Source organism: Chenopodium album, chromosome 11 (assembly GCF_948465745.1).
Source record: "Chenopodium album chromosome 11, dcCheAlbu1.1, whole genome shotgun sequence".
NCBI lineage: Eukaryota > Viridiplantae > Streptophyta > Magnoliopsida > Caryophyllales > Amaranthaceae > Chenopodium > Chenopodium album.
In genome coordinates, this window is record NC_137844.1 from 1,503,542 (window position 1) to 1,608,297 (window position 104,756).

General features: G+C 34.5%; 11 protein-coding genes across 29 annotated transcripts; 9 read left to right on the plus strand and 2 right to left on the minus strand.

Annotated features, from left to right (window-relative positions):
* Positions 1-870: 870 nt before the first annotated feature.
* Positions 871-6,846, plus strand: LOC145567113 (casein kinase 1-like protein 10). The gene is made up of 14 exons (XM_081626344.1): positions 871-1,503; positions 1,596-1,636; positions 2,108-2,177; positions 2,862-3,010; positions 3,089-3,184; positions 3,867-3,937; positions 4,103-4,164; positions 4,260-4,323; positions 4,423-4,507; positions 4,773-4,899; positions 5,079-5,152; positions 5,235-5,298; positions 5,710-5,834; positions 6,177-6,846. Exons 1-14 carry the CDS (start codon positions 1,428-1,430, stop codon positions 6,450-6,452), a joined length of 1,380 nt encoding a protein of 459 aa, XP_081482470.1. The 5' UTR covers positions 871-1,427; the 3' UTR covers positions 6,453-6,846.
* A 730-nt stretch (positions 6,847-7,576) lies between these two features.
* On the minus strand, positions 7,577-26,084 carry LOC145567114 (stromal processing peptidase, chloroplastic-like). Its single transcript, XM_081626345.1, has 26 exons — positions 25,943-26,084; positions 25,536-25,826; positions 24,247-24,490; positions 22,908-23,149; positions 22,001-22,199; positions 21,055-21,102; positions 20,836-20,943; positions 20,523-20,711; positions 20,145-20,444; positions 19,007-19,108; positions 18,288-18,422; positions 17,966-18,190; positions 15,697-15,900; positions 15,408-15,575; positions 14,424-14,573; positions 13,926-14,063; positions 12,998-13,225; positions 12,768-12,914; positions 12,435-12,540; positions 10,937-11,069; positions 10,211-10,331; positions 10,054-10,134; positions 9,296-9,397; positions 9,003-9,153; positions 8,559-8,720; positions 7,577-8,004 (listed from the first exon to the last, which is right to left on the minus strand). Exons 2-25 carry the CDS (start codon positions 25,724-25,726, stop codon positions 8,617-8,619), a joined length of 3,816 nt encoding a protein of 1,271 aa, XP_081482471.1. The 5' UTR covers positions 25,727-25,826; positions 25,943-26,084; the 3' UTR covers positions 7,577-8,004; positions 8,559-8,616.
* A 2,036-nt stretch (positions 26,085-28,120) lies between these two features.
* On the plus strand, positions 28,121-31,953 carry LOC145568157 (TOM1-like protein 2). The gene is made up of 3 exons (XM_081627598.1): positions 28,121-28,781; positions 29,809-30,084; positions 31,274-31,953. Exons 1-3 carry the CDS (start codon positions 28,275-28,277, stop codon positions 31,670-31,672), a joined length of 1,182 nt encoding a protein of 393 aa, XP_081483724.1. The 5' UTR covers positions 28,121-28,274; the 3' UTR covers positions 31,673-31,953.
* A 2,107-nt stretch (positions 31,954-34,060) lies between these two features.
* Positions 34,061-37,530, plus strand: LOC145567116 (uncharacterized). 17 transcript variants are annotated; one of them, XM_081626350.1, is made up of 9 exons: positions 34,063-34,383; positions 34,806-34,874; positions 34,956-35,000; positions 35,245-35,344; positions 35,431-35,487; positions 35,781-35,818; positions 36,005-36,124; positions 37,031-37,142; positions 37,233-37,530. In XM_081626350.1, exons 3-8 carry the CDS (start codon positions 34,983-34,985, stop codon positions 37,088-37,090), a joined length of 393 nt encoding a protein of 130 aa, XP_081482476.1. In that variant the 5' UTR covers positions 34,063-34,383; positions 34,806-34,874; positions 34,956-34,982; the 3' UTR covers positions 37,091-37,142; positions 37,233-37,530. The 17 variants fall into 17 exon arrangements, 11 of the variants coding, with proteins under 11 accessions (XP_081482472.1, XP_081482473.1, XP_081482476.1 ...); XM_081626349.1 differs by having other exon boundaries at positions 34,836-34,874; XM_081626356.1 differs by having other exon boundaries at positions 34,064-34,383; positions 35,264-35,344.
* Positions 37,531-43,028: 5,498 nt separating this feature from the next.
* Positions 43,029-47,255, plus strand: LOC145567117 (serine--tRNA ligase-like). The gene is made up of 9 exons (XM_081626357.1): positions 43,029-43,264; positions 44,135-44,205; positions 44,292-44,453; positions 44,651-44,756; positions 45,262-45,455; positions 45,815-45,918; positions 45,998-46,181; positions 46,463-46,642; positions 46,811-47,255. Exons 1-9 carry the CDS (start codon positions 43,132-43,134, stop codon positions 47,018-47,020), a joined length of 1,344 nt encoding a protein of 447 aa, XP_081482483.1. The 5' UTR covers positions 43,029-43,131; the 3' UTR covers positions 47,021-47,255.
* A 646-nt stretch (positions 47,256-47,901) lies between these two features.
* LOC145567119 (structural maintenance of chromosomes protein 1-like) lies at positions 47,902-60,715 on the plus strand. The gene is made up of 18 exons (XM_081626358.1): positions 47,902-48,551; positions 50,195-50,431; positions 51,243-51,476; positions 51,586-51,821; positions 53,104-53,370; positions 53,575-53,845; positions 55,016-55,139; positions 55,443-55,553; positions 55,646-55,753; positions 55,824-55,963; positions 56,204-56,293; positions 56,371-56,576; positions 58,044-58,213; positions 58,512-58,621; positions 58,714-59,090; positions 59,325-59,576; positions 59,943-60,170; positions 60,321-60,715. The coding sequence occupies exons 1-18, from the start codon at positions 48,114-48,116 to the stop codon at positions 60,367-60,369; spliced, it is 3,648 nt and encodes a 1,215-aa protein (XP_081482484.1). The 5' UTR covers positions 47,902-48,113; the 3' UTR covers positions 60,370-60,715.
* A 715-nt stretch (positions 60,716-61,430) lies between these two features.
* On the plus strand, positions 61,431-63,893 carry LOC145568043 (patellin-6-like). Its single transcript, XM_081627485.1, has 4 exons — positions 61,431-62,366; positions 62,694-62,818; positions 63,288-63,429; positions 63,633-63,893. Exons 1-4 carry the CDS (start codon positions 61,431-61,433, stop codon positions 63,891-63,893), a joined length of 1,464 nt encoding a protein of 487 aa, XP_081483611.1.
* A 1,039-nt stretch (positions 63,894-64,932) lies between these two features.
* Positions 64,933-67,049, plus strand: LOC145568158 (11S globulin seed storage protein Ana o 2.0101-like). The gene is made up of 4 exons (XM_081627599.1): positions 64,933-65,236; positions 65,401-65,675; positions 65,910-66,374; positions 66,482-67,049. The coding sequence occupies exons 1-4, from the start codon at positions 64,933-64,935 to the stop codon at positions 66,878-66,880; spliced, it is 1,443 nt and encodes a 480-aa protein (XP_081483725.1). The 3' UTR covers positions 66,881-67,049.
* Positions 67,050-72,413: 5,364 nt separating this feature from the next.
* LOC145568159 (uncharacterized) lies at positions 72,414-75,316 on the plus strand. The gene is made up of 3 exons (XM_081627600.1): positions 72,414-72,682; positions 72,797-72,926; positions 74,297-75,316. The coding sequence occupies exons 1-3, from the start codon at positions 72,550-72,552 to the stop codon at positions 75,003-75,005; spliced, it is 972 nt and encodes a 323-aa protein (XP_081483726.1). The 5' UTR covers positions 72,414-72,549; the 3' UTR covers positions 75,006-75,316.
* An 8,863-nt stretch (positions 75,317-84,179) lies between these two features.
* LOC145568161 (F-box/FBD/LRR-repeat protein At5g56420-like) lies at positions 84,180-88,370 on the minus strand. Of its 3 annotated transcripts, none has more exons than XM_081627601.1 (6): positions 88,158-88,349; positions 87,603-87,700; positions 87,221-87,515; positions 87,055-87,118; positions 86,204-86,347; positions 84,180-85,876 (listed from the first exon to the last, which is right to left on the minus strand). In XM_081627601.1, exons 2-5 carry the CDS (start codon positions 87,648-87,650, stop codon positions 86,314-86,316), a joined length of 441 nt encoding a protein of 146 aa, XP_081483727.1. In that variant the 5' UTR covers positions 87,651-87,700; positions 88,158-88,349; the 3' UTR covers positions 84,180-85,876; positions 86,204-86,313. The 3 variants fall into 3 exon arrangements, with proteins under 3 accessions (XP_081483727.1, XP_081483729.1, XP_081483728.1); XM_081627603.1 differs by having other exon boundaries at positions 87,221-87,497; positions 88,158-88,343; XM_081627602.1 differs by having other exon boundaries at positions 84,180-86,347; positions 88,158-88,370.
* Positions 88,371-95,573: 7,203 nt separating this feature from the next.
* LOC145568044 (ATP-dependent DNA helicase PIF1-like) lies at positions 95,574-97,482 on the plus strand. The gene is made up of 5 exons (XM_081627486.1): positions 95,574-96,681; positions 96,788-97,011; positions 97,111-97,118; positions 97,246-97,303; positions 97,363-97,482. Exons 1-5 carry the CDS (start codon positions 95,574-95,576, stop codon positions 97,480-97,482), a joined length of 1,518 nt encoding a protein of 505 aa, XP_081483612.1.
* Positions 97,483-104,756: the final 7,274 nt, after the last annotated feature.

A 104,756-nucleotide genomic window follows, 5' to 3' on the forward strand; every position in this document is an offset into this window, starting at 1 on the left:
CTCTTTGGCTCACATATAAGCTATTAGTGAGGACAATAACCTTTCTTATTCATAGTTAATAACCTCATTTATACCTTGTCTCTAAGCTTATTTGACTATGTACTCCTTCCGTCTTCGAAAGAACAACACATTTGGGTTGATTTCGCGAGTATTAAAAAAACTTAATTTATAAGTACAAATATATGGGAAAACACAAGTCATTAATAATTTGCAAGTGCAAATGTATGGAAAAACACAAGAAAAATTAATGGTGGCAGGAAAGAGAAAAAAAGTTAGAAATTTAGAGAGGAGATGACACAAACATCTGAAAAAATACAAGGGTAAAATAGGGAGAATGAGCTATATGACAAAAATATTTGAGGATATATTGGTAATTTTGTGATTTAATAGATGTTGGGAAAAACAAATGGGTCATATTTTTTGGGACTAAAATTAGGCCAAATAAGTCGTTCTTTCGGGGACGGAGGGAGTAATACCATCAGCTAAATAAGATGTCGTATTATATAATAATACTCTGTATTTTGTAAAAAAAAAACACATAATAAATAGTCCTTATAAAAAATAGGAAAAAAATATATGCGATTCTTAGGGTTGCATATAAAAAGCTAAAAATGAAGAAAATTGATAATAATAAACATTTATTACACTGATTTATTCGTAAATTGTCAATAATTTTCAATTTAATATTAAAAAAAGTATATTAAATGCTTATGACTGTATATAGCATTACCCTAAAAAATTATTACGGACTTTAGTAAAAAACGATAACAAACGTGCCCTTTCTTCGTAGTTGTAAAAAAAAATTGTAAATCCAAAATTGATGTAGAAATGCGTCACTAGACATAATTTCCGTTTATTTTCTAACCCCATTCTCTTTCTGTCTCCTCCCTCTGTCTTGTCTGCCTTTCTCTCTCTTCTTTCTCTCTCTATCCTTTTCTCTCAAAATACGCAGAAATGCGATAATTTATTTAGCAATGATTATAGATAGGGTTTCCAATTGCTGCATGAACGTATAATCAATTGCTTTTTTCTCATTAGGGTTCCACGATTTCGGACCTTTTTTGTGGGGTTGTTGGAAGATTTAGGGTTTTTACCAATCTTGATGTTCAACCTAATTTTCTCCTTTTGATTTTATTCGACGAATTTTTAATAGAATTGGTGTTAATGTATATGGTTAGTTGATTAGTTTCGTGTACAGCAAGTTGTGCAAATTTGATTGATTATTTTTTTGGGCAAAAATTGTTTCTTTAATTGGAGCTTCTTTTACCATAATTTCTGGAATTTAAGATCTGGAAATTTTGACTTTTGGTTGAGCGGGGCTAAATCTGACTCCTCAACAAATTATATTTTGTTGATTTTTTTTGGGGTTCAGTAGATTGAAAAAACAAAAAAAGAAAGAAAGAGGGAAAAAAAAAGGGGGATTAAAGATGGATCAGATTATTGGTGGGAAGTTCAAGATGGGGAGAAAAATTGGGAGTGGATCATTTGGGGAGCTGTATTTAGGTAAAATTTGATTGCTTTAATATTTTTTGAATAGTTTGTTTCATAAATTTGGTGTTTGACCAAAATTTGATGTGTTGGTTTGATTGATCCAGGGGTCAATATCCAAACTGGTGAGGAGGTGGCTGTTAAGATGGTATGATTTCTCTGGGTTTTCGCTATCTGATGATTAAATTTAGAGTAGTTGACTTGCATATACAAAAGTCATTACTTGCTTGTTAAGTGCTTGATGATGTTGTTTTGCTTGTAGGATGTTCATAAGCATGTATTTTTTATAGTTAAATTGACAGAAAATTTGATTTTTCATGGTGTTTTTGGTTTCCTTGTATCTAATTGAGAATGTATCAGTTGTGCTAGCACCACTAGTTCTGTTACAGAATTGATTTGGACAAAAGAGTGTTGATTGGCTTTTGATTTTCACATAGGAACCCCATTTGAGATGTTTTGTCGTTGGAGTCCTTCTAGGAAGTGTGGTGTATGTGTGTGTTCTTGTAAGAAGCTTGCTTGCTTGGTTTTTCTTGGTTTTACCACTACCTGTATGTTGCCCTAAGTGGTGTATGAACCTGTATATATTGCCTCATATTTATTCTTAACACTGATGTTACAGGAATCTGTGAAGACCAAGCATCCTCAACTACATTATGAATCAAAGTTATATATGCTGCTTCAAGGAGGAAGTAAGTATTTTACTTATTATCTATAATAAAGTTGGAAAACTGGGATTTTAGCAGCTCCCCGTGTGTGTGTGTGTGTGTGAAGCTTGTTGCTTTGGATGTGGTCTCCTTTGGATGGAATAGGATTTATTAATTTGTAAGTTAACTATATTATATAGCCAAAGATCGAGATTTAACACCTTTTGAAACTTGATAATATGTTGGTTTTATTCATAGAAATAGGATTAAGAACTCAGACCATATAATTTGTTGCTCTACTCTAGTATTGTTTATCCTCAATGTTGTGTGTAAATGTTGAGGTGAAACATCATTCATCTGCTTATCTATTCAAGCTCAATTTGCTGGAGCAGGCTTTGTGTGACATATTCCATTAAAAGTCTCAGGTGAATGCGATGAAGTCAATGCAAATCATATGTTTCGTAGCTTAAATTCCCAGGCAACCTATTCATCAAATAACTTAACCTTATGCCTATTTGCCTACTCTTTTGGATATGACCATATAATGTCTTTGTCCTGATGCCCTTGAGGCTTTTGGAGTATACCCCTTATCTCCGATATGCTGTTGCCTCAGTTTCTTTTTCTGAATATTTGCATAGGGATGCACTATCAGTGCTCTTGCATGCAAGGCTTATAACTTTACAACTGTAAGAATCTTTTATAAATACGTTGTTTTTAATGTTGTTGAAGCTGGAGTGCCCCATCTCAAATGGTTTGGAGTTGAAGGTGAACATAATGTAATGGTGATTGATCTTCTGGGACCAAGTCTGGAAGACCTATTTAACTACTGCAATCGAAAGTTGTCATTGAAATCAGTACTAATGCTTGCCGACCAGTTAGTAAGTATCTTCAAGATCTTGTGGCACATTGTTATCCTAAGCAGGTGATGATGCTTTATATCTTTATTTTGCTTTCAGATCAACAGAGTTGAGTACATGCATTCAAGAGGTTTCCTTCACCGTGACATAAAACCTGATAATTTCCTAATGGGACTTGGTCGCAAAGCGAATCAGGTACATTCCACTATTCCAATGTTATAATTGATGTGTTTGTGTGTATGTGTATGGGATGGTGTCAAGTATTTTACTACCATTGGGCTGCTAACTTACACAATGACGAAAAAAATCAAGTTCAAAGTAGACATTCAGGGTGCAAGTGGAGTGAATTAGAAATTAGAAATAGACTTAAAATAGAGAGGATATACCTTTTAAGTCTCACGTTGGTGCTGTTTGTGGTGCCTGCTAAATTTGTGCGACTGTTATGTGGGAGATTTTATGAAATGCAGATGATTGGGTATCTTATCATGAACACACATTTTCTGCTAAATGAAAAATAAATAAATTAATACAGAGAGAACACTTTTGGGTTATTTATGAAGTAGAGAATGAGGCTCTTAAAAAATAATTTTGTAGAAAAAGGTTTTTTACTAAGCTGCAAGCCTGCAACTGACTTGCTTCTCAGCTTAAGTTCATGGATTATCACTGACATTTTACACATCTTTTTTTGGTGGAATGAGCAAGAGAATTATTTGTGCTAGAATATAAGAATAGTGGATAAGAGATCTTGCTGATCTTTTGAATAAGATTTCTGTTGCTTGAGATGGCCTTGTCAGCCGCTAGGTTGACAACTTGCTTGTGATATGCTGTTAATTAGAACATGAAAAGATGATATGCTGCTATGTTTCTTTTTCTGTAGGTTTACATTATTGATTACGGGTTAGCTAAGAAGTACAGGGATCTACAAACTCATAAGCACATACCATACAGGTAATAGAAGGGTTTTTCCTTTTTATTTCATATATGTTATCTGATTGAATTTGATTATGTAATTGCTGTATTGGTCCTGTCAATGTATCTTTTGAGGGTTTTGGGCGTCCCTTTGATGTTGTTCTTTGTTCTCATTATCACTTACATGTGATAATGATTTTTCAGGGAGAACAAGAGCCTGACTGGTACTGCACGTTATGCAAGTGTGAATACTCATCTTGGAATTGGTTAGTGGCTCATGTATAGTTTTTATCCATTTCAACAAGTAGTCACTCACTTTGTCAGTTTTCATGGATTTTGATTTCGTCCGATTGTTTTGCAGAGCAAAGTAGACGGGATGATCTTGAGTCTCTTGGTTATGTTCTAATGTATTTCCTTAGAGGAAGGTTGAATGCATAACAGCTGTCTTTTCGTGTTAATCTATTTTAAACCCTTTTTTTCTTTCTTATATTCAAAGTTGTCCTTGTGTGTTTTATCTGTGTCAGTCTTCCGTGGCAAGGGCTAAAAGCGAACACTAAAAAGCAGAAATATGATAAAATCAGTGAAAAGAAGATGATGACTCCCATAGAGGTACTGTGGGGTTTCTTAACCTCATTTTCCTTTTCTTTAATTTTTAAAATTTGGTATAAAGGACTTTTTCTCTTAGAGCCCTTGATATTGGAATTTTCTCCCTTATACCTTCAAGTATTCTCTAAACCTGATGCCTGTCGGGTGTGAAATCTGTATTGTCACTTCTCTTCATTTTATATCTGGATGGTTTGTTATTCATATATATATATATATATTTCCATCAATTTCACACTTTGCATTGCTAACTGGAACATGTATTCAACAGGTGCTTTGCAAATCATATCCTTCAGAATTTGTATCATATTTCCACTACTGCAGATCGTTACGCTTTGAAGATAAGCCTGATTATGCGTACTTAAAGAGGCTTTTCAGGGACCTATTTATTCGAGAAGGTAAATGTGTTCAACAAAATTTTATTTGTATCTTATGAAAAGTTTATTTTTTAGATTTGATTATGTTCATTGATTTGGGGTGTTTATTCTCTCTTCGCTATTCAGTCTTTTGTTTGAGAATTATATCTTACAAGCAACACTTGAGTATGAATGAGACATTAATCGTGACCTTTCCTTAGGTTATCAGTTCGATTATGTATTTGACTGGACTATAATGAAGTATCCCCAAATTGGTGGCAGCTCTAGAACACGGGTCAGTTTTTTTAATGTTTATATTGGGCAATTGTTCTCTGCCCTTTTTTTTAGGTTTGTACCTAACTGTTTGTTTTTTCCAGTATCCTGGTCCTAAGCCAGCTTTAAATGCAGGACCATCTGCGGAAAGGCCAGAAAGGCCCTCAGGTTTGTGCTCTGTTCTGTCACTTTCTTATGGAGGCAATATGATTTTCTAGCTTATAGTATGTCAACTTTTTACAGACATATTTCAAGGAAAAAAAATAAAAAATTCTGTCCTTTATCCTCAGCCAAGTCATTATCAAGAATGTATGAAGTTAAATGAAATATATATAATGAATGACAAGAAATCTATTTCGAAAAAAAAAAAAAAATGACAAGAAATCAAAAATTAAACAGGGAAAGATGACAATCTCAAGTTCTCAACAGATGTCACACCCAAAGAATGTTGACTGAATTCTTTTTTGTAAAAAAAACTTGACTGAATTATTAATCATAATAATTTTCTGGTATTTAGCTATCCTTTTTTTTTTTTTTTTTGTTTAATTGCTGATACTCAGTTCATATTATGTTGTTTAGTGGGGCGTGAGCTTCGTGATAGACTTAGTGGTGCAGTAGAAGCCATTTCCCGCCGAAATACTATTGGTTCTGGTGATCAGTCCAAGCAAAGAAACTCACAAGATGTAGCTACATCCCGAGACATGGTAAATTACTAGTACCTCTTTTACATGTGATCAATGGTTTATATTCAATACTAATTGCTGGCAATATGGCACTGTTATTCTTGTTCAAACTTTTTTACTTAATAATTACTTGGAAATTATTCTGGCCTTTCTTGTTCATGCAACCTTCCAATTATATCCACTCTGCTCCATTTTTTATAGATGACAAGTCCTGTTACAGGTTTTTTTTTTTATAAGTAACATTTAACTATAACAGACCTGCCACATTTTGAAGATTTCAGTTAATTTTGTGCATGAACATCTTCCTTCATGCTGCAAAATCATTGTTCTTTAATATTCTAACATTGATGTTACAAATCTTAGCAAAGAGATTCTGAGAAGATAAACATTTCCCGAGTTAGCAGCACTACTCGGAGAGCCACTGCTGTCACAAGCAATAGACCAACTTCCTCTAGTGACCTTGGGGAGAATCGTGCAGGTCGACTTGCTTCTAATGGGTCCCACCGCCATTCGTCAAATGTACAGAGGCTTCACCAGGGAATAGAGTCTAGGCCAACTTCACGAACACGAGCTTCTGCTTCACGAGGGATCCGTGATGACCATATCCGTAGCTTTGAACTGCTCTCCCTCAGAAAGTAGGAAGAAGTAATTTGTTCAGTAAGACAACTCTTCCGCTTCACAAGGGATCTGCGTTGACCATATATGTAGCTTTGAAATGCTCTCCCTCACAGAAAGGAGAGAGTAATTTGTTCAGTAAGACAAATCTTGCAAGCCAAAATGGGTAATTGCATTTTGTTAATTGATCTGGGTGCTATACTCGTATATTACCATTTTATCTACCCCTGCTTTTTTTTAATTTTTTATTCTGATTACAGAATTTTTGACCCATGTAATGTGTTATCCATTTTTCCCTGGCTACTTTTCAGATAAAGAGAAGTGTACTTACAAAAGTGATCGGCTATGTATAATTTGGTATTAGATGTGTTTTAGCTATTCTTCAAGAATGCAATTAGTATTGTTTCGAAGGTGTAAATTTTTTTAGTAACCGAATCACTCCTTGAAAAGTTCCAACACACTTTGGCAGCTACAAAATAAAAAGAAAATTTTATGAAAGTCCCTATATTTTTAAGGTTCTTGTAATATTTGGTTAATAATTTGCCGACATAGAAGTTGCATGAGTTGAATTGTCAAAGCATAACTCCTCTACTTCATAGGCTACAGCAGTAAGTCAAGCAAAGGAGTTGAAGGGGAAATAATTTTGGCACACCTTTATGTGAGAGTACAGTTTTTTATGCTCTTCTCGTACAAGGGTGTGTCAAAATCCATTTCGGAGTTGAAGAGGTGCAGTCACAAAAACACACTCTGCAACTGAATCCTTAATTGATCGTAAACAAAACTCCGTAGTTGAAAGACAAAGCCTTACTGATAAACTGGGTAAATATCTAGTCTCATGGTAGTGATGCGTGTTGAACCAAAAAGGCATAATATTACTTATAATATACAGTAGTCGTTTTCACATTCCATTGGACAATTACAAGACCTGATGTCAATATCCTCCCCATTCCCGTCATTTGCCCTTCCCCACCACACCTTGGGGTAAAATAAACGTTGTATATGGTGGAGTTGGGTGGCTGCATTTGAACAGAAAATTGCATAACTTTCAAAGACAATGCGCCGGAAAAGGAACAAACGCATTACCACACCAGCCATGAAAGGTAATAAAAATAAAAAATAAAAAAATTCCTGCAAGTGAAAAGGGCAACTGGTCGAGGAAAAATTATGTTGAATATACACAAGAAAAAATAATTACACGAATGTTTCTATTATGATTATTCTTTGGCCCAATTCTTGGAGACATTACTGACAAAAATTAATCAGGGGACAATGAATACAAAAAATTACAAACATTATAAGGGGTTGTACTATTGACTATAGTACCTAATGAAAAAGCCTACTGTATGATCAACTAAACAATCTAGTTCCTTCAAATTCTTGTATATTTTTATTGGAGAGTTCGAGGAAAGTTAAATTGGAGCCACAGTCCAACAATATTGGTTCAATTGCACTTTGGCACCATGAATGCCTGTCTCCTTCAAATGGTTCCCATTGAAGTTAAATTTGAGTGAGCAACCGATCCTTTGACAGCAATCAGTAGATACACAATTATCCACTTGATAGAACACCATTTAACCTGGATTACATATCAAGAGGTATTAGAGCTATGCACGTATCAACATAATAGTTTGGCTATGCACGTATCAAGATACGAAATACCAGTGTTTTTCCCTGATATTATTTCTCAAGAGTATACAACACATTAACACCCCCCAAGTGAACAAAAACATACTAAGAGTATATGGGTAAATCGCAAAAACTAAAAATTAAGGCTCAGCTCTGCCACCATAACTCTCCCCAGCGCATCAAGCATGTCATTCAGCCACGACAAAAAATTTAAGATTGACATAAAGAGCATCAAATAGAGATCCTCTTAGAGATTCTCCAGGGGGCAAAAAACTAAAGAGAAAAACAATTAAAGGTCATTTTGTTTTAAATGATCCACAAGGCCACACCTACACAGCAGAAAGCCAAGTAGCCAATTCACAGCAGGGAGATAGGTAATCTGAATATATGACTTAGACTACTGTCAACATAATAATAGGTTAAGACTGGTAAACAAGGTGTGGAGAAAATCATAAAGGTGTGTAAACCAGTTGCATATTATTGATAAAAAGGCCAGAAAAGTACCTATACCAAAGTAGGGCCAACAGACCATTTATAACTCAAATCAACTAATTGACTGGCTTCATGTAGTTGGCCGTGTCATCGTTGATAGCCCACGCCCCCCGATAGGCAAACCTCCTGGAAGCCCTCCAACCGACTCTTCATCATTTAATAAAGGTGCTGCATCTATGTATCCAAAAAATTCTTAATGAGATATCAAAACTACACCAAACCAATCATTATAATAAGAAATACAGCATATTTACATAGATCAATGACAACACTAATTTCTATGTTTGCATTGACATCCTTTAATATCATGCATGTCAACAGTTTCCAACCAATTGACAGATTATTAACATTCCTGACTACTACACCCACCCACCCACTGCCCCCCCTCTCCTCCCTTTTTTCACTCACCAAGAAGATGGATCATTAAATTAAAAATAAAAATTAAGTATTATCCACCTGAAATTTCTTCTCCAGCCTGTGCTCCAGCAATACCAATACATGAATACAAGGAATTCTCATCCACCTTCAATTGCTCGTAGGCAACATATACATCCTCTATAGTGGCAGCCTCGTAGAGGGAGGTCAGATCTTTTATGCATGATAAGCCCTGAATGTATATCAGATGGGAGGAAAAAAGGAGATCAAGTAATATCAGATTTTCAAGGGACCAGCTGATATAAGGAAATAAAAACAAATTACTTTATAGACTGAAATAAAGGGATGCAGAATGGTAAGTATAGGCATTTTACCTTCCTTGGGACAGAAGATGCTTGCAAATGAGCCAACAACCCAAGCCAGTACGCATTTGATTTGATCTCAGCTTCATGTTTCATCAATAAGGTCCTCTTTGCCTGTAAATCAAGTTCATTATATGGATTTAAGTAGACATTGATAACAAGGCCAACGGCAGCAGTCCAATACCAACAAAGACATGTCAGCGGAATAGAAATGACCCACAGGCGCACATAAGCAAATGAAAGGGAATAATGGGACAAAAAGACAACATTCTTTTACCCCTCCTATTCTGAGAATGCAGCCGAACACCTGTTTCCAATTATTTCATGTATTTGACTATTTATTAGTTATTAGCCACTAATTTGATACATAAAACAGAATCTAGCTTTATACATCTATAATCAGAAGTAATCAATGGCAATGTTAGTGGTGGTGGAAACATCATCCGAGAGTGTTTCAATGGAATAAATGAAACTATCTGAATGAGAATTATGGCTTGCAACAAAACGAAAAATGATCCCAGTGTAATTATTATAAACTGAAGTAAAAGCATAAAGTTAATTTTCCTAGCTATATGGTTAACAAATTCAAACACCACCACAAGACTCCCGCATCAGACAAATAACTGAATATACTTAAGTGACCAGCCCTTTCCCTCCCTAATTTTCCATTGTACATCTCTGCCTGCTTTCTTTGATACAACCCCAACCCAATGAGAAGAAAGTTCCACAAAAAAGATTCAAGTTCACATCAAGTTTGCAAAAATACTAACCCTGTCCAGCTCCCTTGGAGCTATTCTGTTGCTATGCAACCCCCTGAGCACATTCTTGCAAGCGTCAACAGCTTTATGTACCTGAAAATATGTTTTATTAGAGAAGTCCAAAAAAGTCTCTATGAAAAAGGATGCATTGTCTGAATTAAGTCCACACCTTTCCAGGAGTTGATGTCACAGAGATCACATACCACCCGAAATTTAGCCTATCAAATAAATTCAATTCGAAAGACACGTCGTATGTCAAACCCAGAGAATCCCTTACTGTTGTGAAAAGCCTGTAAAAGGTAACCAAACGCTCAAAATGAAGGTGATGCAAATTACAGTTGAACACTCAAACTACATAACCTCCCCCCACCCCCCACCCCCCCCAACAAAAACAAAAACAAAAAAACCACCCCCAAAATAAATAAACACCAGAAGAGTGAGAATTGAAATCAGGGAGCCAGAAATTGGCCTAGTCCTCCCGTAGTGTGCACCTAGTGCAAGGTATGGAGGGTCTGCACTCTACAGAGCAGCATAGCCATACCGATATCACTATAAAAATATATGATCCCAGCCCCCTGTTCCTAAGGCGGAGGTGGCTGCGATTAGATCGACTCATGGACAAAAATAATTAAAGCATTTAGCTCTAAGCAGATTTTACAAAACCAAACTTTACTTATAGCAAATAAGTGTCTTCTAACAAGAGGCTGAAAAACATCAATTAGCCTCACTTTCAGAAGAATTATTACAGACAAAATATATGAGCCAAAGAAATCATGATAAACTAACCACCATTGCAAGTGGTGAGATCATCTGCAACGGCTAATTCTAACTTTAGCCAGAAAGACGAACATGCTATCTTATGAAAAAAGATTGAAGACCCTATCCAGAAAGTTACCTGGAATTTATAATCTCTGCTAGCAGCCCCATTGTTATGCCAAAGAAGAGTGGATGGCCCCGAATTTTGCTCTGCATCTCCTTTACATCATTGGAGTTGTCAGATGGCAATGTCTCAGATTTTGATAGCTCACCTACAACCAGGTCAAGGATGATTAAAAAAAAAAAAAAAAATCTCTCTAAGTAATATAGATATTTATCAAAAGGACAAAAATGATAGTCAACCAAAAAACATGTACACATCAGGACACACTTTCATAATTCCAAAGTAAAATTTGCACAAATCTTCAATAAAAAAATCAATTCATGGCTCTTAACATTATAAGGTGATCAGAGCAGAAATTGCACCATATAATAGTTTGAGTACCATTTGATGTTCGGCATATAGAAATTGATACCATCTCAAAGGGCAGCTATAAAATCTATACTTGTATACCAAATACAAAAATCAATACCAACTACTTTGATCTATACTACACTTATTTCCACTGGAGTCAAAACATTCACAACTATTTGAGTTCTGAATTATAATGGATTAAATTAAAATGGAACGTTAAACAATCTACATTTTCAATTTAATCTAGAGTGTAAACAGTCCTTACATATGAATTTCAGGATCAAATAAAAACAGCCATCTGTATAGTGTTGGAGCAGGGATAAGGTTGTGTATGTCCAATATCCAATATCCCCACCCCCCAAGAAAAAAAAAAAAAAAAACCAACTAACGGGTTAAGGCATGAGCTTCTATACAGGCGTTGGAGAAATGTTAATGTTGATGGCTACGTACCACTCATTTGACAGTTGACCAGTCGAATGACAAGATCCATACTTGACGATTATGAGATTGTAGGTCAAAACTATATTACTTCTTCTGTCCCAGATGAGTTTTTACTTCTTTCTATTTTGGGGAAGACGCAAAAATCCCTAGTTTATTTAAAAAAATCAATATTCCTGCTACTAAAAAGTCATGGTCTTCCCCCACTAACTCCTATGACATCTATTATTTGATAACATATAACCCTACTATGTCCTTTCACATCAAATTATTTAATAATACTACAATTGATAATCAAACAAATAATCACATAAAACAATAAGCCATGATAAGTAACAAACTACTCAGAGACAAAGAGAGTGATTGACAGGTTATATATCATGGAAAGGTAAAACAGAGTGGGTTACAGAAATCACAGATTAACGAGAGTAGTTTTGATACTTATGTCATGGTAAGTATCAATACTAAACAGAGATGAAGAGAGTAGTTGACAGGTTATGAATCATGAAAAGGTAAAACAGTGCTGGTTACAGAAATCAAAGATTCAACAGTGTTACAGAATAGACTACGGTAAAAGCTATTAGGAGCAGTATTGAACTAATTAGAGCACCCATTAAACATCTTTGTAAGAATTGTAACAGAGTTCTTGCCATTGTAGATTCCAACCAAGTGAATGACAGGAAACAAAGTCAACACTTACAAAGACCAACAAAAAAGGACTTACCCAGGTTTTCAAAAAGATCAACATTATCAACTGTGATGCCCCATCTATTTGGTGCAGGACCAGCAATATAGGCACAAGCTCTTTCATCTGTGTCTTTTATGTAAACCTGCAAATATGATAGAAATTCAGTTCAGTGACCAAGACAATCTATTGTTAAGGACAATGCATGTATGACTACTACACCAAGCTTCGAAACAAAATCAATCAATCAAAGCCTTAATCCCAAAAGTGGGGTCGGCTAAGCTTCGAAACAAACAAGAAAAACTTAGATTGCAGCACTACTGTCTGAAAACTGGGGTACAAGTTAATCAAAATTGACAGATTTTATCTAACCTGCTGAAATTGCATATCGGATGGTGGACGAAATATAATAGCATCACAAATCTTCTTCTCAAATTCACGATTTGCTCTAACCGTACCAAGGTAATCAAGAATACAAGATTCAATCTCTTCTTCTGAGAAGTCTCCAACAATACTGACCTGATTATTTGAGAGAAAAGGGCACGCTTTTAAGAATGTTTCAGACACTTTGTACTCAGATTTTATGCCAAGAGAGAGGTTACCTCCATATTATCACCAACAAACTGATTCATTACAGCCTCTTTCACTGACTGTAATGTTAAATTCTGCAATGATTCTGGTGTAGGCTCAACAAACCTTTCATCTCCATTCAACATTGCTATCATAAGCTTATGTGCTGTTGAACGCTCCAAACTTTTAGGAATTGACCGATAATAAGACATATATAGCTGTCTTGCTCTATCAAACGCATCATCCAGCCAGACGCTATGCTGCATGTCAACGAGGTTATTAACAGTGACAGCAAAATTAATGGCATTGTAGAAATCAGAAGCAGATAGCAGCCTAATGACTGAGTTGGCAGGCCTTTCTTCTGGCTTTAACTGCTAAGAGCTGGATCTATAGGCAATAGAGTATAGCCTTCATCCAGCCCAGTCTGATTCATAGCCACATTGCATCTTACTTAGGAACCTAGTTAAATATTGGAATTTTACTAAGGCAGGTTACTTAGATGAATAATCAACATGACATACAAAGAACAATACCTTGAATTCTAAACTTTAGTTAATAATAAAAAAATAAAGAGCTATTCCTCATTCTATATATTGGTCAAATGCTACTATCTCCAATAGAACTGGTTGCTACCAATAATTCATCCTACATTTTTGACAACCAAATGGCTTGGAGATAACTAGTCATAAAAGCAAGACTGGTTGAATCAGACCAGTGGATAGACAATTAAAGGAAAAGCCACCTACAGCACAACCACCACCCTACCAGTATGATCCAGCTCACAAGAAGGCCTGAATAATTCTAGAAAAACACAGCATTTCCCAAATCAATCAAGACTAGATGAACTAAATCATTCATTTTGAAAGCAAGTTAAATGCTCCCAGAAAAGCAAGCTAAACCAGGCAATAAACTACATAGAACAAGCCAATTGATTGGAAGAGCAAGAACTATAATAAGTACCTCAAGAACCATGTGTAGCAACTGGAAGGCAGCACGCATTCCATTGTCTCTCAATGTAAAACGGAATTCCATGCATATAAACTCCTCAGTAGATTCCAGAGAGCAATTTATCAGATGATTCACACAGAAAAGCTCTACCTGCCACAAGATTATAAACATTAGATAACATTCTTATTGATGAAGCAATGTTACTTGGACAAGTTGATATGGCCTAAAAATCCCCCTAAAATGCTTGATTGATACAATACTCAATAACTTGTTTTCAAAGGTTAAATGAAAATTTTGAAGTTCTTGTAAAAGAAGTGGAGCTAAAAGAGCATATTTTTCGGTCTTGCTACAATACATATCCCCTACTTATTCAGATTTAAGAGGTATATTAGACAGCAAAGTTTACTAGCAAAGTATAAGCAACATAAAACCACAATGAACATGCAATACCCAGAAATATCAATGTCTTACAAGGATTTAAGTGAACCAAAGATATTAGATGGACACTACCTGCTCTCTAGAGAAGTTGCCAACACGGCCACCCTCACTGAGCGTCCGAACACCAACAACAACAGACCCCTTTTCATCTGAGCTTTCCATGGCCCGTCCACCACCAACTATGAGCCGCATGACACCACTCTGGCTTTCATGTCTTGAGATCTGCCATGACATTGAATTCAAGCACATATAACTATACAAGTGAGAAAGTAAAAACAACATCAGCAAATGCAAAAGGCTATCAATCAAACAGAGCGAAAGCAGGGTAATGTGAAGATGAGAAAAGAAATTAAAGCATGCAAACTCCTCTCTCACCAAACAACTTGAAATTATGAGTTCCCTTAGAGAATGCAACTATTATTCTATTTAATTTTATTCTTCCATTCTGATATTTCTTTTCATTTCTATATATTATTTTCCTAACATTTCAAGCAGGTGATAAGGAATCCTAATAACCTGTACTTTAGAATGAGAATGACACTAGGCAACCAGAAGTTTCCCTATTCTCAAGAAGGTAAGCCAATTCTTTGGAGCTTCAAGAATTTGAAAAAGGAGCACGGTTCACTATATAGTGTCTACGAGATGCTATGGAAAAACTGTCATACAAAGAAACCTGCGTTCTACAAGGCAATATATTTTTCTCTAAGAAATTATATTTGATCAAATCTACACAAGTAAAAGTGCATCAAGAGGACAGGGTAACCTTACAAACAGACAGAAATTCAAAACTACAGCACTACCCAATCCCTTTGCATCTCCCAAATTGAGTAATTTGGGAATGTCCAGGCCAACGAAAAGGTAACAAAACCTATGTAATACGGAGTCTAGATCTCAAGTACTGATGTACACATCCAAATGACCTATAAAAGCCGTATACTTAAAAGGCCCATTATATCACGATGCTTGTAGTGTTTTGGAGATTACACAAATGCTATACAAAAGTCTGTGCTTGGCAGAATCATGCTCAAAATGAATCATGACATGGCGAAGTTATACCTTGTAATTTACAGGAATACCGTTTAAAAGACGGCGCTGAGTGATTCCTGTCTCTCTGTCATATAATTTAGTGCCATCTGCTGCGTCCAGTGGTGCAAATGATGGGTTGCGTAGCAATTTTAATTCTTGCAACTGTGAAGAAGTTATGAGATCTTTTGGCACCTCAAGCTGGGAAAAAAAAAAAGCACAGAAACAACAATTGAATCAAGAAAGCAATTTAATTTACAGACATCACATGTTGAGTTACAAAAAGTACGAGAATATGGTTTTAAGGATTGCACGGTTGCACCTCTGGTTCTGCCTCAATGGGTTCCTTCAATCCTGATTTTATAGCTTCAGATACTTCACTTGGTGATATCTTAAATTCAGTTTCACCAACTCCATCAATATGCACTTTTTTAGGAACACAAGCTACAATTGCTGCAGGAGCAGGGGCAGTTGGTTTTCCAAAATCAGCAATAAATTCCAGCACTTCAGCACCAATTGAATTGACCTAAAAACAACAACACGAATTAGTCTATGGAGGTCTTAAATTTATACAAAATCTTGGAAATATCAAAGGATAGGATAAAAGCCTCAACGTTGTGTAACTGAACCATCTCCTTATTAAATAAAGCAAAAGAATTAACAAGCACCCACAGAACTGGCATAATCTTAAAATCTTACTCCAACCATCCCTCACTTTTTGTTGAGATACAGATATACTGGAATACCATACCTTCTTCTAGACACTTCTTTTAAACATGCTTGCAGAATAGACCCAAAAAATAATAAACATGTAAACATCTAATCATGAAGTACTCCATGGCTATGGGAAAGAACTAATCGTCTAATACTGCATACCACAGCAAAAGCAACATCACTCTAGGAACAAGAGTTGCATATAAGACATAACTTCTAAACTTAGACCTCAGGATATAATTCAGAAACTTTTATAAAATACAGTTGGAACCCTGAGACGCATAATGCATTCAGATGAAATTCAACTAAAAGCCACATCCATGGACAAAAATCAGCATAATTTGTAAGTCAAATTTGAATCACATGTTATTATTTTACTTACTATTACTAATAGTAATACACTTGCTACTATATTACTGTTAAATTTTTCTGTTTCAACTAGATGTCAATTTGAATTATGTAACCAAATATATAAGGCATATACATAACAATTGGCAGTAAATTTGGACTTTGGTCTTTTAGATGGTACATTTAATTACGCATATGCAACTAGAGAATCCAAGATCCGCCACAGCAAACCCATACATCAAATGGAGTTTTATAAGATGTTCCTTAGGTCCCCTTGTTCATATGCTGATCTGGGAGTCCATTTCAGAGGCTATTTGACAAGGCTGCCCCCAAAGTCACATGATAAAAAGATAAGATAAAGAGTTCCTTACCTGTCGCAGTATTTCAGGGACATCACCATTATACTGGTCAACCAAATCCCACGGCTGTAATTCAAGATACGGATAGGCTATAAGCCTATAAGCTTAATTCACGAATTTCAAATAAGAATTGAGCCTCAAGGTTTACCAAATCCAAGGTCACCTGCTTTGACAGTAGCATATAAGGCCTAAAAGTAACAGCGTATAGAAAAGAGTGTAGGCAATGAAGGTCAAGAGGTAAGGATCCAATGCTTCATTGGGATAGGAAAAGGCGATTTAAAAAGGAAGCAGGGGAGGCACACCCAAAGTGCTCAAAAACTGCCGTTTATCCATCAAAACATTTAATTTTGATTAGCTGTGTGTCACTTCAATGAGGTACATGCCTCGTGGCTGCTCTAGAGGCTATACTTGTGACTGTGAGGCACCCAGCCACCCCCCCCCCCCAACACACACACACACACAAAAAAGGACAAGTCCTGACAATGATGTCAAAAGATGGCTCCTTTTTTTCTCATTTAGCGACCTCAGACATCAATATTTCCTCATTGTGAGAATTGTGACAATAACCTCCCACCTTCCCCAAACTATTTTCACATGTGGCTTGGGCATGAAAACTAAGAGTAGTTAAGGAAATATAATTATAATATAGATAGAGAGATTGCAAAGAGTAAGAGGAGAAACTAGGATGGAAAAGGAAAAGGGATTGATTTTATGAAAGAAATATTTAAGTATACAACCCAAAATGGAAGTACAGAAGAAAATTTTATATGGCCCAAAAAAAGGAGGCTTTGCACCATTCTTCAACACCTACCCTTATAGGTTCCAACTACCCCACAATTTGAAATCCAGTAAACCAAAAATCCATATGCAATTCATTATTTGTTATTCATTCCCAAGATGGCCAACTCACAACCCAGTGAGATTTCTAGCAAAGTTCGTCATTTGTAAAGTTATCCAACTCAATATAACTCAACTACATTCCGCATGTATCAATATTGACAAGTGCATGGAAATAAACATAAAGGGCCAGCAGATCAGAAACAAATTGTGTATAAAAGTCATTGCTTAATTTTGTTAAACTACTGAAAAGTGTGTCGCGTATTAATTTGCACAATTCAGTTTGTGATTTGAAGGGAAGTTAGCAAATTAGGAGATAAAACATAAGAATACCTCTTCAAGGGTAATTGTTCCAGCAACACCAACCAAACACTCATGACCTTGTAGCTGGTCCATCACTTTGTGTCCTAATGCATCACTTTCCATAACAAAATCCAGATTGTCCACAGATGGCACATTATCAATCATTGCAGCCAAATGTTCACTATCTTTCAACAAAGCATCCCTATAGCGAACTAATTCACCCTTAGTCACTCCAAATTCCTTAAGCCTTCGGACCTGCAACCAGAATGAAAACACTACTGATTTACAACTTGAAATTTTTTTGAAGAATATGCATGGTTGCACAGTCAAACTTGTATAACAGAACTCAAACCTCCTGAACTGCAACTTTGATTGCATTATGCCAATTTTTAGGTTCTGCAGTAACTGTAAGAGTAGTTACAGTGCAACCTTCTCTTCCAGAATCACTGTGGTCCAATTCAATCGCGGTGAAAGGAGGATTTGAACTCTGTACATTTCCAATGATAATATGAGGGGAGAAACAAAGTAATTAAAAGGCAAAAGCAACCTTTCCAAAGGCTACACTAATGTACAAACATTAGCCAAGAATAGAGATAATCTGAAAGGACATTGACTAGATACAGTCAGAAAAACAAAGCAAAACAAAAAAATTGACAAAACCCAAAGATCAGTATAGTACAAAATGCATAAGCAAAAGGTTGATTTCAATTTTTAAGTAAAGAATACATTTGACATAACCAGTAACAAATCAAATCCTTTCTAACTCTAAAACAACATAAACTTTGCAGCACTAGAAATTTGATCAAAGACGCATTGCTCATTTGTTCTGCCTAGAGTTTAATGTGGCGCCCTATGCGGAAATGACGAAGTCAAAGAGAACTGCAAATGGCACTGAATCGGTACCATAAAGATTAAAGAGCTCACACGCATCTTTTTGTAGCGCAGTCATAATAGCACAAATTTATCAAATATAAAAAAATTTCTTAGCAAATGACAACATTAAAACCATGGGTTGATTCATAAGAATTAGACATCAAACAGTGAAACAGCTGAATATTCAGATTAATGCACCTTGTATCGAGTGTTAATCCTGAAATGCAAGGCAGAAAGAACAATCCTCTTCATCAGTACATTTCGTAAATCACCATACGTCTGAACTTTATTCACGGGAACCTGCAACATAACAATAGTGAGTAATCAATCAATCAAAGCCTTAATCCCATAAGTGGGGTCGGCCATAACAATAGTGTGTAAGTGAGAAAAAATAGGAAGTCTGGAAATAGGTATTAGAAGCTAACAAAATTTTTTATTCAAATAAGCTTTCCATTTTACATTCAAAAAAGACTACTGAAAGCGCAAAAATGCAGCTTAATAAATTATAAAAAATAAAATGTTTGTCTATTATCCGTAATTAAGTAAACACCACCTCAACAAATTCTTAGCAAAATGCAATCACATTTGCCAACTTTAAGGTGATGTAGAATAGACCTTGGTATTGGGCAAGTAGAGTTGGATCAGTGTCGGTGCAAGTCAACAACAGGTCAACTTGTAACGAGTCAAAATGGGTTACATTAGAGCTGTTCGCATGTTAATAATGGGCGGAAAAATTAACAAGCAAGGAAATTGAGTAATGAGAAAGATAAAAGTACTACTGAAGTAGTGAATATGAAACTTTGTGCAGGTAAATTAAAAAAAAAATATATATCATATCTTTTACAAAAGTATTGGGCTATTGACCCGGACAACTAAAGACCTTTTCCATTGAAGGCCTGTCCAATTAACCCTACACCCATTGGTTTACTTAGCCCATTAACAAGGTATAATGAATATAGTTATGTTCATACTAATATTCATATTATTCTAACATATTAAAATTTTCCTCCCACTCTTCACTCTCTAGAGATTTGAACAAGACATGAAATAGTTGCTGGTTCAGCTTTGACCTTTATGCCAAGAGACTCCAGCGGCTATGGAGATAGGTACTAAGTCTATCGTTCAGACACATGAGCTGTTATGTGTTATCAAATACCAACTGGGTGGAACAGTTTGAGTTAAATGCCGAGGCATTAGTTATCAGACTGCTGAAGGATATTATATGATATAAAAGGAGCAGAGAAAGAACCATAAAGGCAAGGTACACAGAAAGAAGCACACAGGCAATTCACATTAGTCTTAAAACATTAATTGGCAGACAATATGTTTTCAATACCTTGCAAAACATATTAAATGAAAAATTCTGAAGTAACTCGTGTTGAAATATCTGAGGAGGATCAGATACGCAACCGCTTCCAGGTAGAGACCAATTGTGTTGGACAGGAGGACGTACTGCATGTCTTTCCTTTTTAGTAATTATTGGCTGATCAGAACTTGATGACTTATCTTGAGAAGCTCCTCCAAGGCCAACTGAGAGCTTAGGCACTAGGAAACTAGCCATCGCACCAAATGCGTTAGGCGTTGGAGGTGGAGAAGCCTCTGTTTCATTCTCCAAGCCAGTCTGGCTAAATACAGCCTACATTTTAATCACAGAGTGACATGAAACCCATAGTCTGAAAGAGAAACAAAAACACAAGATATGTTACCCTCTCACCTCAATTTGGTAAATTGTTTTCGAGATGTTATCGATATCCCCAACAATATACAAAGTAGCATTTGCTGGAAAATACCAGCGCTCATGGAATTTTTTAATTTTATCAACATCCCACTTCTTGATCTGCTCCTCTAAACCTATAGGAAACCTTCCGCTCAATTTGTTCTCGGAATGCAAATGTTGTAGAAGCTGGATAAAATGAAATGAAATTACACTCAAGAATTTAAAAAAACAAACAAAACAAAACAAAAAAAGAACTACCAGCAAATACAAACAGAAAGCATCTAAACATAAGGCACCACCCTTAACACACCTGGCAATCAACACGATATTCTATAGTATTCATCATCTGGAGTTCAGACAATATTGCACGCCTTTCCTTTTCAACCCTTGATGCAAGAAATTTAGGGTGGAAAGCTATCTGCATGAAAGACAGCATACCTTACTTAATCTATCAATAAGACCACTTGAAGGGGAAAAAATACATATATTATAAATGTAGGAAAATTGTGCCATAATGCCAATAACTTACCTCGTTTAAAGCATCAAGAACAAAAGGGAGTAAGTCGCCATCAGAGTCCTAACAAACACCACAAACATATAGTTAGTGTGTCTACATATGTGCACATTAATGTAATAGGGGCCAGATTTGGCCAATAGCAATGATCATATAGCATATGTGGTAAGTATTTGATAATTTAGCAATTTAATAGGTAGCATAACCCAGTGGCTCATGGAAATGCCAGTCTAACTGAATATGCTCTTAACCAATCACTTAGAATAGTCACTAGGTTAATGCAATGTGATTTTTGTCACACACTCACACACCCTCCAAGTTGGAGGCACTTAAGGCTAACTATATAGACATGTACTTACTCTTGCCACACACCAACAAAAGTTTGCCGCCATAATTACAGCAGAACTCCATAAAAATTCAGCTACGCCTAATAATATAGGCAAAAAAATCTAAGTGTGTTAAATCTGAACCACACCCAAAGTACGGAACCTAGGCCAGTAAAAGGAAAAGGGATAGGAGGAAACTAATCAGCAAAATTCAGCAGAGGTAAAATGATGGTGTTACTTATTTTGCTATCTTTGAACATTTACAGAAAGTATTAATGAAGCTACGTGAAATTGTGCATAAGGATTGAACTTGGAAATACTCCAAAACGAACATAAATTTCCGCATGTGATTTGACACCTCTATTTTACACATGTAATTGGACAACTTTGCTTATTTCCTCACATAATTCGACAGCTTCTCTAATTACATGCAATTAAACAAGAATACCTCTACAGGGAAATCACCAAAGTGCATAAAATTTGTGTTATTACATGCAGTCAAACAAGAATACCTCTACAGGGAAAGCATCACAGTGCATAAAATTTGTGTTATCAACCAGATCAAGAGCTGAAAAAACCCATACATTTTATCATGCCACAATCAAACAACAATGTCTGAGACCAAAGCAACAAACCTTTGCATGAGTTGGAGAATGTATATGAAAGACTGTGTGGTGGAAGTCTGTGTAAGCATTAGACCTTGCTCCAGTACCAAGCAACTTCTCACGCTTCTTACTTCCAAGAAATGCAACATGTTCTATCATATGTGCAATCCCCTGCTCGTCATCCTCCTCATCAATAGAACCAACATGAACTTCCATATGTGCTTCAAACCTGTAATCAGGATGATAACATTAGAACTGCAGGTTTATAAAGTAGAACAGGGCTAAGGCTTATTGTGTTGTCGTGATTCTACATTGAACACTGGTGTGTTCTTAGTCTACAAGATGAAGCCCATTACACCAGCATCAAACTTAGAACAACCGCCATTAGAGGGAAAAAGACAGTGTGTGTGGAAAATAGATGACTTGTAAATTGTAATATTGACAGGACTACATCTACAACCCATATCAGGTTTGTTCAGGCCTCACAAAGAATAACAGCTTCCGTAATCAATGTTATGGAAGCAACTTGCCCGAAAAAAGAAAAAAAGAAAAAGGAACAATAAGGGAACCTTTTTTAATTTTCAGTTGTAAGTTGCCTATTGCTATGCCACCTACTACCATAATTGAGCAAAGCAAAGTTTTATAAACTCATGCATGAGTGTTGATTGGTGAACACGATAGTTTAAAGTCAAAACATCTTCAAATCAAGCACTTAGATGTTGTCTCCAGTCTATATGAAGGCCTTAGGCCTAGAGCCACACACTAGCACCTCTACCGAATTCCCATTCTAATCACTTAGAATATAATAGCAACCACACCATTTATTTAATAACAATCCAAAATTGTAACTTTGAAGATTATCCAGAACCCACAGCAAGACATGCATTATAAGAACATGAATTGGGGAAGGGGAATCTATGATTTAGGTGACAGGTACCTGTTTGGTGGAACTTTATTGGGCAAAATTATGTAGCGAAGTCCATTTTTCAATTGTCCTCGATATAGCTTGGGGTGAGATGGAAGTTCAGAATTCAAAGCTTCCTCTACCTCCACTCTTCTTACTTCAGGATCCAGAAATTCCAAACCTGGTTTCTCCAGTGTTCCCTCTGAACAGTTTGTGCTAACTGCATGTGGTTCATCTGGACCAACAGCCGAGCATCGAACATGATGTTGCTTCAACTAAAAATACACAAATTTTACATGCGATGAGGAACAGTTTCATACATTGGTTACTATATCCTTAAATTAAGCCACATTTCAGCAATTGCCTCCATGGCACAGTATTAAGCCAGCACATAGAGCTTATTTCTCAAATGTTATTTGAGGATTGGATCCCTTGTAAATCTTGTAGTTGGACAAGCGTTCGGTGACATAAGATTTAACATAAGTTGAAATCAACAAAAGAAACTCACCAAATAATTAGAACTATGATAAAATTGATGCAACTAAAGAATCAACTAGAAGTAGAAATATACAGGTCAGCAATCAATAAAATTCTGCTCACAGCATAAGTAGTGCTTTCATGAAGAAACTCTATGCACTTGGTCAAAAACAGGAAAACTTTCCTAGGGAGAATGACAGTAAATTCAAATGAGAAGCCAAGAAACCTGAAGTCTGTACAAGACAAGATGGAATTGGATTTGGTTTACGGTTCATTCAAATAGCAATTTTCTGACAACATTTTTAGACCTCAAAATGAGATGATAGTTTACTGAAAAAAGGTGGGGGAGGGGGGGATAAGTCCCTCCATGGATAAAGGTATCTTTTGTTTTGCATATTTAATATTTGAATAAAAAAAATAAAAATAAAAATAAAAACCATTAATGCATTTGAAGTCAAACATGGAATCCCACTAGTGTGAGTTATGGTTAGTTGGAGTTAATGTCTTGCAATGAGCACTCACTGGCACCCAAAATCCAAGGTTGCAAAATAGAATCTGTTCATATGAAACTATTAATATGGAAAGCACAATCCCTGTGCAAGTTTCTGATTGAACCTAAAATCCAAGCTGAAGTTCCAGTTCCAGCATTTACAAAACAGCATCTATTGATATGAAACAATTCATACAGAAACCATGGTCCTTGTGCACATTTCTGATTAACAATTTGGAATCCCCTCAATTAATTTATTCAGTGATTATATTAATAACCAGTTCCAAACAAGTGCAGCACCAAAATAGTGCATATTATATACCATCACAATTCCCAAGTATTGCTTAGATGACAGGTTTCCCAAGCAACTAATCAAGAAAAAGTAGTTAAAAGAAGCTTACTTACACATGCAATGTCAGGCACGTTCTTTGACAATGGAAACGTTGACTTGTCTGTTGAAAACCTTGAACTAAAACTCTTCACAAATGACCCCCTTCTGCGACGGGTGTGGTTGCAGCATAGGTACACTTGATCTCTGGTTGAAGTTGCCAAAGGCCTCTGCTCCATAAGAATGAAACCTTTCTGCCTCAACATATTATTACTCATCTTAACCGATCTAGATACAACAGTTCGACCATCGTTGGACCACCTTACAACCATATGATAGTAAAAAAAGAGGTATAATGTCAGAATTAATGAACTAATACACAACCTTCGTAGCTTACACAGTGCAAAGGACTCCAAGAGCATGTTATAATGTCAAAAGTTCACAATATTCAAAATGAGACAATTAGTAACATCAGAATGGGAAAGTTGTTTATGAAATTTAACCCCCATCCCCAATACACACAAAAAAACAAAAAAGGAAGGAGAAAAAGACAAGGAGAAATAGAAGCTGGTTTGAAAAAAGAAGAGGAAAGAAGAGAGGGCAATAGGGCATTACTTGACATTGACATGGACTATCCACCTAGCCCATCGGCAAATTTTTTTACAACAAGCACTCATGTTTGCTCAATCTCTTCCAAAAGTTGTTTCTAATACAAAATTGTTGTCTTACTCTCAACTATCAGGCCTCGTATATTCTGTACTTTACCTAGGGAGGACTACATCTTGGATAACAAAAACAAGCCAACAACAAGAAACTTTGGTTATCATCCACTTTGCAGGCTACTTTGTTTCCTGGTTTAATATTATATCTAATCGGTGGAATTTGGAGCTTCGCTTGCCTAGAGATCACCTTTTTTCTATTCCAACTCTAAGTTACGGATCATAGATAAGCAATAGAGAAAAGGAACAACAGATTCTGAATAGTCTGTAATCTGTATATACACTTATACATTTATTTAAGCATGTCATGTAATTGATACTGAGTTCTCCAAACCGAAATACATTACACTACACATTTTACTGCCTTCAAACCTCATTACTATATAAGTAATATCTTTGAATTTATGCACGCATACACAAGAATTTACAGGTTTCTTTACAAGAATTACATACACGGTAGCATTAACATCAAACTAACAAGTAACGCCGCATTGATATTCCAACGACAACAATTCATTTCAGAAAATGTCACGAAACACAAGATTATACTCCTAGTCCAATTTGCATAAGTAAAAGTATTCAAGTGCCACAACCTAATAGTAGTAAAATGAACGATAATACTTCAAGAAAGCTGAAAACAGGTATACCTGCACTTAGAAAGGCGAAGCACAGGGCGACGAAGGCTCAACCGAGAGCAACTAGGGTTAATTGAAGAAGAAGACCTAGAAATTCCAACAGAAACGACATTTTTCGAACTACTATTAAAATCATCCCCAAAATTATTACGAATTTGAAGTTTTGAAACGCCGCCAAGAACAGCCGAAGCTGAAGCCGCCATTGTTAAACCTCCAATACAAAATCACCTTATTATTATCACTAATTTCCACCAAAATTACTCGAAATTCAACACTATCTCATCAAAATCTCCTCCTTAAGACCTGCAAAATTAAGAACACAATCGAATTAATTCAAGAAAAATCAATCGAAATAATTCAATAAAATCAATTGAATTAATTCTTGAAAAATGAAGAAGTAGAGAGAGAAAGAGAGGTACCGGAGGAGAGAGAAAGGAGATAATGGTGAAGGAGAAGAAGACGTTGAAGACTGGGATAGTTTGAGTAAGTTGTTGTGAAAAGAATAATATTTTTGCACCAAACAAATTATAAAATGAAAGAAAATGAAAATTAATAGAAAGAGATTTTTTTGGTTAAAAAAAATGGAGAAAAAAAAAAGGGAAAATAAAAACGATGAGGCGGTTGTTGTTTTGAGTTCACGTATTTGGCGGTTTCTTAAGCCGTAATGTAAAAATCTGTTACAGAATTGCGTGGCTCTATTTCCATCTACATTTTTTTTTTGGGTTGTAAATAAAGACAAGAATGGAAATAAAAATCCTTTTCCAAAGATGATTTGTGGAGTTTCGATATAATTATGTGTATATACGGCCCTTTTGTGTTCAAATTTTATTTTTTAATTATAAAGATATTTAATAAACTGAATTTAGTGAATGAATTGTTGAGTTTTAAGATCTGCTAGTTTGAATATTTATCGATTTCATATCACGAGTGCATTTAAGCGCATAGGCCTATGTATTTGACATGCACGTAAGAGGACAATTTGGTTTTCGGTGGTACGTTTTTACTCTCTTAATGGTACAGTGGTACATTTTTGTATACTATTATGCATATATAATGTACCATTAGAGTATAAGTTGTCTGAATAATACTTTTGTGTACTATTATACATGTAGTAGTACTTTTTGCCATCATATTTTCCACCCTGGCACCCTCATGTTCTCATTTTTTTACAAAATTGTCATCCTATTTGCATGCCCAATACATATGGCTTATGGGCCAAGAGTTTTCCACCATATAGGATATTAAGTACTTCACTTAGTTGACTAAGGCTCTATTCTCTTCGGCTTAATTTCAGTTCAGTTCAGCTCAAATTAATTAAGTTCAGTTCTTAATTTCATTCTCTCATAAACAATTCAGTTCAGCTCAGTTTAGTTAAGCTCCAATCAGTTCAGTTCAGTAAATCAGAACAGGCCCTAATTAGATCAAACAGTGGTTGTTCAACAATTTGTGATGCAATTGCCTTCAACTGGTGTTCTTGTTGAATGCTAACACGCTATATATGAAAGAGACTAAGGGCGTGTTCTTTTCAGCTTAATTTTAGTTCAGTTTAGTTCAATTCAGCTCCAATCAGTTCAGTTCAGTTCATAATCTCCTTATTTCATAAACAATTCATTTTAGCTCTTTTCATTTCAGTTCAGTTCAATTCAGCTCTAATCAGTGTAGTTTAGTTCAGTTCAGTAAATCAGAACAGGCCCTAAGTTAATTGTAATCGCTTAACTTGATATTTTAACCAGAGAGCAAAAGATCATGGTGCACCTCATGTTGTTCCCTTGATTCACCGTGCTCTCTTCTAATAGGATACTGTCCTTGTAACCTACTTTCAATTAATTTAAATTTTAGAGCACATGGACTCATATGCATAGGGAGTAACACTCCTATTCTTCATATGCTTTGAAAAGGAGATGGACAAAGAGAATTAAAGGCTTAACAAAATACATGATATATAGTTTAATTCACATTCCTTCTTTTTTATTTTAGAATAACCGTTAAAATTCCAAATTACTAACATGAAAAAAAATCCTTAACTTCCTTAAAAAAAATAATAATAACTTTCTATTTCTTTCTTAAATATACATATATATTTCGTGCATTAACATGAATATATTCTAGTGTAAGAAAATATAAAATAGTTTTTGTCCATCTATGGAATATGATAGCTAAATTATACTACTCCCTCCGTCCCTAAATTACATTCCTGTTTGGAAATTTACACGGGAATTAAGGAGAGAAGAATAAGACAAATAACAATAATTAGATAATGCAATGGGAAGTACAAAGATAGAATATTTATTACTCATGACATGTCATCAATCCTTTGCAAAAAAAAAGGACCAATCACATGCTCCTAATTGAAAATTTTTAACCAATCATATTCATTGTAGTTTGGCACAAGGATTATGAGTGAGATTAGGTAAGGATGAGTGAGAAAGCATTAAATATAAAACAAAAAAAGAGAGTTGATTTACTAAAAAAACTTACCAAAGATAGAAAGGAGGAATGTAATTTTGGAATACCAAAAATAGAAAGGAGGAATGTAATTTAGGGACGGAGGGAGTAGCAAATAGGATCATAGATTCATAGGTCCAATTGATTTTCACCTTCCACGTTTGTCTCTCTCATTTGACACGAACAAAATGTAAACATTCCCTCATTTCATTAATCCTTGACCTTTTCCTTTCAAAATTCAAAAACACCATAAATCAAAATCCCCAATTTCAAACCCTAAAACCTGCACAACAAACCCTAAAATCAATGGACAAATCAACGCTAGCCTCCATTGGAGAACGTCTGAAAGCTGGAGGAACTCAAATGGGAAGAACAATTTCCCTAAAAGTGAAAGAAATGAAGGACCTTCTTCAAACTCCAACTCCAGAATCACGAATCGTGGATCAATCCACTTCTCCGACGCTCGAATCTCCTGATTGGGGCCTCAATCTTCGAATTTGCTCGCAAATCAATGCAGAAGAATTGAGCGGCGCTGAAATTGTTAAGGCGATTAAGAAGAAGATCAACAATGGCGGAAATGGTGATGCTAAGGGGTTGAGGTTGGCGTTGGAGCTTCTAGAAGCTTGTGCGATGAACTGTGAGAAGGTTTTCTCGGAGATTGCGTCGGAGAAAGTGGTGGAAGATATGGTGGTTAAGCTGATTGAGAATCCTCAGGCTGATCGAGAATGTCAAGTTAGAGCTATGGAGTTGATTAGGGCTTGGGGTGAGACTGAGGAGTTGAGTTATTTGCCTGTTTTTCGCCAAACTTATGAGGTGATTTGAGCAATTTTTTGCCTTTATTTTGATTTTTTGATTAATTTGTTTATCCGTGTTTGATTATATGGCGAGTATTTGAGGGAAATGCGTATTTGTAGGCCATGATTTGTTCATATAATCATATTTTGCCTGCATTGTTTTGATTTTTGGTGGACGTGTAACTTAGGTTATATTGTTAGATTAACTTCCTTAGTTTTGCGTAAAATTTATTTGATTCTTGTTGAAATTACATGCTGTGCACGTGTTAGTCTTCGGACATTGGAGATAAGGAGGGATGCGGACCACATAATTGGCTCAAGGAAGCTTGAGGAGCTATTCCTCCCATTATCAATTGGTTTTGGGATGAAACCTCTTCATGGTTTGAATTATCATCTTCTAATTTTTGGGTAGCTAGCTGCCAAGGTTCATTTTCATGTTCTCTAACAATATGACAATTTGGTATTTTGATTATGTAGTACGGAGTAAGTATTGTTATAGGCGTGTTATTTCGTTTCAAGACTTAATTTATCTTAACGCTTTGAATCATCCAATTTATATTAGAACATCTTGGAAGTCTAGTAATAAACTATAAACTTTTGACAGGTGAAACTTTATTTTGACGTCTTAAATAGATTAAGGCTCTAATTGATGATATATATCGTCTGGATGGAGGGAGTATTTTGTTTCCAAAAAATATTAGGATTGTTAAGTTGAGTGGATCAGCAATGAAATTGAAATCCCGCAGTGCTGATTGATGTGATGGCATATCGGTAACTTACTTGGAACTTCGTCACATTTGTCACTCTTCAATGTGTCATACAAGTATGCAACTATCCTTGAATCTATACTGGAAAATCCACTTAGGCAGTTAAATATAATAATGCTGGCTGTGTCAAGTCACAAATAAAATCACTCTTTATCAAATCTCTAGAAAAGATGTTGTAGCATTGTTAGGATTTTTCGAAATTTATATTGGTCGTAATTACCATTATGTTCTAATATCTCTGGTGCTTATCTTTGTTGCCTCATCAAATCATATTGACAGAACTTGAAAAGGAGGAGCATGTCTTCTCAGGTGGAAGACGGATCATTTCCGCCTGTGCAGTATTCTTTGGAGTCATACACCGACGAGCATGAAGTCCCACCACCTGAAAGCTATCCAATTCCTGGCTCAGAGTCAAACGGTGCAGCTGATGCTATGCTGCCTTACAACTATGGCAATCTCAGTTCAGAACAAAAGGAGTTTCTAGAAATTACCAAGAATAGCCTTGAAGTGCTTTCCAGTTTGTTGAGCTCTGAAGCAGATCCCAAAGTCATTGAGGTAATGTTTTTTTTTATAGATCAGGTCTCAGCTGCAGATTTAAGTTTTGAAGTGTTATAACTGTTAACCTCTGTGGGTCTATAACTGAGTTCAGATAAAAAAGTATCTTACCTACATACTGATAGTTTTTTCATTTTTTTTACTGTTCCAAAGCATGGAATTATAGCTTGCTGCACCTCTACATATATGCATATGGTCACAACAGGATGCATCTTTAGCTCGGGATGATGTTAGGTGTTGTTGTGATATATTGACTTGCTCACTTTTAAACAACTAAAGCGAGCCCTTCAGTTTCACATGGTAATTGATGATTAGGTATAGCTTTGTCTCCCATATATTCATATGATACCAAATTACCAATAATTAAATCCCAATAATAGTATTGCGAGCCCTTCACTCTAAAGGGTGTGGGAAGTAGAGAAAGGGGTATATAAAAATATAACAGAACAACAGAGGTATCAGTTGTCATTAGTCTGCGGTCTACCTATGCTGTTTTTTAGCTGTCTATTAATATTTCTGTGACCACAAATGATAAATTGAATTATATGACCCCTTTTATATATCTTAACCAATTTTATTTGAAAGGTGTGCCTAGTACTTAAGATGTATGTTATTTTAGACTTTGCCTCTAGTTCTGGACACAGGTACATCACATGCATGTTCAATACCTCAGGTGTTAGACTTAGTCCCTTTTATGAAATTTTATCTCGCACTTGGTCCTTAATGTCCTTAATAACAAGTCAAACTTCTGTAATCAGGTCTGAGTGTTGAGAATTTGACACATGAACTTGAAATTGAGTCTAAGAAACATATCTTAGAATAGAAAGTTGACACACACACACACACACACACATATATATATGCAAGACTTGTAGACATTTTTGTTGATCTGGTCTATTATGTGATTGCATTACTTGAATATTAATCTGATTCAGCAATGCCATATCTTTTCTACTCGTACTAATCGGTTTGTTTACCTCAGTTTGGTGCAAATAGGTTATGGATAATTTCCTGTACATAAACAGCTTTCTTATCTTAAGCCAGTTCCAAATTTATGTGTCCCTCACTTTGTTTTCTATCCTTGCAGCTCAGTAGTTTACATATATAAGTGTGTCAATCTGGCAGACGGTTCGGAGTATTTGACTATTGATTGGTTCATTGAAAGTGGAGCTCATTTGTGATATTGCAGGATGACTTGACGATAAACATGTTAGACAAGTGCAAGGATTCACAGCCTGTTCTTCAGAGGATAGTTCAAAGCACCAATGATGATGAAAGCTTGCTGTTTGAGGCACTGAATCTTAATGATGAACTCCAGAAAATCATTTCAAAATTTGAGGAAATGCAAGTTTCCAGAAATCCTGACATGCAAAATTCTGAAGAGCCAAAGGAATCTCATTCTGTTGAAGCCCAGTTCCCTCCACTGGTAGAAGCCCAGCCCCCTGCACTGGTAGAAGCCCAGCCCCCTGCACTGGTAGAAGCCACAGACGTGAACAAACCAAAGGAATCCCCTGAAGTAGAGACTGCCAAACCTGCTGCTGCAGATATTCTCAACGAGGGCGAAGAATCCAGCAACGATAAGAAGTAGGCTTGATGAAGGGGATGTATTTTTTTTTCCCCTTCCCACTTTCTTTTTCATTCAGTGAGTGATGTATGTATGCTTATGGTCTGTCTTCTTCCAGATAACCATGGTTGCAGTTATTTTAAGGTTTCAGTTATGCATTAATCTTCCCGCAGAGCCGATAGAAATTTTTCTCTATCCTTCAGTATCTAATGCTGTAGGCCTCTGTATATAATGATCTTGGCGGCCTTGCTATGTTTCTCGGACTGTTTATTCGAGTAATAATAGCAGTACCAGATTCAGTGATTTCTTATTTGCTGTACTCTAATTTACATCTGTTTTAAGTAATTCACTAGGTGAGCTTTGTGATTGCACAAAACAATGCTTATAATTTGAACTGTTTGACTAATAATCTTATCCATCAAAAAAAAAAAAGTTGCCATCTTTTCTTTGATTGCGAATACATCAAGGTGTATACAGAATATCAAAAGTTGGCTGGGGATTTGAGTTGTGATTGATAATTTCTACCTTTTACTAACATGATGGATTATTCTTGATGATGGATTATATCTTGAGTAGGAAAGGTTCCATGTGGTAAAGAGTGGTTTTGAAAGTTGTAATCAACTGTTTTTATTCTCGTTAAAACAAATTCAATAGAAGAAGAAGAGTCACTTGAGGGGTAGATTAAAGAAATTTTCAAATAAGCCCTATGAGATTTGATCTCGCATATAAGATGGAGAGCAATGTAATACTCACAACTAGGGATGTCAATGTGGCGGGGCGGGGCGGATGTTGGCCTTTCCATCCCCACCAAAAATTTTCATCCGCATCCCCGCGGCGGGTCCAAAATTCATCCCCATCCCTGTCCCGGCGGGTATAATTTCAAAACCATCCCCGCGCCCATCCCTACTTGGATATCCATCCCCACTTTATCCCCGCCTAAGACCCGCCTAATCCCCACCTCCCAATACACAATTCAACATAATCTAATATATATATATAAAGGGGAGTTTTTTCCCGAGTTTTTAGAGAGCCACATGTGATCTAATTTTCTTAGTGTGCCGTGTTGGATTATAAATTTTAGTAGTAGCCAATTAAATAAGAGATTATTAAATTTTTTTTATAATTAAATAATTCAAATGCCACATAAGCAAAATGGCGAATGAGATTTTAAAATTTAAATTATAATTAAATGATTCAAATGTTACGTAAGAAAAATTGGTGAATGTCATTTTTGAATTTAAATTAATTAAATATAAAATATTATCTTTTGATATTAGGAATATATAAATACTACCTCCGATTTTTTTTAGTTGCTACTTTGGAATATTTTATATCTCTCAAATAATACCCCAAAGTTGCAACTAAAAAAAATCAGAGGTAGTATAAACCAATTTTAGCACATTAATTAAAAAAAATTTGTTTTAAAATTTAAACAAACCGTGCATTGCACCGGCTTCATCTAGTTAATATAGACTACAAGAAAAAAATTATTGTTAATATTACACACTCTTTTAGTTATAATATTAGTGTATTACAATTATTATATCTACTATTTTAATTTATATATATATTTTTTTCATAAATAGTATAAAAATATATAATTTTGTTTTTTAAAATATATAGATGTGGGTGTGAGGCGAGTATGAAGTGGGGCGGGGCGGGGCGGGATGGGGCGGATACACTGTAAAATCCACCCCGCCCCATCACTCATGGCGGGTATGATTTTTATCCAATCCCGGCCCCACCACCCGCCAAACCAAGATCCATCCCCACCCAATTGGGGCGGGGATGGGGCTGGTCTCCTACTTGACCCGCCCCACTAATATCCTTATTCACAACCGAAGTATGGACGTCTTTTGGGGGCCTATGCTATTATAGAAAAAGAAAGTCTTACATATATTTTGAAATGATTATATAGGAAAATGGGATCTCTTCCCCTTGAGTTAGCTTTTGGAGATGACTCTAATATTGTTTTGTATTAATGGTATTAAAGTTGACTAGCGCTCCTTTACGCCTTCATGTGATCGATAGAGGTGACGTCGTTGCTCGTACGTGGCAAGGAGCCTTCTCTCTCTTCTACCTTCTCCCTTATTATAGGCTGCGAAGAGGATAATATATTATGATCAATCGCAAGATATGGTCATATGGGGGCTCATATGGGATTTATAAAAGTACAATTAAATCTCATCCCTTCAAACCCTAACTTTTGAAATGACTTTCCGTCAAAATGAAAATAAAAGTGGTTAAGAGATACAAACCCACATTTAAAGCTCTAACTTTGAAACATCTCAATGTACTTCGTATAATTCATCAAATTTCTACGTCTCGAGCATTTATTTTGGAACGGAGATACCCAATTGTCCAAACATCTATAAACCATATAAAAGTTCAAGAGGGGAGTTACTGTTGTTATGAATAGTAACTTCTGGCGCTATTACCCCATTGCCCCCAAAATTAATACATTGCCAATTTTGCCCTTCTGCTTTTCCCCTTAAGTCGGTGCTTTTTTCCCCATTTCCTGTGTTCTTGCTCCTTCATTCATTCATTCATGGCGGTGGTGTTTGACTGCTTTCTCTCTCCTTAGATTACTTGCTCTGGTCATTTTTGGGCTGAATTTGAGTAATTTTCTTCTCCACTCACCTGCTTGGCTCATCTCACTTTCTCTCTCCTCCTTCGAATTCGTCGCTCTTAAATGGCCAAAGAACCAGTTCGCGTCCTCGTCACCGGTGCCGCCGGTAAATTCTCTCTCCTAATTTTTGTTTTCATCGATTCAATTTTAGTTTTCCAGATCTATTTTGATTCGTGTTTGATTTTTTTTCTGTTGCGATTGATCTATTTTGATTCCTATTCAATTTTTGTTTTCATTTCTAGATTGTTGTTGATTTGCTATATGTGTTAATCTGCATGTGAGATCTAACTTTTTGTTTGGTTTTGATTTGATTATTAAGTTTTTAAAGCTGATTTTTGTGTTTTGGTGCATTTTTTTGAATTAGAAAAAATTAAATTCTGATTATTATTGTTGTTCATTTGATGGTTAATTACCCAACATTTGATTTACTTTTGTTGATTGTGAAATCGGGTGACGTGAATTTTTGTGGGTATTTGAAAAATTGAGTTTTTTGTGGTTTAATTTAAGTTTGTAATTGATTTTTTCTAGTTATCCTCTCTTTAATTTGAACCGATTCAGGAACTTCAACAGAATGAACACCCTGACCTTGCTCTCAAGGTTCGCAAACTCTAATCCTTAACTCTCTATGATTTTATTGCTTTCTTGCTATGATTGAATTCGTCTTTGATCTTATGTTAGCATTTGTTTGGTTTGATTCGGGATTAAATGTGTCAAATTATCAAGGTAATTTTCTCTAAATCTCTACTATTGCATGTTTGAAATAAGGATATTTTTTTTGGCTGGGTTGCTAATACTCCTCTGCATAATTTATGGGGTTAATTTTTTTTCTTTTGTTCCGAGAATTGTACATGGAGATTAGTTTTTTTTTTTTAAAAAAAAATTTATTTAAAATATTTAATCGCTTTTCTATAGCATTCCAATTATTCTTTCTAATTTTGTTTAATTTGGGTTGTAAATTCAATTGTAGGATTCGGATAATCTCACAGAAGCTCTCAAGTACTCTGCTCAAATGCTTACGGAGCTCCGAAACTCTAAACTTTCTTCTCCTCATAAGTATATCGATTCGTGTGAGTAATTTCTTACATTTATGATTTTTTGCAAATGTTTATAATAATTTTTATTTTTTCTGATTTTTTAATATGTGTTTTGGAAGCTATGGGAGCTTTCAACGAATTGAGGAAGCTGGAATTGTTCTTATGGATGAGAGCAGGCATGTTTTTTGTCGAGCTTGTGTAAGTTATTAAGTCTTACTTTGAAGATTGTGGGAATTGCTTGAATATGTAAACATTGGGCTTAAGAAGATTCTCGACATATGGTAGCTGCCAATCAGCCATGCGCCCATGCGTAAATGTACAAATGTGAATTCATCGTTGTTAAAAAGACATGATTTTTGTCATTTTAATTGTCTTAATCTATTTTACTTTTTACCATGTGCAAAAGTATTTATTAATGTGAAGTAACTTCAATTAACCCCAAATTAAAAGGGGCACTTCTATGGTATAGGTAAACAGGGAGATTTCTTGCAAAGCATTGATTTCAAGGTCAGTGTCAAGAAGCTAGAAGAATTCAACTTACCATTTGCTTGGCAATGACAACATAATTTCAAAATCTAATCTCAAATTTCAATTTGTATGTGTCCACTTTTCGAAGCTTATTTTCGAATTCATTAGGTGTGAAATATAAAATTATGAGTTGACTTCTTACATAACATATATCTTTTCTGCTAGACACAATTGTTAATTCAAGCCCATTTAACAAGGGAAACATCAGACCTACCTCCAACATTAAATGGTGATCTGAAACGTGTACTGGAACTTGCACCTCGTCTTCTCGAGGAGTTGATGAAGGTAATTCAAAGCTTTCCCGTGTTCTGGCACTTAGCAAGTGATAATACAAACGCATGGTATGAACCCTTGATATTTTTTATGAGTGTGACACCTGAGGATTAGTGTATTATTATTCTACACACTTCTGATCTATTGACTTTGCTGATGAGTGCTCCTTCTATTCCTTTTTATGGTTTCCTGTTGTCTTATAAAGTTTTTCAATATATGCTGATAAACTTAGACCTTCGGAATAAGCTAGCAATCTCTGCATTTAATTAGCCTACTTTGTTCTAGAAATTTAATAGTTAGGATATTTATCCTTCTCTTCAGTTATCCCAACTCTAGTTAACTTAGTATTGTCTCAAATTTAAGATGCCCCTTCCAGATTTGGTCAAAAGATACAATATGATAATAAATGGTCCATACTCTCCAAAGCGTCTGTGAAAGGAGGGGCACTCGAGAGGTTGGTTTATTTTATGTCAAAACCGAAGTTTTAATTATTCTAATTAATTATTTGTCTATTGGATTCAAATACATCCTTATTAATACGAGTGCTCAATCAAGGTAGTGCTTACAAAGTTTTCTATCATATGTGAACTTAATATTTATCAAGGGAAAATCATGATTCCTGAAGATTACCAAGTATTATCTTATCTTTTTTTTTTATTTTTTTTTTTTATTTTTTTTTTAATAATTGGACAAAGTTTTTAAGGAGTAGTAGTAGATTGACCATACTTTTTCAGTTTAGCTTCCTCTTTCCACATCAAACTCATGTCAATCATATATTGTTGGCTTAGGTGTCAAGTTTACAATTCTGACGCATTTCATTTCTGCCATGGCTGTCTTTTCCAGTCATTTTTTGGTTAATATCTTACACTTATATGCAGATGTTCTCATGTTTCATTAATGTTTTACTTTTAGAAATAGAATGCAGCCTCTGAAAGAACAGTTGATAAGCACATTGAATCATTTGCACACCATATTTGAAACTCATGTCTTTATTGCTCTATGCCGGGGTTACTGGGACCGAATTGGTCAGGTAGGTGGACCTAAACTTGAGATGTAAAACATCTAAGCAGTCTAATATGATGTCCCTCTAAATTTTAAACTACTTATACTTGTGATGCAGGATAAAGCGTGGTATGAAGCTCAATTGAGATTAAGAAGGCTACCATGAGAAGAGGAGGGAAGTTCGTGATTGAGTTTAGGGTTGCTGTTGCTAGGTGGTTGTTGCAATTGTCTGGGGCAAGATGTTGAGAAAGGACATGTGCTGGTAGTTTCATGTTTGTCATGAGATTGATTGCAGCAACGTAAATTTTTTGTAGCATTATTAAGAAGAACATTGTTTTGTTGAATGATTTGTCATTGATTTAAGTAAACCAAATTATATTATATTGGTACAATTTGTGTGTATGCTTTACATTGTAGTTTCAGTTGTCAACCTTGCATTTGAGGATGTGCTTTTGGAAGACAGCAGGGCTATAATTTATTAAAGTGCAACCTACGATTTTTAAAGCTCTTAGAGGATGGACCAAGAATAAGAAAGATTATGAATGAATAAAAGAAAGAAAGAGAATGACAAATAGTTTCATGATGTTTGGATAATAATAGTGAAGAGAAAGAGAGGAGAAAGAAAAAGAGGGAAGGGAAAGGGAGGTAAAAGGAGGGAGAAATAAACTTTTATTTCCTTCCAAATCTTTACAACAATAGAGAGATTTTGGTTTATTATAAGGGGAAGGAAACTAAATCCTTCTGATTAATGATGCTTCAATTCCCTTATTTTGCTCTTCTTTTCCCTCAATTTCTCTTTATCCGCACATAGTTTTTGGGCTAATACAGAAAGAATTGAGTGAGAGGGGAGCAAGTGTAACCTATTTCAAAGCATTAAAAAAACTAAAGAGAACAGGGAGACAAGGTCGGGGGGGGGGGGGAGAGAGAGAGAGAGGTTTTAGGGCAATAGAGGAAGGAAAAGGTAAGAAACACTTCAACTCTTTGTACGTGTTTAATTGTAAAAGAGACTTAGAAACTATGGGAGAGGAAAATGGATAAAAAAGAGGAATGTAAAATGAAGAAAGAAAAATGGCAAGGGGCTTTGAGGAAAGGGAACGAGATAAAGAACTCTTTAGATGACCATCTTTAGTATGTAATCAAGGAGTAGGTAAACAATACTTTTTGAAAAGAATTTAAATTTTGTAAAATCATATGAATCAAGTGTTAAGCTGTAAACGAAGATGGAAAAGGGTTAGAAGGGGTATAAGAAGCTAGAGTGGGACGGAATACCAAGTAGGGATTAACTTTGTATATTATGTTACATATTTGGATAAGGAGCAAAGAGGGATAAATTAGAGAGAGAGAGAGAGAGAGAGAGAGAGAGAGAGAGAGATTTCGAGGCAATAGAGGAAGGAGGAGGTTGGAAGCACTTCAAAAGACCAACTTACACTATGTTTGGATAACAATAGTAGAGAAAGGAAGGGGAAAGAAAAAGAGGGAAGGGAAAGGGAGGTGAGGGAAGGAAAATGGAGGGAATTGATTTATTAAATAGGGAAGGAAATGGATCCTTCTAATTTCCTCCCTTCCGTCCTTGCATTAGATATCCAAACATAGGATATGCATCCCTCCTTTTCTCCTCTCTCTCTCTCTTTTTCCATTTCTCTCTATCCAAACATAGTGTTTTTTAATTGTGGAATTGAAGAGGCTACGATATAGGATGGGGAGAAATTAGAAGTATGAAAATGAAGAAAGAAAAAGGTTGAGGGGCTTCAATAAAAGAGAAAGAGATGAACATTTTACAAGACCATTATTTCTATAATGTAATCAAGGAAAAGATAAAAAGTATTTTTCAAAAAGATTCTAAAATGTGCAAAACTATATAAGTCAATTACTAAATATAAAGAAAGATGGAAAAGGAAAGGAGAGCAAATGAGAAAGGGGGGCGGCTAATGAGAGTGAGTGTTAAAAAGCAATAAGTTAATGATTATTATAAGTTGAAAGATTAAGAGTGTGAAAATGAAGAAAGAAATAGAGATGAGTCATCCAACAATCAAATAACAAATAAAACATAAATATCAATATGCATTAATATTATAAGTCAAATGTTACACTATAATATCAATTTTGCAGTGTCTTGGGCATCAACAGTGACCAACAATCGAACTTATTTCTAATGAGTAAAATTACGAAATACGTTATGTACATGATGTTAGCCGTAGACAGTCATAGTTAATGAAATGTATAATTTTTCAAAATAAAAAGAATTTATTTGGGAAAATGGAAAGCCCTAGACAACTTCCTTAACCAGTACGTTGCTTTTACCATTCACATGCATACAAACCTAAACATTACAATCATTAAAACATATCCAATTAACATAAACCAAACTTGCATGCATTTTAACAATCTTCAAAATAACACACATATTAACATGAACAAATTTACATATCATAGCATGGGGGGGGGGGGGGCACGAGTATTTGATAAGAATGTCATAAATAGCTACGTATCTAAAAAAAGAATAAAGGAATGGAATGAAGAGATAGCGAGAGAGAAAGAGAGAGAGATTTGATAATATTTAATAAGATTGAGAAAAATAAGTCCTCTCATATTCGTGAAGCCATGCGAGGAAGGTATATATTCAAGTAGGTTAGGGATTTACCATAATCATCTTTGATTTTTTTTTAAAAGCTTATAATATATATATATATATATATATATATAGGGGGAGAGAGAGAGAGAGAGATGATCACTTTTGAGCGTTTTAGAGCGAAAATAAGGATGAACTATGAAGCACTTAAAAAGAGGGAGAACTCGGAGTACGCTTCAATAGAGGAGAAAAAAGGGGGTGCATTGATTTTTGTGATGCAGCTATGGAACTTGCCCTGTCCTTGGAGAAGCTTATAAATGAGAAATTGGTGAACTAGCAAGCCATTTCTCAATTGTTAGATGTCTATACTTCCATTTTATTTCTATGTCAATGAAGCTTTGTATATAAACTCAAGCCTGTAAAATAATGTGTGAAATAGGATTGAGGTGTAAAATTAGCTTTGCAGGTCTTGCTAACAATAATATCTCTTTTTTGTTTTCAGTCTGAGAAAAACAATGATGTGCAATTGCAAGAATATATTGAGGGGCAAGTTCTTAAATGAACATGTAATCTTTGTGGGGTTTCCCCCCTTTTGCTGTTTGGTTTTGACTGTTCACTTTTAAAATGTATATCAGATAAAATTATGTTATCATTGCTAAATAATTGGTTGAATGTTAATACCTGAAATATGGTATGGTTTTATTCTACTTTGGAGATGAGACAAAAAGTTAATATTGATAAAGATGTTGGCTCCAATCAAAGGTTGTAAGATTGAGGGAGATAGAGAATAGTTTGTTTTATAAAAAAACTAAATTTTCTAGGGAATAAGCAATCAAATATCTATGAATTATGCAAAATTATAATGAATAAGTAAGAATAGAAATGAGGAGAAAGAAGGGGATCAAATTTTAAAAGGCTTTTGAAATTTGTAAAATTGATTGTAGAAGACAAATGAGTAGTTGTAGATGAAGAAAACACATAATCATGCATTCCATGTTCACAAGCACACATTAATACTCTTAGAAAAACACATTTAATCAACCAACTAAACGAGGATTGAAAAAATAATTTGCTTGAGATGGAGGAGATGCTTGAAAATGAAAAATAACGAGGGAAAATAAAATTGGGAAAGAGGTAGATGAGAAGGGAGCCATGGAAACAAACAAAATGAATGATGATGAGGGAAATCAAGAATAGTTAGGTCATGAAATAGAGGGAAGGGCAAATATGTAATTCACTACTTTAGGATAGAGGGCGTACGGAGAATTACAAAGATACAGAGAGAGGTCGTCATTGGAGATAGAAAGAGATAGAGAGAGATCTCGCGGCAATAGAGGAAGGAAGAGGTGCGAAGCCCTTCAAAAGACCATTTTGAATGTCTAATAGTGAAAAAGGCTACGAAGTAAGGGAAGGATAGAAATTAGGAGTATGAGAATGAAAAAAAAGGTTGAGAGGCTTCAACAAAGGAGATCGAAAGAGATGAACATTTTAGAAGACCATTTCTATAACGTTATCAAGGAAAATATAATGAGAATTTTTGAAAAAAGATTCTAACATTTGTAAAACCATAAAGTCAATTGTAAAAATTTAGAGAAAGATAGAAAGGGAGAAGAGAGAAAGTGAGAAGGGGTGATAATGAGAGCAAGTGTTAAAAGCAATAAGTTAATGATCATTATAAGTTGCAAGATTAAGAGTGTAAAAATGAAGAAAGACAAAAGGAGAAGATGGAGCAAGTGTTAAATTTTCACTATTGTTTGTCTATAGTCTATCACCATGATATTCAAAATGGGTTGGTAATAAATAAACCTAAACAAAGAAGTTGTTTTAGTATATATTTTGAGTAAGGATGACCTTAGAGTCAATAATAGGGGTGAAATATCTTACAAATATTTTCGAATATATTCAACTCTAATTTTGAGAAGAAAAAAAACGTACCAAAGGAGTTATAAGGAGCCAAAAAAAATATTTAAATCATTCTTGTAAAATCGTGCTAGGTTTATCAGTAAGTGTTGTTTGTTTTGTTTTATTTTGTTTGTACAATCGTAGTAATAGCTAGCTTTAAAAAGAGATGGAGGATGGAGGGACAAAAGAGAAGAGGGAGAGGGGGGAGAGAAAGTGAGGGGAAGAAAAAGGGAGAGGGAGAGGATGAGATATAGGAAGGGAGGAAGGGAGAGAAAAAGTTTCGGGAATGAGAGAGATCGAGAGAGAGTGTATATGTGAGAGAGAAGGAGCCGGGAAAAAGAATGGTTGTGACTCTCGTGAGAGAGAAGGCGAGCCGAAAAAGAGTCTGCTAAGAAAGTCTTCTTTTATGTCAATAAGCATACACAAATTCAGCTTTGCTATGGCAGTGCGCCAATGCCACATGATGTGAGACGCTCATGTTGAAACACTATATTTCGACAATGGCGATGTTTACAGCGAAATAACAAATGAATTTCTACAAGTAATTGAAGATGCAGGAACATAAGTTGGAAAAAATGGTATCATATTTCTTAAGAGTGAATGTCCTATTATCTTATAACTAGCCTTACATCCATCCTAAATTGTCTTATATGTACTGTTTAGGTCAAATTCTGAGTTAGTTGTTCATTAAGATTTTACTGAACTTCAAGTACTTGCAGATGCAGGAACATAAGTTGAAAAAATTGGTATCATATTTCTTAAGAGTGAAAGTCCTATTATCTTATAACTAGCCTTGCATCCATCCTAAGTTGTCTTATATGTACTGTTTAGGCCAAACTATGAGTTAGTTATTCATTAAGCTTTTGCCGAACTTCAATATTGTGTAATATAATGTAATCCTATGATTATGGTCATATCTCATGATAGTTACATGAATCTGAAAAATGAATCAATATTATACATGTTTACTAATGTTAATATTTACCTTTGCACCTATAATGGTATTCATATATGTAACACTGTTTTATTTTTCGTGTTCATCTCACACTTTGATTCATTTTATTTTTGACGGGTACACTTTGATTCATTTGCTACAAGATTGCTTATAAATCAATGTGATCTTTTTTTTATTATTTTTTATTTTTACATCACATATGCTTTAAGTTACTAAAAACTTGCCTTGATACAAAAACCCAAATATAAATCACTAATCTACCTTATAAATATACCTACATAATTAAGGCATACAATATAGTATACTATTATGCAATTTATCATACATCTTAATGATTCTCAAGATAACAACACGAAAACACGCACCACTATCCATATCATGACGTTGGAGGGGCGCGCGCACTAGTTATTCAAAGGTCAAAACCTTGACATTTCCTCTCACGGTAAACGATAGGGTTTTCTTTTAACCCCAGTAGGCCAGTACTACTCATTCCATTAACAAAACTTCTCTACTCAGCTGCTTTTCTTCTCACTTTCTCTCTTTAGCCGCCTCCATTATCGTTTACTCGAGATTTAATCTGAGAAATTAAGGATGTTGGACATCAACCTATTTCGAGTAGATAAAGGAGGAAACCCTGAAATCATTCGTGAATCTCAACGTCGTCGTTTCGCAGATGTAGCCATTGTCGACGAGGTTATCGCCCTCGATCAAGAATGGCGCCGACGTACTTTCTCTCTCTCCTCTTTTTCATATTTTTGTTTTTTGAAATGAATTCTTCAATTTTAATTTTCTGGGTTTTTGCTTTTGATGTTTTTGGGTTGCTTTAGTAATGGATCTCTGTTATTTTTGTGATGATGAAGTTGCGTGGTTAGTAAGCTTGAATTTCTAGGAAAGTTTTGATTTTTCTGTGTGTAAAATTGGGGGAGAATGTTAGAATGGTGGTTTGAAGTTGTTTTTACATGTAGAAATTGAAAATATTGGTTATGATTGGGAAAATGTAGTTCAATTTATAAATTGATTAACCTAATTGTATGATTAAATTTGCCGACTTATTTTCTTTTCGAGGATCGAATTTTGGGAAATTTTACGGAGATTTTTGGGAATTAGTTGGTAGCTTCAAAAGATCACCAACGATAATTCTACATTGTTTAGGTGTTTGGGACTTTTGGTCGAAACCCACTTCATTTAGTTGCTTAAATCCTTGAATAAAGAGAATTTGATTCCTTTTTGTAGCATTAGTGATAATGATGACAGTTAGTTAAAGATAAACTGTATAAAGTTCTTACTTAAGTCCATTAAATATAAATTTGAATTAAACTTTTGACTTGAGGGTTTAGTGTTGCTACAGATTAGAAACAATATTGTGTTTCGTTTGCAGTAATTTAGTGCTGTGTCTGTAAGTATTCAGGTTTTGAAGTATATTTTGATCGAAAAGCTCAACTGGACAAAGGAGATAGATTTGATCACAATGTTGTTTAATTGGTCATTAGTTATTACAGTAATGCGTAGAAGTTTACTAATTACCTCAGTGGTTCAAATAGTTTTTCATCACCTCAGTCCTCAGCGGTCAACTTGATAAATGATTGTTTGTTAGGTCAATTTGAGCTAGAGAGCTTGCGCAAGGACTTCAATAGGATCAACAAAGAGGTGGCACGCCTGAAAATTGTGAGTTGCTGATTGTACTCATGATTTGCATGTATTTAAGAATGTTATTTTGTCTTCCGAAATCTTACCAAGGCAATTCTGTGCAGAAAGGTGAGGATGCATCTGAAATGATCAAAAGCACAGACGAGAATAAGAAATCAACTGCAGAGAAAGATGCTGAAGTTCAGGAAGTTAAGGCTGCATTGTATGCTAAATTGGAATTGATTGGGAATCTGATTCACGATTCAGTCCCAGTTAGCAACGATGAGGTATGAATGTATATGGAAATCAAAGTATCTTCTACATTTCTTGGTGATTGGATATAGTGCTTAAGAATTATAAGAAATTACTTCGTTTTCATTTTTTGGTGGTTAGATATAGTGCTTAAGAAACATAAGAAATCAGGAAAAAAAAATGCTATTTAATCAGACTTGGTGCCCACAAACTTGTTTGTATGATGATGTAGGCAAACAATGCTGTGATCCGAACGTGGGGTGAAAGGCGAATGGAACCAAAGTTGAAAAATCATGTTGACCTTGTTGAGCTTCTTGGGATAGTAGATACGAAGAAAGGTGCTGTATTTCTTGTTTATGAAAGCTTTGTATTTTTTACTCAAGCGTTATTTTTAATTCTTCTTTGTTTAATTCCTCACCTCGTTTTTGTGGATACTCATGTGTTTAATCCCTCACCTCATATTTTCTCATTTCTGCAAATTGAATGCTCTCCACTACTGATAAAAATAGGAACAGATTCATTGATTGTTTTTACGGCTCTCTTTCTGTGGCTGCTTGACGGATGATTTTGACTATGAATTCAGTTTCTATTGCTTGGAATTTGAATTTGTTTTGTTTTAGCTGATCATTTTGTCACTCTATTTTAATGTAATTTAAGTCCAACTCTCGCGTACTCTTGGGTGAAGGTAATATGCATTCAGTGAGATAGTGTCCTGCAACTCATATTTATGCAACCATATTGTCCAGTCCTTCACAACACTGTCATAGAATGTCGCTTAGATAGTATGCATAGATGTTTCATTTCCTATCTAATGGCTAATTGTGCCAAATATGACATGTACAGGCTCCAACGTTGCTGGTGCTAGAGGTTTTTACTTGAAAGGTGATGGCGTCCTTCTGAATCAAGCTCTGATAAATTTTGGTCTCAGTTTTCTCTCATCAAAGGGATATACACCGTTAATGACTCCGTTCTTCATGCGGAAAGATATCATGGCAAAATGTGCTCAGTTAGCCCAATTTGACGAAGAACTTTACAAGGTAAAATTTTCACTGTGCAGATAACTGTTTGTGTATGAATCTTATGAGGTATGTATGTATGTGCTGTCCTCACTGTTGATTTTTCTGTCATTAAACTCATTATACTATGTACTGGGTTGAACCATCTAGACATTCCCCATCATATTCCTGTGATGTCTATGTGTTACTGATCAGATTTAGTCTTTAGAGAATATTGTTTATCTTACATTAAAAAAAAAACCGATTACTACTGCTCACTGGCTGTTGCTGGTTGCCTATGCTTTGGTTTCTGATGAGAATGGATGCATTCTTGCTTAGTTGTCTGGCTGTTCAGTAAGTAAATTGTTGAAGCTTAAGTTGTTGATTCATATTTCCAATAGGTAACTGGTGAGGGAGATGACAAATATTTGATTGCCACTGCTGAGCAGCCGCTTTGTGCTTTCCACTTGGATGATTGGATTCATCCCTCACAACTCCCAATAAGGTGCAATCTTTGTTCTTTTGTGCAATTGGAATTATTTGATTCAATGATTGTGTCCTTATATTTGTGTTATCCTTGTTAGATATGCTGGATACTCATCGTGCTTCCGGAAAGAAGCAGGTTCACATGGGCGAGATACTCTTGGAATTTTCCGAGTTCATCAGTTTGAGAAAATTGAACAATTTTGCATCACTAGCCCGAATGGAAATGATTCATGGGATATGCACGAGGAAATGTTAAAAAATTCTGAAGAATTTTATCAGCAGGTATATTGTTTTCTCCTGTCTGCAGTATTCTGTGTAGTGTGTACTATGTGTGTTGTATCCACTTTAAATTTATCATGATAACCGTTTAGGGTATCTGACTAACCACATTTCGTAGCATCCTTGAGTTTGTTAATCAATAAACTCTCTGGCATGTTTTGGCGTGTTTCTTTGTTTTAGTATGATTGATTTGCAATTGCTGCATGCTGCCCCTTTCTTTATTCTGGTCCAGGGTGTTCTAAGTCTAGTTCAGCCTTTAAAGTTGGTTTCTATTGCCATTGCAGCTGGGACTTCCTTATCAGATTGTGGCTATTGTTTCTGGTGCCCTGAATGATGCAGCAGCAAAGAAGCTTGATTTGGAAGCTTGGTTTCCTTCATCTAATCAATATAGAGAGTTGGTGTCATGTTCAAACTGTACAGACTTCCAGTCAAGGAGACTGGAGATTCGATATGGCCAGAAAAAGGTACTTTGTGAATCGTCTTCTAAATTTTGGTGGATCTCCTATACGGCTATACCTAATTAACCTAATTTAGCATTTATTTGCGACTCCTATTGTTTCAATTAGAACTGTCCATTAAGATGATTTAGTAGTGTATAAATTTGAAGTTTTATATCTTTTGCTTGGTCACAGAGCAATGAACAAACAAAGCAATATGTCCATCTGTTGAATTCAACTCTGACAGCAACTGAAAGAACCTTGTGCTGTATTCTGGAGAACTACCAGAAGGAAGATGGAGTCGAAATACCCGAAGTTTTAAGACCATTCATGTATGGAAAGACCTTCTTGCCTTTCCAGAGCAAACCCGCCCCAGAGGCGAAGGGAAAGAAGTCTAAAGCTTAAGCCTTAATGTACGTCTTACCAGTAGAGAAATTGTAAACTTTAAAACTAGCAGATTTTAAAAAGTAGGTTGAAATTCTCTGCAACTGCACAAAGATTCAACGAGGCATACGACGCCTTGTTTTTGCTGTTGCTAGTAATTTTTGTTGGATTTGTCACCTTGATTTTATCTTAACTGAGAAATTGTTACATTGTAGTGGAATACACCATCATTTTAATCGTACTCTTTTGGCTGTGATACAGTTCTATCTTTTCTACTACGTATATTATTTTCTTGATGGATTTTGATCCTTGAGCAAAATTTTGAGACATTTGAATGGTTATTGGTAATTTTATACGGAGTTAATTTTGCATGAATTATTTTACAAGATTGGCATAATGTGACGCCTGCAATTGAATGATCATTATGTGACAAAGATGATCAATATAGTTTTGCACTTCTGTCTTACCAATTTTATCGAGTAAAACAGTATTATTTAGCTAGTACTATAATATTTTTTTTTGTTGCTAATAACTAATATTTGGTACATGTCATTTGATGAAGAAGTAAGATGGTATTTTTAGTTTAGAACTTTTGATATGATAATTTTATAAAATAATATGTTGTATTCCGTACTTGCAAAGCTTAAAACCATGTTGATAGCATTTGTTGTACTAAGACATCCAATTAAGTTAAATTCTACTACATATTATATTGGCTGATTCATTTATTTAGCGAATAGCGAAATATACAAATATTTTACAAATTAATCTCAAAACATAGTTGATACGGAGTATAAATTATGACAATATGTTACAAAATTATCTTGTTTACATACGTAGTATTTTCTAAAAATTATTATGTGTTTTTCTGATGAAAACTGAAAAAATGGCGCCTGATAAATAATGAAACAGCCTCCATTTTTCATAGCGTGACGCCGTTACTAGTGAAAAACTTCCCTTCTTCTCTCACTCTCTCTTTCTCTCTCCTTCGCCCGCCATTTCCCCAAATTCTCTCCATTCCCCCCAAAAACCCCTAATTTCAAAATCAAACCGCCAATTTCCCCAATTTCTCTCTCCTCTCCAAACTCTCTGCAATTCCAAAACCCTAGAAATCATGCCGGCCTTAACATCGCCGGGAAAAATCCACCGATTAGAGCTCGAAAACTTCAAATCTTACAAAGGTCATCAAGTAATCGGACCATTCTACGATTTCACCGCCATAATTGGCCCTAATGGCGCCGGAAAATCCAATCTCATGGATGCTATTAGCTTCGTTCTCGGCGTTCGCTCTGGTCATCTTCGCGGCGCTCAGCTTAAGGATCTTATCTACGCCTACGACGACCGCGAGCGTGAGCAGCGCGGTCGTCGTGCTTATGTGAAGTTGGTTTACGCGCTGTCGTCTGGCGGTGAGATTGATTTTACTCGTACGATTACGAGTTCCGGTGGTAGTGAGTATCGGATTGACGGTAGGGTTGTTACTTGGGATCAGTATAATGAGAGATTGAGGGAACTTGGAATTCTTGTCAAAGCTCGGAATTTCCTTGTTTTTCAGGTAATTTTTAATTTGATTGTAATTTTTTGGTTTTATGAAGTAGGATTGAAGTTGATTTTAGGTGTTTTCTGGATTATTAAGAATGTATTATGTTGTTAATGACACATGATGTTGTAGTGAATTGTCTTATTGTTCAGATTGAGAGAAATTGGCTAAAGATACTTATATTTTGGATTGGAATAAGTATTTCTAATATTGTTTTGTAAATTTTAATGTGGAAAAAATTGACTTTGATTTTGTTTGGTTCTCACTCCTCTTGAGTTTGTCCTTTTATGTTGCGGTATTATTAATTCAGGATTAGATTAGATTAAGGGTTATATATCGAGGAGGTCGAATAACGGATATCGCACTTGAATTGGAGTTTTGAACAATTGTTTCGTTAATAGAGAGTTGAATGTAAAAGAACTGAAGTTTGTAATGGTTCTTCTGTAAGGAAAATAGAATCTATGTGAGGTGTGGTAATTCACTTGAAACAGGTTCTTAAATTCTTAGTAGGTACTCAAATAGGTTTGGTTTGTCTATTGTTCAACTTAAATAATAGACTAAGACTTGTCTAGTAGTAAAAACTCGTGGGAACTTACAAATATAGCAGCATTTGGTGCTTCAATTTACTGTTTAGGAAGTGAAAGGCTTTTTTATGAGTGATACTTCTTGCGAAAGGAGTGACTTAAGTGTGGGGGTTGAGCCTTGGGGAGGGAAAAGTGGAAGGTGGGAATATTCAATTTCGTAATTGCATGGATACAAGATATTGGCTCCAAAGAAGTTTTGGAGGTAATTATATCCAGGAGTTTCCTATTTACCCCAAGTCCAATGCATTTGGACAAGATTTGTAGTCACGTGGCAACTTGTTGAGAGAAAGGGGGGTAAATGTCACAGTTTTCTTGATTCTTGAGTTAAAAGGATGATTGCATGCCCTTCACACTTTTGTAATCCTGTTGCATAAATTGAGTTGTTGACAGCATCACATTACTCTTTGAGCATCTAAAGCTAAGAATATGCAAATATGATAAATCTGTTCATCTGTTGTACTTGACATAGAAGCTTAATATATAATTATTGGATAGGTTTTACTTATCCTGTTAGTTCATATGATCATGGGACAGCTGCCTGACCTATAATTCTGTTGTGCTTGTAGTAGGACAAGAATGTATATGGAAATATGCGCTAGAGATCTCAATATCTCCATATTGCAGCTGTCGAAACTTATATTTGTTAAAATCAGCTGTTCTTCGAAACTTATTGTCTTTTTTCCTACCTTTTTTTTTCCTATTGTTTTGAACTGATCGGCAGATTTTTTTTTCACATTTGTTTTCCATCAATTGACAGACAGCCCCACCAAAAGCTTTATGTTGATTGTTTGTAATTTTCCCTTTTTTGGTAGAGAGTAATATAATCACTTAAGGAAAGTAATTTTTGATGAATGCACTTATGTTGTTTGGCCTATCAAGACTGTTTTAATTTTTTAAAAAGGATACGGTGAGGTCAAAGTCTATCTTAAGCCTTAAATAGCATACAGAAGATAATCCTTAAGTTTGCTTTTAGATGAATGAAGGCGGGAAAATTGTACTGTATATGTATTTTTTTAATTATTTTTTTTCCTATCTTTGCATACAAGTTTAAGTGCTGAAAGGTTGGCAATGCAGGGAGATGTGGAGTCTATCGCATCCAAGAATCCCAAGGAACTGACAGCACTTCTCGAGCAGATTTCTGGTTCTGAGGAGCACAAAAAGGACTATGAGGAGTTAGAAGAACAGAAAGCCACTGCAGAAGAAAAATCAGCTCTTGTTTATCAACGTAAGAAAACAATAGTTGGGGAGAGAAAACAGAAAAAGGAGCAAAAGGAAGAAGCAGAAAGACATCTTCGGTTACAAGAAAAATTGGTACCTTCACTCTCTGGAAAAAATAGTCATTTTCTCATTATATTAAGTTGGGAAATTTGAAACTATTCTATAAATAGCATTCTTCTGTCCCTAGATAATAGACCAATATTTCTATTTACATTTGTGTGGCTGTCCATTTTTAATATTTTGTAACTCAAATTTCGAACTTTGTTAATGATTGTATAACTCTGCTTCTTAAAACGACTAAAGTGATTAGGGGATGGTGGTAGTAGTAATTTTGATTAGATTTCAAGCTTCCACAATTCAGTTTATATGAATGGTTAAGTTAAGAAAAGGTTAGGGATGTCTTTAACTATTATATAGGATGATATTTTGAAATTATTTCATAAGTCTGTGGAAGTGGGTGATTGTGACTATAGTTTCCACGTGTTGTGAGTAATATAAATCAGGTTTTGGGGATTATTTGGTGCTTGTTTTGAATTTATGTTGGATATTTTAGATCTTAAATTACTCCTTTTGTCTTTTATGTACCATGTTAATGGTTTGGAGCTCTTAGAACTTGAAACTTTGAAAGGGTGTGTTGTATGTTTCTAAATTTCTGATATGTGGGACTTGGTACACTGTCACTCACATTCATGGCTCAAGTCCTTGAACTTCTCACTCCCTATGCTGGAGAGATTATAAAGTCATTTTCTTCAAGATATTGTGATTTAATTACTGACTTCATTGTTTACTGGAGAACAGTAATTGGAAGATTGTTGGATCATCTTTTGGTTGGCTACATGGATGTTTCTTTTTCCATCAAGCTCATAGAAATTTCTCACTTTGGTTCTTCCCTCTCTTTTTGCAGAAAGGCTTGAAGAAGGAACACTTTCTCTGGCAGATTTACAACATAGAAAAAGATATAAACAAGATTAGTGAAGAAATTGAAGCTGAGAAAGAAAGCCAGCAAGAGCTTGTTGAAGAACAAAACAATTTTGAGCAGGAAAAGCGTGAAAAGGAGAAAGAGCTGGCTAAATACCAGAAAGAGATAAATAAACTTGAAAGAAAGATTGTAGAGAAGAACAATAAACTTGATAGGAATGTATGTTTCTCATTTTAAAAACTCTCTTCTGTTGAATTATACTTTGATTACAGAAGCTAACTTTTCTTTTCTTTTCTTTTTTTCTTTTTTACTGTTTGGAATCTGGCAGCATGAGCTCCTGAAGTTGGAGCAGGAAATGAAACGCATAAAATCAAAGATAAAGAGTACTCAAAAGGAGCTGGACAAAAAGAGAGAAGAGAAGAACAAACATGCTGGAAAAGTAGAAAAGCTCCAGGCAGACTTGTCAGTTGTAACTCAAAGATTAAAAAACATGGAGGAAAGTGCACCCGATGTTGGGGGTAAAATCCAATTAACAGAAGTTGAGTTGCAAGAATATTACCGGATGTAAGTTTTTTACTTTACTAATTATGTGTATTATATTTTCCTTTGGTTAATTATGTACTGCGGATGTATTCCTGCTTGAGTTTGTTTAAACATTTTTGTCTCTTGACATAACATATGTTTGCTCTGGGATTATGGGAAAAAAAAACTGTGCAGAAGGTTATTGACCTTATTGTATTATTATTGAGATAAAGAAATTGTCCAGGTCAGAGAAACTAAGTAAACATTGCAGTTGTCTTGGGCCGTCGGTGAGGTCAAGGTTGCAGAAAGCCTACTGCTGAGTTGTTATTTTTATTTTATTTTTATTTTTTATACTAATGTTTCAGCAACTTTAGATTACTGAACTTGATTGAGTAGTGTAATAGATGACTAATATTAGGGCATGGGCTATGATCTGGTGAATTTGTGTCGGGATAGAATAAGAGTTGCAATGGTAGAATTATAGATCCCAAAGTTTTGGTCAATATGATGAGAGATTTTCCAGTGAGCTCTGTTCTTAGTCATCATGGTTCTGTCTTTGAACTTCCATACAACGGGGTTGGGACTTATATGCTATAATGGAGCTCCCTTTTCTCCTATCTTTGTTTGTGCGTGGATGGGGCGGGATGTGATGATGGTCGTTTGATATTATGAGATGGAATGTGAGGTAATGATTTAGTTGTAATCTGCGTCTCACATAGCTGGACACTGTCCATCATTTACCTATCTTTATGCATCTGTCCTTGATTGGCCTCCCTGGGGAATGTATATGTTGTTTGTGAGTTTGTGACGTTATTACGTTAACAAGGCAAGGGGATAGTTGTTTAAGATTCTAAAGAATGGTGCTAGCTTGGAAAATACATTTCTCTGCTTCCCAATAATTTTCACTAAAGTTTCTATAATCTGATATGATGAGCAAGTAGTTGGCAGCTTGTCACTTATAAATCTTACTAACTGTTTTATGTCTGAGTTTTTTTAAACTGTGAATCTGTTTTATTAATCTGATTTTAATAATAGTAAAAAAGGGTGAGGAGTCTTCAGCAGTCCTCATTATATACTCTCAACAGTCTCACGCATGTTTACTTTTATAAATATTTTGAATTCATTTGAATCTCAACCTTTGAAAGTTGCCTATTTAAGCCTGTTTACACCCCTTAATAAGTTAATATCTAGCCCGAGTTAGTGTTTCTCTAATTAAGGTATGCATTGTTGCTACAAAGGATGATGGGAAGTTTGTTTATATTCAGAGACCATAAATTTTGTGACCTTTTTGACTCAGTTTTGTAATGATTTAATGATGTTGCAGTAAGGAGGAAGCTGGGAGGAAAACTGTAAAGTTGAAAGATGAAAAAGAGGTTCTAGATAGGCAACAAAGGACTGATATTGAGGCTCAAAAGAACTTGGATGAGAATCTTCAGCAGCTTAAAAGCCGGTACGAGGAGCTGAAATCACAAGAGGAGGAAATGAAAGAGCGCCTAAATAGAGATCAACTGGCATCAAGAGATCATGAGAAAGAGATGAAGCGCTTGAAAAAGGAACGCGAGGAGATGCGCAACAAAAGTCAAAAATCAAAGTATCTTTTCCTATTACTTTTAATTTCTAAAAAATTCTTATGCTTTTGGAGATCATAATTTTCAATTACATATTTTGCTTTAGTATCTTCCAGAGTTGATCCTTTGGGTTATTTGTGCTTTTAGCTGTTGGAGTTCGATTATTAATCTGTCTACATTTTGTTGCATAAGCTTGACAATTTCATATTTATCTTTTTTTGATGCAGAGCTGAGTATGACCGTCTGAAAACACTTTTAAGTGAAGTAGAAAATCAGCTGCGTGAATTGAAGGCTGACAGACATGAAAATGAGCGGGATATAAGATTGTCACAAACTGTAGATACCCTCAAGCGCCTTTTTTCTGGTGTACATGGTCGAATGACGGAGCTTTGTCGTCCTACACAAAAGAAATATAACTTGGCTGTCACTGTTGCTATGGGGAAATTCATGGATGCTGTGGTAGTTCAGGATGAACATACTGGAAAGGAGTGCATAAAGGTAAAGGTTTTGCGAGGCCTTTTCTGAATAATATGCGTGATTATGTGGATATTAAATATTGTTTTATAGCTCTTGGGCCCTTGTCTCTTCTACATTTCTTATGATAATAATGCTCACCCTTGATGAAGTATGTTTGTAGTTGCAATTTCAATTATTCATCTGAATCTGCTTATTTGGCTCAAAGAGTGGATCTCAGTTTAATACATGTTTGCAAATTTGTATTATACACCTATTCTACCATGACACAAGCACCAATGTTGGATATAGGTACATTTTTCTGTGTGTTAGACACACTCAGCAGCCAAGGTTCTGAGTGTTGGAACACAGTTTATAACATATTATTGACTGAAATTATTTTTATTACTTTTCACGTTTCAAAAGCATACACTCATCAAGTTGAATTTTTAGTAGTTTTTTCCGCAACTCTATAAATAAAAATATATGTTAATATAATACTTATTTTGGCTATTTTGTGAGCAAATAACCATATGTCACATAGCCTTTTTCTTCTTTGCCCCTCGTGTTCTATGTATGTATTTTTTTCTCATTACTAAATCTTGTTTTTTTTTTTTTTTTTTTCTTTGTTTGATTATTATTTTTCTCTTCCCCTTTTATTGTTTTGGGGAAATTGAGGTGTCTATGGATCATACTCATTTTGATGCATCAAGAGTCTGAGATGGGTACTTGAAATTAAAATATGTAGTCATATTGACATAAACCATCATCAGCTGGGTGTAAAATGTGTAAGGGAGGTCATTACCAAACTTAAGCTGTTGCATTTATCTGTGTCATTTTAAGAAGAGGCTATCTTTGATCAGTTAGATACATTAAATGTATTCAAGACCATTAACCCCTCAATATTTTGCTTCATTCACCACACCAATTCACATTTCTGGCTACCATCAAAATAGCACCAAATTCCTTACTGACATAATGAGATGTTTATGAGTATTTAAAGTCAAATTAATTCTCATTTGTACTGTAACGTCTGTAAGGGAGTTGTCCTGTGTACTTGATTTTCTGGTGTGTCTGGACGTCTGGTCGTAATTTTGCCTTTCCATCCGTCTATCTTGTGATTCAATTATCTTTTTTAATAGTGAGATTTGATGTCTTTGGTGGAGGGTATGGTAATTTCGTTGGTATTTATGCAAAATTCTGTTGATTTTTCAGTACTTGAAAGAGCAAAGGCTCCCTCCTCAGACTTTCATACCTCTTCAATCGGTCCGTGTGAAGCCAATCATTGAAAGGTTGCGGACATTAGGTGGTACTGCAAAGTTGGTCTATGATGTGATACAATATCCTTCACAAATTTAGCTTTACATATACTAACATTTTTTCTTTGGTGTTGCAATTCATTGTACATGTTACATTGTTTTCAACTGATTAGTGATTTCATAGAGCTCTTGAAACTAGGTATTTTGTTTGACGAGAAACGAGAGTCAGTTCGAAACAGTTTTGATGCCCTTGGGTTTTAGTCACGGGTCTTTTATGGGATAGTCAGATTGCTCTTAACATATTTCTTTTGAACTGTTTGAACTAGATCTTGCTAAGGCCTAGTGCTGGTTCTGTTCATATGTTTATTTCCTTAATTATGACAAGTTTGACCCAGCTTTGGAGAAGGCAGTTCTGTTTGCTGTTGGGAATACATTAGTTTGTGACAATCTTGATGAAGCCAAGCGTCTAAGTTGGACAGGAGAAAGGCATAAAGGTGTACTCTTTGTTGGTCTTCCATCATTTCTTGCAGTTCTATATGCAAAGCAATATTAGGGAATTTGGGTCTGATTATACTTTTTTTCTCAGTTGTAACTATTGATGGAATTCTCCTCACCAAAGCTGGTACTATGACTGGTGGTACTACTGGCGGAATGGAGGCTAGGTCAAACAAATGGGATGACAAGAAAATTGAAGGTTTGTGTTCTGTGCTTCATTTTGATGTAATTTCTCTTTTACTAGATCTAAGTTTTACTGCTTTCTTCAGGGCTTAAGAAAAAGAAAGAACAATATGAATCTGAGCTGGAGGCTACTGAGTCACCCAGGGAGATGCATCTGAAAGAGACAGAGGTGTCTGTAAAGATTAGTGGCTTGGAAAAGAAGATGAAGTATGCAGAAATAGAAGAGGTAATTGCATATTGAAATCAAGTATAGGCAATAGCAATTCTTTTGTTGTTTAGATGGTTAGGGTACTTAGCTCTCACACTTAGTTAGGACTTAGGAGTTACTGCCCCACGGCCCTGCTCTCCCAAAAGTTTAGACATTATCTAAACTCCTTTTGAGCGTAAGGTTTCATTTTGGCTATCATTTACGTATAGTTTGGACACCCCCTTTGATGCAGTATAATTATTATATATTTATTTGCAGAAAAGTATTCGGGACAAGCTAAAGAAATTGGCAAATGAAAAGAGGAACATCGAAGAAGAAATCCACAGGATTGAGCCTGATCATGCAAATGTATGCAAATTTCTAAACATTGTTTGGACTTTGCGTTAACTGTGCTTGTGCTAATCTCATGACGTGCTCTGTTGCAGCTAAATGCTACTATCAAGAAGAGAAAGGGAGAAATACAGAAGCTGGAGACAAGGATAAATGATATTGTTGATCACATCTACAAAGATTTTAAGGAAGCTGTTGGTGTTGACATCCGGGCATACGAGGAGACACAACTCACAGCTGATGCAGAAACCTTTGAGGAAAAGGTTACCTTGCGTAACCAAATTTCAAAGCTGAAGTATCAGTAAGTTTCTTGCTTTTTTCATTTTCATTCATACTGTTTGTTTTTTATGTTGCACACTCGTACTTCCAATGTCTTTCCATTTGATACATAGCCTTGACAGCGATTATAAAAGCCTTTAGGCAAAGGTGTTTCGGATTTCAGCAATTCTGCTCATCTCTGTTAGATTTCATTTGTAAAGTTTCAGGTTGGCTTGTTTAATGTTATTTTGTAATAGTTAGTCCTTTTATTTGAAATATCTTGTCATATGATTGCATAATTTTCTGACTTAGGTTATTATTTTATTATATCTGTTGGGGGGTGGGTGGGTGGGTGGGTGGATGGGGGGTGTGTAGTTAGGAGGCACTAAATATCCTGGAACTATAATTTTAGATTCAGGTGTTGTTTGGTTGACAAAGGAATTAATTTCCTATGGGCATTTGTATTTCATGGGAATTAAAATCCCACATAACATTTCCTAGGAATTAACTAAACTTGTTTGGTTGTTATATGGATATTTATAAATCATGGGAATTTTGAGTTACGAAGGGGGACCTTGGTAATTAAATTCCCATGTTTTGTGGGAATAGGAAATTCCCATGATTTTACACTTCCCACATTCTCCACTTTTATGGTCTACCAAACAAGTCTCTTATTTCCAAATTCATGGGAATTTTCAATTCTTCCATTTTTTGTGTGCAACCAAAGAACACCTCAGTGTTTTCTAACAGTAATTTGAACTCAGATAGGCGAAGCATTTGAGTTTTGGGAAGTTGATACAGAGACGAAAATCTAGTCAAGTATACGTCATATCTAGTCTTTTGTGTAGCAGCAAATGGCAACTTGCAAATCTGTTCATTTTTTTTTTCTAGCCATCTAATAGTTTTGAGGTCTTTTTTGGCCTTAGCCACTTCTACTTTATTTTATCATTGGCAAACATCTTTTTACATCTTACCCCTCAATATTTGCACCTTTCTCTCACTCTCTCACTCTATCTACATTTTTCCACCAGTCACCTTTTTTGAACTTTTCTAGAAATAAGAGTCTGCAATAAGTGAGTTGAACAAAAAAGGCGGGGGGTGAATATTTTAGTTCACTAGGTTACGCATAATCTGGTAGAGAGTGTTCTATAGACTGAAATATTGAGATATCTTTCAGTCTTTGAAGCTAAAGCTTTTGTTGCCTACATATGTGATAAAGCAAATGTGCAAGTTGTTGCTTCATCTATGAATCTTCTGGAAAATTCTATTTGGTGTATTTTGATGTTTCTTTTCACATATCTTGCAAAGCACTGAAATTGGTATTTGAACTCCACATTGTTACTTTTTGAACGACTTTCCTTGAAAGTAAATGACTAAATTTGATATTTTGTGCCTTAAATGCTATGATTTGTAACCACCAGTTTAGTTTTTGGTGAATTTTGAACTTTTCCTTGTCTATTATAGTTCAACATTGGACTAACAATTTCTGTAAATCTCCTTGAATTTTCAGGATGGAGTATGAACAGAACCAGGATTTTGAATCGCAAATTATGCAGATTCAGTCATCTCTTAGTGCTTTGAAAGATGAACTCAAAAGACTTCAGGACAAAGATGTTGAATCTAAGTTAGAAATGGAGAGTATTACCACTGAGATCAATCAAATGAAGGATGAATTACAAGGTGTTCTTTGTCTTCGTCTTTGGCTCCAAATCCAATATATAAATTGAAATTAGAGATCTAGTCTTTAAAGTCTGGATTAATTTTGTAAGTGGAAGCTTCAAATGCTCTCTTCCGCCCCAAAATAGGGGGAAAATTTGGCTATTGTAGATTCTTGCTGTGCTGGCTAACAAACTGTGTGTCTGTGCTCTCCATCTGAAATTTATTATGTCTTATCTCTGTGACTGTTTGAATCTTTTATGTATTTCTTTTTTTTTTTTTTTAAATTTGAGCTGTCTTAAAAATATTTTTCTGTTGCTAGGGTGGAAGTCCAAGTTAGACGAATGTGAACGTGGAAAGCAGGAAATAGTGAAGAAGATCTCCCGTGGTATGACAAATTTAGATAAACTGAACCGTCAAATTAATGTTAAGGTTAGTTGTCTTCAAGCTTCTTTCTTCTATTGTTAGTTGGTTTTTCTGACAAGATTTTTTGACACCCTGTAAATCCCTTCAATCTTTACTAGAGAACACAAATCGATAATCTCTCATCAAGGAAGCAGGAGATATTGGAGAAGTGTGAATTAGAGCAAATAAGCCTGCCTACAGTCTCAGACCCAATGGATACCGATTCCAGCCAAGGTCCAGTGTTTGATTTTAGTGAGTTGGACAGATCATTGCAAAAGGATATGAGGCCATCTGAACGGGATAAGCAGGAGGCTGATTTCAAACACAAGATGGATGCACTCATTTCAGATATTGAAAGATCAGCTCCTAATCTCAAGGCTCTTGACCAGTATGAGGCTTTAAAACAAAAGGAAGATCTTGTAAGTAAGGAGTTTGATGCTGCTAGAAAAGAAGAGAAAGAAATAACTGGCAGATTTAATGCCGTCAGGGAGCTAAGGTACCTACAAGTATTATTAACTTATTTGAAATCAAGATGAATGAGATGTGGTTTCAGCTCTGTAATGTGATTGAGCAAGTCATCTCTTCATTTTATTAGGGGTCTTTGGGCAGTTGCTGACAGTCTCAATTTATTTGCAAATCTTTTCCTGTGTTTGCAGATTTTTATGTCTTACCATATTTTCATTTTGCTTCAGAAGAGTATGACTAGATTACCATTAATTTTCTTGTGCAGATACAAGAAGTTCATGGATGCATTTAACCATATCTCAAGTAATATTGACAAGATATACAAACAACTAACTAGGAGCCAGACACATCCACTTGGCGGGACAGCATATCTGAATTTGGAAAATGAGGATGATCCATTTTTATATGGTATTAAGTACACTGCTATGCCGCCAACAAAACGGTTCCGTGATATGGAACAACTCTCTGGTGGTGAAAAGACTGTTGCTGCTCTGGCATTGCTCTTCTCTATACACAGGTGTGATACATTTTTTCATTGGACTTTTTATACTGCCATGTTTTATCTATTTGATTTCATACTTAATTTATGTCTTGGGAGATTAAATCGAGGGCTGAGAATTGGGAAGATAGTCGAGACATTGATTTTTAATCTCCTGAGGTGTGCAGTACTGTAGTGTGCTCCATTGACAAAAGTGAATATTGATTTCTGAGGGCTGGTGGTGTAGGAGTGAACTTCTTATGCTATCATTTTCTTTTTCTATCCATGAATTGTAGCAGTGTATTTTCAAGCCATCAAAATGTTTAACAATGCCTTCTATAAATGTTATCTTATAATTTATTAATCAGCCTGTCATGTACTGACCTATTATATGTATATGTGCAGCTTTAAGCCATCACCGTTCTTCATTTTAGATGAAGTTGATGCTGCTTTAGATAATCTAAATGTTGCCAAGGTTGCTGGATTCATCCGATCAAAATCCTGTGGAGGTGCTCGACTTGACCAGGATGCTGATGGGGGCTGTGGTTTCCAAAGTATTGTGATATCACTCAAGGACAGCTTTTATGACAAAGCTGAGGCTTTAGTTGGGGTTTACAGGGATTCTGAGCGAAGGTGAGTTTTCCTTCTTGCTCCAATTTTTAATAAATTATTATGCTTTGATATGGTTTGTAATTGTTGGAGCTCCCTTGTTACAGTACATATTGGTGTTTGAGTTTCCTAGAGACTGTATTTAATTTTGGCTAATTTCTCTGTTGTTTGCAGCTGCTCTAGCACTTTGACGTTTGACCTGACAAAATATCGAGAATCTTGAGAATATGATAAGCCCTGTACATAGCTTCATGATTTACGCTCAATATTTGTCTGCTGAAGGTTGGTGTACATAACATTAGCACGTTTCACCTCTCCGGTCCGTCTTCTTTCTAGGTCCTGTAAGTGGCTGGTTTTTGCTAACCGCTTAGAAAATCATGTACGTAGTGCAAATACTTGCATTGCAGCCTCTTATTCTCTTCTTTCTCACTATGTTGTCCTTTATAACCTTTTTTTATTTTTATTAATTGACGTTTCCAGATTTACAGCATTAAATCAGTTAATAGAGTTACTGACAATTTATGTTCTCTCTGTATTAACTCCTGCGGCCTTCGGGTATGTTCTCCTCATTCGGTCATGAATTAAGATCCTACTGAGATGTGTATCTTTTTTTTTAATACATAACCTTAACCTTGCTTAAATGACGCCCTCAATGTTTTTAATCTCATACTCCGTAGTTCATAGGAATAAGTTTAACAGGAGTATGGGTGGCAATTGGCAAATGGGTTCGGATAGGGCGATTTGCTTTGGGTGATAATCAAACTCAGGTTGAATCTTCCCATCCAGAACCTAATTTTAGATGATAGATTCATCTCAGCCTCTTAGGAGTATAAATTACTTGCAAGATTTTGTGTTTTAACTTTCAAATTACTTCCATGTCATTATTAATAGGATTAAATTTTTAAAAAAGGATTGTCTAGAAATAGTATTGCCTTATCTTATATCAAAATCTTTCTATCCGTTAACAGTTGGGAGTAAATTTGGCAAACATAAAAAGCATGTTTAAGTATAGACGTCTAGGTTATAGTACTTGCTTCAGGAATTAGGACATCCATGTTTTTCATTCACCTTTGGGAAAAATAAGATTTGGAAAAATAAGATTTTTCTTTACCTTAAATAGTCGCAATTTTCGAATCTTATATTCCTTATCAACCACCTTAACGAACCCCAAAAATCCTTAAAATGATTCGTTAAATTGGTGAAATTAATAATGGATTATAGCTTCTGATTATTGATCTGGGCTTAAGTGATCATAAAAACAGCTTAAAGAAATCATTAATATCAATGATCACCATAACATCTCATGACCTCAGAGGCATAGCAACCGGGCCAACAGAATTTCCGGTCACTGGTGCTGTTGGGGAAGCTACGCAACCATCCAAGGTGGGAGGATTGTTTGATGATGATGAGTCCTTTGCAGAGGCAAGTGATGAGGGGTCAAGCCTTAGTGAAGAAGAATCCGATCACGGGGACTTCATTATTGAAGGAAAAGAGATAAGCCATACTAATAATTTCGATTATGATTCCTTAACAAAGGGGAAGGTACCAAATAGGAGGAGGAAACTATTCAGGCGGAGATGGAGAAGAGTGAAGACGAAGAAAGCATTAATCGAATTGAAGTCGAAATTAGAGGATGCCCTAAATGGGAATTGCTTCCTTGAAGAAGAAAGAAATGAGATATCACAAAACTTAAGGGACATTACCCTGTGGGGTGTGCCCTTATTGCCAAGCAAGGGTCATGAAGGGACAGATATAGTTTTGTTAAAATTTCTTAAAGCTCAAAATTATAGGGTTAATGAGGCATTTGAAAACCTTAAACAAACCTTAATTTGGAGGGCAGAACAAAGAATTGATGATATTACTAATGAAAATTTAGGGGATAAAAAGGAGCGTAATAAAATGGTGTTTATAGATAGTGTTGATAATGAAGGGCATCCTTTGTGTTTTAATTCTTATGGGGCTTTTAAGGATAAGGAATTGTATACCAAAACATTTGGGACAGAACAAAATAGGAGGGACTTTCTTAGATGGAGAGTTCAATTTATGGAGCAAACCATTAAAAAGTTGAGTTTTGAGTCTGGTGGGGTGGACTCTTTTCTTTTGATTAGTGACATGAAAAATGTTCCAGGTCCTGGGACTCGTATGAAGGAGCTTGGCCCTATGAGCAAAGATGTTGTCTCTCTCTTTCAACGTTATTATCCCGAGCTCATTTATAAGCACGTAAGTAGACTTGTATACGTATATATTATCATGATAAAATTGGAACGATATAAAAAAAACTACTCCATACTATTTAAAAATTGCAATATGTAAATAAAGTTGTGGAGAACTTGTGAAATTAAATATGTTTTGGCTTTGTTGGCGCACCCGAAATTCTCTTAAATTCATGAGTATGGTCCAAATTCGCCTTAACAATTACTATTAAAAAATGCAATATGTAAATAAAGAAATCCTTATTTTTAATACATGATTTATGTTAGTTATACTTATTCTTGTATTCATTTTAGAATTGTCTTTATAATCTTATTATTCTGTTTGCCCTTGCAGATTATATTAAATGCTCCCTTCTGGTACTATTTGTACCATGGTGTAGTTACACAATATTGTACTCCTGGAACCAGAGAAAAGTTCATATTTGCAAGGCCTCACAAAGTCACTGAAACATTGCTGAAGTAAGGCTATAAAACATCAACCCTCATTATTTACGAAATATTCGGTATAATACCAAGCTAATTAAGCTTGGTATATAATGATAAAAGTTAAATAATCTCATTTCTCTCATAATAAGGGCTTTTTGAAGGCGCGGATTCCTTATTACCTTTTCAAAGATATTGTCCCTTAGTCTAAACCTTCATCCATCCAAATCAAAAAAAAAAAAAAAAAAAAAAAAATCATTAAATGCAAATGGCCGATATACAATCAAACTTATTATTCTACATGTTACATATAACCCAATTTACACATAGAATATATGATCAATGTTTGGAGAATATTTTGAATGAAACTATAATGTCATAACAATCTCCAATATTAAAATAAAGTACTCTCTTTGTTAGTATAATGTATTATAGGCAACTTCAATATTTAGAAACATACGAAGTAGAAATTAATGTGTAATTATCTGTGTTAATGTATGAACAGATATATACCCCCTCAAAACATTCCACTCCAATATGGTGGGTTTAGACGAGAAAATGATGATGAATTCACATCTGATGACCCTGTCCTAGCGTTTTGTATCCGTGGTGGTGCAGTATCGGTGTTCAAACTTCCGATCTCTGAGGTACAAATTGTCGATTTATAGTACTCCCTCGATTTCATATTTACTACTAATGAAAGAGATTAGTAGTAATGGCAATCTTACTTAGGGTTTGTGTTTTTATTATATTAGGTATAGAATATATTATTGTGCTCTATTATCCGTGTTATTTTTTTATTAATCATTGATTAATTACATGATGGTGTTGTCCTTTATCTATTTTACAGGCAAATGTAACGGTAGTATGGGACGTTATAGTTGTAGGATGGGATGTGAGTTACAAGGACGAATTCATCCCCGACGATGAAGGTTCATACAAGATCTTGTTACATACAGAGGAGAAAGTTGAAAGTTGTGTAAGAAATTCATTTTACATAAATGAACCAGGGAAGATTATGATTTCTATTAAAAATGCTACTTACGTCAAAAAAAGGGTTTTCATCAGACTTAAAAGCAAAGCCACTTTACCTGTGTACTTGTACAAATAAAACTAACATTTTATTGATTGATCAAGCCACACGTACGTGGCTGGGCCAGTATAATTATGTATTTTTTAATACATAAAATTTTGATGATTTATTAATATGTAATTAAATATATGTATAATGAACTGTAGATTTGTAGACTGTGAGAAGACTAGTTTGTAGATGACCCAAGTTATTGGTAAATATAAGAACTTAGAATTTCGATCTATATTTGGTTCATTCATGTATATGGACAACAACTTCAAATGCAAAATAACTTTGTGTCTTGGATATTACATATGAAGGAGGGTCGATTTATTATTTTGAAGCAAAAGAAGGTGTCAATTTATTCTAGTGTCATCTATAACACTAATTCTTAAGGGCATGTTCCCTCATTCAACCCATAATCAATGAAAATATGTAAGGGTAAAATTTTTCCTTTGATTTAATCAGTTTTAAATCTTTTTATCAATGAAAATAAGTTTTAAGTCCGTAGAAATTATCAATACCTAAATTAAACCAATGTTAAACACTAATAAGTCATGACCAAAAACAAATTATGATCAATAATAAAAAGTAATAGGTTTCCTCCAAGTAAAAATCAGTTCAACTCAATAAAAATCAAATGAATGTATATTGCATAAATCTAAACAAATTAGAAAAAAAACCAAAATGAAAAACAGGTGTTGATCATGAACAATATTTGAGTAGCTACTACTAGCAAACAATATAAGGAAAGCAACAAAAAACAAACCTTTTAAAATTAATGTCTCAATCCTCCCGTTACATGTCCATATACGAATACAATAATAGTATAGTGGGCATGCATGCATATATCATCTTAGGATAACCAGCCACTTGCTAAAATTATCAGAATTTAGGTGTAACAAAGGTAAGCCCTCATTGCCATGCATTTTGAAGAATGGCCAAATTACAAAAATTATGTGTCACTCTTTCATCTTTCTCATTTTTCCTATAAATTCACCTCTTAAACACATGCATTTTCCATTCGCCACAAATTATATATCCTCCCTCCAAAAAAAGAAAAACACAAGCAAAAAAAATGGGTAAGTCTACTACTACATTGTTTCTTCTTAGTTGTTCAATAGCACTAGTGTTGTTGAATGGGTGCATGGGCCAAGGAAGGATGCGAGAGATGCAAGGCAATGAGTGCCAAATCGACCGGCTTACCGCCCTCGAACCGACGAATCGGATTCAGGCTGAGGGTGGGTTGACTGAGGTGTGGGACACCCAGGACCAGCAGTTCCAGTGCTCCGGTGTGTCTGTTATTAGACGTACCATTGAGCCTAATGGTCTTCTTTTGCCTTCTTTCACTAGTGGCCCTGAGCTAATTTACATTGAGCAAGGTAACAAAATTTATTATTATTATAACAATACGAAGTAATTTATAAGGTAATTACGCATTGATTAACTGTAAGATATTTTGATCTGATAAAGTCTTTTATATTACCTACTAAAAAATATTTGTATATAATGTCATATATTATTAAAAAGTAATGAATTTTTGTAGGAAACGGAATAAGTGGGTTGATGATCCCGGGATGCCCCGAGACATTTGAATCAATGTCACAAGAATCATGGAGAGAGGGTATGGAGCGAGGAATGAGGGGCGGTCGCTTCCAAGACCAACACCAGAAGATCAGGCACCTCCGTCAAGGCCACATTTTCGCAATGCCGGCCGGAGTTGCTCACTGGGCTTACAACACCGGAAATGAGCCTCTTGTTGCTGTTATCCTCATTGACACCTCTAACCATGCTAACCAACTTGACAAAGATTACCCCAAGGTTATTATTACCCTTCATTTCCTCGTCTTTTTTAATTGCTACGTTATTTCTAATCTAAGTATACACAATATTTTTTTCTTTTATACCCAATATTTTTTTTAATTAAGTCACTATAAAGTGTAGCACAATATATATTTACGTGCCCAAATGTAACGTTTTTTTAAAATAATGTGTAAATTAATAACACCACGTACTTCTATTGCATTTAGTTTAATAATTGAATTATATGTGCAGAGATTCTACCTAGCTGGTAAACCCCAACAAGAGCACAGTCGCCACCAGCACAGAGGTGGAGAATCCCAGAGGGGTGAACACGGCAGCGGCGGCAACGTATTCAGCGGGCTAGACACCAAGACCGTAGCTCAATCCTTCGGAGTTAGTGAGGACATAGCCGAGAAGCTCCAAGCCGAGCAAGACGAGAGAGGCAACATAGTCTTAGTGCAAGAGGGTCTTCATGTGATCAAGCCCCCAAGCAGCAGGTCATATGATGATGAGAGGGAACAACGCCGCCATCGTAGCCCAAGGTCTAACGGCTTGGAAGAGACCATATGCTCGGCTCGTCTTAGTGAGAACATCGACGAACCCTCTAAGGCCGATGTTTACTCCCCGGAAGCTGGTAGACTTACCACCCTTAACAGCTTCAACCTCCCCATTCTCAGCAACCTCCGCTTGAGTGCTGAGAAGGGTGTCCTTTACAGGGTAATTAATCAGGGCTACATATAAACATTAAATAAATTATTTCCAAACATCCTAAAATAGTATTCAGATTATGCAAGGTTTGTTACTAAATTTAATTTTTGATGCAGAACGCGATCATGGCACCACACTACAACCTAAACGCCCACAGCATAATCTACGGTGTACGAGGAAGAGGACGTATCCAAATCGTGAACGCACAAGGAAACTCGGTGTTCGATGACGAGCTAAGACAAGGACAACTAGTGGTAGTCCCACAGAACTTCGCAGTGGTGAAGCAAGCCGGTGAGGAAGGGTTCGAGTGGATCGCCTTCAAGACATGTGAGAACGCTTTGTTCCAAACCCTAGCAGGCCGAACATCCGCCATCCGTGCCATGCCCTTAGAAGTGATCTCAAACATCTACCAGATCTCCCGCGAACAGGCGTACCGCCTCAAGTTTAGCCGGTCCGAAACCACCCTCTTCCGCCCCGAGAACCAAGGGCGCCAAAGGAGGGATTTGGCTGCTTAAGTTGGAAAAAACAACAATGTAGTATGCATGGCATAATGGTCACATTATATATCATGTAATGTGAAGGAGTTTTAGGTTGTTTTTTTTAAATAATTAGGATGGATGACAAAATAAAAGGTAGTCCTTTAGAAGGTCCCTTGTTTTGAAGGTGTACGTTTTGTTGAGAGGATTGGAGCTTTATGTATAAACTTGTCCATGATCAAATGCAAAGTTCCAACAACACAAAAATGGTTTCTAATAAATTTTCATTTACTTTCCTCTCTAACTACTAAATTAATTGATTAATAGAAAGTTAACAATTACATATAATAGAATCAAACAAAGGTTTTCTTCAACAAAATATAAACTCTAATTCGCACACATATAAAAGTAAACAATAAACATTATTCTTCCGGTCAGATGTATGAATTAAATAAACATAAACACAATTAGGCTCTAAACATTTCACATTTTCACCTTTTAAGACTTTCCACTTTAAGATGTTACCAAACTTTAATCGACCGGTGTCTAAATTTATTATATCATTATAGGAAATAATATCACTTCGACCCAAGCATTACGAAAAGCTCCTTTTTTTTTTTCAAAACGATCGTATTAAGAATATTTAATATTTTTTTAAAAAAATCATCTAATAAAAACCCTAGAATTATAAATACTGGAATTTTGGGTGTTATTAATCTATTCTCACCAAATAAAACATCGTGAATTGGATTTCTCCGAGTTTAGGCAAAGGTAAGATCTGTATTGTTGATCGATTCATTAATCAGCTATATAATTGTTATTTTATTTACAAGTATTGAATTTGAAACAGTTGATTTCTGTTTCAGATGAAGATCGGGAGGTTTGTGATTCCTTCAATTCCAACCAAAGTAGCCGAATTTATGGCCATTGGTTTTACAGGTTGTAAGTACTCGATTATTATTACTTAGTATATTTTATAATTTTTTTTAATCGAACAGGGGGCGGGTGATTTCATTAAATAGTACTCCGTGTTAATAGTTTTCCATCATCCTTTAAGAGATCTAAATTCTCAATTCTCTAAACTTGTGACATTATTTTTGAACTGCTTCTACATAATTTTTAGAATTTAGATATCTTTGTGTCGTTCTTGATAGAGCTCAATTAATACATAGTCAATAGTCACATAAGCTAAGTGATAATACTTAATTGATTATCATGATTGGCAAATCTACAAGACGAATTTTCTCTACAACCCTACACCAACAGACCCGTAATTCTACGAATTTACAATCCCTACACACACAAAACAAACATTTCTTTAAATAGTTCTTTTTTTTTTTGGTGTTAGATGTGATAGTGTGATATTATTATTAATGTTGTTGTTATTATTATTAATTTATTATTATTCTTCCAATTAATTACAACGTACTTTTACTTTTTTTTTATTTATTATTATTATTATTATATAGTTTTCCATCCATCCGATCAATATAATACTTTTATAACTTTTATTATGTAGGTGTTATCACCCACCCAATATACTTGGGCCTTATCCAGAGCTAGATACAGAGCTGGATTTAGGATTTTTTCAGATTTGTGATTTTCTTCAAATGCATGTTGAGGATAAAAAAGAAAGAGAAGAAAATTAATCCATGATGATGGCTTATTTTCTCAATGTTTATTAGCCGATTAATTTTTATTTATTGTTTTTTGTTTTTCTTATAAATTTTAACCCAAATCAATCAATGATGACTTTACTTTGATGTCTAATGTCATTATTTGCGGCTTTCCCTAATTACATGATTGTTACTTTTTAAATAGTAATTTGTAATCGCACTCTCTTTATCTCTAAAAGAATTTTACGGAGTATGTGCACTTTCAAGGGTTTAATTTACGTGGAGCTAGATTGCTAGTTGTTGAATTATTAGTAGTCTATAATCTCATGCTTTATGTGTTTTTCATCGTTATTATTGATAATTTGATTTGGATCTTTTACTTACAAAATTTGGATGGAAATTATATACGTATAGCATGCCAAATTTCTATCAAAGTGTTAATTTTAAATATAATGCGGATATAGCAGATTAAACTCATAAATCTAAAAGATGAAATTTTCAGGGAAGTTTTCGTGATTGATTGAGTAAATTCCCCTTAACTTAATTTCTCTATATGTTACTTTAGAGGTCAAGATTAATTCTAATAAACGTTTACTTGTGAAACTTCATGGTTTGTTACTATACATTAAGATGTCTAATCACAAAATGCTTTCATCATAAAGATGCTCATATGACAGAAGAATTATAAGCAGCTTTCATTTGACTAGCTATTTGACCATAAAGTCTATATCATACTTTCCAATGTTTAATTCACAAACTTATCACTGTCACAATTAATAATAATCCTCTTTCAAAATAATGTAAATATAGAGTACTAAGTACTACGTAGTAAAGTAGAAGATAAAATAACTTATACTCGTAGTCCACAAAGATGGGTTACTTTAGAAGTACGTCACTTTTAATGCATTGACTAATAATTGTATTTTAATAGTAGAAAACTATGGTTTCTCCACACAAAATCAATATATATACGGTATAGTACATTGCACATATGTAGAATATTCATATTTTTGGTCCTTTTCCTTAACAAAATACATTGGAGAATGAAGTCAAAAAAAGGAAATGGATGAATAATTGAAGACCATGACTATATTCAAGTAAATACGCATTATTTTTTATACAAGCATGTATAAGTTTGAAATCAGTCGTCATGTACTGTCTTAACCCCCTGTGATATAGTTGGGATTATTTAGAGAAATGTTATACTTTAATTATTACTTTGTATCAAACACCACTCACAAATATCTACCATCCTCTTAAATTAAACATTTACCATGTGAGTTTAATCACTTTAATGTAATCTTACTAGCTCTTGACCCATTCATGTTCCATTATAAGTTACTGAGTATTGTTTTTCCTTATATTTTGAAATGAAATTAAAGTCTACCTACATCTCAATGATAGTAAATGGATGATTTTGGCTAATTAGTGTGCCCCAGGCCTTTATTTATTTAAGAGAAAAGGATAAGAATGTAGTGATACAATTTTCAATTCAATATCCTTTTTAATTAATAATAAACCAAGCTTGAGCTCCATCCATCATCACAATACATACATTAGAAAATGAACCTCTCCCCACTATAACCATGTGTTGACCTTTTCCTTACTAAAATACGGAGTACAAAGTAACTTCTTAATACCTAGATTATGTTGCAGAACATGACGTGCACACCTTACTAATTTAATGCGAGCCTAGTGCAATCATAAACCATGCTCCAAAGCTAAGAATCATATCGCTATCGCAACACAGTACAACGTTTTTTTAACCTTTAATTTGTTTCTTAATTTATCTTATCTTTAAACTCTCTAAAAACTTAAATTAATAGGTGTTTTCACAAATTTATATCGAATAATATACAAAACTATTCGGAGTACATATGATTATTTAACTACGAGTATTTATTTATACAAAGTACGGAGTATAAAAATCGCGAAATTGGGACGGGGATGAGCCATGATATCCTTGCTTTCAAGTTTCAAGATACTAGCTAGGTACAAACTTATATAACTCGTGACCTTCGTGGCCTGGAGGCTGTCAACTACACAAATCTCTTTGATTTGTCCTCTTCGCCAACTTTGAATCAATTTTTATTTTTTAAACTGAATGTTACGTAATTTGGCATGTGGCACGTTTTATTTGACTATAATATAAGGATTAAAATCTAATCAAATGAACTGTTACATTCATGGCTTTATCGTGCGTCACTAATAATGCAACCCCACTTTTTAGAGTGAGTGGTAATTGAAAAATATAGGGCAATTTACAAACACTTTGAGATCTTTCCTAGAAAATACGGAATATGCCTTTTCATTAAGAAAATGTTTTACATACCAAGTATGAAATTTACATGTTTAACTTTTTGGTCTTTTCCCTTTAATTATTTTTTTGCTTCTTTTCTTTTAAGCTTTATTTTTTATTTTTCCTTTTCTTTATCTTTTTTATTTTTTTAATTTCATGGTGCTTATCAATTATAGATGGTGTTAGACTGCAAGAGTTCTTCATTAATGATAAATGAGCTCATCTAGTTGTTTTTGTAGTTTTAATTATTGAACTTCAATTATTTTTACACGGCTAATAATTAAAAAAGAAAATTCATCCTATCGAAGAAGACAATGTAGTGTAACTATGTGTCCATGTAAGAAGATATTTTATAACTCATAACTCTTGTATGCCTCTTTAAATAACTGAATAATCCTTATAATTTGACCTATTAGGCTGAAAATCACACTAACAAAAGAAAATCCTAAGCTGATTGTAGATATATGATATCAAAATCCCTATATATGGATCTTTTTTTAAAAAATAAAAATAAAAATAATCCTTACATATGGAAATATATCATTAACAATCACAAAGGATTGGTTAGCTTGATACTTCTTTCACAGTTCACACAATAATTAAAATTATTTACAAAATTAACTGACATTATTACATTGTGATTTGCTCAAATGAAATGATTAATACTAATGCATAATTAGAGTCGCGAATAACAATAAGTGTAGATAAACGTGAATTATCGATATTGCCTAGGATCGATTAACAGTAAAGTATTAGATTTTTAATCTTAGGGCCCGTTCACATTTACTGAACTGAACTGATTGAAGCTGAGCTTAAATGAATATTTTATGAGAGAAGAAAATTAGGAATTGAAGTGATTGAAGCTGAATTGAACTGAATTGAAATTAAGCTGAAGTAAACAGACCCTAGTAAACAGGTCCTTACATCATGTAGATTCCTAAATAAAAACGTGTTTTTCTTGGACGTACGGTTTTAAGAGAGGAATTTCAGTAAGTATTGCTATTTATCCCCAAAAAAAGTAAGATAAATAATTATAGGATCAGATGTGTTTTATCAACTAAAATTAAATATGTAGTGTAAAAATTGACACCACCCAAGCGATTTTTTTTTTTTTTTTAATTTATTGATGAATATTTTTTTGTTTGACGAATATTTAAATAAATAAAACTTTTACTCTTTCCGTCCCCAAAACTTCGACCCTTTTGGGTTGATTTCGCGGTTATTAAGAAACTTAAATAAAAAGAAATAAAAACATATTGGAAAGATAAATTTACATGCATTTTGTAAAAAAAGTAGAGAGATAAAGTATTAAAAATACATGAAAAAACAAAATTGTATATGAGGAAGCTAATTTTGCACAAATATTGTTGTAAATTGATGGGTATTTTAATGCAAATGAGTTGATCATTTTGAAATTAAAATTAGGCCAAAAAGGTCGAAGTTTTGAGCACGGAGAGAGTATTTAAAAATTGAGTGAGTAATAGATGTACCGTGTATTTTATAAAGTCAGACTATGTGGGTCAATATAATAGTCCTCATTAATATGCATTTACCAAAAAATAAAATAGGAGTACGGAGTAAATAAAAACAACCAATACTTCCAAACACATTCAAGGGTATATATTGGACCAAAGACTTAAAACTCTTTGAGCATTTGGGAACTAGCAATAGCAATTACTTTTTAGAGAGAGAAAGAAAAAAATACTCTCTATTCTCTACAATCACTTTTTAGAGAGAGAAAGAGAAAATACTCTCTCATCTCTATAACAAAAAAACAGGGGAGGAGAGAGAAAATGGGAAGAGCTCCATGTTGTGAGAAAATGGGGTTGAAGAAAGGTCCATGGACTCCTGAAGAAGATCAACTCTTGGTTAATTACATTCATCTTCATGGTCATAGTAATTGGCGTGCTCTCCCTAAACATGCCGGTAATTAATTATACTCGATCTTTTTATTATTTACTCGTTCTGTCTATAAAAGTTCTCCCTGTTTGGACGGTGATTGTCGTGTCACTTAAAAAAACGGTCGATGGTTTGTTGTAGGTTTGTTAAGGTGTGGGAAGAGTTGCAGGCTTAGATGGACTAATTATTTGAGGCCTGATATTAAGAGAGGCAATTTTACTCAAGAGGAAGAAGATACTATTATCCATTTGCATCAAATGCTTGGAAATAGGTACGTCTTTTCATTATTTTCATGCTTATTTTTTGCCAAATTTAAAGGCTACTTTTTTTAACAAGACTGAATTGGTTAGTTCATGATTTTGATGAATTCCTAAAAATATTGTTGTAAAAAATAATTTAAAAAATCATCCTTAATAATCGTACTATCTTTATCACTAAATAATCTTATTTGGTCTAAATAAAATCGAAACAATAATTAAATTGAAATGCAAAGTGAACTTCGCTATCATTTCTCTTAATAAAAGTATGATATGATTAAATTATGTTTAGTCTAAATTTTTGAACCCTTGTCAAAATAGGTATGCGAATTTAGTCAATGTAATAAAAGTCTACTTTTTACTGTTGAAACTTGAAACAAATTGACTTTCACTAATAAAAAATTAAAACAATTTTAATCAAACTTAATTAATTTTCTCTATATTTTACCTCATCAATTTTGGGTTTTAATTATAATTAAAAAGAAATATAAATGTTTCAATTGAATTTAACTTAATCTAAAATAACTCAAATTATAATAAAATCAACTAGATTAATTAATTACTTGTATGCTTATTTATTCAAGAGATAGTTGTCAGTATGTCACGGTTGCATCATAATTCACGAGTTAATATATTGATTATAAAAAATAAAAATTCTGTAAGCTTTTTATGTTACGTAATTAATTTTATAAGTATTCCTCATGATTCACGAAGCAGTGGGCCTAACCCAAAAATTTGTCGCATACCAATTTACACCTAAATTAGTAAAATCATGTGGGCTGCTTACAAGATTCCTGATCAGGCTCTGACCCCTATATACTTATTTTGTAAATTAGAAATTCCTTTATGGAGTAGATTTTTTTTTTATTTACATGCAATGTTAATTGCTTAACAGTTAGACAATTAAGACAACGTTTTACCTTAACTCGAACTATCTAGATGACCGACATTGACTGTTTATTTGTGTTTCAATAGTTATAAAGTCAATAGTCTAAATTAATGAAATTGATAGGGTTACATGCTTATGTTTTAAAAGTCGTGATAATAGTACATTCATATTTTGAAAACAAACGACAACTAATTGGAAAAGGATGGTATAATTTTCAAATGTGCAAGATTTGATCGATTGAATTAAAAATTGGTAGGGATCAATGATTTTGTCACATAGTACGAATATCATTGGTACAATTTCAAGGACTACTCTGACCCCTATACAATAAGTGTACTTTAATACATAACAAATTGCGAGGGTGCAACTTGATGAATATTATAATATATATTAAGGCACTGAAATGTAAATTAATTTGGTTATGTTAGGATTAATTTTATTTAATTAGTTTGTAATGATTCTGATTATCATCAAAATCTTTTGTAAAATCTTTAGGTGGTCCGCAATAGCAGCAAAATTGCCCGGAAGAACCGACAATGAAATTAAGAATGTATGGCACACTCACTTAAAGAAGAGGCTTCCTAAGCCAGAAATTGACTCCGCCGCGGCCATGACCACCACCGTCGATACCACCTCCGGGCCTACCAAGAAGCGGGCTCGGAGATCGAAGTCCTCATCAAAGGATGGAATCTCCGAGGGCCCGCCACGAAAGCACGTGAAGTGCATGGATCATGCCTTGGAGATAGATTGCTACAACAATGACAGTAGCAATAATAGTAATAGTAATAGTAATAACGAGGGCGACAATGTAAGGCCTACAAGTGCGAACATACGTGACCCAATTTCCCCACAACCGTGTACAAGTGAAGTGTCTACAATCACTACTAGTACCAGTACTAGTGAAAATGACAATTGTAGCAAGGAAAATGTGGTGAAAAAGGAGGGATATATCGGCGAATTTCCTGAATTGAACGACGATTTCTGGATGGAAGTGTTGTCCGTTGAGGACACTGCCATGTCGACGGAAGATCTTCCTAGTGTCTCGCAATGCTACCTAAACAATTCATTAGCGACGGAGCCAGCAGCAGCGTGTTTAACGGACTCTAAGGCCGTCGCTGCTCATAGTGATGATATGGATTTTTTTTGGTATAATCTATTGACAAGACCTGATGATCATTTACCTGAATTTTCAGAGATGTTGTGATACTTAGATGTTCAAAATTAGGTTCTAGTTAGGATTTTTTTTTTGGGTTTTTGGTAGTTTTAGGGGGTTTTCCTTGATAATTCACATGTAATATGCTTGGAAATTGTCCATTTGACATAACAATTTGGTATGTTTGTGACTTGAGAATTGAGACACCTTAAAAATAGAGTCCAAATTTGGTTTATGCTCTCATTATATCCTTGGTTAGGTCTTAAATTAGCTTAACAAGAGTTACAACTCTTGCAAGATGGTCAATATTAATTATTTCGACAATATTAATTATTGAACACACGATAATTTTAATTCTACAATATGTATGTATGGTTATAAGACATTATTAACGAGAAATGATTTTCACACTTTAAATATTGATCGTTTTTACACTCAATATGCTTTAAGGATCCTAATCAATCATCCAAAACGTTGGAATGAAGGCAAAAGGATCCTAATCTCTCAATCCATGTTAATATAAATAACAACCTTAAAACTTCGCCAACTAATCTAACTTAGGGTCTGTTCACATGAATTAAACTGAGCTGAACTGAAATGAATTGAATTGAAGTGAGCTGAAATGAATATTTTATGAGAAAAGGAAATTAGGAGGTGAACTAAACTGATTGGAGTTGAATTAAACTGAACTGAATTGATTGAAGCTGAATTGAACTGAACTGAACTGAAATTAAATTAAGTTAAAGTAAACATGCCCTTAGCATACATCCTTTATTATATAATTACAATAATGAGTCTATAGACCGCCTATTATATTGTATAACTATAACATGCGCCCACAAACTACAAATCAACATAGAGAAATATTTTAGTTTGAAATGTAGATTATACAACTAATTAATGAGCGAGGTTATTGTAACCAATAGGGTTTGAAAGAAAGTTCAGCTGTCTAGGTGAATGCTCTTAATCACTTGGATTTGCATGATCTCTTTTCTACATTAAGAAATAATTATCACGAGCAATAAAAGATTAGAAGCCATCAACAATTTGGCCTTATTATATATGTTTGCTAAAAAGCCAAACAATTATTTATACGATGATTGGCGGATTTTGTTCATAAGATTCCTGATTAAAGCAGATTTAATTATTAAGATGAATTAATTTAGCTGTAATTTAAGTTGCCAATTGAGTCTTTAATTGTATAATCAATCTGTTCTTTTGTGTCTTTATAGAGGGCCCACCATGCAAGACATGCCCACCCTGATCATACTCGCATAGCAGCCTGCCAATTATTGTAAAAGTTCCCTTTCTTTTCCTTTCTTTATTGTTAGTGATAAAGGGTAGGAAAATTGGGAATTGTTATACGTTCATTAATATAATCTTCTCCGAGGAAAAAATATATTTGATAATTCAGATTAAAGATTTGAAAATATATCTGAAAATTCAGATTTATAGTAAGGAGAGTTGTCTTTTGTACGAGTTATCTTAATCCGCAAATCAGACATTTTGAGAGTTACAAAAAAGTTAAAGTATCCTCACTTTTAAAGTGTTTATAGTGAAGATTGAAGCTCATAATCACAATGTAAGAAGATGTGATACTGCCATTTTTACTACTAAGGCAAACTTAGCTTGATGTATGATAATTTTTTTAGCTTGATGTATGATAATTTTTTAATAACGAATTGGATTAAGACAATATAATAATCAAATGAAATAATTTGTATTCATGGTTTAGGACTTCACTAATTTAAGAAATGGAAAAAAAATCAAATTTGAATTGACAATTGAAATGTATTTCTCACTTAAACATAAGATTATTAAACTAACAATCTAAAATTAGTTATGTATGAGTATGAGTGTATGACCGACCTCATATAATTCATCATAGTTATGGTCTTATCGATCTATAAACTTCACAAGCACAAAAGAAAAGAAGACATACGTCTTTTGACAGAGAAGATGGCCTTACAAATAAATTAAAGTTGGTAAACTATTTGGGATATTTTTATAATTGAGGCACGTTACTTTTTTACATGTTTTTAGGATATCAATAAAAAGATCAGTAAAGGCAAAATCACTTGAAGAAAAACAAGTGTACAATAATATAATAAAAATATAAAATAAAGACAACTATTGAATCAATAGATTAGATGTTACACATTTTGATTTTAAAAGTCAGACACAGAGAAATTAGAGGGAGCCGAATAAATCTTCATGAGAAATAAAAATTGTTTATTTAGTGATTTTTTTATAAATAAATTAACAAATACTATAAGTTAAAAGTTAACGAACGTCTCGGGAGCATTGGATAAGCTAGCTAAAAGTAGAAAGATTAAATTAAAATAAACATTAATTACACCGATCAATGTATGATTTTGTCATGCTTTCCCAAATTAATACCATTTTAGACAATATTTTAAATGCTTATCTAACGCCTCGGGGGCGTTCGTTAGCAAGATCCATATTATAATCAGCATGATATATTCGTAAATAATAAATCAACATTTATGAGATCCACAATTAATAAAAGTTGTTGATTTATTTACAGAAATGTCACTTGATAAACACTTTTATTTATCATGAAAATAAATTTGTATTTTCTCGAGGAATTATTAAATATTCGTATATGATTATGCACTTTCAAAATATGTGTCAATATGTGAATGGGGCATAAGATGATAAGAAGTTGGCTGATCTTTCTTTAACTCAAATTTCTTGTCTAAAACTAATTAGTGTCTAAATTTTGACAGGTGAAAATATAACCAAGACAATTATTTTGCCTGTTTGCTCACAAGTCACAAGGTACCATATGACCATGGACACAAAAATAAACTTGCAAGGTAAGAGCTGTCGGTTTCTAACCCGAACTGTTTAACCCAATTATTATGAACCGATCCGAAAAGGAACCAAATTGTTAAAAACCCGTTCTTTGAAAATCGAAAACCGACCCGATCTAATTTTTTCCAACCCAAAACTGAACCAAATCGAATTTGTGCAATCCGTTAATGACCCCACCTGTTATCAAGTCAAACCATTACAACCTGAATCCGAAAACAATCTGAACCAATTACATCCGAACTCGATAGTAACCCGACCCATTTTAAACCGATAACTGTTTAAACCCGGCAAAAGTCCGATAAACCCGAACCATTCCAACTCGTAACCCGTTGTGACCGAACCGTTTATAACCTGTAACCCGTTATGACCAATTTGTTTTTTTTAACTTGTAACCCGTTGAGATCGAACCATGTACAATCGTAACTCGTTGAGACCAAACCGTTTACAACCGTAACCCAGGCCATGAGAAATATGCCCTTTACATACTAACACTAGATAGACTCTTGGTTTCGAATTTTTTCTTTTTTTTTTTTAAACTTTACCTGCTCGCCGCCGCCACCAACACCTCTGCCGCCGCCCAAGTTCCTTCCTTCGTAAGTCACCCTTATGCGCCGCGGATCAGCCATCCCTTTGTCACCTCCTTCAATTGGTCGTTATTGATGAAGGTTGTTTTGTTTTGTTTGATGTTTTTTTTTAAAATTTTTTTTTTTCAGATTTTAATTTTTAAAGTTTTTAGAGAGTTAGAGAGATAAAATTAGAGTGAATGAGGTTAGAGAGTGAAAATGTGATTGTTGAGTGAAAATTCCGTATTTATATGCTAGAGGTAAAAATGGAAATTCCTTTAAAAATGAGAGCGTTCCCTTGTAAAATAGGAGCGACGTTTAACAACACCCATTTTACATACTAACGCTCCCAATTTTACTGCTATTTTCACTCAACGAATAGCCACCTAAATAGACTGTTGGGATATCTTGGGTTCCATGAGAAGCATCTCAAGTTCCCAACTTGTGTTAATGAAGGGACAAGGGAGGCATACGGTATAAATGGATAAATTGACAGTTTAAAGATAAAGTGGACAATTCTAACCACCTAAATGGTCTCTCAGACGTTTTGGGTCCATAGAAAGCACCCCAATATGTTTATTTCCCTGGTCCAAAAAGTCGAAAATTATTCAAAGGCTATAATCCACAAAAACGAAAATCGGATAATTTTCAAAGATCATAAACAGCTATTTGGAAATGTATACTTCCATTAGTAAGGCGCATGGTGGCCTGAGTGAATAATAGAATACGGGTCTATAATCAGCTAAATTGATAACATGAAACAAAAAAATAGTTCAATTCCAATCGTATTTGACCAGACCAGGCCAGATAAATCGGGTGACCATCTAATTTACCTGCAACCATACCAACCCCCTAGCAAATTTTGTAAACTCTAAATCGTCCTAACTTAATTAATAACATAGTAACATAAGCTACTTCATAAATCATTATATACGGTCGAACTCTTATGTCAAATAACAAAATCCATGTTACAATAATTAAACAACGAAGTACCATTACCCTAATACGTGTGACACTTCATTCATTACCATTTACCAAACCTAGGACAAAAACATAATAATAAACACATTTCAAAACAACTCTACATTAAACTTAAGGCACCTTCGCATGTTTCATTTGGAATGTTGTGTAAAACTTATGCTAGCTTCAATCAAACCTCAAGCCAAATGTAACGATAACAAACATAACCATATTTTCAATTTTCCAATCCAATCCGATTCGAATTTCTCTCCTTTTATTTGAATCCGATCAAAAAATCCGAATTATAATACATTATTTTTTAGCGCCTAATACGATTATAAAATAAAACAAAGTCTTCAAAATCATGATTAAAATAAATAGTTCAACGTCAAGTCATTAATTAATTAATACAAAGTCTCCCTAATTTATTTTATGTAGTAGTAAGTATTTGAGCTAAACTTCAAAAAACAAAGAAATTCATAATTATACCAGCTTAATTTTACAATTCGGGTTTCTGTTTGGATTGGATCCAATTAGGGTCAATCCGATCCAATACGAAAATCCGAATTTTAAAAAAATCTCAATCCGATCAAATCCAATTTAAAGTTCGGATCTGATCCAAATTGATAATTTAGATTGGATTGAATTTTGGTTTTTATTCGAATTATGAACACCCCTACTCAAAACTGAACCATTTACCCAAATTAACACCGCACAAATTACGGGTCCCATATTATTCAAGACTACCCACTATCCACGAGGTATTAAACTTGAATAAATTAGTTAAGTACCTCGTGTCCTCGTGGGTAATCTTGAATAAATTAGTTGATAGTCTTGATACCCATAGTCCCCATATTATAATTATTTGCTTGAACATTTTGATAATTTCCTTATATAATTTCAAAATAGATTTTTTTTTTTAATCCGAAAATAGACTTAATTAAAAAAGATTATTTTAATAAAATAAAAATCGATAAAAGTAAAATTTGGTTGGACTTGCCTAATTATACAAAAACAATGGAGTACTTGTATTAAAAAGGCAAATATCCAAAAAAAATTACCGTAATATCCTTTATTACGGGAATTTTTATCCAATCCTCTATTTTATTATTTATATATAAAAGGCGCACTCACTCACCCCGTCACCCGTGACTCATTCACCTTCCATGCCGCCACTCGTCGATTCGCCGCCGCCGCAAGTGGATTACAGTACCACACCTACGCAATGAACAGCACCTTCACCTCTGTTGCTGTAACTTCGTACGAAGAATTTCAATTTTCTCACCAACATCTGCGTCGGAGAATGAGGAAGAGGATATGTTGATGATTCTTGTAACTTCTGCTTGTATTTTGTATGATGTTTACTGCAGTACCATTAGAGATGTCAGTCTTTTAATCTTAATCATTTTCCTGAAACGATTAAGAAATCAGTCTCTTAGAGTCATTTGCTGTAGAGTAGTGGGTTTCTTTGTTATTGAAAGTGCTTTTGCCCTTGGTTATTAGAACTGTGGTGTAAGGACTGTTATAGGCTATCACAACTGTGGCATAAGGACTGTATTATAGGCTATCACAACTGTGTTATAAGAACTGTATTATAGGCTATCACAACTGTGTTATAAGAACTGTATTATAGGCTATCACAACTGTGTTATAAGAACTGTATTATAGGCTATCACAACTGTGTTATAAGAACTGTATTATAGGCTATCACAACTGTGTTATAAGAACTGTATTATAGGCTATCACAACTGTGTTATAAGAACTGTATTATAGGCTATCACAACTGTGTTATAAGAACTGTATTATAGGCTATCACAACTGTGTTATAAGAACTGTATTATAGGCTATCACAACTGTGTTATAAGAACTGTATTATAGGCTATCACAACTGTGTTATAAGAACTGTATTATAGGCTATCACAACTGTGTTATAAGAACTGTATTATAGGCTATCACAACTGTGTTATAAGAACTGTATTATAGGCTATCACAACTGTGTTATAAGAACTGTATTATAGGCTATCACAACTGTGTTATAAGAACTGTATTATAGGCTATCACAACTGTGTTATAAGAACTGTATTATAGGCTTTCACAACTGTATTATAAGGACTATATTATAGCCTATGGACTGATGGAAACCTTGGTCCTTGGTGCATATCGTCACAAATTTGTTGCTTTGTATCAGCCACTTTACGCATCTCATAAAGGGGTAATATACTAACTGTGGTGTTGCTAGCATTTAGTTGATTGGAGTCATGTCAAAAAGTGACTATTGTGGCAAATCTAATTGGGATTGGAAAGAGATTTTGTTTGGTGGTGGTCAGAATTTTCATTAGGATTCAGAATAGATGAACAATATTGTCACGTAATTGGGGATGCTTCATTTCTTTCTGCTTTGAGCATAGTGCTTAAGCAACTAGACAGGCAAGTAAATGTGTTTACTGTCCTTGAATTCTTTGTAGGTGTGCACCCGTGTTAATTAGTCTACCAGACTTATTAACTTGGTACTTTTAAATATGCTTCATATAAAATCTCGGTAATTTAATTGTACATTGAATCAAAAGGACATTGTTGAAAGCTTTTAGTGATTTAGTCTTGTTGATAATATTACTGATTGTTAGTCCTGTAGAAATTGTGAATCAAAGATTTTATTCTTGGTCAAGTGATAGAAATTGCAGGAAATATTTTACTACTAGTTGGGAGAACTCTGCACAAGGCTACTAAACCATCAACATTCAATTCCTAAACAACAACAACAACAACAAAGTATTAGTCCCAAAATGATTTGGGATCGGCTATCCTGAATCGTCATGAGAAATCGTACGATATAAAGACAAGGACATAACAAACTAATCATTTGAAAAAGTTTGTTTTAAGCCAAGGAAACAACTTGACCGAAATGGTGCTGGAGCAAAATGCTACTGGAGACGATGCTTGATTGATGGTAACATAGGAAAACATTATACAGTAAAAAAATTTTGTGGTACGAATTTTTTCCCAAACTTGTATACAAGTAATAAATAAAGTTACAACTACTTACGGATATTAATTGGATAATAAAGTACTAGTATAATATTTTTGTTAAAGAGGTACTCTTGATTGCATGTACTGCACATTTCCACTAGTACTCTTTATTCCCTTTTGTTGTTTCAATTTGACTTTTCTGCATATTTGTATATCTAAAGATAATGATGAGTTGATATTCGAAACTAAACATTCGGTAAATTAGTCAACATCATGAACGTCATTTTTCTCCAGGGAGCCCCATTTTCTGATTTTCTCAACATGAAAAACATGAGGTGTTTTTCAAAATGGTATTTATGTAAATAAGAGGAATTTCATGATTTTTTAAATATTTTTTGGTACTTTTTTTTGTCCTTTTCTTCTTCTTCGTACTCCAACTTCTTCCTCCTCCTCCAACTTCTTCATCCTCCATTTTCTTCTTGCTTTACTGCTCCTCCACTATAGTATATCGTGAACACCACTTTCACCACCATATTTTCGGCGGCTTTGCCGTCAAACTAAACAAAAATCCTTGCAAAAAATGGTGAAAAGAAGGGTATGTTTAACCCCTTAATGGTAAGGGTTAAGTCCACCTCCATTGAAGATTAGCTTTTCCTTGTTTGATTCCCCATTGAAGTCTTGCTTCTCCATTATTGTTTGACTGTGCTTCTTCAATGAAAACTCTTGATTTGCTAGAAAATACAGATTTTTGTAGACAAATTTACAACACTAACCCAACTTATTAATTGAAAATGTCGAATTTGCCCCTTTGAGAAATATGAGAAACTTGTATTTTCTCATTTTTCTCACGTATATAATTAGAATTTATTTATTTTCTTTAGGCCACATATATAATTATCTTAAATATTGATGTTTGATTTTTTTTTTTGTCTTAAAAAATATTACAAATAGGACCAACAAAAGGAAATTAAAAAAAAAAAATTGAACACTTGTATTTCAGATAGAAAATTAATTTTTTAATTTATTTTTATTGCCTAATTAAGTTAAAACTTTTTTTTTTTTTTTAAACGAACACAATATGCTGTGTTGCCTTGTATTTGTTAATTACTTAATTTCATATGAAGTATATCTTTTGTAAATGTGGATTAATTGATTTTAGGGTTATCTATACCGTAAGGCCGTAACCCCCATAATTTCACTTTTCTACGTTGTGCCTCTCCATATAACACTTTTTACACTGTAACCCGCAAATACATTTAGCTTCCATATGATAACCTTGCCGTTATATCGCCGTTAAAAAATTTCGTTAATGGGGCCCACTTTTCATTTATTAATATTTTTTTATTGATTTGCATGTTGAAAAATATTCCGTTAAAGGTTTTGGGGGATATTTTGGCATTTAAAAATCCAAATTGAGCTCAGATTTGGCAAAAGAAATTTATAAATGTCTCATTTTTCGTATTAAAAAGGTAAACACGTAAATCAAAATATTTTTTAATAAGCAAAATAGTCCCCAAAACCTTAAACGGAACTTTTTACTTGTAATAAACTATTAATCCCACTATCTTTCTTTTATAATTTTATAATACTCCAATTATCCCACTTACCTCTTATTGTATTTAAGTCAATTAAATTGCCTAAAACTATATACTGGTTAAAGTGTTAACACTTATTAAAACACGAAGGGAGTATATTACTATACTTTTTTAAAATCCGTGAATTTAAAAGTAACGTATTTAAAAAAGGAAAGAACTATTTCATTTGTATAAAACCTAGTGCTAATGGATGAGACAAGTAAATTGGAACAATTGGAATAATAATAATCTTTAAATATGATCACAGATCAAATAACAAATATGATATTGAGTGATATTAGATCAATATCATCAGAAAATCAGCATGGGAAGAAAGTAAAGGAGGGGGTAGGAGCGCCCGCTCCTATGAAAGTGCATGCTTGCTCCTTGGTTTGCTGGGCATTAATTTGAAATGCTCTTTTGTCTTGGTAAATCCTCAATTCATCTCTTGCACCTACAAATACGAACACACACACAAAAGAGACGAAAACAACAAATAGACTACAAAAGTCACAAAAATGGGTTAGAGAGGGATAAAAATAGAAGAGGAGAATATGAAAGGGTGAAAAACACTACATAAAGTAGATTAAAATAAAAAAAAATCAACATATCATGTTCACACTTAATTTCAAAGCTCGCGATTAGGGAGGGGTGTCCACTCGGTTTGGATTTAGGCTTCCAATCCCACCCGAGACAAAATTTGATTTTTGATTTTCAAATCCAATTCAACCCAAATTTCTCATCAAATCTAATCCGTTCCAATCCATATTAAATATGTTGCAAATTTTAGCCTAATGCGATTATAAAAATAAAAATACAATTATAAAAATTCAAGTCTTGAAATCATAAACTACATAGTTGTACATGATTAATACAAGTATTAAAAACATAATTTTACATGATTAATATTAAGGTAATTAAAAACATGATTTCATATTTCGATTAATTCAATTTTTAAGATCCAAACAAGATCAATCCGATCCGATTTGAAAATGTACGGATTGGATTGATTTTCGATTTTAATCCAAACAATGAACACTGCTATTCACATTATTTATCAAACGTAGAAGACGAAAAAAAGTTATATAATCAAAGACTTTTAGATGATGGTTGAATATTTTTTCTTACTATTTAAATCAAAGAGATTTGATAATGTAAGACATTTGGGAATGATCTATTGGTATGTTAGTATGTAGCTAGCGTCCCTAAAAAAAAAAAAAAAAAAAGACGAAGCATAGAGGTTCCCTTTTAAAGTTTTGATGCAATAATTTTTGTATTGAAGGAAGAAAATAAAAATATAACACCACTAAATAATTAATCCTGAGAGTGAAGTACTTCCTCCGTTTTTTAATAGTTTTTTAATAGTTGCAACACATTTTTTCACGGTATTTAAAAAAGGTGGGGTTTACATGATATAATACACTTTAAAATAGGATGAGTGGTTGTTAGGAGTATAATTTAATAGGCCATGTGTTTTAAATAAGAGAAATAGTATAATTTTTCCCTAAAATAACTTTTCATTTATAGTGTGTTGTTAGTATTGTGACATTTCTATTTGGAAGTATAACTCAAGTGGTTAAAGCTTCCCTCTCGATTCTAAGAGATCTTAGAATCCATTCTTCTCATCCGCCGTTGTGGCTCTCTAAACACCACAAAATAAAAAAAAAAAAAAAACTAAATAATTAATATTATGGTTGAGCAAAGAGCCCTAATTCTAGGCAGTTGTGTATCTGAACGTGACATCTTGAGGTAGTGTCCTTCCAAGCTCCTCAGCACATTCTTTAGCATGTTTTTCATCAAACTGCATCCAAGATTTCCTAAAATTACACTCTGACGGGATATCCAATATCACCTCTTTGAGCATGACGGAATTTTCAACCACATAAGTGACAAACTCAATGTCAATTGGTTGCCCCTGAAAACGACCAATCTCTAGAGTCTTAAGGCTCATGAGGGGGCGCCCTCTATGCTTGACTATACTCCTTTGAGATGTATAATAAATCCCAAGACACTTACAAAACTGCAGAATATCAAAAAACCTCAATTGTAATGAGGTATCAACCGCCATATATGGTAGGCTATATTCTCCTCAAAAACACAATAGGACATCGAAATGAGCAGCGATACCATCTGTAACATCCAAGTCAACATGAGTCCACTAGTAGATATTGTCCTCATACGAATTTGCTTTGCTGTAGTGCGAGTTGTCCAAATGGGACAATATTTACTAGTGGGCTCATGTTGACCTAGGGTGTTACATCAGTAATCATTCTTTTCTAAAAACTTGTTATTAAGCAATATATAATTATTTGTAACCAACAATTCATTTCATATAGATAAGCTATACCTTGACATGTAATTTCTGTAAGAGTGGAGATGCTTCGATCAAGTGAGCCCATCCAAGGAGACTTTCATCATGATTTGATTTAACAGAGATTCGTAGATGCGTAAGGTTTTTCATGCTTCTCGGATTATCAATCCCCAAGTTAAACTACACAAGTTAAGATAAAATAAACATCAATGACAGCATGTAATGCATATATCCATAGAGCAAATCATCAATTACATGGAATGAAATCAATGAATAACTTAGATACCGTAAAACTCTGGTTTACAATCAAGCTCCAACTTAGATACTTCAATTGTGAGAAGTATTTAGAAAAAGAGTCATAAGCAGGGGCTACAACCTCTCCAATATATAATCCATTACCAATTGTTAGCTCGGAAAGGAAGGAGGCATCTCTAATATTCAGCTCTCCTATGGGATCCCCGTGATGAATAAATGACACAAGTTTTGGGGCTAAAATGTCGATGCATAACAAATGAGGACAACGCGATACCTCTAAATGTTTCAATTCAAGAGGTGAATGAGGAAGCTTTATATCTGTTAAATGGTAGCCACCAACAATGCACAAATTCTCAAGAACTGAGCAAGAAAGCAGAATGCGCTCAATGTCCATCACAGTCACATTCACATATTTAAGACACAAAGAACCCAATTTACTAGGCACAACAAGAGACGACATACGACATTCAAGAGGCCAAGAGTAGAAATCAATCAACGGTATCAATATCTTACTTCTCTTTTTAAAAACGGTGTCAAGTTCAATTCAAGCCTTTTAACTTGTTTTGTAAGTGCAAAAACTAACCACTTATCGATATCAGATTCATTGTTGCAATCCCAAGTCAAAAACCAACCTCAGTTCATCTATTGTCGGAGCAAGATGAGCTTCCAGTGTATAGTTCACCCACCTCGTAAAACCTGATGAGCAATTCTTAGGTGAGACCACCTAGTACTAGTAATAATAATATACGAATTGAAGTATAAAAAAAAACACTATTATACAGTTTTTGTTTTCCAAACCTGGTCTATGATGCAGAATTAACCACTCATGATCAATTAAATTCATACTATAAGTACTTTTAATCTTACGATCTCCCATAACCCTTTTCAATATCGGTGAATGAGCTTGAAAAAGCAATACAGGTAAAAATCGGCACAAATTTTTCCAACGGTGAGAAAGAGCACTAGTTTTAGTGACTTCCTTGATTGTTAAAGAGGACATGATCAACATGAGAACATCATCGGACAGCTGACTTAGTCGATCCCTCACAACACTGTCATTTGCTTCATCATAACACTGAGTATCACACACAAACTATTCAAACTAAATGTAAATCATCATAACAAATTTCAGTAAACTACTCCATATTTATTAGTGGATGACAAAGAAACGAAATCATACCCGGCGCTTGCAAGATTGAAGAGCAGGCCGTGTCTTTTCTGACATCATGATTACTGCTTACACCAGCAAACAATACTAACAAAGCTTCACAGCAAATTCTGCAAATTTCCAGAAATTCAGATTCGAATTGATCAAATAATAATTTAAAATAAAACTTGAACAATAACACAAAACGTAGACAATGGCAGATATAGGCTAACAATTACAACCCTAAGAAGATCAAATTGCAACCCAATCTTAGACGCAATCAACTACAATATCTAATTTCTTAATTCAATCCGAATTATTATATACAGTAGCCACCAAATTTAATTGAAATATCAAATAAGGCTCAAAAAATCACATAATTTTAATTTTAGGGATATTTGATTCAAGTGTTATATTATCTAGCAACATAATCGAATCGCTGGTTATGATCATTCATAATCTTAGTAATTAGAATCAATAGTTCAGATTTTCGATCCCTAAACTAACTGCACTAAAATAAAATAAAACTAAATTTAAATTAGATAAAAATAAACCCTAGATTGTGAAATTGATATGATGATAACATACCTCAGAAGCTGCTTCAATGGGGGGATCACGAGTATTTGAAGGTACCTCAATGGAGAACTGAGAGAGGGGAAGCAGGAGGAGGTAGGGCTACGTTTTCCGTTTTTTTTTTTTTTACCTTATCGACAATTTTTTTGTTTTTTTAAAAACTCTCAAAAAAAAAAAAAAAAAAAAAAATAGCTAGCTACTGTTCTAGTCTTCTAACTTCTCTACCCTTTTAAAAGCCAGAACTTGTGTTACTATTCCAAATCTACAGTGTATTTCCGTTTTTAGCCTTCTTTCCTTCTTAGATGCACAGTGTGTTTCCGATTTTAGCCTTCTTTCCTTTCTTTTGGTTTTCTTCTTTCACACGGAAAAAGTGCAGTAGGTAGTTTCTTTTGGTGGGGTTTTCACTGACTTGTCTTGGATTTTATTGGTGTGGGGTGTGGGTCCCATCTAATAAAAGTGCTCCTTTCTCCTTTTTGGGATTTCCGTGTTGTTTGTTATGTTATTTTTTTTTATTTTTTTTATTTTTTGGGGTTTATTAAGTTTATTTGATATTTTGATTGATTATGTTATTTTATTTTTTTATTATGTTATTTGTTTATTAAGTTTATTAATTTTTTTGGGGTTTATTAAGTTGGGGTCCCATCTAATATATTAAGTTTATTAAGTTTAGTTGATTGATTTCTCCACGTGTTGTTTATTATTAATTTTTTTTTTTTTTTGGGGGTTTCCCTTTCTATTAATATATTAAGTTACTAATCATTTGTATTATGTGTTAGTTTGCCACGTGTTTATTGCCTGGCCTTTGATTTGTTGGTTCCTTATTTTTTACCTTCCTTTTTGGGTGTTTTGTGTTTTTTTTTGTTATTAGTTGATGATTAGTAGTTTTGTTGGGAATTGACTTGGGAAGAAGGGTGGTTATAATTAGTCTTCGAAAGTATGGTTGATTATGGTTAGTCGTTAGCTAATTCGTAACTAGCTTATGATTGACCATTTATGTTGAAAGGCAGTGTGTTAAACCACTTTGTTGTGTGGCTTAGTGTAGAGGATACAGTCAATGAGAATTGTTGCTTGCAAGGATGTGGTCTTCCATGTTTTAAGGCCTATTATAGTGTACCATTGTCTTTGTTTCTTTGACTGTCAATGGTCTTTGAGAATGTCTAGACATTTAGTCTTAAGTTGTACTTTTTGGGTGATGCAAAAAATATTAGAAAAATTCATTGTGTGTGTTCCTCTATTAGATATATATATAGAAGTGTTTTCCTTTTTGTGGTCTGCCTGTCACTTGCACTTTTGCTCACAAATTTGATTTTTCTTCTCTTGGTGGAACTAAAAACTCATTTCAGAGTGATTAGTTCTAAGAAAAGAAAGATCAGGTAATTTAAATTGTATTAATTGTTTGGGATAAATGTGTTTGATGTATATGTATCTTGTTCATTATTACATTATTATTATGATGTATGCAACGATTGCCAATAATCTAATGGACCAAGATCTTGACTATCCATGACAAAGGACAATTCCATGTATTGAAGGATTGTGACAAGGACATACCAGATATATTAGTGTAATTGGAATATAGATGAATATGCTGTTTATGTTGGTTTTTGATGACTCGATTTTGATTTGCTCTGTGAAATAAAGTGTTGCTAATTTATTGTAAATTTGTGATGAAATGTGCTCTTGAGTTGTCATAAGGTATGGTGATTAATTTAGTTGTTTTGATGGGTATATGTTGTGTCTTGATAGGAGGGGTAAGTGTCTTATGTGGTGTTACTGTGTAAATTATATCATGTGTTGTTAGGGGGGATCTATGTTGTTTGGAATGTAGGTTATTAGTGGTTAGTTGATTGATTTCATGTCATGTGTTGTTTGGAGAACCCTATGCATTTCAAGTGTAGGGTGGTTCTGCTTTTTTGGTTATGGTTTCCAACCTATTTCTGTTTTTTTGTTTATAAAAAAAAGGCTTAGGAGATTATATTCCTTCTATCAGTAATCATGTGATTAGGACATGTGGACTTGCTTTACATGCTATAGTTATGGTTTTTGTTTAAAAGTTATGAATTGTTAGCTATTAGTAAATGTGCTATTGTTATGGACAGTTAATCATTCTTTTGTTTTTTTGAAAAGAAGAGGAGGTTTTTAGATCATGTATAGGAAGTGTCCTGTTTTAGGTATAGGTTATGGTTGTCAATGTATGCAGCTATGTTGCTGCTTTATAGAATGTCAAGTGCCTTTTATTATGTTATATGTTTGGAGTTGCTGATTTCAATTGGTTCTGTAGAACTATTTCCAGGAATATTGATTAGCCTTCTAGATTGATTTGGTGCTTTAGAAAAGTAGATGGAACTATTTACATATCTATCTTTGGGTTGCCTATGATGTTTGGTATTTTAGACCTATTTAAGAATTTTATGCCCATGTTTACAGGTCATGGACTTGCCACCCACACAAGTAGTTATGCCATTTCGTCCTCTTCTGAAGCAAATTACCAACTACTTGAACTTTCCTGATCCAGATTACCAGTTTGTTGATGAGCCTGGAAGCATTGCTTGTGTGGTGGTTCGGACAGACTGCGGTCCCATTGCATCTGTTTACATTGGTGGGTATACTAGCAGTGTAGAAGAGTCCTGTGAAGTTGCTGCTAGAAAAGCTGTATATGATCTTATGAAAAAATATGAAATAGTCGTTGAGGATGTGACTTATTTAAGGAAGCAGATGTATGATCGCTGTGGCCAATTGTTTTGGTTTAAAAAGGAGGAGCTAGAACGGATTGAAAAGGAGGAACGTAAGGTGTGTATAAATGAGGACTTTTCTTTTCGAGCTGAAGATAGTCACAAGAAGATTGTGGTGGACTTTGTTGTTATTTTAAGGGCTATCTTCAGAACTGTTGAGATAAGGTGCACCCCAATTGAAACCATTGAGCATTCTCCCGATGAGTACACTTCCTGGTTTACTGTCATGCCTCATAAAGAGGGAATAGGTTTTCGATGTCTGTTTAGTGATTATTGCCGGACTGTAGCTGCTGCTAAGCAGAGCTTAGCTAGAAAGGCTGTGGACTATCTTAGCGATGTCTTTAACCTTGTAATAGTTGATGCTAATTATAAGGTCACTACAGCTAGGTTTGATGCCATCTTATGTTCTTTAGAAAGGGAGAGCTATTTAAGCGTTAAGGAACGTGTATTGGGAATTAAGGAGGAGCTGGAGCCTACTACTGTTCTTATTGAACAAGACTGCCTTACTCCACTTGGACAGGAATTTCAGGTTCCTGTGTCTATTCCACCTGCTCTGCCTCCCAAGAAGCGCCTTTTGCAGCACATATATGCTGAAACCTCCCCTATTGCTGATTCTGGTTGTAAGATGGCTTCGGTGTTTCCAGTGCTGGAAGATCTTGATGAATGTTATAAGCGTGTGAAGTTTGCCAAGAAGAATTAATTCCTGATGCTGTGTGCTGCTGTATCACCTAGCTCTTTTTTGCTTACTAATGTAGCTAGGTTACTGCTATAGTACTAGGATTATAATAGGATTATCCTTTAGCTGTTATTGTGATGTTAGGACTATGTCAGGTGGCATTATGTACACCTTCTTTTGTGAAAGACAATTCGATGTCTAGGCTTTTATATGGTGTTATGTTATTTCATGGAATTATGTAATGAAGCTAATCATATCTTTTGCTGTATATATGCTGAAATCACTCATGTTTAGCTTGTGTTTTGGTATTCTAAATTATGCAGAGCTTTAGCTTGCTTATTTCTATAGTGTTTATATCTTAAAGTGCTAGATTGCTATTGGCTACCTATTTACTGCATGTTATATTTGGTAGTCAGGACTGATGGAAGGCTAAGCATTGCAACGAGTTTCTCTACGAGGTTACAGTGAGTTAGGTGCAGAGAATTATAATTTGTTTGGATATGAGTATGTCCTGTAACATATAGCCACTCCTTTATAAGCAAGCATAACACTGAAGGTTACTTTTTTGACCTGTGAATTTTTAAAATTATTATCTTATAGATCGTTTTCTACGAGAACCATCATCATCAAAAGGATACAACACTAAACGCCTTAAGAGTTTAGAGTCTGGATGTCAAAATGGAATTCAGAGGTATACATTTTGACATAAAAATAGGCTCAGATGAAGCTATACATATATGAAGGTGTTTAATTCTAGATATAAATCAGTTAATTGAAGCAATAAAAGCTTTTTATACTTTGAAGAATAGATTATGCAACAGTTGCATGTCATAATATGCTTGTTTATGTAGGATACAGGCCGTGCCTGCTGCAAAGCGTGCAAAGATATCGAAACCCAAGCATCCTGTTACAAGTAATTCAGTCTATGCTTATCTTTCTAGCATTTTACATTTGTATACACCATTTAGATGTAGATATATGTGCATTACATATGCATATCATCTGTTTAGATTAAGCTACACATGTTTGAACATTTTTTAAACATGTTGTGGTGAGCAGAGCTTCCTGATGCAGCAATTGGTAAGAAGCTACCTGCAGAGCCCTATCAACTTCCTTCATCTACTGAGTGTTATAAGTGTAGAGCACGGAAATTTGCGTTTGAGACAGCTCACTTTTGCTGTGGTGATGGTGAAGTTCAGATTGCTGCAAATGATTATCCTGCGCCACTTGTAAGGCTGTTGACTTCTATGGATGAGGATGCTAAACATTTCAGACAATACATACGGTTGTATAACAATATGTTTGCATTTATGTCGTTAGGTGGGAAATTTGATGCTAAAACTAAAAAAGGGATCTATGTTTTTAAGCTACATGGCCAGCTATATCATTATATTCCTTATCTACTTCTTGGAAAAAAAGGGCCTAAATATATGCAACTTTATTTTTATGATGGAGAACTTGAAGCTAAGAAGCGCTTAGGTTGTTTTCCAGAGTTAAGGGAAGATGTGTTAGCTATTCTCATGGAAGTCACTAAGGTAAATCCTTATGCAAGATTCTTTCGTTCACTGGGGGAGATCCAAATAACTGAGTCTACACAGATTCTAATAAATAAGACAACTGTACCAGATCAGCGTGTTTACAATGCTCCTTCCACCGATGAGGTTGCTGTCATATGGCCAGAAAATACATCTTCAAGTGAGGCTGAAAGCCCTCATATTCTGGTCACAGCAAAAAAAGAACCATCAGAACATGATTCATCAGAAGATGGTTTATCTGACGATGATTCACCTGACAGTGATTCATCGAGGAAAAAATCGTGTCATAGAATCATGCACTATTACGGCTGCTATGATCCCTTGCAATATCCACTGCTTTTTCCATATGGTGATTGTGGATGGACGCAAGGTTTAAAAAAAATGTCTCAGGGTGGAAGGCAACAACTGCAATCACAGCCTGATCCTGTTTCTTCCTGCAGTGTTCATACTGCAGAAGACCTATTGGAAGAAGAAGCAAGACGTTAGTATATTCTGCACTTTTAATTATGCACAAGAACTATATACACACTCAGTATGCAGTTGTAGTAAAAGGGAAAAAAAAATATGCACTTTCAAAAAGGAAAGGATCATGTGATTTCCTGTATTTACACAAAAAACATTAATTTGTGAAATGTAGCTCATTTCTGCTTTTGTTGGTCTGTAAAATTAAAAATTGAGTTTTGCATTTGTAGGTGCAAATGGAGGCTCATCGAAGACAGATAAAAATATTTCAGCAAGGGAATACTATGCATACAAACTTCAATGCAAGCCAAATAACATGTTACTAAGAGCAGGCAGATGCTTTCAACAATACATAGTGGATATGTTTGTCAAGGTTGAGAATACACGGCTAGATTTCTTTCGTAGAAATCAACAAGCAATAAGGGCAGATCTGTATCAGGGGATCCTTGATACTATTGATTGTGGTGAAAACTGTGCAGCAAATGTGGGTCGTAGAGTCATTTTGCCTCCAACATTCATTGGTGGTCCTAGAGATCTCAAAAAGAGATACCTAAATGCAATGTCATTAGTCCAGCGATTTGGTAAGCCAGATTTATTTGTTACAATGACTTGCAATGCCAATTGGCCTGAGATTAAACAAGAGCTAGCTGTTGGAGAAAAGGCACAAGACATGCCAGATATAGTTGCAAGAATTTTTAGAGCAAAGGTTCTTGCTTTAAAGCATTTGATTAAAGAGAAAAAGGTGTTTGGGGAAGTAGCAGCAATGATCTATGTGATTGAATTTCAGAAGAGAGGCTTACCTCATGCCCATTTTCTAATCATTCTAAAGCAAGATTATAAAATCAAGTGCCCTGCTGATTTTGATAAGTTAGTTTACGCTGAAATACCATCTGTTGACAACATGCATCTTAGGAAAGTTGTCCTCAAGCACATGATGCATGGTCCATGTGGTCATTTGGATCTTGAATGTCCTTGCATGAAGCACAAAGAAAGTTGTGGTCGTTGTAAGTATGGTTATCCAAAGCAGTACTGTGATGAAACAAGAAATAGTAGTGATGGATATCCATTATATAGAAGAAGAGACACAGGAGAGACTGTTACAATCCGAAAAGCAATCATGGATAATAGATGGGTAATTCCATATAACCCATACCTTTCATCATATTTTGATTGTCACTTAAATGTCGAAGTGTGCTCTACTATAGAAGCCGTCAAGTATTTGTACAAATATGTCTATAAGGGTCATGACAAAATATCTTTCACAGTGGTTCAGTCAACAGATGTTACACCTGTCCAGGATGAAATACAGCAGTATCAGTCAGGTCGATGGGTTTCTCCTTGTGAAGCTGCTTGGCGCCTCTTTGGTTTTGCCTTATATGAAATGCATCCACCAGTTTTGCCTCTACCTGTGCATCTACCCAATTCACAAATTATACAGCTTAGGCCTCATGAACAGCTTACATCAGTAGTCTCAGATAACAAGCGTTCTAGGACCTGTCTTACAGAGTTTTTTCGTATGAATTGTAGGTTACCACCTGGAACAGGCTGGCTGTATAATGAGTTTTCGGAGCACTATCGTTGGGATGCATCTGACAAACGTTGGTATAAACGGCAAAATAAGAAAATTGTCATTGGTAGATTGGCATTTGTTGGACCTTCAGAAGGAGAAAGATACTATCTAAGACTATTATTGCACAATGTAAAAGGTCCTAAGTCATTTGAAGATTTGCGAACAGTTGATGGACATTTATGTGACACTTTTCATCAAGCTGCACTTAAATTAAAACTGTTAGAAGAAGATGATTCAATTCATTTGTGTTTGAAAGAAGGATGTGCAGTTCAGATGCCACTTGCAGTTCGAAAACTCTTTGCTACTGTGCTTATCTTTTGCCAACCCAGTGACCCTGTCTCTCTCTGGATGAAATATTAAACTTTTTTGTCTGAGGATTTTAGACACAATTATGGTTCTGATCCACAAAAAGTGAAGCATCTCACTGTTAAATCAGTTGAATGGTTTTTGGAATCAATGGGAAGCTCTCTTGCTACATATGGACTGGACCATTTAGTTCAGCCTGATGATGATGAAATACGCAGAACAAAGGATATAGAAGATGCATTGAATGCTCCAATACCAGATCAATGTCTGCAATGCAAGAACCAATTGAATCAGGCTCAACGAGAAGCTTTTAATGTCATTATGGATCATGTTACAAAGCAAATACATGGGGCATTTTTTATAGATGGTCCAGGTGGAACAGGAAAGACTTTTTTATATAATGCTCTATATGCAGAAATAAGGCTTATGAATAAAATTGTCTTGCCAACAGCAACATCTGGTATAGCTGCAGCTAATATCCCTTCTGGAAGAACTGCCCACTCGCGATTTAAGATTCCACTTGATCCTCTTGAATCACTTGCATGTAATGTATCTAAACAAAGCAGTCTAGCAGCACTGCTCAGAGAAACAACACTCATCATTTGGGATGAGGCTTCGATGGCAAAAAAAGAAAATATTGAGTCACTTGATGTGTTGCTTAGGGATATTTGTAATCCAAATTTATTATTTGGAGGTAAAATTGTTGTCTTTGGAGGAGATTTCAGACAGGTTCTTCCTGTTGTGCCAAAGAGAACACAACGCGAAGCAGTTGCTGCTAGCTTGGTTAGTTCTGCTCTGTGGCCGCTGTTAGTTAAATTTAGATTAACAGAAAATATTCGAGCTAGACTTGATCCAGCATATGCAGCCTTCTTGCTGGCACTTGGGAACGGACAATTACAGGATACTGAAGATGCATTTGTGCAGCTGCCAGCAGAAATAGTGCAGCCTTATGATGCTGCTACACCTCAAGATATGCATTTGACTTCAGTTGCTTTTCCAGAAATGGATATGCCTCCATTTAGTGCAGACATATTTACAACTCGAGCTATACTCACACCAATCAATGATGATGTGGATACTATAAATACAGTCTTGATAGAAAAATTTCCAGGTGAAACAGTGACCTATAGGAGCTATGATTCAATGATTGATGATAATTGTAACATCTATCCCACTGAATTTCTGAATAAACTCTGTCCTGGCGGAATGAGCCCTCATGAACTTGTATTGAAACCAAATAGTCCTGTTATCCTACTACGTAACATCTTACCATCATCTGGACTATGCAATGGAACGCGCCTTATATGCAAAAAAAAATTTCCCAAATCTCATTGAATGTGTTATTGCTGTTGGCCATCATAAAGGAGAACATGTGTTAATTCCCAGGATTAATCTAAGACCATCAGAGTCTTCGGGTTATCCTTTTCAGTTTCAGAGGAAACAATTTCCTTTAAAGCTTAGTTTTGCCATGACTATCAACAAAGCTCAAGGCCAAACACTTAACAAAGTTGTTGTTTACCTACCAAGATCGTGCTTCTCACATGGTCAGCTGTATGTTGCCTTATCCCGAGCTCGACAAGCAGCTAATGTCAGTGTTATAACTGACATGAATGCTGATCAGTCCACTTTTTGTCATGTCAAGAATATTGTTTCTAATGATATTTTGCACATGGCTGGCATCATTTAGGTATATCAGTAAGTTTCCTGTTTTTATGCTCTTATTATAGCAAGCCTATTGCTGATTTGCATAGCCTTTAAGATTAACTGATGAGATCAGAAGCCTGTTGTGCCTAATTTTACTTGATTGTTTCTTTTGCTGCAGGCTAGCCTTTTTCTATGATTTGAATTCTAAATTCTCAGGGATGGTGTATTCTCTACAAGTATATTGTTAGTAGGTATAGGATCTTAAACTAGAACTGATATTCTGCTTTTTGGTCAGCCTCTACAGCATACTGATATTTTCTGCAATGCATTTCTTTATTGCTACACAGTGGTCCAAGAACATTTTGCTGGTCACAGAACTACAAAGCAGCTGATTAGTGTGCTTGCTTGGCGTTGATGAAAAACTGATAGTTTAAGCTCCGTTTTTTTAATCTCATTTTGAGGAAAGAACTAAGTGCTTAATGTAGCAAGAGCTAGGTTTTTTTTCCAAGAGCATAGGGTGTTGTTGCTTGGATATATGTATTAGAGTGTTTTATAACAATGATCCTATATTAGTTTGTATGTATTTGGAGGAAATGTCTATGCCCAGACTACAATGCATCATATTATTGATAATTGTGGCATGCAGTAAAGTGAAGCAAACTACAATGCCCAGACTACAATTGAAAAATTAGTGATGAAAATTTGTTAATGCTTAGTTCAGCTTGATTATTACAACAATAAGCATTATTAAGGATATAGGTACTAGACAAATTGCAGCTCTGATTAGTTACTAATTTGTGTCCATGCTAAAGAAAGAATCTATTATGATGCTTTTTTCCTACGATTAGATGTACATATATGTATTTGATAGCAATTTTCATACGATATTTATGTTTTTAAGACAATGATTGAAAAAAGAATCGATATTGTTGTCATTACCCAATCTTTCGCGTGTCATAAACAAGTACATTTTACCAACAAAAAATTTAAATACAACAAGTACACCCAAGAAGAAACACCCAAAGGAAAAAAAAAAGAAAAAAAAGGAAAAAAAAGGAAAAATTCCAAAAAAAAAAAACAAAGAAGAAGAAAAGATAAAAGCATATGTATAAGTAATAAATCTGATAACCACAAAGGAAGAAATATTGGGTTTTTATTGTATTTTTAATATAAAATTCGAAATAAAAATAAAAACATGTCTTAGTATTGGAAGCAAAAGAAGGAATGTAAAAGGAGTACAGACAAAAAATCCAATGAGTACAATTAAGTCAAGTAAACTAGAAGAATTTCAGGAAAAAGGCATGGTCCAAGAAATATGTATACAGCCAAAACAAAAAAAATGAAAAAAAGTACAAGCAATGAAATCTACTTTAGTACTTGAAATGCATGTGATAGGAACAGTATGTTACTGATGGAGTGTTTATGATCAAATTATAGAGTAAAAACATACATAACTATATATGAAAATCTATATGTAAGTTTTGTTCAAGTACATGCTACATATCTATAAAATATAGAATTGCTTATTTTAGGAGTTAAGCTAGCTGATTTTATGCAAAAAATACAGCACAACACTGTTATACAAAACAGTAAGTTTGAATTCTTGCTTCTTCCTTTGAATTTTTTTCTAAGCTTGATTGTGCTATAAAAAGACTAGGCTTAGTTGTTGCTGAGCAAATTAATTATGTTACCAGTATACTGCAAGTAGAAAATCACTTTAAAAAAAAGGGTGAGGAGTAGGAAAAAGCCACGCACAGAGAAGTAGGAAATGATATTCTTCAACAACAGCAGTCAATCCTCTGGTTCTTGACAGGTATGATCAGCCTATATTCTACTTCAATTTATTACCTTTGTTAGCATTTAAAGTTAGTTTTATGCAAGACATTATTAGCTGAACACCCATCCTTAGATTCCATATATGCTTCTATTTATTGTGTAACAGATTCTAGCTGTTATGTTTATGTGAGAAAAAGGCATTGTTTGTCTGTAGTGTTACTTAGCAATGACATAAAGTATGGTTACTGTGATCATAGCATAATTAGTTTTGCATGATTAGATTTATAGAATGCTAAGTGAATGAAGTTAGCTATAAATTATTGATGAATATAAAGTGAAAAGTCTAGAATTATTTAATATGCTCAGATTTAGAGAATAATGAATTCTTTTGACAAAATGCTGCTGTTTTTAGATAATTATTTATCAATTTGCAATTTAGATATACATAGTCTGCTAATCATGTTTTGTGCATAATGTGCTTGGTATATGCCTATATGCCTTTAAGTATGTGCTCAAGTATATTGACAGATTTCTTGCTTCCAATGGCACACAATTGATGCTCTACTTAATCTTAGTGCTTTATATCCATCTATCTATACTCTTTCTAATATGCAAATTGTAGCTTATGTGAAATCAGTACTAATAAAACAAGAATATTCAGTTATTGAAATATTTTTACAACAAAACATGTAATTATGTATGCATTAAGCCAGGACTTATCAAGCTATCTGATTTTGTTTTGTAGTAAGTCTTGTTATGGCACCGCAACGAAAGTTTCTAGATGAACTCGATACATCGAGCAAATCATACAAGGTTAAATTGCATATTGCAGAAAAGGGTAGAATGCAGGAGTCTGAGAAGAAAATATTGTACCAATATGTTATCTTACAAGATGACAAGGTATAATCTACACATGCCATATACAAACATGCATTTAACCTATAACAAATCATAGTGCATGATAAAGTACTAATAGAAACTATATTGTTTATGTCTTTTTTTCTCAGAAAAATCGCATGAAACTGACATTATTTGGAGACCAAATTGAAGCATACAAAGAATTTATCTTATTTAGAGGAAACTATGACATTGCTAATGCCTTAATAAGGCCATTAGATCCACAGTATAGGTCCAAAGAGTCAGATCTGCCATTTCAGATGACAATAGGCAGCAGAACTCTAATCCAGTCTTTGGATCCCGAAGGAGTGCAGGTGTTTCCTAAGTATCAATCTCTTGCTTCTATTCCAAAGGTTTCTACTGAAGATGTTCGACATGGTAAAACAAATAATTAACCTAGAAAATTCAATTTCTAATTGAAAAATCCAATCCATTATATGCAATTTTCTTACACATTCTCTTCTTTTCTAGATATACTTGTTATTGTGCTCTATGCTGCCAATGAACCACGCAAAATAGTCACAACACTAAACAAGGAATCTTCTGTTCGCGATTTGATGGTAATAGATCACAGGTACTTGCATGCATCCCTTAAATAGACTTGTTATTATCAGAGCATTACCATATAGCTACAATAAATAAATATTCCATTTCATTGTCCATCTACTTTCAGTACTGATTCGCCAATCAAAGTGTGTACCTGGAATGATTTATCTGGAAGTCAGTGTGAACGCCTTGTCTTTGACAGTGAAAATTTCAGAGTAATTAGCATCACAGCACTGCGTCCTATCACTCGCAAAGGTACACCCAAGAACTAACTAATAAATGCATACTTTCCCACACTATACCCTTCATTATCAGTCATATTATAACATCATTTACCCTCCTAAAATCACAGGCTTTCAGCTTGAATCATCCATGTCTACTGTCATAATTGAATATCCTGAAGGCGAAAAGGCAGCTGCCTTGACTGAATGGTATGCTAACTAACATGTGCCTTAGTTTCTTTCGATTTAAGACTCTTTGAAATTACTGCAAAATGTATTTGTGATCTACAGGGCAAGAAAGCATCGCAATGTACTGATTGAGCATCAACTTAGAGTCACAGCTGCTTGGAATCCACCTTTAGAAAGAATTCTGACAACAATATCCTTCATCAAAGCCAAAAAAGTACACTTATATGATATACTATCTTTATGCAGCTGTTGTAAAATTCTTTTTAGTTTATACTAATAGCAAAACAATAACCCTTATATGATTTTTAAATTGCTATATTAAGAATCAAGATCATACTAACATTTATATTACCAGTGCAGGCAGCAAAGACGCTTCCGCAGGAGATTTATTGGATCAGAGTGACAGCATCTGATATTCAGTATGACAGGCTTAGAGCATATATAGGATGTTCTTACTGTGGAAAGCGAACACAGCTACCACTAGAAACAGTATATGCTTGCATAGCTTGTCAAAGAAATGAAGTGTCTGCTACTTACCGGTAAAACTTACTAACAGATTACATTATATAGCAAAAGCAGTATGTTATTGATGGCAATTGAAAACTTAAACCGGTTTGTCAATTTATGCAGAGCCACTATTACTTTTACTGCTTCGGATGGAACAGGAGCTCTGCAGCTTACTGCATTTACTGAAAATTCTGTTCCACTACTTGGCATGTCAGCTGAAGATATTTATCACATGAAAGCAATGGTATATAATCTGGAATTCACATTTGATGATAACAGATATTACTCTTCTTTGCTTCACCTAAATGTTTACTTTACAAATTAATCTAACATCTATCTATGTTTCAGGATGATACTGCTAAGTTTGGCCAAGTAGCTAATAAGCTGCGTAGCACATACTTCTTACTCAAGATTGGCCCTACAACTTCTCTGGAGCAAAACGGCGTTCTGCAATGGGGTATCAAAGGTGTGGAGATGGAAGACACAATCACTGCTGGAGGTGCAGGAAGCAGTTCTGGAAATATTCCTGTAGAACTTGATGTCACAGGTGCAACGAAGACAACTGATGATAAACATGATGCAGCTGCAAAAACCAGTTCATCTGCAGCCAGAGAAAAAAAGAGCCTAAGCAAGACCATAAAAAAAGAAACAGTTGAGGCTTATGACTCATCAATCTTCAGCCAGGAAGAAGAAGATGCTTGCATATTGGCAGAATCTATGGCTGCAGCAGAGAAAACAGCTCAATCAAGTGCAGGAGATTCTGGTTCAAAGAGGAAAAGAATTAGTGTTGATGATGATTCTGAAATTGCTACACCACAGAAAGATGTAATTGAGCATGAGGTGCAGCCAACAATCAAGGTTGCAAATATCTTGAAAGAAAAGGAGAAAGATCCAGCTTATCATGCAGCAGTTAAGGGCAAGAGTGTTGCCTTTGACATTGACATTGTTTCTGCTGAAGCAAATCAGGCTATTAAGCAGGAGAAGGAAAGAAAACGTAAAGCACTCGTGTTTCAGGATGATGACTATGATGACCTCTGAAGAAGAAACAGGACACTTATGACAGATCAGTTGAGTAACAGCTTCACTTATTAAATCTTTTGCTATGTACATACTAATTAGCTAAATGCATTCAAAGTAAGTATTATGCATAATGTGGCTATGAAAAAGGACAAGTATCTTCAGATTACTTCTCCTATAATAAGACCACATATATAAGCACAAAAGCGGCTATGCTTAAGGCTTTTAAAGGCTGTGGTCTTGAAAAGGAACAGGTTTTACACAAATCCTGTTCCTAAACAACACCAGTTGTTGAAGTGTTATCCTTGACACTCAATATAATCAGCCCATCTTTTGCTGTTTGATTGGCTAGACTCACCTACCAGACCAATCAAACATTATAGTTTTATGTAGGAATAGGTCTCTTAGACTACCTATTCCTATATAACACTACTTCTTAGACTAATCTTTTGCTATGTAATTGCTTGATTAGAATTTCTGAAGCACTATTGTATTTAAACTATCAAGGGAACTTAGCTTCATGTTCCTGTTATTGTAATTAGTAACTTTCTACTTATGCTATCAAGCTAATGCAGTATATTATTATGGCTTGCTACTTTGATTACTATGTTAGTTTCATGTAAGTATGCAACAATCAAATAACTTCTTTTTAGCTAAATTTAATATGTATAGATTTTAAAATCAACAAATCTTACATTCCCATTGTATTCTTACAATAGTCGATACATATAAATGATCGTCTTGTATTGTATATATTGTATATATTATATAAAAAATAACATGCCAGATTAACAACCACACCAAACAAAACTTTTATAATCAAGTTCATATGACAGATTAACATCCACAACAAACAAAACTTATATAATCAAGTTCATATTCTTCTTCTTCATATATATATATTGCAAAAGCTTAGTCTGTGCTAATTACAAACTACTATCCTCCTTTACTAATTACATTCATCATAATAATAGCATCAGCTAATTAATCGCTAAAATCTAGCATCCCCAAAAAACAACCAAAAACCTAAGAACAACAACCTTATCCTAACAAACCAAAAAAACCCCTTACAAACCCTTTGTCTATCCTACCAATATAATTAGTCAGAAATCCTCATACGAAACATCGAAGAATCTTCGCTTGTTTCCTGATTTCCTTCTTGTTGGTTACCAGAATCAGAATCTGAGCCGGAATCATCATCGTTATAACTACAGCTCCTTGATTCAGATGCTTCATCGGAATTGACAATAGCTTCTTTCACACTATTTGTTTCTGAATCAGAATTCACATCGCTTTCTGGATTCTCATCAGTTTCGTCATCTTCCTCATTCTCTTCATCTTCCTCATTCTCTTCATCTTCATCAGTCTCATCGCATTCATCTCTTTCTTCCCCTTCCTCTTCTGCACCAGCTCCTTCCTTACAATTAGCTTCAGCATCATCATTGTCTGATTCAATCACGATAACAGGCCATTCTCCACAGCCATCCCTTTCCACCTCCCGTTTTCTTTTCTTACTTGTTTCACCTTTTTCTTTTTTGCTTTCAGCCTTTGAAAGCTCTTGTTCCAGAAATTCTAGATGCCTCTTCATCTTCTTCTCCATTTCTGTAGCATACGAACGGAAACTAGCAACATTTTCTTCTTTTGATTTCCCTTCGTTCGGCCTCCAGCTTTCTGGCGTGAATACTCTGCCAGAGGTGGCGGTGCTATCAGTACTTGCCATTGTTATGAAAATTATAGAGATTAAAACTCAAGCAAAGAACAGGATAGATTCTTAGGACACTAAAAAAAAAAAAAAAACAAAGTCAAAAAATCAACTGAAAATGAAAGACAGAAAATGAAGAGACTATCCTTCACACACCACGCAAGAAAGTACACATAATGACCAATCAAAGGCAAGTATAGCAATCATGACTAAAATCTTGAAAAAAGGAATGCTTTATGACTTCTTATGTTCTAGCACTGTACAAGTACATTAAAAATTGCAAAAATAGAAAGTTGCTTTTTGTTCATTTCCTTATTTGCACAATATCTATACACACGTGTATTAATCGATTTCTCTATTCTTAGAAACTGATTTGTTATGCATAACATCTCTTTAGACCAATACGAGAACATTATTAACTTTCCCGTTTAAAAAAGCCCAAAGACATTATTAACATTAATATATAATATACTTTAGATCATACATCAATAACGTTTAGCACTTTACAATAATTTTTTTTCTACATATCTAAAACAGCAATAAATTTAAGTTTTTTACAAATTCACCTGCCTACTATTACATATCTACCTAAATCTAAACTTGATTTAGTCACAACACGAAATAATATTACATTAACCTTACATGAAGTGGCTAAATTAAATCAGTACAACACATATACAAAATAACAAAATCACCCACACTCATTCCGTGTTTATTGGGCTATTGCACGCTTCGCACGCGATGGCTCAACTAGTAAGTAGGAAGTTGGGAAGGTTTCATACTATTTTGCTCATGTTTTTGAAACCTGCCGTAGGTTGTCGGTTGTCTTTTGTT

Excerpts from the sequence above, each read along its gene's own strand:
- LOC145567113 (XM_081626344.1), top strand. The coding sequence starts at position 1,428 with ATGGATCAGATTATTGGTGGGAAGTTCAAGATGGGGAGAAAAATTGGG. Across the intron at positions 3,938-4,102 it reads CATAAGCACATACCATACAG|GGAGAACAAGAGCCTGACTG; the intron begins GTAATAGAAGGG and ends ATGATTTTTCAG. Across the intron at positions 5,835-6,176 it reads TAGCTACATCCCGAGACATG|CAAAGAGATTCTGAGAAGAT; the intron begins GTAAATTACTAG and ends TACAAATCTTAG.
- LOC145567114 (XM_081626345.1), bottom strand. The coding sequence starts at position 25,726 with ATGGCGGCTTCAGCTTCGGCTGTTCTTGGCGGCGTTTCAAAACTTCAA. Across the intron at positions 23,150-24,246 it reads ACGTGCCTGACATTGCATGT|TTGAAGCAACATCATGTTCG; the intron begins GTAAGTAAGCTT and ends GTGTATTTTTAG. Across the intron at positions 18,191-18,287 it reads TCAAAGTTGCAGTTCAGGAG|GTCCGAAGGCTTAAGGAATT; the intron begins GTTTGAGTTCTG and ends TTCTGGTTGCAG.
- LOC145568157 (XM_081627598.1), top strand. The coding sequence starts at position 28,275 with ATGGACAAATCAACGCTAGCCTCCATTGGAGAACGTCTGAAAGCTGGA. Across the intron at positions 28,782-29,808 it reads TTTTTCGCCAAACTTATGAG|AACTTGAAAAGGAGGAGCAT; the intron begins GTGATTTGAGCA and ends TCATATTGACAG. Across the intron at positions 30,085-31,273 it reads CAGATCCCAAAGTCATTGAG|GATGACTTGACGATAAACAT; the intron begins GTAATGTTTTTT and ends GTGATATTGCAG.
- LOC145567116 (XM_081626346.1), top strand. The coding sequence starts at position 34,925 with ATGATTGAATTCGTCTTTGATCTTATGTTAGCATTTGTTTGGTTTGAT. Across the intron at positions 35,001-35,263 it reads AAATGTGTCAAATTATCAAG|AAGCTCTCAAGTACTCTGCT; the intron begins GTAATTTTCTCT and ends ATAATCTCACAG. Across the intron at positions 35,345-35,430 it reads TCATAAGTATATCGATTCGT|CTATGGGAGCTTTCAACGAA; the intron begins GTGAGTAATTTC and ends GTGTTTTGGAAG.
- LOC145567117 (XM_081626357.1), top strand. The coding sequence starts at position 43,132 with ATGTTGGACATCAACCTATTTCGAGTAGATAAAGGAGGAAACCCTGAA. Across the intron at positions 44,757-45,261 it reads GATAGTAGATACGAAGAAAG|GCTCCAACGTTGCTGGTGCT; the intron begins GTGCTGTATTTC and ends TGACATGTACAG. Across the intron at positions 46,643-46,810 it reads TTCGATATGGCCAGAAAAAG|AGCAATGAACAAACAAAGCA; the intron begins GTACTTTGTGAA and ends GCTTGGTCACAG.
- LOC145567119 (XM_081626358.1), top strand. The coding sequence starts at position 48,114 with ATGCCGGCCTTAACATCGCCGGGAAAAATCCACCGATTAGAGCTCGAA. Across the intron at positions 50,432-51,242 it reads TTCGGTTACAAGAAAAATTG|AAAGGCTTGAAGAAGGAACA; the intron begins GTACCTTCACTC and ends CTCTTTTTGCAG. Across the intron at positions 55,754-55,823 it reads GGATGACAAGAAAATTGAAG|GGCTTAAGAAAAAGAAAGAA; the intron begins GTTTGTGTTCTG and ends TGCTTTCTTCAG.
- LOC145568043 (XM_081627485.1), top strand. The coding sequence starts at position 61,431 with ATGATCACCATAACATCTCATGACCTCAGAGGCATAGCAACCGGGCCA. Across the intron at positions 62,819-63,287 it reads GTCACTGAAACATTGCTGAA|ATATATACCCCCTCAAAACA; the intron begins GTAAGGCTATAA and ends ATGTATGAACAG. Across the intron at positions 63,430-63,632 it reads TCAAACTTCCGATCTCTGAG|GCAAATGTAACGGTAGTATG; the intron begins GTACAAATTGTC and ends TCTATTTTACAG.
- LOC145568158 (XM_081627599.1), top strand. The coding sequence starts at position 64,933 with ATGGGTAAGTCTACTACTACATTGTTTCTTCTTAGTTGTTCAATAGCA. Across the intron at positions 65,237-65,400 it reads GCTAATTTACATTGAGCAAG|GAAACGGAATAAGTGGGTTG; the intron begins GTAACAAAATTT and ends GAATTTTTGTAG. Across the intron at positions 66,375-66,481 it reads AGAAGGGTGTCCTTTACAGG|AACGCGATCATGGCACCACA; the intron begins GTAATTAATCAG and ends TTTTTGATGCAG.
- LOC145568159 (XM_081627600.1), top strand. The coding sequence starts at position 72,550 with ATGGGAAGAGCTCCATGTTGTGAGAAAATGGGGTTGAAGAAAGGTCCA. Across the intron at positions 72,683-72,796 it reads TGCTCTCCCTAAACATGCCG|GTTTGTTAAGGTGTGGGAAG; the intron begins GTAATTAATTAT and ends GGTTTGTTGTAG. Across the intron at positions 72,927-74,296 it reads CATCAAATGCTTGGAAATAG|GTGGTCCGCAATAGCAGCAA; the intron begins GTACGTCTTTTC and ends TAAAATCTTTAG.
- LOC145568161 (XM_081627602.1), bottom strand. The coding sequence starts at position 87,650 with ATGATGTCAGAAAAGACACGGCCTGCTCTTCAATCTTGCAAGCGCCGG. Across the intron at positions 87,119-87,220 it reads AATTCTGCATCATAGACCAG|GTTTTACGAGGTGGGTGAAC; the intron begins GTTTGGAAAACA and ends ATTGCTCATCAG. Across the intron at positions 86,348-87,054 it reads CCGACAATAGATGAACTGAG|TTTAACTTGGGGATTGATAA; the intron begins GTTGGTTTTTGA and ends TAACTTGTGTAG.
- LOC145568044 (XM_081627486.1), top strand. The coding sequence starts at position 95,574 with ATGGGAAGCTCTCTTGCTACATATGGACTGGACCATTTAGTTCAGCCT. Across the intron at positions 96,682-96,787 it reads TAGTCCTGTTATCCTACTAC|GAGAACATGTGTTAATTCCC; the intron begins GTAACATCTTAC and ends GCCATCATAAAG. Across the intron at positions 97,304-97,362 it reads GGATGGTGTATTCTCTACAA|CCTCTACAGCATACTGATAT; the intron begins GTATATTGTTAG and ends CTTTTTGGTCAG.